We start from the raw sequence: 144,179 nt of genomic DNA on the forward strand, positions 1-144,179 counted from the left end.
GGGTCAGGGATCAGTTGAGGGGTTGAAGAGGTTCTAGATGGAAGGGGAACTACCGGTGTCGGTTCAGGGGCCAGTTGAGGGGTGGAAGTGGGTCTAGATGGAAGGGGAACCACCGGTGTGGGCTCAGGGGTCAGTTGAGGGGTTGAAGATGTTTTAGATGGAAGGGGAACCACCGGTGTTGGGTCAGGGGTCAGTTGAGGGGTTGAAGTGGATCTAGATGGAAGGGGAAGCACCGGTGTTGAGTCAGGGGTCAGTTGAGGGGTTGATTGGCTCTTTTTAGTTTCGGGGAATACCCGAATTGGGTGGCAAACCAATTTAAAAGCAGCATTTGAAGCCTTGTGGAGATTCTCAAGCGATTTCGTCTGCTTGCTGAAATTATATAGACATGTTAGATTTAAGAAGGTTAAGTAAACATACAAACACCACTGTTACCTCATTTCTGTAGAGTTCTTGAATTTTCTTCAGCATATACATCAGGAATATATTTTATTCCGTTTATTAATATTCCTCAATCAGAAAAGAGTGTATTATTTATAAATAGTCGTTCACATTAGACGGAATCCACAGTAACTTAATCCAAAGAAACATGAATTTAACTGAAAAATGTGCACGTAATTTCAGCTATTATCGTACTACGCACAGATAAAATTAAGACATATATGAAAAGTCGTTCAAAAACTGTTAACTTTCGTACTTTCGTTTTTAAACCAGTTATATTTGAGCAGGGCTCTAGATAGCACCGTAGGAGCTTATTTTGGCGACAGTGTATGATTTTAAGCAAACATTACCTTTTAGGTCCCTGTTTAATAATTAAATATTTTTATACAAACTTTTAGTTACGCAGAATGTTTATAAGACAAGCTTTAACAACAATTTAAATTAAATTAAATTAAAAGCTGACACAGTATATCCAAAAATCACCGCTCATTTCTACACTAACCTATACTATCTGACAGTTATCTGTCTTATCAGCACCCTGGGTGGCTCCCTGGGTGGCTCTTGTCTGTTGAAATGACTCATGCAATCTTTCTGTAAGATATAAAACAGGCGGAGCAGGCCTTTCATATTAGTATTTTACATTTCTTAAACTGATCTGAGTTTTTTTTAACTTTCTTACGTCAGTTTAACCTGTAAAGCATAACTAACAACTAAAGACATGTATGGTCTCTAAGCTTAATTAAAAATGTAGATATTCCAAACTCTTTTCAAACGCAAAGTCTTGCATTTATAACGGTGAACTATAAACACTATTTGCACAAAATACATAATGATAAGTATGATGGACGATGTGAAAAATACATTTCAATACCAGGTTACACTTATAAACAAGTTGCGATTAGCAGGTTAGAAACTTTGCTGCAAGCTTAGCTTACACATTTGACTGAACTGGAAACGTTGACTGCCTCGGCTGTGCGTTTACAACTTGGGACAATATTTGCACTCGTAACGAGATAAAACAAAGCAACCACACCGAACACTTCAGAAACGCGTAAAGATTAAATAGCTGGATTTGACAACCTGTTTTAGTGGCGATGGATTACATTTACAACAGTTTTTTTCAGCGTAATATTAACCCTGAGAAAATTGGGAAATAAAGCGTATATTATGCGCTACCATTTAAAACATTTCTACGATTTAACAAATAGTTCACACTTTTTTTTTATAACTGGGTTGAGGTCAGTAGGTTGCCATAATCAGACGACTAAACGACTTATTCTCAATTAATAACATTGGTGTTCTGTGTTGAATACAATTGCACAATATGCTCCATATTAGAACTAAACTAGCATGTTAATGTTATATTTCTAAAAGAAAAAGAAGTATACCACAAACATAAGAGCCTGACTGCATCTCTCAAACATTTATAGCTTTTGAGAGCAAAGTAAAACAAGTAAATACAACATGGTTTAAAACTAGTTTCATTGCATCACCACTTTCGATTAGATTTCAAGTATAGCCTTAAAGCAACTCTGTACCTGTGTTGGTTACTTTATCTTTACTTTAACGATGTTTACCTATATTCTATTAATCGCTTTTTTCTCGTGTCAGCTTATATACCTTGTATATAATGTCTTGGTCAGTGACCGACCTGCCTCTCGCCGAGGACAGAAGAACAACCTTTGGTCCCTTCGCTTCCACTCCACTTAGCGACCTTCTGTGATGGAATAAACCAGGGTTTTTCCACCGGCCCCCCTGGGGGCCACGGAGCGGTGATTGGGGGACCACGGGCATAACTATCCAGTTAGTATATGATATTACAAAACTTTGTTCGTTTATGTCGGGTAACTGGAACCGGTATAATTTTTTTATTTTTTTCTGATATAATTAATTTTTTGGGGTTTTTGAAACGTTTTTTTATCGCGAAAAATTTCGCAGTGGCGAAACGTTAAATGTGCTGCTTCAAATGCAGCAATATAGTGCGGCGTCAACGTTTTTTCTGGCGACCAATTACTAGCCGATAACCTTCGCTGATACATTAATGACCATCAAATGCTGCTGGGCGAGCAACTAACGTGTAATGCCAGGTACAGAGATTTCCTTTATTGGCGTTGAGTTGCAAAACAACACAAACTACTGCGACAAAACATCAAGCTTAAACAAGTGGATTTGGCAACCTGTGAAAGGTTAAGATTTACTACAGGTGTTTTAGCTCAAGAGAATTGAATATAAATTATGCGCTTCTATTTGAAACAATTCTACGCTTTAACAAATTATGTCACACCTGGTTTGCGCGGCTGGGTTAGGTCAAGAGGTTACTACAATAAATGACCGACACACTAACTTATTTCTTGATTTATAACATTTGGTGTACTGTGTATTTCAACCACGCAGCAATGCCTTCCAAAAATCTTTCTTTTTGGCCCATTTAAGTAAATACAAACAAAATTTGATGAAAAATATCGGAATATCGAAAACAAAAGCTTTCTTAGACGTTTTGCTGCAACTACAAAAGGCGTTTGGCGGTTTGCGCGAATCGGTTACTTCGTTATAGCTTTTGTACTAATGTAACACAAACTGTAATCTTTTGAACACAACGGCTGGAACCCAGCGTAGGTCATGGTTGTGCTTAGGTCCATGATACAAAACGTAACACGGCATTCCAACCTTGTAAGAACTTCAACAGGGGACGTGGCGTTATTTTGCGCAATGTGCGCAAAAATGTGCACGCCAAAATGTGCAAAAAATGTGCGCACATTTTAAACTACCTTCAACAATGTGCGCACTTTTTTTAACAATGTTAGAGTTAGAGTTAGAGTTAGAGTTAGAGTTAGAGTTAGAGTTAGAGTTAGAGTTAGAGTTAGAGTTAGAGTTAGAGTTAGAGTTAGAGTTAGAGTTAGAGTTAGAGTTAGAGTTAGAGTTAGAGTTAGAGTTAGAGTTAGAGTTAGAGTTAGAGTTAGAGTTAGAGTTAGAGTTAGAGTTAGAGTTAGAGTTAGAGTTAGAGTTAGAGTTAGAGTTAGAGTTAGAGTTAGAGTTAGAGTTAGAGTTAGAGTTAGAGTTAGAGTTAGAGTTAGAGTTAGAGTTAGAGTTAGAGTTAGAGTTAGAGTTAGAGTTAGAGTTAGAGTTAGAGTTAGAGTTAGAGTTAGAGTTTTTAGAGTTAGAGTTAGCTAAACTCTGTACACATTGTGAAAAAAAGTGCGCACATATTTAAAGGCAGTTCAAAAAGTGCGCACATTGTTAAAAATGTGCGTGTGTATACTAAGTGTACTGAGTTGTGTTTTGTCGCCCTTGCTTTTTATTAAATAAGTACAGAAAGAACTTCTTTCAGTAGCCTATTGCATATTTGTTTACGCTTTTAAATGATGTGAAACTCTTTGTGAAACTCGGGTTGTTATCACACGTGCCGCAAGTGTATAAATTGATTCATACCAATCCCCGCTAGAAATCAATATTGTTTAACACTTAAATGCTTTCGTGTGATTGGTCTAATGCTGTGAGACTTGAGTATTAAAAGTATCTTCAATGAAAGGATGAGAGATAAATCCTTTACCATAAAAAAGTAAAAAGTTGAAAGGTCTTACCTCGTTTTTAGAGAAATTCGTCAAACAAGAAATGAAAGGTATGTACAGCTTTTTGAGTTTTAGCGATCTTAAAGTGATGTTGGATTGCTTTGTGTTTGTTATTGGCCTAGGTTTTTTAGTTAAGTTTTAATGTGTTTTAGCTTCTACCAATCTTACCTACACACAAACTGTGCCAGGTGCGTTTTAATAATCACATGTCCATCACGAGTGTAAACGATATTTAAAATTGTCGTAAAATGTTGATCTCTTTGGAGGTTAAATACGATGAATTTATTATTAATATTATAAGTAGCTTGGTACAGAAGAATGTTATTTAACTAAATAATGATCCAGCATCATTTTAGGATGTGTCGTGTGAAGCATGACGCTCCTTATTCGGAGATAAATATCCCGTTTAAATTTCGTTACGTCACACTCTCAACATTAGTTTGCCAAAAGGTCAGATTTTGCGCATGAATTAAATTTTTGTGTTCGTCGTTTTTCCGACGTTTGAAACCCTCTTATTATATTATAGAATATTACATTTAAAACTTAAAACAACTTGTTTACAGTTATTAAATAAGAAAAATATAGCTATCAATCAAGAATGGTATAATCTTGTAAAGTCCGAAATAAATTAGTACTATTTCTAAATCCATGCAGGACTCCAGCCATAAGACCGAACACAATTCGGAATAAGGCCAAAATAGGTACTCAAATGGTATTAGTGCTGTCTAAATCGCTATAAGTCCTAAATATGTCGGAATAGGATCTAAAAGATCGGGATCAGGCCTAAACAACACTTAAACTAACCCCAAACCACACCCCTAAGTACATCACCAACTCCCCTAATAATTTTAACACTAACCCATGTTCTAACCCCACCCATTACCCACCAATAACCCCAAACAGGACTAAAAATCCGGTGCCAAAACAGCGACGCCCTGACGGCGCCGGTCAGACTAGGGCGTCCAAACAAAGTCACCAAAAGGGCCGATGCCAGACCGATGGCTCATGATTGTCCCATACCCTCTACCCATAGGTTCGGGCGTTATTTTGGTCATTTAGGCCTTATTCCGATGAATTTAGGCCTTATTCCGATGAATTTAGGCCTTATACCGGTGAATTCAGGCCTTATTCCGATGAATTTAGGCCTTATACCGGTGGATTTAGGACTTATTCCGACGATTTTGATTTTATGCTGTACTGGAAATTACTGCGTATTTGGCTTTATTAGGTCATTAGTCTTAATACTATGGTTTTAAAGATTTTTCTGCTTTAGGTATTGCTGCTTTTTAGGTCTTATTGTGTGTTCCAACAATACTTATTAAACCATGGCGTAATATTTTGGTACAGTACAGATACACACTAAGAGGTCTAATTAAACAGCGTGGGTACATTCAGCAATCAGCAATCTAAGCGTCTCGACCGTATCCGTGACAACTTGGTTAAATATTAGTAAAGAAATCACGCGTTGCCACAGAAGCCTGCAGCCTACCAGTACCACGAACTGCAGCGCTGTGGATTCTCAAGTTAGGGTTTAGTCTTTTCTGATCATTTCTACAATAATTTGCATGGTGTTTTTTTCTTAATATGTAAACTCTTAGAAAAGTATCATTAACATTTTGGAGCTGATTAACATATATGACGCATAATAGCTAAAGGTTGTAGTTAGACGTACATTAAAATCACAGCCCATGCAGAAGCAGTTGAAAATGATGTTGAAAATGAATAAAGAGTTATTCGAAACGTCCAAAATGATACCTACTTCTGTATGGGCTTTGATATTCTTATTACGTCTTACTACAACCTCCAACCATTATGCTCCAAGGTTTGAAACAACTTATGAAGTATCAATAGCGAGCTCGACGTTATTTTAATGTAAAAGCAACAGGTTTCATAAGCTAGCTAATATAAACACCTCTGCTAACTTTTATAAATATAAGCAACTTTTTTCAACTGAAAAGTAAGTGAATATGTACAGATGTACGAAAACAAAAAACATTAAAAATTGAGCCATAGATAACTAAGCTTCAATATAATGTTGGCTTATTTTTCCTATTAAAATGCATAAACAGGTACGAGTATAGTAATCTTATTACAAATATTTAGAAAATAGGTGCTTCATTTAGTAAACGTCAAGTGTCATTACAAAATTTGTAATCCAGGCGATGGTATCTGACGCAAGTGACGTACTTTGGGTTGCCACTCACAAGAGGGCGTACTTTGGTGACGTCACAATACTCGTGCCGAAAACATGGAACAGTGGAAACTACGGAGTCGCACGCGGACAAGTTTACGAAAATGTAAGACAAAACCATTTAACACATTTGCAAAAATAGATATAAGAATATAAAATCTTAAAAGATATTGCTTGTGTCAAATCAGTTTATGGTTTTAGATATCAGAGAAAAGACAAAGCGATTTGACATAATTACAAAAAAACACGTATAAGATATTTAATTATTGCTGGATGTATGAAATCAGTCTATGGTTTTATACATCAGAGATGTCAGAAATGCCGAATTAGTTTTATGGTTCATCTGTTCAATAGTAGCATAGTAAAAGCCTATGTGAGTGCCTTCTGAAAGGCTATTAGCGAAATCAATAGGACTTATCAGAATTGTTTTGCAAGAAAGAAAACGCTTACAAATTGATCTTGGAGTGAGGTACAACTTAATTGCTTGTTAACATACAATCATGCTTAGGTTCGGTAAATTACTTCCAAAGACAGCAGGTGTAGTATCACCAGCAAAGCAAGCCGTTATAGTTGGCTGTACGACTTGAAAAGGCCTAGATCAAAGAATATACACAGTGTGTATAATGAAAGGTTCAACTCCCTTGTACATGCTATTTCACATATAACAATTTTTGTTTTTATTTGTAATTTTGTCTTACATGTACTTAAATAATTTTTTTTAGAAAATATTTTCAATAAATTTATTCCATAATAATTACAGGCCGACGTGATAATAGCTGATGCCAACCCAGAATACGGGGAAACCCCTTACACGCTACAGTACGGGCAGTGTGGCGAGCCTGGAAGTTACATTCATCTTACTCCACAATATCTTAAAGATGACACCTTCGTCAACGACTTTGGGCCAAGAGGTGAGAAATTAAACACAAGTACATTTTGACGATGGTTGCTCGTAACTCTTATGTGCAAACATTAAAGTATTTGACGTACTTCTGCATGGGCCTTGATATATAGGTTGAATGACATACTTGAGCCATTATTATAATATTTGTTTTAAACCTTCACAAGATAGCACCTTTATTTATGCATGGGCTTTGTTATTTATTCTACGTCCAACTACAACCTTCAGCCATTATTTTCAGATATATTCGAAGCGTTACCAAAATGCTTCTTAGTTCTTTGTGAGGTTTGCGAAGCAATAATAAAGAATATCTCGCACTATTGAATTATAGGGTTACTCTTATTTTCAACACTTAGATTCGTTCTTAATTCATGTCAACATAGTGAAGAAAAGGTGGTTTCAACCGGTATGGTCAGCCTAATATTGCGCTATAAAAATGTTGGTGGCCGATAGCTGTTAAGGTTCAACCACCTTGTGCAAACATTAATGTATTTGACCTACTTCAGTATAAACGTATGACGACAAATTCCATTAGAAACGTTCAAAATGATTCCTACTTCTGTATGGGCTTTGTTATTCATTCTACGTCCAACTATATCTTCCAGCCATTATCTTACGATTTATTAGAAAAGTTCAAAATGCCCCCTAATTCTGTATGGGCTTTCATACTTTAACTATTCGTCTAACGACAACCTCACGCCATTAAGCTCCAAAATCCTAAAGAAACTTGCGGTTTTTAGACTACCTAAAAGTGAAATTGACTCTTTCATTCGAAATGTTCACGAAATGCTATACTTAATTCTTTTGTTGGCTTTGTTATTCCTTTCACGTCCAACTATAACCCACAGCCGCCTTGCTTCAAAGGGTTGCTCTTATTTTTGCCATAACATACTCTATGTCCCACATTTATTCTAACTTCAGGCAAGACAAAATTGACATCACAGATTTTCTGTTTTTTTAGGTAAGGTATTTGTCCACGAGTGGGCGCATCTCCGTTGGGGAGTTTACGACGAGTCTCCGAAAGAAGGTTATGAGGCGTTTTACTACGACAGCAATCAATATGTTCAAGCAACAAGGTTGGTTTTGCGAATCACCGGTTAATGGCTTTAACAGTTTTGATGTAAAGTAAACCATACATACTTAATAAAATAATATATTGTTTCAAATATTCCTAATGGGATGTCCAACTATTTCATTCCAAAACCAGATTTTTTGGAAGTGTAAAAACATGCTATTTCGCTTCAAAATTTTTTTAGCACTAATTTTTGTGGCTTTCTGTCATTCGTTGGCCAACATAGTCGCAAAATTTGCATTTGTTGTTTACCAGAGGAGCTGCTTTTATTTATTATTACTATGCCTGGTAGCAACAGTTACATATTTGTCCCCAAGGCTTATGGTTTATAGAAAGAGTGAATCAAGCTTATCTTGGCATAATTTGTAAGCGTCTTGGCTCTTCTCACCCATTTTTCTTTCATAGAAAACGCCATGTTAGATCGCAAACCATTTCTGGAATGCTTTAATTCATTTAGCACCTGATTGGTACCGCAACACTATCAGGGCTGCGGATTCCGTTTAAAACAACCCTACTCCTTGGTCCCGAGACCGAGCCCGACTTCATTCAAATTAACCTACTTCCTAGGGGTTTCCACGATTGCATGCTATCCCACCTTTACAATTTACAGTTTGTGGTCTTATATATTTTTAATTAATTTTTTTTGTTGCGTGTGCGGGCGTAGGACTCGGGTCTCGAGTAGTCTTAAACATCCCTAGTGGGGTCCCATACCCGGTTATTGAGTACTGATAATACTCTTGGTACGGGTATCGGTTCCGATCCGATGTTAGCGGACATCCCTAGTTCACAGGTTATTTTCCTAGAGTGTAAAAAGACTAAATGTTGTTTATTTATTTCAAGGTGTCCAATTGGCTTAATCGGGCAAAAATTTGTTATTGAAAATGACGAAGAACGGCTGTGTAAGAACAACCCGCAAACGGGCTTACCAGAAGATGATTGTGTGTTTTATCCATATGACGATCAAAGTGTCAACACGTCTCTTATGTCGCACCATTTCCATAAAGACGTAAGTTCATGTTTATATGAAGGCTGCGAAGTCGACCTAAAATAACCAGGGCACAAATCCAGCCAAAGCCCATAGGCCAGGCTTTAAATCCATAGCCCTTTATTAATCCCATCTCTAATTTATCCCAAGTTTTTAACATTGAACCCAAACAATAGTTTTGCAAAAATATGGTCTAACATGATTATCCATAAGACCGAGATAAGAACTAACATAGGAACAATACCTGTTAGTCATAATAACGTCTAAATAAGAATAAGTAAATGTTCAAAATCAGGCCTATAGCACATTTTACCTAACCCCAAAGCCCAAGTACATCCCTAAATCCCCTAATAATTTTAAGGATTTGGATTTATTTATCAAGCAAGGCCAGGTTAGAAAGTCAACTAGCATGAGGTGAGCTTCGAACTCACGACCTCAGACATACGGCGACCGTCGCTCTACCAACTGAGAGGGAGCAGGTTGGAAAATAACCATTACACTACTGCCTGCTGCATCCTGTTTCTAAAACTAACATGTGATGAGATTCGAACTCACAACCTCCGTTATACCGGGGACCATCGCTCTACCAACTGAGCAACATAGGTTCAAAGGGGAGCTTTTCAACAGGTTGAAAAACAACTACAGCGCCATTGCCTGCTGCATCCTGTTCGTACACACAACCTCAATTAAAGGGGATAAACAGCCTGTATTTTCAGTTGTATTTATACATATAACAGACAGATATGTGAACAATTGCAGGTAATCCACTTCTGCGACGACTCATTAGACACAAACGGCCACAACAGCGAGGCACCGAACGAACACAACCGACTTTGTGATCAAAAGAGCACTTGGGCTGTCATTAAACAGTCGCCTGACTTCGCTGGTGGAGCGAACCAACCAAGTTCTAACTTACAACCTCCAGCCACAAACATAAACGTGGTTAAAGCTGTTGAATATTCCAAGTTTGTTCTTGTTCTGGATACTTCGGGAAGCATGGATTTTGGGGTATACGCTAACTTTGTTTTACAATAGTGCTTTTACATTCATAGATACACTAAATGCACTGATCTGTAATGTAGCATGAAAATTCCGGAGCCTACTTGGTCGAGTAAACAAGTTTTATGTCCCGATATCATCTTATGTAGATTCAGTGCAAACTTAAGCCAGATTTGGCAAGCGTAATTTTTCTTTCATGAAGATAAAGTTCAGTAGAAAAGTTGTCGAATGTAAATTTAAGCTAAATTCTGATTATTTTTAGTTAAAATTTTGACTTAACGACAATTTACATCACTACAGTTTTGGTTTCAAAGTTATTTATATTTTCTTCGCTTAAATAATATCAAGTTAATAAAGTTCTACAAATTTACCTAACAGTTATCCGGCCCTTTAAGAAAACAGTTTGTTAACCCGTGCTTTAGACCACTAAAATCCGACACAGTTCAAGTCACTTACTTTATCTTTAGTAATTTTCCTTCAGTAACTGGTTCCCTACATTATTTAGTCACCATAGGTCTGCAAAAATCCAACTATAACTGCGTTAGCAAAACTTCAGATAAAACAAGGAAGTTCAATGTATTAGGAGACACTTAAAGTTACTTACGACCCACGCTTCTTGACCGCTGCGCCAGGGAACGTTGCCAGGTGCGCCACGTGAAAAAAAAATCGAAAATAAAAACCACATATGTTTTTTTATCATTTTGTATTTTCTCGTTCGGCTGAGAAATTCACGTCACGGTTGAATAAAGATAAAACAATTATGAGACCTATAATTTCAAACATGCAAAAAATACTGGTCTAACTAAATTATAAGATCTCGCTTTGCTCGCTATGTGGGCCAGGTTTTTAAGAGTCTACAGGTCGCCCCTTTCCACTGGTTTCTTTGATAGAATTAGTTGGTTAACTTTTTGACGCTACAGTATCCAACGAGACTCGAAGAAATGAAAACTGCTGCGAGTTTATTCGTCAGTCAATTTCTTCCTGACGGAACAAAAGTTGGCATCGTGGAGTTTAACTTCGACGCAATCGACAAAATAGACTTGGTTGTGATTGATGACTACAGAGATCACTTGGTGAATATCATAAGCAGTTTAAACGGAAATGGTGGGACGTGCATTGGGTGCGGAATTAGAAACGCAATACAGGTAAAGTTATAGCAAAAGTAAAGGTGTTTAAAATAACAAAAAATCGGACCTTTCCCGAATTCTTATGGTAATTTTATAATCTTAAAACGTTTCAGTTTTTTAATACATCAAGCCCTAGAGTTAGACAAACAAGTTATTGCTGGCTGTTATCCCACTAAACCATAATTTATAAAGCGAGGTGAAAATATGTAAATAATTGTTTAAATCCGACAATAAGACTCGCAATTTTGAACAAATTTGGTGTTAATTTCAAACGTTTACACAATAACCTCGACGTGGTAACTTTAAAAATGTTTTCAATAATAATTTATTTCCAGTAGAAGTTTCTGATTTTATGAAAAAATACTCGAAGACAGTAAAAATGTTGTTCAATTCAAAATATAGATTTGACATCTGGTTTACGTAAAAATCTAAACAGTAAAACAAAAACTATCTTGGCTTCTTTCTTGCGTACTGACAACAACCATTTAAACTGAAATAGTATGACCTTTTCTAAGCAGTTTTTAAACTCAGTTTTAAAGATTATATATAATTGTTAAAAATTGCCATTCAAGTCTAATTTTGATAAAAAAGCACAACTGTTAGGTGTTTAGCAACCTTGTAATTAGATGCTTGAGAAAGATGGGTCAGCGGCTGGAGGTCATATGATCGTGCTATCAGATGGAGAGGAAACAACAGCTCCTTATGTTTCTCAATTGGCAAACGACGTACTTAATAAGGTAAACTATTGTAACTAACAAAATCCCAAGAGATAGCTGACTAGTTAGACATACAACCTCACTCAAAATTTACAGCTCTTTTTTTCAAAGAACAATGTCGATTTCGTTTGCTTTAGTTCGATTTATTATTACTAACTCAGACTCTGATACTATCACTTTTAACGATATATATAGAATGATATTTTTCTGCCAATTACAAGGTGCTTTACTTCGCAGTTAACAAAGTGAGAATTGCGGCTCTTTGTATCTAATGAGTTTGTTACCTCTTCGCTAGTTGTTCGAAAACATATGGTCGAATGTTTTTATAATTTCAGGGAGTATTTGTCGACACGATATTCTTCGGAGGTCAAACCAACATCGTGATTAACCAGGATCTTCAGGAATTGTGTGAAGACAGTGGGGGAGTTTGGTTCTTCAACGAGGACCTTGACCTCATAGCTCTTATGGAAAGCTTTAAAAATTTGGCAAACACTGGAGATGGCGATGTGTACAATGAAGTTTTTCAGGTAATGTATAAACTACAATTAAATGATTTTGCATCATAGATATAGCCCTTTTTACAAAAGTAACATTACAACTAGTTAAGATTAAAAAGTAATTTCAACTCGAAGATTTTTTCGTTTCCGGTGATAATAAAACTCATATTTTGCCCAACAATGAATCGTAGATAAATAAATACGACGCATTTTCCTTGATATCTTTGCTTTAAATAATGGTTTGTTTTGCAGTTGTACAGTCATTCCTTCTTACTTCAATCCACATTCATTAAAACCAAAGAGGTCAATTTCCTCGCTGCTGCAAACCCCAAAACAACCGTAAACACGGTTTATATTGATTCAACGATTGGCAACAACACTGTGTTTACCTTCACTTGGTCACAAGGCGATCCTCCTTACATTACGTTGTCTGAACCTGACGGAGCGATGTATTGCTCAGAAGCAAGCCTAAATTGCGATATAATGGCTCATGTCGACTCTAGTTTAAGGTTGATGATGTTTACAATAGAAGGAATGTCAAAGGTATAACACTGATATCAAATAAAATATGTTTTTTTAAATACTGATGATTCTCTTTATTATTAATCCATATCCAATTTACATTTACAACCTAACATAGAAAACTTAAATATAAATGCTTTTACCTTTTAGGTCGGCAGTTGGCAATTCCAGATTTACGCCACTCAACCTTTTTCACAAAAGGTTGACGTCATAGTGACGTCAATGGCGTCAGATCGTGACGTCGAACCGATGGTTGTTGAATCCGGAATGTCGGAAATTGACGCGAAAAATCTGGAGCCCATCGTTGTTTATGGAAAGGTTTGAATTAATTGAGTTTGACTTTGGATTTGCTCACAGGATTAAACACGTGTGCAACCACGATTTTTTGACACAAGTTTAAAATGTTTTATTATATCAAGTTATAGGCTTGTTTTGTAATGACGCGTTTTAAAACAGGATAAGGTTGCCCCAGTTTTCCTTTATTTTCTTAGTTTTTCTTCACTTGAAAAATATTGAGCACCACTGACATAGAATCAATACTGCCAATGGAGCGTAATGGTTGGAGGTTGTAGTACGTAATAAGAATAGCAGAGCCCATACACAAGTAGATATCATCTTGAACGTTTCGAATAACTCTTTATTCAGTTTATCAAGATGATAACGTAACGTTCAAGATGATAACTACTTCTGTATGGGCTTTGGTATGCTTATTACGTAATACATTGTTTTACTAAAATCTCCTTTTAAAAATTAATACTTTTTTAATCTTATTACACACTTGATGCAAGCTGCCTTTGAGTGGCAGAACACTCTTGACACGCTATTAATTGTTTCATACATGAGCCTACTTCAACCAACCTATGACCAACGCAGAGACTCCATGAACAACCTCAAAGTAGCATTTCGCCATATGCCACTTGTCTGAAGCACTTGGTGTAATAGACTTTACTTATAATTATGTGTACTTAACCACCCACGTGGTGATAATTGCGTACGACGGTGGATATTACGTGCAGTCTCACATGTTTAATGTATATTATCAGGCCAAAAACACTAAACAACCGTTACATGGCTTAATCTTAATTACTCTTGAGTTTAATCAAACAAAATGGATTTTATTCGCGTGGAGCAAAGGTTCTTTTTGAAAGTCAAGTTATCGTGATCTGCATGAAAATATAAATATACACGAATCAAGTTAGTACAGTACCTTTCATGTTAGCACTAGTTTATACACGATTTTTGTTATGCACTGCGAATGCAAGGCGAAAATAAAATTAGCTACAAAAACGTTTTGGATACTTTTATTTAGCCAAAATCAAATTATAGAAGCAGTCAATAACAATTGATCTTGCCAACGACAACAAATTAACTTGGAGATAAGGATAAATAAGAGCGACAGTCGAGAGGAGCGTCCGATAAATTCGGATCGCAGCCGAAATTCGACTTTAAGTGATAGTATCGGTTTAATTTTGCTGACAAAACGCCAAAACGTTCCAAAAATGAGCTTTAATGTTTCGTCGAAAAGAATACACTCATCTTATAACTGCAAGTCTCAAGCGTTATTTCATTTTTTAACTGACAATCCACGTTATATATCTATATACAATGCATTGAAAATATCCGTCCTAGTCTTAAATCAATGTTTGGTTAATGTCTGCATAAACACAACTTGATGTGGACAGAGCAAATATTGCATTAAACCTTTGATCGAGAGGATTTTCTTATCTTTTCGTTTATTAAGTAAAGGTTATCTTTAGTTCAGCCAACATTGGAACAATCTTTTTTTTTTACCGTTTTTTTTGTTTTTTTTCCCTCGTTTTACTAATTTTTGTTTTATCAGTTGAAGTGGCTAAATTTGAAAAGTCGTAATTTTAAAACTTGTTTGACATGCTGCATTTATTATAGTGTTTTAAAACTTCGTTTAAAATCACTTATATCTGGGTAAATGCGTGACGTAAATATTTGGGGTTTTGTTAGTAGTAGAATGTACATCACCACAACCTAAAATCAGTTATATTTAAGCTCGTACTATTCGTAAATAATATAGTTTAGACTTTCTTGTCTCAGTCAAAATCAGTCACTATAGGTTCTAGTTTATAAAAGAGAAATATATTTCGCCAATCACGGCATCATCAGTCTCTTAATTCGAATGAATCTAAACTATATTGCTACAATTCGAAGTCATGGCGTCATTAACGTGCATTGGGGCGAGGAGATATCTTCTTTTTTACAAATTCAGTTTGTATTCGTAAATAATTAAGTTTTGATTAATATTATCACTTTATTCTAATCAAATCTTGAAAAACGCAGGTAACACAAGGCCATACCCCGGTTCTAGGAGCAGATGTTATGGCGACAATAACTTTGCCGAGTGGAACAAAAACTGAACTGGAACTTTTCGATTCAGGCGCGGGTGAGTTTACTACAAGAGATAATTCAAGTGTTATGCAAAAAGATACTATTGAAATTAGATTTTGAATTTGCGCACTATAAAAAAACAGTACATATTGAGAGGATACGGATATCCTTTCCTATTTTGCTTCTTAATATCATAAGCAGTTAGGATTTTTGGTGATTAACAACAAATGCAATTAACAACGCAACCATGTGTAATTAAGTCGAAGAAGTTATTAGATTCGCCAACGCAATAAGTATGTGGGTGACGTTTTGACTCAATAATTTTTTTACGACCATACAGCATTTCAATAAAATATTATTAAATTCGTCTTAAAAATCTTTTAGCACCTGACGTGAGGAAAGACGACGGAGTTTATTCCCGATACTTCACAACATTCGTTCAGACTGGGAGATACGCTGTTCAGGTAGATAAAATCAAGAGTGTTCTTAGCCAAAGTGTTAAACCTTTTTTGGCCACGCAACACCTAATTCAAAAGAATTAATTTGCTACTAGTTAATTTGTGTTTGTTAAGTGAAAAATCAATTATAAAGCCCTTACTCCAATTATTTGGGTTAGTATATAAAGCAGAAAAAATGCATCTTATGGCAGCCGCACTTGCAAAAAATGTAAAAAACCTGAAAGGCACTCGCATACTATTCGTATGTGTATAACAGATTGAGAACTAATGATGTTAAAGTAAAATAGTTGAAGTGTAGGATTTATTAAACAAATATGAAATACGGTTTAGGTTCAAATATCTGGTGCTGGAAATACAACGAGGCTTGCTCAGCACAAATCAGGAAAATCGACAGCCTTGTATAACGCTGGGCTCATTAATACGGATGGTGAGAAATTAGAACAAACAGTACGTAACTGTCTTGTAAATAAACAATGTTGACTTTGTGCTTATCTTACCTTGTACCTCGTATCGGTTGCACAACAGCGCATTAAAAATTCATAAAAATAAAAAAGGTGAAATCTTTCTAAACAATATGTACGAAGCACTTTTGAAAAATTTCGGTTTTGCTGTTTTAAGCGAAGGTCATCAAAAAAATCCGTGATTACTGGTCTTAAGTATGGTAGTTATCATTAAGGTACTATATTACCAAAAACTACGATGTAAAAAAAAGACTAATTGTTTTGGTTGTTATCGCAACGCAATGAAAATGCGGCGGAGTCGAAATCGAAAATTTCAAAGTAACTTATACATATATTTACCCAAAACATGGTCCACAAACTTGCAAAAATAAATATACAGGTACACTTGAAGTAAATCCAAAGGGTCCTACTTTACCTGGTCTTAACAGTGATGAGAATGGGGTGAGCACATCAGACCTTGATCCTTTCACGAGGGTCGTTTCGCCAGGAGGATTTTCTTATGATGGGTGAGAAACCTAAGAAATAAACTGTTTTATTTCATACCATAATAACGCGCTAATTGTTGTCTGATTTCCTTAGAAGCTTTACTTTTTCACTTGGATGTGCCCCAAACCTATTTGTTTCATTAATTTAATATGACATCTATGTGATGAACATAAGTTCCACAAGTTAAAATCCTGTATTTTTTTGCGTTTCAGGTCTTGCTAACCATGCATTTTACCCTTGTGATGTTTAGCTGCAGTTTGTTTTCCTTCTAAAGTAGCGTACACGAAATGACATTGAGTTGATTATTTATTAAATGACATTAAGATCTGACGTTTCTACCCAGATTAGTGGTTGATCATTGTAGTTTAAGGACAATGATCTTATTTTTATAACCTTCATGCCTTAATTTGAGGTTTTCTCTTCAAAACGTTTCCACCCACAGCTGTGGATGATTCTTTTGGTTTAGCTGTGGGTGATTCTTTTGGTTTAGGGTATAAAAACTCGATTTTTTATAGTCTTATTGGCTTTATTTGAATCTTTTCTGTTGATATTCCCACTCAGAGCTGTGGTTGATCCTTCTGTGGATGTCCTTCCTCCGGGAAAAGTGATTGATCTTGTTGCCAAGCAGCTTGACGTCAATGATCTTTCAAGAGGAGTCAGACTAACATTTTCCGCTCCAGGAGACGATTACGATGTTGGAACAGGTAAAAATATAATATGGTTGGTATGCTATGGTTATTTGTCATTGTAAAGTGTTTAATAATCTTAAAATAATAAAAATAAAAAAACAAATTTTAGCGCCATACCGCGATACATAGTTTCCTTAAAATTGGTAACACATTAAAAAATTTTGCTTATCGTCTATCAAAGTAACAAAACAACGAAATTATTATATTTATGTTGTAGAAATAAGTCGTACTTATAACTTGGAACCCAGCAAAATCCATTCAGCATGATTTATAGTTATGCTAACAAAACAAAATAAAAAAACAATCATTAAAGCAAAAAACGTTCAAGTTGTAATACAGTTTTTCAGCATTAAATTTATTTTCTTTAGCATCTTACTATGAGATCCGATACAGCTACGACGGAACAAAAGATTTGTCAGATTACTTTGATTCTTGTATTCTTGTGACCAAAGACATGTTGATTGAAGGAGACGTATTTAATCCAGTTGGCTCAGGATTCCAGGAAAATCTTGTTGTTTCTTTAAACAACATTCCCGATGAAGACACAAGGTAAACATAAATGTTTTTTTCTAGATTGGCTGTATGGCAATCAGCCTGAAAAATAGCCCGGTTTTTCTTATGTGACAACTAGGGATGTCCGATAATATCGGATCGGAGTTCGATATTAATGCCAAGTGGTAGTATTAGTAATTATCCAATAATAAGGTGCTATCGGTACTGGTCCGATACTACTTTTCTATGCGCCTTTCAAGTGGGACTTTGTGATTTAACGTAGCGATTCAACCTTGAAAGATTATTTAGAATTTTCTGTCGAATAACAGAATCTGCCTAAATCAAAATGCTGAAAACAAACGATTCTGGTTGCACATCAATGATGAAGCAGGCGGGTTTAATTGCAAGTCTCATTAAACTAATTTGCCTCGACCAATCAACCTTACTATTACTTCAAGGTATTGTTGTAGTCTGATTACAAATCCACACAGTTTTTGTTGGCTGGTGTTGAGCTGGCCAGCCAGAAGCCGGCAAGCAACACAACCGCTTACTGTATTAACTAGACAAGACTGGTTATATTGATATAAGCTTTCGCATATATAAGTTGAAAGTTTGCATAAAAGAGGAAAGGCAACACCAAAAAGCGGAAATGGTTTATAACCCGGAGCCTTTTTGGCAGCCGGGAACTTTAATAATAACGCGTTCACACAGGTGAAATGCTTTTATCTGTTACGGAAATATGTGTCACGATATAACATTTATCATGTGTGAAACAGCCGAATGCTCTGTTCTCAGAATGACAGCGAGTGTTTGGTAAAAGCGTGAAAAAGTGACAAATCATAAATCGTAACATATTTGATAAATACACAATACAATAAATTCCAAATTATCCACTAATTATTACTTATAACGCTACAATGATAAAGATTAAACTAAGTACAGAATTTAGTACACCGAAATCAGTTTATAAGAATTCCAAAGCCTCGAATCGAAACGTTTAAAATGATACCAACTTCTGTATGGGTTTTAAAATTCTTATTACGTCTTACTACAACCTCCAACCATTATGCTCCGAATATCAGTTTGTTTAGAAAAATAAAAAAAACAATAAAAATAGATTTTCGGTTTACTAAGTTCTGCTCTTGAATGGTAAATTTAAAAAACTAGTAGACTGTCAACCTGGAGCTAACTTAATCTCTTAGTGCTAAATCAATTTTCGGCTTAATAACCTAGAAAATAAATTTTTAATTCTTCCAATTTCATCTGATTCGCTTGCTTGCGTATAGTAATGACGTAATCTGGTTTTGGGTCAGATCGCGGCTCGTTTTGTCCAAAATATCGGGCACTGGTGTCGTAATAAAATGCCAAGTATCGGACATTCCGTGTAAAAGTTCACTTAAAATCGAAATACACGCCTAGTATGAAAAGTGATCCTACATTTTCACTGGATATTTACAAGAAAACTTATAGAAACATGTAAGTGAGATAAGAAGTGTGTGAATTGAACATTTTATTTTTTTGTATACTTTTTATTTTTTTTTGTAAACTTTTTTACATCTGCATCTGGTTTATCAGGTGACACTTCTAGTTTTTTTAAAGTAGGCTACTTCCAAGTTTTTTACGTGATAAATATTCTCAAAATAGATATACCAGTGTCCTGCATAGAAAGTATTTCCTTTATTTCTGTGATGTGTTGCTAAAAATATAAGAACTTTACATGGAAATTTCTGAATACAAGTAATCAAGTATATTAAAAAGTTGTTAACATGAAAAGTTTAACCCGTATTTTTGACCTATATGTGTTTTTTAAATCAGCATCTGGTTTGCGTTGCGAGCCTACGACGAAAGTAACCAAGAAAGTCCAACATCCAACATAGCGATGACACACGTGTTCGTTGAACCCTTCGTTGTAGCAACCACAGAACCAGCAACTACATGCCCAGCTAACGTTTGCGAAGGTAAGGTTTTATAAGCTAGAATTTAACCACAGTGGCACTTTATTGAATCTTAAGTTCATACAGCTACAATCTGCTTGAAACTTTTATCCACAGGTTTTTAATGTTTGATTTTAATGACCGCTACGAAATTTTAATGGAATTTTTTAATGCTGACAGTATACATTTTATAAAACAAGCGTAGAAATAAGCGTTACAGAACCCATTCACAAGTTTAACTACGCATTCTCTATGCTGTTCGTACAGAAGTAGGCTAATTTTTTTCCCAATAGGCTGGGTTATCAATCGTAGTTGAACGTCACCTTCACTAACAGTTGATTCAATTCTTCCGCTCTCTCTACGCTAAACACAATCAATGTTATTACGTATACTCAATGTTGAAAACTAGTCATTTGAAATACCTTAAGTTCCAGTCTAGTCATTTGTAAAGTAACTCTAAGTCAAGTCTTAATCAAATCATCCTTATAGCAAGTCAACTCTAAGTCCTCGTCATAAAAATAAGTCGTTAAACTAATAAAGTTGATAAATTGTACGATTATGAGCAATACCGTAACAAAAAATTAATCATAGCAATCAAATTGTTTTATGTGCAAAAATTAAGATAGGTAACCAAAAATTGCTCAATGGAAACACCTATATAGCCCAAGTCATTTGTCCAAAAACCTAAGTCAAGTTAAGTTATTTAAAAACTATTGCACTTAAGGTAATGCATTGAGTCATTACAACACTCTGTATACTTATAATTGGATAGAAAACAACTGTCCTGATGTATGTTTCGCCCCTAATCCTCGTCCAAAATTTGGGTCACTTTTTTGCAAACTGATCTTCACAGTCTCAGTGGGGAAACAAGTCGAGAAAGAACCATACCATCAGTGCCTGCTGGAGCCAAATAGTTAATCTAGCCGTAAGTGAGATTCGAACTCAAAACATCTAACCTTTCGGGACCGCCTGCTGTTTTGTACGTAAATCTTGTCCGCCGTGGGATTCGAACTCGCGACCTCGGCTATATCGGGTGTAATTTTTCTGGAATTAATACCGACGAATGTTCACAGTTTAAAATCAATATTTTGTTCTTTAGAAGTGGAAGCTGCGCTGGCCACGTTTCACATAGTCGCCATTGTACTCGCCTCGACTACCGTGCTTTTTGGTGAGTTGATTCGCATTCAGGAAAATAAATGCCTAAACAGCAACTAAAACGGGCGATTTCACTTAGCTTGTCCCTATAAAATATATCGGTGTACATAAAACAAAAAGTTGTACATAAAAAAAAAGTATTTGCCTTGTCAGCGTTTCTTAACCAGGTATGGTTGCAGCCCCAAGGGGTGCGAGAACTGTTCCTAGGGGATGCGGGGATGCTGAATCAGTCAAAGAAAATGTATTACTGTAATTTATTTCTTGGCTCAGTTTAATGTAAAATTTTGGTATTGTGTTCCTGTAATATTAGTTACTTGTATAAAAATTAAATTACTATGGTTTTGTTATTTAAGCAATTCTAAAAGGGGTGCGAGAATTGGTTGTTGATTTAAAAGGGGTACTGTAAGGAAAATATTAAGAACCACTGTGCCTTGTTATATGTGTCATACATTTAAGTGGCAAAGTTAGTAACAATTCTTAAATTCGTGACACTTGACAAAGTTAAAATGTTACGGTGAAATATTTGTTACGGTTTGTATTAAAAAACGCAATTTATCAAAATAAATATTATTAATGTACATTTTATCTTTTCAGTTTGAGCTGGCTAGGGATGTATGCTAAACTATGCACCTCATGCCAATTTTTTCACAATCTTAACGCATGTATATATCTATACACAACGACTATCATTATAAGGTACTACACCAGTGATTCTCAACCGCGGCTCTCAGAGCCGCATGCGGCTCTCAACTGTACATTTTGCGGCTCTCACTAACGGAGTGAAAAATTAGTTAGCAGTAGCAGAATTGCAACAAAGGAAGTAAGAGAAACCAAAAGTGAATGAAGTTGATCCGCAAGGATCCCGAGTACGAAGTACTAATGTTCCGGGCTACTTCCGTCCGGCTCTTTAAAATAATTTTGTGGTTTGTGACGTCATAATATATTTAGTCTTGATCGACAAGCTATGGCAATAAGAAATAGCTGTTTCAACAGTGCTAATTAGTTAGCCTAGGCTAGCGTAATGTATATTTGTTGTTTTCTTGTTGCTTTCTTAATGTTTTTTAATTACACGCCTACTGTTGTTTTTTATGCGGCTCCTCGCGAACTTAAGTTTTGAAATGCGGCTCTGGCTCTAAAAAAGGTTGAGAATCACTGTACTACACCATATAGCACAGCGATTTTAAAGATACTCTTTGTCTTTGTTATTCAGGTTGTGCATTTGCGGTTATGTTGGCGAAATACCGCGAACTCAAGAGTGTGACCGTTTTCCCATTGCCATCTGAATATGATATGTCTACCAGCAAAGCTTGATCCAAAGAAATGTACAAAAGCAGTTCTACCGCGTATCGACATTTTAAGGGCTCCTATAAATTTGCTTTATTTGCAATTCTTTGCAATGTATTTAACTCTGTGCAAAATCTACAAAAATTGGTTTTGTGAGTTTGTTTATCGTTGTGTAGAACTAATTTTCGAACAACGGTTTAACCATAAATAGTCGGGTACCATGAACCTGTAGCGTCATAAGTAATAATTAATGTATAATCACATGTAATGTAATTTATCGTATTGCGTATTTTCAAATGTGTCGCAGTTGCACTTTTTCTGGCGCTGTTATGCGCTTTTTGATGTGACGTCATTTAAAAAAAAAAAAATTTAAAAACTTTTTTTTTACTTTTTTTATGTTAAAAAACTTTTTAGCATGCAGAAATCGCAAAAACACCGCTTACCAAAAAAATTCCGGCCAGAGTGGTGAGATATTAATCACTTCCGCAAGCCCAACCATTTAACTCTCATACTGTAAACATTTTATACCAGTTGGTCGCCAGTCAATACACGGGACGGTTGTGTTGCTTGCCGGCTTCTGGCCGGCTTGCTAAACACCAGCCAACAAAAACTGTGTGGATTTGTAATCAGACTCAGACAATCTACCTTGAAGGAGTGAGGTTGATTCATTAAGCATAAAGACAATTAGTGATTCTCATAATCAACCCGCTTGCTTCAAACCTCGTTTACTAAAACAAAGCCGTAAAGCAAGTTTAAAACACATTGAAAAACAAAGTGCTGCATAGAAATCGTATAATAATAAAGCACCGATTAAAAACGGTTTTGTTCGGGAAGAAAATAAATGAAAAAGCTCCTCTAAAATATCGTTAAGTCCCATAGCATTTAATGCGTTTTAAACTATGTTTTTTCAACTTGAGTTTCATCCAAGTTATTAATAACACTTGTCGGTAGCTAGGCGCCTGACAAACAAACATGTTACTAGTTTACGATGTAGATTGCGGAGACAATAAACCTGTATGAAGTGACATCACTTGTATTGTGAAAACCACTTTCTGTTCCATCGCAGCTTTAACTATAAGTCAAACAAGTTTTACGGTAACTCAAATACCGACGCAAGGAAAGTGCAGTTTAAAGTAAGTGGCACAAACTGGGATATCGGTTTTACAGCACAGGTGCCTTTAGGAAGCATAGAATGTAACTTTGCATATTAATATAAAAAAAAAGTATGAAATATATTCTTTCTTGTGTAATCCACTTTTAGCAAAATAAAAAACGTTAGCCTAACGAAAAATGTTGAAGACAAGATTCTATTGTAATGAAATTATATGTGATTTGCCGTTAGTGTGTTGCAACAGGTTGTTTACCAAAGACAGTAATATGGCTTCGGGTGGAGTTCTGTTTGCGCAAAATAAATGCATTTATGGTCACGTATCTGTTACGTCATCAGCTAAAATCATTTGCAAGCCAAACAACGTGTGAGCTCTTAATAAAAAGTAAATGACCATTAAAGTATTGCAGAACTTAAATTAACCAGGACAGATAATAATTACTGCATTGTGCTAATCTATTCTTTTGTATAACACACTCATGGGAATTTCGTTATTTTATGAGTAATTTTAGACTAAAAAGTTGACGAAATGAATAAAATTACTTGTTTAGCGATTGTTGTTTTTGTTGCCGCCCGCGTTTGCGATTGCTTTACAGATGAAGCTGGGAAAAGTTTTAACCCGCTTACCACCACTTATGAAACTACTGCCTTCGTTATCGGTTTGTAACCGACATTTGACGTAAAATTGCCCTAATCTAGTCTAAGTTATTTTAACAGAACTCTTATTGAATGTTCTTTAAATATTCACATTAGTATTATTTTTTGCTCATATTAGGATTTATGTCTATTTCACTACTGCCTTTTGTATCACTCTTGTCAGGTGTTAAAATCCCGATGTTTTAACCGATTTATGATAAATCTAAATTAAAGGATAACATATCGTCCGCAATAATCAAGTAATCCTAGGCTGCAACAACGTTTTATTCACTACCCCAAGTAGTGATGTAGGTAATAAGAAACCACTCCAACTAAAACAATAAAACAACTTTGCAGTGCCCGAGGTATTTAGCGGCAGTGGAAGTGGAAGTGAAAGTACGACGGAGTCCGAAACCGCCACGGATAGAGCCAACGCAGGTGGAAATGCATTTTAACCTTAGATGTAGCGAGGTGGAAACGAAATTCGCCCAATTATTCTTTATCAATGCAACAAGTGCAAAGATAAAGCTCGTTTAAAAGAATAAACAAATATTTTTATTTAAAAGCTGTTAAACACGATTTAAATTTGTTTAAAACGAATAAGATGTTAAAAATGAATAAAGAGTTATTTTAAACTTTCAAAATGATACCTACTTTTGACTTTCAAATTTTTACTACGTCTTATTACCACCTCCGACATTATGGTCCAATATTTTAATTTTGTTCAATTTTTTTTATTAATCAGGAACGTTAGACAGAAAATATTTGTATTTGTGACCATTATTAAACGTGTATATAGAAGTTAATGTCCGGAAATAGCGTTTTTTTTGCCCTAGTGATTTCGCTGTGAATTTTCAATTTTACAACCTCCTAAACTATCAGTATGGCGAATGTTAGCAAGTTAAAAACGTTAGTTGTTAATGTAGGGTACCATGCGTTGTAAATAAGCAGCTTGGCTTAAAAACAGGATACTATTTCACTGTTTTGTCAAACTTTACCACCAAATTTACCAGTGATGATGTTAAAAATAAATAAGGAGATATTTGAAACGTTTAAAATTTACTTAAGTCTTGATGGGCTTGATATTCTCACTACGTTCCAGTTTTACGTTTAAACTACGCCACTACTAATACCTTTTGTGTTAAGATCTGGAAGAGAAGTTGAAGACGTTTGAGACGGCGACGATCGCCTTATCTGTGGTTTGTGGCTTACAAGGTAAGTTTGATGATTCCGCAAATAAACATCAGGGTATATAAATACCTGGAATTCTGTGAAACATGCTTAGTTTTTTAGAGACAAAACGTTTCTATACTGGTATTAAAGCATTAAAAATTACACAAACATTTGCTGAAAGCCTATATGCTAATGAATTTTATGATAATATTTTGTGTTCCGAATTTAAGTGCACATTTTAAAGTAAACGTGTGGACCAAATTCACCTTCAAAACAGTCAAACTAAGTTAAACAAATCAAACGTCAAAAGCATTCGTCGATATATAACACAAAGCAACGCTGAACACGAAACCCACGATAATACGACTATTCCGGATGGCTTTAAGCTGGATAAAAACCTTTCTAAATCCACCTTCAAACCGGGTAGTATCTGTGACGTCTTTTCAGTTTTCTATCCGCTCGTTTGTTATAATTGTGTGTGCAGCAGTAATAAAAATAAATGAGACTGCGATTTGCGATTTTTTTAGAAGAGTAAGCCTATGTTTTCTAAAAAGTATAGTTGATATATTTCGGTTATACGCGTAACTATAAGGGAGTAAAATAAATACCATTTTGCTTTTACCGGGATCACTTGGTTAACCTAAGAACAGCATCAACAAAACGCATTTTAAGTATTTTTTCTAACTTTCAGTGTGCGGACTGGTCGGTTGCGGTGTAATGATCTACAGGCTGCAACGTCATCGCCATTTCGGCCAATCAACGGTCGGCAACGTTTATGACGCACAACTGGAGCAATCTGGTCTCAAAGAGGCTTACGTGACCACAAGTGAAAACCAACAAGGGGGAGAAAATCAAGCCAACAGCTTCGATAAATCGGAGGCAAGTGATCGTGATCAACATGATCGGGAACAAGAAGAAGATTAAAAAAATGATGAAGCTTCTACCAAAAAAACGACGATAAAGATGAGTGAGATTTTGGAAAATTGGAGTCTCCCTGTTTGAAACTAAATGCAGTGTACAAACTTTATTATAGGCTATATTGTGGTATAAAACGTACCCGTAGAGATGTTTTTTCGTTAGTAATTCCCAGTGCTGCGAAGTCGTTTAAAAATAAACCGAATTCCTGATAAATCAGTTTTAAAAAGTTTTTTGGTGACAATAGCAGTATCTTTCACTTATCCTGCCCTTTATGAAAAAACTTTGATGATCTCTCAGCTAAGCCAAAATAGAAAGTAAAAGAAATAAAATACACTATATAGTGAATATTTTTTTTGGTGGCTTGTTGTGGCGTACCGGTACATGACAACTTTCCATAGCGCACCAGTTTACCACAACGCATTAAACAATCACGTGACATCATAGAAATCATATGATAATAAAGCATCGATTAAAAACAGTTTAAACCTTTGGAAACAAAATAAAAACTAATCCTCTAAATATATCTTAATGTCTCATTGCAGATATTGTGTTTAAACTTTAAAGTGTGATTTTCGCGTTGTGCTTTAAGTTATTTATAACCTTTTAGAAGCTATATAGTTGGCCAACAAATGGGCGTTTTACGAATTTACGACGTAGATTGCGTAAAAACAAACCCATACAAAGTGACACCACTTGGGTTGTGTTAACGACTTTCTGTTTTCCGTCGCAACTTGTGCGTTAAGTCAAATAACAACGCAAGCACGGCTCAGTTTAAAGAGAGTGTTCCAAGCTGTTGGATGCCTTATAGCAAGCTTAGAATGTGAAACAGTACGCTTTGTTGCCAACATTTTAATTTTAACAAGATTGAGAGAATAAAACAAAGATTTTGAGAAAAAAACAATTTGAAGTTATTAAGAAGTATATGTGCCAGCTTGGGTAAACTTACTAGATTTTTATCTTGCCTGAAAATAATGCACTTTATACCAGTAATGTGCTTTGCTTTGGTTTACATAATGTTTGAAGCAGATTTAGGCCTAGTAGTCAGTTTTATTAAAGTAATAAAAAAAAAGCAAACGAGCAATATTTGTAACAAGAAAGACATTAAAAAATCCGGTTTCCTAGCTAAGCCGTCCTTTAAAACAAAACTTTATCGGATTTAACTGGAAATATTAGAAAAACAACCAAAATATAATACTCCTTAATAGTACTTAGGTCTGCTGCAACATAATTGCCACTTGTCCGTGCCGTTAAGTTTAGTATTGGCGCAGACCACTTAAATTAATCAACCAATATTTAAGCCATATAGTTAGTTACCAACAAGAGATAACAAATAAAGTGTTCTGAATACATAAATACAATCACAGACTGTTACAAAATTCAGCGATTAGGCTACATGATTTTTTTGCGCATGTTATACTTCATTTTGCAGAGGTTTCTTTGGTTTTCTTCATAATTTAAATTTAAAGAGAAGGCAAAATAGGCCAAATGGAGAAATTAGCTTACGTTGCACTTTTTGTTTTGATTCTGGCCAACTCTTGTGATTCTACTACAATTGTGCCACTAACGAATACCACTTATGTTACTACAGACGGCAACACAGGTTTGTAACAGAACAAATAAAATACTATGTTTATCACTTACTCATTTGTATTTCACCAATGTTTGTGATTCTATTTTATGTGTTGAACGATTGACTGCCATTGACGAAACAGCAAGCACCACGTCAGGTTTGTAAAGAAATTAATATAACTTAACTTAAGTATATAGAATTACGTGAAGTGCGATATGTCCGAGGTCGTAAGTTCGAACCTCACTGCAGACTAGTTTTTTTTCTAGCCTGTCTGGCTTGCAACATGGATCGACAGATTCGATTAGTCTGCAATGGCTTTTCGGTGTACTATGACATCTAAGCCATTATCGCTGGTCAAAAAGCAGCTTCAAAAAGACTAGATTACAGTTGTTGTACAAATATGTGTGTGCATCGTTCATTGCAAAATACCTTGTTAAGTAGTTTTAATTTTGATTTCGACCAATGTTGTGATTCTATTTCAGATGTTGTATCAACGACTGATTTTGGTGAAAATACCACAGGTTGGTAACGAAATTGGTTATACCACTTATTTAACGTTGATTATGGCTAACGTCTGCGCCCCTAATATTTCAGTTCCAGCAACACTCACCACTGTTCCTATAACTACAGCTGACTCAACAGGTCAGGAACGAAATGTGAATAAAATAAACTTGTTTAGAATTATTTGTTTGAATTATAGGCAACATTGGGTTTGTTTTTATTTCAATGCAGATCAATCGACTTCTGTTCCTGAAAGTACAGACCAATCAACAGGTGGGGAACGGAATATGAATAAAATAACTTGTTCAGTACTATTTACTTTAATTCTGGCCTACGTTTTAGATTCTGTTTCGGTCGCAGATCCATCGACAACCGTTCATGAAACTACAGATTTTACAACAGGTAGGTAATAAGGAAAAATGCATGTGTAAGTGGAAATATCTAATAAAATGTCGTTTTTAATGCAATGCTTGAATTTTGGGAAGAAAACGTACGGCTGTGCGATCCGGTACTGAATAACCTCATTCCTGTATTTAAAATAAGAAAATTTAAAGATGAAATACAGAAACGTCGTCTTAACTTCGTTAAAATATAAAATGGTTTATCGCTAAGGAGTTTGTATTTTTCACTTTCTGTTGAGTATTACAATGCATTACAGTGAATCAGTATTATAGTGCAAGCAATTTTCAACATATTCACTATATTAAAAATGAATAAAGATTTGTTTGAAACGTTTAAAATGCTACTAACTTCTGTGTGGGCTTTGATATTCTTACTACTACAAACTACAAAGCTTAAATGCAAGCAATCCAATTCTAAATAATAAAATTGACTTGTATCTAAATTAATTTGCTATTTTAGGCCCCATCTTGGTTTGACATTACCTACTCTATAAAATAGATTTTGTGAAACAGCATAGAACGCCTATTTAGAAATTATGTGTAATGTTACAGAGGTTACAGCTAGCGGGGATGGAAGTACAACTGAGGAGTCATCAGTTATCACGTCACAACCAACAACGCCGGAAACGACCACAAAGGGAAACACAGGTGAGAAAGTATCTGGGCACTGTATGGTGTACAACTCAGGGGTTACCAAACGTTTCACAAAAAGTCAAATAACTGTACTCCCTGACCATCACGGACCAGCAAGCTGTTAGAATTTACCATCGCGGGAAGGATATCAAATTTTTGTGTTAAATAATGGAAATATAAAGAACTACGCATTAAAAACTCTAGTGAGAATTAATAAATTGTCGGTTAACATTTTTGTCCAAGAAAGCTTAAAATTTCATCCAAGATTAAAATTTCGTCGAAATTTAGTTTTAAATTTCATCCTAAAACATTTTAATTGCACTTTATCTTCTTAAGGAAAATATGCCGCTGGTCGATAAAACTAATTCTACAGGACTTAGTTTGTTTACCTTTCTTTGTTTATTTTCAGACATTGACATTTTCTTTGTTTGTTTTAAGATATAGAAGAAAAATTAGAGAAGTTTGAGGCGGCGACGATCGCCTTGTCTGTGGTTTGTGGTTTACAAGGTGAGTTTGTTGCAATTAAGACAAACGACATTAAAAAAAGGCATAAGGAATTTTATATAAAGCAAACTTACCTTTAAAAAAAATTAAAATAATAAAAGTTGTTCTAACAAAACAATGGTACAATTCCACTAAAAACCTAAGCTAACAAACTTATATTTGCCGAGGTGTTTTCTTTCATACTAATGATTATACGAACAGAACCGTGTTTAGTGTTCCTTATTAAAGTACGTGTTGTAAAGTAAATTTGCAAAACAAACTTGTAAACTAAATACACTTTAAAAACGGCTTAAGAGGTGTAAATAATGGTATAATTTACATATACAAATACTTAACGTTTTAAACCCACCCAATCCGACTGCTTTCTATGGCTTCAAGCCGGGTTAAAATCTTCTTCGGCTTCAAACTGATATTCACGTTTACTAATTAACCAAAAAAGGCAATTTGCTCAGTTGTCAGTTTAGTTTGTCTGTTCAGTCTGATCGCTCGTTAAAATTATATGTTCAGCAATAAAACAGAAAATAAAATTATGAGTTTTTTTTAAATAAATATTTTTCCTAATACTAGTTGCTTTATCTCTGCTACATACATAACTAAGAACTGTAAAAAAATTGGAAGAAAAATAAATACCGTTTGCCTGTTAGGGCAACGATTTGTTCAACCTAAGAACTGCTAGAAAATCAAAACGTGTTTTAAATGTTTTCAACTTTCAGTATGTGGTCTTGTCGCTTGCGGTGTAACGATCTACAGGCTGCAACGTCATCGCCATTTCGGCCAATCGGCGGTCGGCAACGTTTATGACGTTCAACTTGAGCAAACTGGTCTCAAAGAAGCTTACGTGACCAACCAACAAGGGGAAGAAAATCAAGCCAACAGCTTTGATGAATCGGAGGCAAGTGATGAAGAACATCATGATAGGGAACAAGAAAAAGATCCAAAACCTGAGGATGCTTCTAAACCAGAAAACGACGATAAAGATGAGTGAGATTTGCGGAAATTGGAGTTGAAACGACATGAACTGCTGCTGTTTAACACTAAAAGCTGTACATAAACTTTGTAGATATATTTGTATAAGACGTAGTTTAATCCCATAGAGATGTTTTTCGTTAGTTATACCCAGAGTTGCGAGTCGATTAAAGAACCCGAATTACTGATAATATATCACTTTTACAAGTGTTTTGGCAGCAAAATTAGTTTCAAAATTCGATACTGCGCATGTGCACGTCGGACTCGGTACTTGGATATTTTTACGTGGTCTTACTCGAGTTATTAGTAGACAGGTTTTTATATACCGCCAAAATATTTGTGTTAAGCAGATTTATATTTTTCTATTATACTCAATATATATCTTGCTTTAATCGCCAGAATATCTTCCATTTACTAAGTACATAAAACCGAACATGATCACTTTTGTTTTAGCGAATTTCCTTGCAGTTTAATATAAAAACGAATAAAACATTTTTGGCAGCAATATCAGTTTCAAAATTCGATACTGCGCATGCGCACGTCGGACTCAGGACTCGGGTATTTTTACGTGGTCTTACTCGAGTCGCGAGTTCGACTCGACTCCGCAGCCCTGGTAATGACAAAAATGATTCTTATTCGCGCGTTTTGTTTAAATTAAAAAAAAAATCGCATGAGCAATCAGTCGAAAAATACTAGCATCTAATGTTGGTTTGATTTGTTAATAGTAGACAAAGCTATGACAATTTTTTTGATTCGCAAACTTATCGTTTTTCGATATATGACATGCTGAACACATTTTAAAGCCTCTATCACCCAATGTAAGTTGGTTTTGTAAAAACGGTTGCATTTTTCAAAAAAATACGAACGTTTTGCAAATTGGTATTTTATAATATCTTCAGGAAGATACTGCGACTAACGACATTATATTTTTGGTTTTACACATGAACTGTGTTGTAAAACAGTCACTTTTTGTGTTTTTTTAGTGGATTATTATGTATCACAAACTTTGTGTTAAATATATTTATATTCCTATAACGTAATTGTCGATTTTCTATTATACTTAATATATCTTGCGATAAGCACAAATAGCTTACAACATAAAAATCAAACAAGATCACTTTCGTTTTCACCGTACTAAAATAGCATAGTGAATTCCTCTGCACTTTAATGTAAATAAATATGATAAAATGATGAAGTTCATTTCTCATTTTTAAACAGTTCAGCCAAAGTGGTGCAATATTTCCAAATATATGACCGAGAAAAATTATTTACGCATAGTTGACGGGCCTCACAAAAACGGTCAAAATAACCGCACCCATAATTCTAGTATTTATATAAATGAAACTTATCACATGATTTATCATTCAAAACAGTTCAGCCAAGAGTGGTTTACGATTTTCAAATCAATGACTTAAAAAATTATTTATATGTGGTTGGCGGGCCACACCAGGTAAAATATCAACTCTCGTGCTTACAATCGTTTAATTTTTCTGAAATTGTTTTACGTTTTGTTAACATTTTGTGATTTCCTGTTTACAAGCACTGCAGGTAACCTTGAAATAAAAAGTTTGAAATTAAGTTGTGCAATGATGATATAAGGCCTTGACCACTCTGGCTTGGACCTTATGTACACTCTTGTGGTGAAATAGTTTTGATTTGAACGACCTGTTACTGAATCGAATAGTGAAAGTTGTATTTTACTTTCGTTTGGCGAAATGATGGAGGTATCGCATCGAAGCTAAGAATAGAATTTCAACCGATAGAGACGACAGTTTTTTAGCCTTTCCATTGGCTTCTATACACCTGGGACCGTATAACGCGTGTTTTACTGCGTGTATAGTATACCACTTTATAGGAATTTAAATTAGTGAGCCAACGCGTACATACTACTGTCGTTAAACTATATTTTGTATGGCAAAGTTGACAGCAAACAAGAAGTACTCTGTGTATCATGAAAGAGAAAGCTTATTGATGACTTTTACATTTTTGCAAGTGATATGATTCAATCAATCAAAGTTTCATTTCCCTTATTTGCAGTAGTTTTGCAGTGGTTTGTTAGTGTTTAAGCAAAATTTTCTATTTTCTCCACTATTATATGAAAATAGTAACTATAAAGGCAACCTAACTAAAGCAGACCAATAAAAGCACTTTTTCAAATCTAAATAGCAAAAATAAAAATTTACTTTTTTGAAAGAAAGCTTTTTTGTCATACGGCCTTAATTAATTTACTCCATTATATCGAGAAATGTGCGAATTTCAATTATGTGCACAATGCGCCACCCTTTTACCGTTTTGTCGCGTAAACCAAATAAACGCAAGCTTTTCGAGGTTCGCGCAATTAATTCTAACTTCAGTGTCATATTTGCTCGTAAATTCGCTCGAGAAAAACGATAGTTGGTTTTATGACGCTAAGTTATACTAACAAGAAGCTCTTCCGCAACCTATTTGTTTTATCCTACATTTCGGCTACCTATACAGGATGCCTTAATCAGGAAATGTAGCAACACCACGATCAACACCATGCAAAGTCAAACAAAAAGCGAACGTCAAGGTATGTAATAACTTTGTGACGTCATATCGGAACAATTTATTGCCCCTCACCCAAACCAAATCCTGAACAGGTACCACTACACACAACCGTGTCTCGCCGTAACACTATAAGTCCAGGGTTCATTGTAGAAAGCACGATTACGTGTGGTTAAATCAACAATGCATTGGTGCCATTCTCGATTACTAAATGTTTAATGGATGAACAGGAACCATACGTTTGAAGACTATGCCGAACCCGCGCCTTTAAGGCTTCACAATGATTTTGGACGTCATGATTTCCTATGACGTTGCATTGACATACTTTTTATTATTAATGGGCCCATTAACCTGATGGGAAACAAAAATGTTGAATTTTTTTCGAAAAAAAGTGTTTGGGTGATTGTATGAGAAGTTGAACATCAGCAAAATTTGAGAAAAACATGTAGTGATTACGTAGCGCTATGTTAACGTTCAAAAGCTATTTTTAGAGATACATAAGTCGACCGAAAGTCAGTAGAAAATTGTTCTTTTTGTAAAACAGGAAATAATGAAACGTTCTCACAAAAAAAACTAGTAATTACCTTAGTTGCAATTAAATATCATTTCTCCGCATTTTTCGCGTGTTCGACAATCTTTAACCTGATCGCGAAAGTCATTGTTTAAACACACAGTTGCCTGGCAACGTCACTCACCGTGTCAACTTTAAACATAAAAGAAAATTTTACATTCCGCAACAGCTTTATTTATAGTTTAACATTTCCTGTAAAGTTAGTTTAAAATATTTCAAAGCGTAATTTAACATATATATGCAATAATAACTTTGTAGTGGATATTAAAGTGGTTTACAATTCTTAGCGCTATAGTTTAAATTGCATGAACCGGCGCGTCACCGTAGCGCATTAAATTAATAAGTAACTGTAACCTGGCAACGAAAAAACACAACCTGTCGTTGCGTAGGACGCTGATCGGAGTTATTTAAGATGCAAGCAGCACAGTTGAAAGCAACTGTTAGGTTAAGGAGGATAAAATGAAGTGAAATAACGCAGATGTAGTACATTAAAACTTGGAACTGTTATTTTTGTAATGTTTTTTTAATTTCAATTTTATATCGTTTATTAAAATTAACGCAAAAACGAAAGAGACGCAAAACCTACCAATTTTAAAATGAATCCTAAAATATATAGGTTTTATTTTGTTTGGTTGAAAGCTGATTTTATTTCGCAAACTACTATTATTTATTTATCTTTATATTTATTTTAACGCTTTTAAAATATTGTTATTTATATACCTTTGTATTTTTATTTTTTAAGGCTGGGCCAACTATAATTATTTACTACTTTTGCTGTGATGCAGAATAAACTTACTTCGTTCAAAATGAGGGCGACCTGTTTAGTATTTGTTGCGATTCTGTGTTCGTGCTTCTTTGACGTCCAATCACAAGAGACGACGACCGACGTGATTTCAACGACGTTTGAAACGACGACCGAAGATGTTGGGTCTGGTGAGGAACCTACAAGCACGCCAGTAGTTATAACTACAACAACAACAAAACAAGAAGAAACAACAACAACAAACCAAGATAAAACATCAACAAAGGATCCGAAGGGTGAGAGTAGCTGACGTAAAATCCATCAGCTACAACTTTTTGGGCTGTGTGTATTTAAAAAAAAAACTACACTGTTGTTGTCCAATATTTTCACCATTAAACAAACAAAAGTATTTGATCGTTTCTTGATTAATGAGCAAAAAACACTAAATCAGAAATAAATGTTGATATATTGCTGATGACCTTAACTAGGTCATATAGTAAAACAGTTAGTTTACTGAAAGCACAATGCCGGATAATTATTTCAAAAGAGAGTACAAATGGCAGCATATATCTCACGAAAAATCTTGGGTAAAACCTATCAGTGTATAAACCTTGCACAATCACCGCAATTCCGTATTTCCGATATTTATGTACTCTTGAATAAAATTACGTGTATATAAATTTGTTGGCAAATCTGTGTCAAACTTACGACTCTATTTTGTTTTTGTTTTTAGAAGCAGAGCTCGAAAAATACCAACTGGCGACGCTAATTCTCACAATTGCTGGCTCTCTAATGCGTAAGTCTAGTGGAAGGCTTAAATAATATTGCATTGTACTTACTGTATTCATTTTTTTAAAGACTTTGCGATCTATTTTTTGTAGCATTTTACTTTGTAATGTAAACATTTTAGTTTATTGGCATTTTGGCATTCAGGAATTGACCCTTATAGCAATCGCTAACTTAATTTATGGTTCTTGTTTAAAATACTTAAAATTAAGTCTTCTTCAAAATATATTGCAATTAGAACATCAAAGTCCATACAGAAGTAGGTGTCGTTTTGAACCTTTCGAATAACTCTAGATTAATTTTTAACATCAGATGACACCTACTTCTGTACTTACTACAGCCTCCAACCATTATGCTTCAAAATATATTGCAATGCTAAGCGGATAGCGCAGATATTAGGGAAGTTTAAAATTCTGGGCTTTATACTGTTTAGTTGCAAAATTAGTCGTAACTATATCCTGACAAAGGCACTTTTCAAAGATTGTTTTTTTGCCGATAAGCTATTTTAGAAGACTGCGACAACAGGCTTACTAAGACCAGCAAACTACCAATTCATTAATGTAGTTACATTAAACGTGGACCGTATTTTGGGAAACCTTTGGAAATAAAGACCTTTCTGGTCGCGTAAAACACCTTAATATAAGTGATATTAAATTTACGTTCATTGCGTCATCCAATCTCATGTTTTGAAATATCGGAAAAATATGTTGGTTTTAAACGTTTCGAATAATTGAAAACGAATAAAGAGTTATTCGAAGCGTTCAAAATTTTACCTACTTCTGTATGGGTTTATATTCTTACTACCTCATTACTACAACCTCCAACCGTTATGCTACTACAATGTTTGGTTTTATTTTTCAGTGATTAGCATTATCGGAACCAGCATTTACATCGTGATGCTGAAAAACAAGCGAAAGAATGACGTTTCTCCTATTAAACAAGGCGACATTGAGATGGAATAAATTAAAGTGCTGGTTGAATTTTTTTTATGTTTTTTGCTGAACTGTACGTTACGTATGTCGATGCAATCCTTAGTTCCTTGTAGATACTGCCTTAAAAGTGCGATTATTTGTAATAAATATGGACTATCGTGAAAAATATTCTGAAAACACCCCCCAAAAAGGTTAGGACTAGCGACACATATCAAACGATTTTAATTCAAGTATATCTAATTGAGAAAACAATTTATCAGATAATTTTAAAATCCAATAACTATAAGTAAATACCCCCTGAATTTGTAAGGGCCTATATTTAAAATTGCATGGGCAAAAATATTTGAAAAGTTACTCAATTATTCAAATTTGGTTTGGAAAAAAATATGAACTTACCGCTTCGTAATTCTTTGCTGTACAGTTATTTCTTTGGTGCTACCAAATTTTGCTTGAAATATATTTGAGCGCATAATGATTTAGGAGTGTTTGCTAAGACAACGCTTTCACTATAAATATTTAGTAAAAAAGCAGCAAGACCATTTTAATCGTAGGCCAACAACTTTACAAAGCTCTTGACGGAAAATAGCATGTTTTTAAAAACTTAACATCGGTATTACTTTTTTACAACTGTAAAAATACAGTAATGATTCTAAAATAAATGTTGAATTAAGTTATATTTGTTAACTATTTAGGCCAATGTATAATTATAAAACTACGTTGTGTTCAAGTGAAAGTTGTTAATCAATGTTTTTTCGAATGTTGTTTAACGATACCGACTCGTTTGTGAAAAAGGACTAGCGTGTGTTGGCGTAGTTGATTGTATTGTAATTGTATTTTGTTAAACGTACATCGCTCTTTTTGCCTTGCTTAAATTACTGGGTAAATTGAACTTTCGCCTTATGTTACAAAATGTTCTGTTTACTTTCTATCCTTATACTTCAATAAACGTATTACGATGGCTTAATCAATCCAGCATTTGCTAAAGTTCGTTTTAATCACACGATTTATTTAGCCCATTTAGTAGTGGACCGAGATTCTAGACCGTGTTTCGAATGCCCAAATAAACTTTACAAGCACTTAAATTATCATCAAAGCTCCACATTGCTTGGTGTCCATAGAACACCAACTAACGCAGCAGCGTCTTTAGGGGGTCATTTTTATTGACCACGAAAACCTTGTTTTGGGGGGCAAGAAAAAAAATTCAATTTACTAGTAACCTCAAAACTGTTAAATCTTCAAAATACTGCAGAGTGATTTCGCAACCCCTACCTTGGTTTCTCTATAAAAACTTTTAAGAGAATTCTCTTCACCCTCAACAGTTTTTATGCATTGTGTTCAATGTAAACAAAGCGAATCCAAGGTTTAAACAAAAAGACTAAAATAGAGGATCCTATCCCATACAGAAGAAGGTATCATTTTGAACGTTTCGAATAACTCTTTATTCATTTTCAACATCTTTATTCATTTTTCTCTATGTTGAAAATGAATAAAGAGTTATTCGAAACGTTCAAAATGATACCTACTTCTGTATGGGCTTTGATATTCTTATTACGTCTTACTACAACCTACAACCATTATGCTCCAGAGGATCCTATGTTTCAGGATATGCTGTTCATTTAACAACCTGCATGTATACAACATAGCGACGTGAAAACAACAAACAAAACGTTTTTTTTTAAACGAGTGTTTAGTTACGTGTATTAAATAAAAAAGGATTATGAGCTTAGGTCATCTTATCCTAGGTAAATTATTTTTTGTCAGTTGATGGTTACAAATGTGACTATTTGTTAGATGTACAACACGTTATAGGCTTGAGTAAGCATTTATTACCGTATAGTAAAGTTTAAAGCTTACTGTACGAAGGCATTGTAATTTCCACATTAAGTTTGCCAATTAGGCCAAAAACAAACTTTGTCCATGCGCAGAAAACAATAAAACTCTCTTACGAGCAATTGTTAAGGCATGGTTAAGTTTAGGGCTTACAGTAGACTATAATAGGGGGCATTCTAATTTCCGTATAAAGTTTCCTGTGTAATAACACTCTCTTTCTACGAATTTTGAAGTCAGTGCGCGATTTGTTTCTTAATATTTCTGAGTTACAATTATTCAGTTTTTATTCGGGCCAGCAGAGTCGCAAAGTCCAGCTTAGCACGCCACATTTCGCCACGTTGCCACTGGCGACGCGGTCCTTATCGCAGTTCAAACAATCGTTGACAGGCAACCATGCCACCTGCAGAGTTACTGCAAGAGCGAATAACAAACATCGAAAAAGAAGCCTGGTCACTAATCAACAAAGTTAAAAATCATAAAATACCCCCCAAAACAACTAAAATTACAGTGATATAATAACATTGTACTAAACCCTTTAAAATCACTTCAAAGGTACGATGATTGCTTGCTAAGTTTAAGCGGTTTAGGTGGATACCCCAGCTCGACGTTTATCTGCAGCGATAGTAGCCTGGCAACGCGATAAACAGAAGCCTGTTGTCGTGGTTGCAATGTTGGCAGAGTTGGTTTAATGCACTTTATTCAGATGTAAGAGTTCGTGTGGAGTCAGAAGCCTTTGCTTTGAAAAGTTAGATCGAAAAAACACGAGAGTTTACGAGTAGATTATCAAGGTTAATGTTAAATGCTCTAAAACTGTGTTTCGACCCGTTGGAATCCTAGTTTGAAACGTTTGTTAATGGTAATTTCTGTTGTACAGTTTTTTTTTCGACAGACGAGTCACTGACAGCATCATTAACGTGAGACTGGCCATTCATGTTTCGGTTTTAATTTGAAGCAAAAACTCGCATCGTTAAAGTGGAGGGGTTCGAGACCAACGCACATATAATACGTTTACAAAAAAGGTCGTCAATTTGCAGTTTCTATAGAATATACAACGACGATTGTGTAGCATTACAGAAAATTTTGTAGGAACACTAGAAGGCAATTAATTAGACAATAAATTTGAATATCCTTACAGGTAAATAGATAGATAGATAGATAGATCGGTGTTATGTTATTGCGAAAAGCTTTAACAAAACTGTTTTTTGTTTTATATAGTTGTTTAGAGACATAATTGTCAGAAGACTATATTTGAAAAAGTTAAGAAAATTTTTTTTTACGAGTAGATTATCAAGTTTAATGTTAAACGCTGTACAAATGTGTTTGGACGTTTATTGTTATCCTAATATGAACATTTTAACAACATTACTTTCTATTAAATAGTTTTGAAGACATACAAGTCACTGACAGCAGCATGAATGTAAGATTGTCCATGTTTGTTTGGGTTATAATTTGTGTAAGCACTTGCATCGTCAAAGCAGAAATTGATGACACTACAACAGGCGAAAGTACAACAGGAGAAAGTACAACAAGCACAAGTACAACAGGCGAAAGTACAACAGATCCATTAGGTTTAACAACCAATTACGCTTCCACGTCTGCTGGTATGTACGCTTACTAGGAATTACTTGTGTTTGATGTTAATATGTTAAGCTAAAACATATATACGCACCCTATATACACATATTAGGCGAAATACATGTGTTTTTGCAGCATAATTAATTGTTGGAGGTTGTTTTAATCCAAAATAAGAATATCAAAACCCATCAGAAGTAGGTATAGCATTTTGTAAAAGTTTCGTCCATGTTTGTTTTTTTTTTTTTTTTTATAAATAAGAGTTATTCGAAACGTTCAAAATGATACCTACTTCCGTATGGGCTTTGGTATTCGTACTACACATGTTTTATTTTGTAGTTTTTAAAAGTTTCTTAAATTAAGTTTTGCCGATGGAAGATTAAACAAGACATCTATTAGTTTGGTAAGTTTAAATTAAAAATATTTTTTAACACAGTGAGCCCAGAACCGATAGAATCAACAACTGAAAAATCTACAACAACTGAAAAACCAACTTTGATTTCGACCGCTTCAATGCCCACTACAAGTAAATAGGCCTACTGCTTCACGTAAAATGTTCGATGCGTCTCTATGCTATAAAACTTGTCAAATAAAATAAAACCCAATATGGCCTTGGAAGTAAATCATTTCATCAAATATTGTTGTTGGCCTTGGGGCAAAAATTTCTATAAGTATGAAAATTTCTTAAATTTTTTAAATGGTGTCACAGTTTTTTTGCTTTCCCAATCGTTTATTTTAGGGAAAACCTAAATAAAAAATCAGTACTATTCTTAGTAAAAAGTATTATTCAAACAACGTAAGTTCCCAGTTTTGTGTATTCAAAACTATATGTTTGTGAAAAATTTCGATAAGTATGCCTTGATGGCCTGTTACGTGTGCTTGGGGATTTCAATTTGACCGTTTTGAGTTGTGAAGATATTAAATGATTAGTGCAAAATGTTTTACAGGTGGAAAATTTGACGCCAAAATCGAAACATTCCGGATTTCAACTATCGCTCTTGGGGTTGCGGTCGGAGTGTTACGTAAGTTTTACGCGACATTAAGTTTAATCAACATTCTATAGACCAGTGGTTCTAAAAATGGCTTTTTATACAATTTTCGCAATAAGTCATGCAAATGTTTTCATACATTGTGCTCAGTTGATGAATGTTTTAGCAATACGTTTATTGAACTTTTTTTCCAATACATACATTTCGTGCTATTACGGTTAATCATTTGAGGAAAATGCTAGCAGAGGTTACGTAATCAGTATTTTCTGCCGGGCCTTAAGATAATAAAGGGCTAACATCGACACCTATAAAAAAAAAAAAAATAAAAAAAAAAAAAAAAAAAACGTTTGTTTGGTTTGATATTCCAGTTCACACGTCGTCATCCATACTAATAATAAAAAAGTGTAACAAAACTGTTTCGAGGGAACGCGAAAACATTTAAAGTTAATCTAGCTCAGTGTTTGTTAACCTTGTCAAAGTCCGGGCACACCGTGCGAGCGAAGCGAGCGTGATCTTTTTTTTTTTGGTATACTGGCATTTCTGTTTACATTGCCGAAAAAAAATTTTTAAAAAGTATATGTCCAATATTTTTGAATACATATTCCGTTTTTCCGCGACGCACTTGGCAGCTTTCCACGGCGCAAGGGTAAAGAAGAGCGGATCTAGTTCAAAAGAAAGCACTAAAACATAAACAAACCGGATGTAGAATGACCATTCTGGTTTTGAACTTACGTAGTTAAAATAGTTAGAATGTTTGTGAAATAGATTCGTGCCTAACTTGTCAAAGAGGCGGCGGGCCGGATGAATTACATCGGCGGGCCGGATCCGGCCAGCGGGCCGTAGGTTGCCCACCCCTAATTTAGAATATATATTGCTTGTTTATTACCATAAATACCAAACATTCTGAGTACTTTTAAATACTGTTGTTAAGGACGACCTAAAACCATTAGGTTCCAAAACTAACTTCCGGCTTTTCTTCTTTCAAGTTTTCGTGTTGATCGGAACCAGCGTCTACTGTTGCAAGCTCAAGAAACGAAACAAGACATCGGATGGCACCACAAGTGAGGGTTCAGAAAGCCCAGAAGTGAATACATCCGAGGAATGGGCGAGCAGTCGGGTTTCCTTGGGGTGATTCTCACACTTTGTTTGCTTTTGTCTTGTGTTTAATGTCGGTTAACTGCGCGTTCACTCTGTAAACTGTTTGATTATTTTGTGCGTAAAACCTCCGTTGAGTATGTAATTAGAAAGCAAATATCCGGACGCGTTTCATATTACTTTATAAAGCTGTCTTTCTTAGCTTATAATTTGTTTTTTACAAGTCTATTTTTACAAAAAATAAAATCACGCTTTCTGATTAAAATATAGACAACATTTTTTTATAATGATTGTATTATTCAAAAAATATCGGGTAATTATTTTTGTTTAAAATACTACAAAGAAAAACAAATACATATCTCAAAATATTTATTAATGTAGTATGTTTAAACTTTACAATAAGCCGCCTACTATATTTACCTAAAAATGTCGGTTTTATCGGAAATTACTGAAATCACCATTTCGCATCACAAACCATTAATTACCTGAGCTGCATGACAATTTTTGTAAATATAAGTTGAAACAATGTTTTACAATAAAATAATTTTGACAACCATTGTTTTTTACGGTTTCACAGTTTGATAATTTATGGTTTAAAGTCAAATTAGAATAGCACACTACGGTAGGCCGTTCCAATGAATCAGAAAAAGGCATTTTGCGCTTAAGTGAAGTTATTTGTGACCTTATCAACTATTTCATCAAACAAATCCCTGAATGAAATCTTATAAAGCAGGAAAAACTGTCAACGTTAATCAAAAAAAAATTTCAGAAGGGCAAGACCAAGGTTGTGGTGTATATAAGTCTTATAGTACCAAGCATCATTTTCGAGTAGCATGAATACTGTTTTAAAAGGGTTTACTTTAAATCACAGTTTGTTTCAACTGATGTTTGTCATATACTCATTCTACACCAGGGCATATCCATATTTGTGTGCCTTTGCATTCCTAGGTCAAAATATGTCAGCGCTAAAGCAACCAGCTGCACTGCCCCCAAAAATTAATTGCCATTTTAACGATCTTTAGTAATTTTAAACGGTGCAATAACAGATTGTAATGTGACAGTAACCTTTGATGTTCAATGTGCTAGTGTAAACAGATTACCAAGGTTAATTGATAACTTAAATATTTAAAAAGCTTTTCTTACCTAAAACAATGCAGACCGACGAAACCACAATCGTCACAATCTGAAAAGTCCGTAATTGCTCTTCTATTTCTAAAAATATAAACAAATTTATTAAACTGTGTAAACGAGGCAAAAAATATTTATAGGTTTTAATTGCGCCGAGAATCAATACCCCTTTTACGGACTCTTAAAGGTAGTACACTTAACCCTCAGTGCGGTTTATGGACATCCGTTTAAGAACTCCTGGTGCAGTCTCAGTGAAAATAATTTATGACAATTCTACCCCCGCGTACACCCTGGTTTGCTAATATGTACGTTTAGACTTTATACGATTACAAGTGTATCGTTTAGGCCCATTATATATAGACAGTTATAGACTGGTAAACATCGTGAAAACATAAAACAAATTTTAACAAAAGCTTAATGAAGAGATGTTTTATTTAAAATATACCCGATCGAAAATAGGTATCGGATCGGCTTTGATATAGTAGTTTGACATTGATTTGTAATTTAACGCAGGGATTTCTGCTGAAAATTAAAGTTATTTGGTATTAATACGGTTTCAAAAGAGGTTCTAACTAACTTTAAAACACTAAAGCAAATTGTGCCAAATAAAACACTAGAAACGTTAGCCCTAGAGTACTTTGGAATTTATAATTTCATATATTTCGAGTATTATAGTAATGACCACTGCTGGTATTGGTTAGGATAAGACGAGGGTTGGTTTAAACTATCGGGTATCGGTATCGGAATGAAAAAGTATCGGAAGTTCTGACTAATATGAATTTTTTTATCATGGAATACCTGGTTGTTAAGTTGGACTATTGTTTCTTCCTTTGTTGTTGTTGTTGTTGTTGTTTTTGCTGTTGTCGTGGTTCTTTTTGTTGTTGTAGTAGGTTCTGTTGTTGTAGTAACAGTTGTTGTTGCTGCTACCGTAGTTGTATAAGGTACAATAAACACGTTCATCATTGCAATGTTGGAAGTAGGGCTGGATTGATAAGCACCGTCGTATGCTCGTAATGCAAACCAGATGCTGAAACAATACGACAATTTACTCAAATATTAATGTATACAAATCAGTATACTAATTTACTATTAGGCATTAGAAACGGGCAAATTACAAGTTAACACTCGACTAGGTGTGTAAGCAAGGCATAACACACTACCAGACGCGGATCTACGAATTTTGTAGGGGAGCCATGATTTTTTTCAGAGATTACGTCACAAAGTTACGTCAAAGCGTGACGTCCTAAAGAACTAAACTTAAGAACACTTCACAGTTGGTTTAATTTTTTAAACTTTCAGGTTGGATAAGTGTTGCTTTAAATACAAAAGCTACATTTAAATCAACTAGTTAATTCAGACTGAAAAGTTTCTCAATTTGTGTTTGATTTAATGAAATACTGCTCCTAGTGGCCGCCTTGTCCTAATGAAGTAAGATAAAAGCAAGGTTGCCCTTTACTTTAACAGCTTCCTTTGTCGTTAACAGGTTCGTTTGTTGCTCATACGGCTCTGTATTGTGTATACATGTACAAATTTATTGCTATTGGGGTTGGTGAAACACGTATTTTTTGCTTTCGAACGAGTTAATGAAATAACTTGTTTTATGGACAGTATTCGTGTAACTATTTGGTTCACATACAACAAGTAGCTAGTGTTAAAGTATAGTTCACCTTATAGCGTCCTGATCAGGAACTTTAATCAAAGAAACCACGAGGTTTTCCTCAATTCCAGCTTCTTTGGGATTGTGAATATCTCCTTCAATCAACATGTCTTTGGTCACGAGGATGCCGGATTCAAAGTAATCTGATAACTCTTTCGCTCCATCGTAGCTGTAACGGATCTGGTAGACTTTGGCTGTGGAAACAGGTACATCAAAAAATAATTAAGGGCAATTTGCAAGCAAACACTAAATAAGTATCACATTCACAATCTTTAGAAAAAATACAAAAACTTTCTTTGAAAAGTAAAACAGAACCAGTTTTGTTTCAAGAGGGTTAAAAAAATACTGTCTAGGGTTTGTAAAGGGGGTTATCTCATTTGCCCAGGAGTGGTCAACATTTTTGGGGGGGACACCAACTCATACGAATAACTATGAGGCGCCTACTGGCCTGTTTTAACACAGAGAAACTTACCCCCAGTAAGCTTTGTCTAAATTGAATAATCATTTAAATATTATAAAAAATGATAATATATTTAATAGGTAGGCTAAATCAAGGCAATTATTTCGGAAGAGTATCAAACTCGTGAGGCCCGTATAAAACGGTTAGCCATAAAATAGTGCTCAGTTTTATAAATATTTGTGGCCACTGTTTTACATAAAGTTTCGTGTTTAAAAAACATTAGTGTTACTGTCCACATGTCATAAACCAAATTGTGTGAAAATTGCAAAGTATTTTACCTGTTCCAGTATCGTAATCGTCTCCTGGAGCAGAAAAAGTGAGTCTGACTCCTCTTGAAAGATCAGTGACGTCAAGTTGCTTGGCAACAAGATCAATCACTTTTCCTGGAGGAAGGACATCCACAGATGGATCAACCACAGCTCTGAGTGGAACAATATTAAAAGAAAAATGAAATAGGGCACCAAGGTTATGAAAAAAGGTTTTTAACACTGCCCTAAACCTATGGAATCAACCACAGCTCTGGTTAAAGAATTGCAAAAATATATTTTTAAGTTTTTGAAACAGAAAGCTTTTGTAACACTGTCCGAAACAAACATCACCAACCATTGCTATCAGTGGAAATATTTATATCTAAGCTTAGCAAAATAATAGGTTTCGTGTCAGAAACACAATTGTGTTCTAAGTTAAAATAAATAACGAATAACGCAAATATAATCTTTATGGAAGCGTTACTGGTTTGAGGAAAATAAATGCTGAACAATTGTGTCAAAAAATAAGAATTTTCCTCGCATTAAACAAATTGTATGGCGGCTTATTATGAGAGGTTACCCATTTAGATAACTACTAGCACCAATATTGGCGCTTTTTAACGGTTAAAAACATTAAAAACGGGAGACTTCGACACAGGTTTGGCACATGTGATTTACTCTTTTCAACTTTTCCATTAAAGTTTAAACGACATTAGATAACAGCCATCAGTAAATACAATGAGTTACTTTGACCTGGTCGAATTGATTTCAATCAATAGATTGAAATATTTAGATAAGAACTGAACGCTTACTTAAGATGCGCTTACCTTACTTATAAGTTTAACTTTTTATACTTAAAATTAATGCTTATTAATGTATCACCAAAAAAGAAAATCATATGTAGGCAAATGTTTGATGCGTTAATACATATCAAAAGAATAAAGGATCTTCTATAAGAAAATGTAGTTTCTCACCCCTCATATGAAAATCTTCCTGGTGAAACGACCCTCGTGAAAGGATCAAGGTCTGTTGTGCTCACACCATTCTCACCACTGTTAAGACCAGGTAAAGTAGGACCCTTTGGGTTCACTTCAAGTGTACCTATATATCTAAATCTGTAAGTCTGTAAATTTACGCAGGGTTTATCTGTAAATGTATGTATATTTTTAGGTAAATATCTGTACGACTTTTCACTAAATTTTTCTCCAAATATGTATTCTAAATATCTTTGGAAATAGACAACACAAATGATGTAAATCTATTACGATTCCATTTTGTAATATATGTAGCTTTTGTTTTTTTAAATGTACCTAATAAATGTTAGTGTGAGCTGTTAATTATGAGTACTTCAAATTACGATATTTCTCACCATTGCTGTTTATGTAGCCAGGATTATAAGCTGCAGATGATTTATTATGTAGTGGTCTCAAAAAGTGTGCGAAAGTTATATTGGCTATAGACATTGTATTTAGAGATAGAATAAATATCTAAATCCCATACAGAAGTAGGTGGCATTTTGGAGTTTGGGCGTTTGAACCACAATCTTTAGGTAATGGTTAGAGCAGGGGTTCTTAAACTTTTTCACCGGCCCCCTAAAATTATTTTTTGCTTCACGTGGACCCCTGTAGGCAAGAAATTATTAAAAGTGACGTCATAAATTGACGTCACAATCAAATAGCTTGTCAGAAATATGCTGATGGTTTAAGTAAAAAGGAATCTAACATTCAGTGGTGAAACGTTTCATTTTTAATTAAACTCTTTTTTTAATTTGATTACTTTTCAAACACACACTAATATTTCAATTTGGCCTTCATGGACCCCTTGAAATTAGTTCACGGACCCCTAAGGGGTCCATGGACCTCAGTTTAAGAACCCCTGGGTTAGAGGTTGCAGCTGGACGTAAATGAATATCAAAGCTCATACAGAAGCAGGTTGAGGTTAGTAGTTGATTGATAACCGAAGTTTAAAAATAATTTTAATACTTTTGTATCACGTTTGCATTTTTATTTTATGGGCTTCAATATTTTTCAGAAAACCGAATATCTATGTGCGACTGTTCGGGCAATTATTAGCGAATTTCCATTTTTTATGGTATACTTTGTGTAATAAAAGCAAGAACTTGGAATTTACTAACAACATACAATTAATCTTTAGACTGGAACTAAGAAACCAATAGTCGTATACAGTCATTTCTCTTCAGATATCTTATAAAACCACAAATTTAATTACGTCGAGGTAATTCAAACATGATTAGAATCGATGTAAAATGTAGGAAAACATAAACCTGCACAAACTTGATTTTCATCTATTTCACCTGAACAGCGTATCTTCCTTAATTATAGGTATGTTGAAGTGGGGATCTGCAAGCTTGAACAACAACAGGTCAACGACAGCTGATTTGAAACGCTGCAATCAATTTTGCTGCAATATTATGCAGGGAAACAGTTTTCTTATATAACGTAATTCGACAAAGACGAAAAACCTATGTGACTTGACAAAAAACAATTACTTTTTAACTATATTTGAAAAGATTTAACTTAAGCTGGACATAAAATTAATTCAAAGACTTTTTGAAAAGAATAAGGTTTTTAAAACCTTTTTAATATGAAAATCAATTCAATAGTTACCGATAGTTTTCCTCTTTCTAAAATATAGCATAGCGTTTTCCCTTGATATAACAAGAATACAGCATATGGAAATCTTTAATAGGCTAATTCACAGTGTTCAAAAGCACGTTTGTTCGTTTCAAACCTTTCCATAAACAACGATGGGCCCCAGATTTTTCGCGTCAATTTTCGACATTCCGGATTCAACAACAATCGGTTTGACGTCACTATCTAGTTAGTTTTATGACTCTAAGTTATTCTAACAAGAAACTCTTCCGCCGCTTATTTATTTTATCCTACGTTTCGGCTACCAAGCGGTATTAGGGGAATGCAAAATTACAACGCTTAACACCACGCATAGTAAATCGACATAAAAAAGGAGATAAGAATAACCAACCAACAAATATAAACAAAACTTATGTCATAACTTTTATGACGTAATGTCGGAACAATTTATTGCCCTTCACCCAAACCAAATCCTGAACAGGTACACCTACACACAACCGTTTCTTGCGGTAAACACTATAAGTCCAGGGTTCATTGTAGAAAGCACGACTGCGTGTGGTTATGTCTACAATGCATTGGTGCCATTCTCGATTATTAAATGTTTAATGGATAAACAGGAACCATACGTTTGAAGGTAATGCCGAACCCGCGCCTTTGAGAATTCGACAAGGATTTCTGACGTCATGACTTTCCTATGACGTTGCATTGGCATACTTTTTATTATTAATGGGCCCATTAATCTTATTTAAAACAAAAATGTTGCACTTTTATCGAAAGAGAGTGTTTGGGTGATTGTTTAAATGAAAAATTTACCATCAACAAAGTTTGAAAAAGACGTATAATAATTACGTAGCGGTATTTTAACGTTTAAAAGCTATTTTTAGAGATACATAAGTCGACCAAAAGTCAGTAGACAGTTGTTCTTTGTGTAAAACAGGAAATAATGAAACGTTCTCACAAAAACAAGTAATTACCTTAGTTGTAATTAAATATCGCTTCTTCGCATTTTTCGCGTGCTCGAAAGGCTTTAACCTTATCGCGAAAGTCATTGTTCAAACACGCAGTTGCCTGGCAACATCGCACTCACTGTGTCAACTTTATTCATAAAAAAAGTGTTACATTCTACAAACAACTTTATTTATAGTTCAACATTACCTGTAAAGTTAGTTTAAATTATTTCAAAGCATAATTTAACTTTTATATACAATAATAACTTTGTAGTGGATATTAAAGTGGTTTACAATTCTTAGCGCTATATTTTAAATTGCATGAACCGACGCGTCACCGTAGCGCATTAAATTAATAAGTAACTGTAACCTGGCAACGCAAAAACACAACCTGTCGTTGCGCAGGACGCTGATCGGAGTTATTTGAGATGCAAGCAGCATAGTTGAAAGCAACTGTTAGGTTAAGGAGAATAAAATGAAGTGAAATAGCAATAACACCAGCAGACGAAATAATTTTGGTCCCGAAACTGAGATTTTTATAACATTGTCTTAAATATAAATGGAACTTAAAATAATAATTTAACGCGAAAACTAAAGTGACGTAAAAACCACAATCTCAAAATGAAACCTAAAACTTAGGCTATAGTCGGCGTAGGTTTCTTTGTTTGGTTAAAAGCTCTTATTATTTCGCTATATTTATTTATCTTTATACTTTTTTAACGCTTTCCAAACTATTATTTTTACGTTTATATACTTATTTTTTTTTTTAATTTCATTTTGCGCGCACCACGCTAACAGAAATTATGCGGCCGAGTTACCCGCATTTGGGGTAATCGCAAGGGTCAGCCAAGCCGAAGTGCAATGGCAAGGCCTCGCCTTGGGCCAACCGCCTACGGGGTCATGGTAAAAAAATCCGCGTTTTTTTGGCTGTGCCAACTATTACTATTTAATACCTTTGATGTGATGCAGAATAAACTTACTTCGTTAAAAATGAGGGCCACCTGTTTAGTGTTTGTTGCGATTCTGTGTTCGTGCTTTTGTGACGTCACACCACAAGAGGCGACAAGCGACGTGATTTCAACGACGTTTGAAACGACGACCGAAGATGTTGGGTCTGGTGACGAACCTACAAGCACATCAATAGGTATAAACAACACAATAGCAACAACAACAACAACAATAAACCCAGATAAAACATCAACAAAGGATCCGAAAGGTGAGAGTAACTGACGTAAAATCCATCAGCTACAATTTTTTGTGTTTTATGTAATTGAAAAAAAACTACATTGTCGTTGTCCAAGTTGCTTTCAAGTGGCATCCGTGTAGAGAAATGTTTTCGCAACTAAACAAACAAAAGTATTTGATCGTTTCTTGATTAATGAGCAAAAAACACTAAATCAGGAATAAATCTTGATATATTGCTGACATTAAATAGGTGATATAGCCAAACAGTTAGTTTACTGAAAGCACAATGCCGGATAATTCTTTCGAGAGAGTGTACAAATGGCAGCATATATCTCACGAAAAATCTTGGTTAAAACTTATCAGTGTATAAACCTTGCACAATCACCGCAATTCCGGATTTTAGATATTTATGTACCCTTGATTAAAATTTTTTTGTATATCAATTTATTCATGCTGGTAGGGGGTTGGGAAATCTGTGTCAAACTTACGACTCTATTTTGTTTTTGTTTTTAGAAGCAGAGTTCGAAAAATACCAACTGGCGACGCTGATTCTGACAATTGCTGGCTCTCTAATGCGTAAGTACAGTGGAAGGCTTGTATAATAATATACAAAAGCACTTTCTAAAGTTTGTTATTTTGGCCGATAAGCTATTTTAGAAGACTGCGACAACAGGCTTACTAAGACCAGCAAACTACCAGTTCATTAATGTAGTTACATTAAACGTGGACCGTATTTTGGGAAACCTTTGGAAATAAAGATCTTTCTGGTTACGTAAAACACCTTAATATAAGTATTATAAAATTTACGTTCGTTGCGTCATCCAATCTCATGTTTTGAAATATCGGAAAAATAAGTTGGTTTTGAACGTTTCGAATAATTGAAAACGAATAAAGAGTTATTCGAAGCGTTCAAAATTTTACCTACTTCTGTATGGGTTTATATTCTTACTACCTCATTACTACAACCTCCAACCGTTATGCTACTACAATGTTTGGTCTTATTTTATCAGTGATTAGCATTATCGGAACCAGCATATATATCGTGATGCTGAAAAACAAGCGAAAGAATGACGTTTTTCCTTTTGAACAAGGCAACATTAAGATGGAAAATAACGTTCCTGCTATTAAACAAGACGACATGGAGATGGAAAATGACGTTCCTGCTTTTGAAGAAGACGACATGGAGATGGAAAATGACGTTCCTGCTTTTGAACAAGACGACATGGAGATGGAATATGACGTTCCTGCTTTTGAACAAGACGACATTAAGATGGAATATGACGTTCCTGCTTTTGAAGAAGACGACATTTAGATGGAATATGACGTTCCTGCTTTTAAACAAGACGACATTGAGATGGAATAACTTAAAGTGCTGGTTGAATTTTTTATTGTTTATTGTTGAAATGTGCGTTACGTATGCCGATGCAATCTTACGCAAGTGTAAATACCGCCGTAAAAGTGCGATTATTTGTATGTAATACAGACTATCGTGAAACATGTTCGAAAATCATCAAACGTTCACCCAGAAACGCGTGTTATTTTACCATTGTTTTGCAGAGAAAAATATTAGGAGTAGCGACACAGACAAAACGCTTTTATTTCACTCATAACTAATCGAGATAACAAATTGTTAGCTAATTTTAAAGTCCAATAACTATAAGTAAATACCCCCTGAATTTGTAAGGGCCTATATTTTAAATAACCTCGGCAAAAATGTTTGATAAGTTGCTCAACCATTCAAAATTGGTTTGGAAACAAATATGACATACCGCATTGAAACGATTTGCCTTACAATTATTATTTGGTGCTACAAACATTTGCTTAGTGCATGTCTAAACGCATAAAGATTTAAGTGAGTTTGCTAAGACAGCGCTATCACTATAAATATTTAGTAGAAAAGCAGCAAGGCCATATAAATCGTACACATCCAACAACTTTACAGGAATAAAAAACTATTATCGTAAAATATCATGTTTTTAAAAGCTTAACACTTTTATACAACTGTAAAAATACAGTAATGATTCTAAAACAAATGCTGAATTAAGTTATATTTGTTAACTATTTAGGCCAATGTATTATTATAAAACTACGTGGTGTTTAAGCAGCAATTCATGTTTTTTGATGTAATTTGCCTGTTTGTGACAACATATTTTAACATGTTATGACACTATTATGTAGTCTGAAAAAGAATTAGTAAAATTAGAAATCAGTATATTTTTGCAATGCGGTTAATACATTCTGTCTTCCAAAATATTTGGAGGCAAATATCGCAGGGCGGGTCGCGAAATAACTTTTTTTCAAATCCATCTGCCTCATATTGGTTTTAATAGATAGACACCTAAAACCGGTATATACAAAATTTAAGCTTATTTAAACATGTATTGGTGTAAGGAAATCGAGTTGAATTTTTACCGAAAATCGCAAAATTTTATTGAAAGGCAAAATTTTGGATTACCTTCAATCTGTAATTTTCAAGTCAAATATGACTTTAAATTAATGTTTATGGAAGATAAAGACTCCCTGCAGATGGATATAGCGGCAGGAGACTGCATTTTAACACTAATTGCGCCAGTATTAAAAATTGAGTTTTTGCCGAAAATGTCAAAACAATAAAATTTGTCCAGTGTTGCCTGTCACTGCAAATAACATAAAGTTCTGCTTTGATTTAGAGTTTTCTGGAGTTCAACTTGGAAAGAATAATTTCCTTTCTTATTTTAAATTTACAAACAATTTTACTTGCTGCTATTAGATTGTATTAGCTCTTTCAATTGACTGGGTATGATTCGCAATTTTACTAATTTGGAGCATAATGGTTTGAGGTTGTAGCAAGATGTAATAAAAATATCAAAGCCCATACAGAAGTAGGTATCATTTCGAACGTTTCGAATGATCCTCAACTGATGTGGTCCTCTGTTATTAGACTGGTGTTGTATATTTCCAGTTTGTCATTTCGTTATAATCCTTCGAAGTGTTTTGGTATATTGAACTGTTTCACGCTGTCATCTCCGAATTAATTTTGGCCATGTATCATTTTTATAATATAGACCGCTTTTCCTTGTATTATTGGATCATTGTCAGTCAATTGCCAATGTTACAATTGCCCCCGGTACTCTATCCTTCTTTTTATATGAAAAAGGCAAAGTGTGCATGATGTGGCGGAATTACAGTGGAAAGTTCATCTTACTGCAAACGTTCAATCTCTCATAAGGCTGTATTAAAATGTTTATAAATTATGATTTAAGTCCCCTTTTTACATGTTCAACGAAATATTAGTTTTTTGCCCCTAATTGAAAAAAATTCATAACTCACAATCCTGACGTGATGGACAAAAATGAATGCCAGATTTGAACTCAGCATCCTCAAATTAGTCAAAAAAGGTTGCGACCTTGGCTGGAGCAAATTTGCTGTAAACCAGTGTTATCAAAAAGCTCTATATTATTCCTTATTACATTTGTAAATCCAAACCATGGAGGTTTACCAAACTACAAATCGTTATGGTTGAACACCACATAACAGCAGCAGCGCATTTTTGGTACACATTCATTTACTTTATCAGGTCTCGAAAACCGTACTTTTGAGGGCATGGAAAGAGTTGTTTCAATATACTGCAGCCCAGTAGTAATCATAAAATGTGAAACTTAAAAACGCTGCAGGTCGATTTCTCAGCTCCTACTTTGATTTTATTATGCGAAATTTTACAAGGATTCTTTTTTTAAGCAGTTCTAAATAATATAGCGTGTTTAATTTAAAAATATAGTAAAATGCAGGATTATATGTTGAATGCATTTTATGGCATGGACAACATAGCGGCGTAAACACAACAAATAAAACCAAAGTAAAAGTAAGAATAAAAGGAATATTTAGTTTTAGTGTATTAATTGAGAAAATGGTATGAGCGCAGTTTATCTTATCTGGGTTAAACTATTTTTTGAAAGACGATGGTTACAAATGTGACGGTTTATTAGATGTACAACACGTTATAGTCTTGAGTATTCATTTATTAACGCATGTAAAGTTTAAAGCTCACTGTATATACGGCATTGTAATTTTCACATAAAGTTTGCCAGTTAGGCCAAAAACAAACTTTGTCCTTGCGCAGAAAACAATAAATCTCTCTTACGAGCAATTGTGAACGCATGGTGAAGTTTAAGGCTTAGGCTTCCTGTATATAGGGCTTTGTAATTTCCGCATAAAGTTTGCCTGTGTAATCTCTTTCTAAAAATTTCGAAATCAGAGCGCAATTTGTTTTAGATTTTTACAATTATTCAGTTTGGCCAACAGAGTCGCAAAGTCCAAACATCGCGCGCCACATTCGCCACGTTGCCACTAGCGACGCGCCTCTTATCGCAGTTCAAACAATCGTTGCCTGGCAACAATGCCACCTGCAGAGTTACTGCAAGAACGAATCACAAACATCCAAAAAGAACCAAAGTCAGCGATAATCAAATTTAAAAACCGACAAAAATCTTTAAAAAAACTTAAAATCACAGTGATATGCTAACATTGTTCTCAACCCTTTAAAACATTTCAAAGTTATGATGATTGCTTGCTGAGCTTTAGCGGTTTAGGTGGATACCCCAGCTCGACGTTTATCTGCAGCGATAGTAGCCTGGCAACGCGATAAACATAAGCCTGTTGTCGTGGTTGCAATTTTGGCAGAATTGGTTTAATGCACTTTATTCAGAAGTACGAGTTTTGCTTGGAGTGAAGTCAGAAGCCTATGCTTTAAAAAGTTAAATCAGAAAAAACAAGAGTTTTTACGAGTAGATTATCAAGGTTAATGCTAAATGCTCTAAAATTGTGTTTCGAGTTGAAAGTTTGAAAAAAATATTTTGAAATATTTTGTGCTGAAAGTTTGTTTGAAAGGTTTATTAAAAGTATTTTCTGTTGTACAGTTTTTTTTTTTTTGCAGACGAGTCACTGACAGCATTATTAACGTGAGACTGGCCCTACATGTTTCGGTTTTAATTTGAAGCAAAAACTCGCATCGTTAAACCTATGCTTTAAACGTTCGACAAGAAAAAATACAGGAGTTTACGAGTAGATTCGCAAAGTTAACGTTAAACGCTTGTAAATATGTTTGTCGGTGTTATCTTATTGCGAAAGCTTCAGCAAAACTGTTTTCTCTTTTATATATAGAGTGTCACCCGATTCTTCTGTTTTATATTGGTGTTTAGAGACATTATTGTCAGAAGACGATATTTTTAAAAGTTAAGAAAAAGTTTTTTTTACGAGTAGATTATCAAGTTTAATGTTAAACGCTGTACAAATGTGTTTGGCCGCTTAATCGCATTCCTATTATTAACTTTTTTTAAACAACATTATTTTCTGTTAAATAGTTTTGAAGACATACAAGACACCAACAGAATCATGAATGTAAGATTGGCGATAAATGCTACGGTTTTAATTTGAGTAAGAACTCACATCTACAATCCTATAATTTAACGTTAGATCAGAAAAAGTCCACGAGTTTACGAATATATTAGCAAGACTAATGTCAAACGCCGTAAAATTGTGTTTGACCGTTGTTACCGTTTCTTATTGCGAAATAAGCTCAACAAAACTGTTTTATTTTTATATAGTTGTTTAAAGAAATTTTGGTCAGAAGCCTATATTTATTTCAATTTAAAGAAAGGGTTTTTACGAGTAGATTATCAAGTTTAATGTTAAACGCTGTACAAATGTGTTTGGCCGTTTATTGTTATCCTAATATGAACATTTCAACAACATTATTTTCTATTAAATAGTTTTGAAGACATACATGTCACTGACAGCAGCATGAATGTAAGATTGTCCATGTTTGTTTGGGTTATAATTTGTGTAAGCACTTGCATTGTCAAAGCAGAAAGTGATGACACTGCAACAACTACAACAGGCGCAACTACAACAGACGCAAGTACAACAGGCGTAAGTACAACAGGCGCAAGTACAACAGGCGCAAGTACAACAGGCACAACTACAACTGGCGCAACTACAACTGGCGCAACTACAACAGGCGCAAGTACAACAGGCGCAAGTACAACAGGCGTAAGTACAACAGGCGCAAGTACAACAGGCGCAAGTACAACAGGCACAACTACAACTGGCGCAACTACAACTGGCGCAACTACAACAGGCGCAAGTACAACAGGCGCAAGTACAACAGGCGCAAGTACAACAGGCAAAAGTACAACAGGCGCAACTACAACAGGCGCAAGTGCAACTGGCGCAACTACAACAGGCGCAAGTACAACAGGCGCAACTACAACTGGCGCAAGTACAACAGGCGCAAGTACAACAGACGCAAGTACAACTGGCGCAACTACAACAGGCGCAAGTACAACTGGCGCAACTACAACAGGCGCAAGTGCAACTGGCGCAAGTACAACAGGCGCAAGTACAACAGGCGCAACTACAACAGGCGCAAGTACAACAGGCGCAAGTACAACAGGCGCAAGTGCAACTGGCGCAACTACAACTGGCGCAAGTACAACAGGCGCAAGTACAACAGGCGCAAGTACAACAGACGCAAGTACAACAGACGCAAGTACAACAGACGCAAGTACAACTGGCGCAACTACAACTGGCGCAACTACAACTGGCGCAAGTACAACAGACGCAAGTACAACAGACGCAACTACAACTGGCGCAACTACAACAGGCGCAAGTACAACAGGCGCAAGTACAACTGGCGCAAGTACAACAGGCGCAACTACAACTGGCGCAACTACAACTGGCGCAACTACAACTGGCGCAAGTACAACAGGCGCAAGTACAACAGGCGCAAGTACAACAGGCGCAACTACAACAGACGCAAGTACAACAGGCGCAAGTACAACAGGCGCAAGTACAACAGGCGCAAGTACAACAGGCACAACTACAACTGGCGCAACTACAACTGGCGCAACTACAACAGGCGCAAGTACAACAGGCGCAAGTACAACAGGCGTAAGTACAACAGGCGCAAGTACAACAGGCGCAAGTACAACAGGCACAACTACAACTGGCGCAACTACAACTGGCGCAACTACAACAGGCGCAAGTACAACAGGCGCAAGTACAACAGGCGCAAGTACAACAGGCAAAAGTACAACAGGCGCAACTACAACAGGCGCAAGTGCAACTGGCGCAAGTACAACAGGCGCAAGTACAACAGGCGCAACTACAACTGGCGCAAGTACAACAGGCGCAAGTACAACAGACGCAAGTACAACTGGCGCAACTACAACAGGCGCAAGTACAACTGGCGCAAGTACAACAGGCGCAAGTGCAACTGGCGCAAGTACAACAGGCGCAAGTACAACAGGCGTAACTACAACAGGCGCAAGTACAACAGGCGCAAGTACAACAGGCGCAAGTGCAACTGGCGCAACTACAACTGGCGCAAGTACAACAGGCGCAAGTACAACAGGCGCAAGTACAACAGACGCAAGTACAACAGACGCAAGTACAACAGACGCAAGTACAACTGGCGCAACTACAACTGGCGCAACTACAACTGGCGCAAGTACAACAGACGCAAGTACAACAGACGCAACTACAACTGGCGCAACTACAACAGGCGCAAGTACAACAGGCGCAACTACAACTGGCGCAACTACAACAGGCGCAACTACAACTGGCGCAACTACAACTGGCGCAACTACAACTGGCGCAAGTACAACAGGCGCAAGTACAACAGGCGCAAGTACAACAGGCGCAAGTACAACAGACGCAAGTACAACTGGCGCAACTACAACTGGCGCAAGTACAACTGGCGCAACTACAACTGGCGCAACTACAACTGGCGCAACTACAACTGGCGCAACTACAACTGGCGCAAGTACAACAGGCGCAAGTACAACAGGCGCAAGTGCAACAGGCGCAAGTGCAACAGACGCAAGTACAACAGACGCAACTACAACTGGCGTAACTACAACAGGCGCAAGTACAACAGGCGCAAGTACAACTGGCGCAAGTACAACAGGCGCAACTACAACTGGCGCAACTACAACTGGCGCAACTACAACTGGCGCAACTACAACTGGCGCAAGAACAACAGGCGCAAGTACAACAGGCGCAAGTACAACAGGCGCAAGTACAACAGACGCAAGTACAACTGGCGCAACTACAACAGGCGCAAGTACAACTGGCGCAAGTACAACTGGCGCAACTACAACAGGCGCAAGTACAACTGGCGCAAGTACAACTGGCGCAACTACAACAGGCGCAACTGCAACAAACGCAAGTACAACAGGCGCAACTACAACAGGCGCAACTACAACAGGCGCAAGTACAACAGGCGCAACTACAACAGGCGCAAGTACAACTGGCGCAAGTACAACAGACGCAAGTACAACAGACGCAAGTACAACAGGCGCAAGTACAACTGGCGCAAGTACAACAGGCGCAAGTACAACTGGCGCAACTAAAACACGCGCAAGTACAACAGGCGCAAGTACAACATGCGCAAGTACAACAGACGCAAGTACAACAGACGCAAGTACAACAGACGCAAGTACAACAGACGCAACTACAACAGGCGCAACTACAACAGGCGCAAGTACAACAGGCGCAACTACAACAAGCGCAACTACAACAGGCGCAACTACAACAGGCGCAAGTACAACAGGCGCAACTACAACAGGCGCAAGTACAACAGGCGCAAGTACAACAGGCGCAACTACAACAGGCGCAACTACAACAGGCGCAAGTACAACAGACGCAAGTACAACAGGCGCAAGTGCAACTGGCGCAAGTACAACAGGCGCAAGTACAACTGGCGCAACTACAACAGGCGCAAGTACAACAGGCGCAAGTACAACAGGCGCAAGTACAACAGGCGCAACTACAACAGGCGCAACTACAACTGGCGCAAGTACAACAGGCGCAAGTACAACAGACGCAAGTACAACAGGCGCAAGTACAACAGGCGCAAGTACAACAGGCGCAAGTACAACAGGCGCAAGTACAACAGACGCAAGTACAACAGGCGCAAGTACAACTGGCGCAAGTACAACAGGCGCAAGTACAACTGGCGCAACTACAACAGACGCAACTACAACTGGCGCAACTACAACTGGCGCAAGAACAACAGGCGCAAGTACAACAGGCGCAAGTACAACAGGCGCAAGTACAACAGACGCAAGTACAACTGGCGCAACTACAACAGGCGCAAGTACAACTGGCGCAAGTACAACTGGCGCAACTACAACAGGCGCAAGTACAACTGGCGCAAGTACAACTGGCGCAACTACAACAGGCGCAACTGCAACAAACGCAAGTACAACAGGCGCAACTACAACAGGCGCAACTACAACAGGCGCAAGTACAACAGGCGCAACTACAACAGGCGCAAGTACAACAGGCGCAACTACAACAGGCGCAAGAACAACTGGCGCAAGTACAACAGACGCAAGTACAACAGACGCAAGTACAACAGGCGCAAGTACAACTGGCGCAAGTACAACAGGCGCAAGTACAACTGGCGCAACTAAAACACGCGCAAGTACAACAGGCGCAAATACAACATGCGCAAGTACAACAGACGCAAGTACAACAGACGCAAGTACAACAGACGCAAGTACAACAGACGCAACTACAACAGGCGCAACTACAACAGGCGCAAGTACAACAGGCGCAACTACAACAAGCGCAACTACAACAGGCGCAACTACAACAGGCGCAAGTACAACAGGCGCAAGTACAACAGGCGCAACTACAACAGGCGCAACTACAACAGGCGCAAGTACAACAGACGCAAGTACAACAGGCGCAAGTGCAACTGGCGCAAGTACAACAGGCGCAAGTACAACTGGCGCAACTACAACAGGCGCAAGTACAACAGGCGCAAGTACAACAGGCGCAAGTACAACAGGCGCAACTACAACAGGCGCAACTACAACTGGCGCAAGTACAACAGGCGCAAGTACAACAGACGCAAGTACAACAGGCGCAAGTACAACAGGCGCAAGTACAACAGGCGCAAGTACAACAGGCGCAAGTACAACAGACGCAAGTACAACAGGCGCAAGTACAACTGGCGCAAGTACAACAGGCGCAAGTACAACTGGCGCAACTACAACAGACGCAAGTACAACTGGCGCAAGTACAACAGGCGCAAGTACAACAGGCGCAAGTCCAACAGGCGCAACTACAACAGGCGCAAGTACAACAGGCGCAAGTACAACAGGCGCAACTACAACAGGCGCAAGTACAACTGGCGCAACTACAACAGGCGCAAGTACAACAGGCGCAAGTACAGCAGGCGCAACTACAACAGGCGCAAGTACAACAGGCGCAAGTACAACAGGCGCAAGTACAACAGGCGCAACTACAACAGGCGCAACTACAACAGGCGCAACTACAACAGGCGCAAGTACAACTGGCGCAACTACAACAGGCGCAACTACAACTGGCGCAACTACAACTGGCGCAACTACAACAGGCGCAAGTACAACTGGCGCAACTACAACAGGCGCAAGTACAACTGGCGCAACTACAACAGGCGCAACTACAACTGGCGCAACTACAACAGGCGCAAGTACAACTGGCGCAACTACAACAGGCGCAAGTACAACTGGCGCAACTACAACAGGCGCAAGTACAACAGACGCAAGTACAACAGGCGCAAGTACAACTGGCGCAACTACAACAGGCGCAAGTACAACTGGCGCAACTACAACAGGCGCAAGTACAACAGGCGCAAGTACAACAGGCGCAAGTACAACAGACGCAAGTACAACAGACGCAAGTACAACAGGCGCAAGTACAACAGGAGCAACTACAACAGGCGCAAGTCCAACAGGCGCAAGTACAACAGGCGCAAGTACAACAGGCGCAAGTACAGCAGACGCAAGTACAACAGGCGCAACTACAACAGGCGCAAGTACAACAGGCCCAAGCACAACAGGCGCAACTACAACAGGCGCAAGTACAACAGGCGCAAGTACAACAGGCGCAAGTACAACAGACACAAGTACAACAGGCGCAACTACAACAGGCGCAAGTACAACAGGCGCAAGTACAACATGCGCAAGTACAACAGGCGCAAGTACAACAGACGCAAGTACAACAGACGCAAGTACAACAGACGCAAGTACAACAGACGCAAGTACAACAGACGCAACTACAACAGGCGCAACTACAACAGACGCAAGTACAACAGGCGCAACTACAACAAGCGCAACTACAACAGGCGCAACTACAACAGGCGCAAGTACAACAGGCGCAACTACAACAGGCGCAACTACAACAGGCGCAACTACAACAGGCGCAACTACAACAGGCGCAAGTACAACAGACGCAAGTACAACAGGCGCAAGTACAACTGGCGCAACTACAACAGGCGCAAGTACAACAGGCGCAAGTACAACAGGCGCAACTACAACAGGCGCAACTACAACAGGCGCAACTACAACAGGCGCAAGTACAACAGACGCAAGTACAACAGGCGCAAGTACAACTGGCGCAACTACAACAGGCGCAAGTACAACAGGCGCAAGTACAACAGGCGCAAGTACAACAGACGCAAGTACAACAGGCGCAAGTACAACAGGCGCAAGTACAACAGACGCAAGTACAACAGGCGCAAGTACAACTGGCGCAAGTACAACAGGCGCAAGTACAACTGGCGCAACTACAACAGACGCAAGTACAACTGGCGCAAGTACAACAGGCGCAAGTACAACAGGCGCAAGTCCAACAGGCGCAACTACAACAGGCGCAAGTACAACAGGCGCAACTACAACAGGCGCAAGTACAACAGGCGCAAGTACAACAGGCGCAACTACAACAGGCGCAAGTACAACTGGCGCAACTACAACAGGCGCAAGTACAACTGGCGCAACTACAACAGGCGCAAGTACAACAGGCGCAAGTACAACAGGCGCAACTACAACAGGCGCAAGTACAACAGGCGCAACTACAACAGGCGCAAGTACAACTGGCGCAACTACAACAGGCGCAAGTACAACTGGCGCAACTACAACAGGCGCAACTACAACTGGCGCAACTACAACAGGCGCAAGTCCAACAGGCGCAAGTACAACAGGCGCAAGTACAACAGGCGCAAGTACAACTGGCGCAAGTACAACTGGCGCAACTACAACAGGCGCAAGTACAACTGGCCCAACTACAACAGGCCCAAGCACAACAGGCGCAACTACAACAGGCGCAAGTACAACAGGCGCAAGTACAACAGACGCAAGTACAACAGGCGCAAGTACAACAGGCGCAAGTACAACAGGCGCAAGTACAACAGGCGCAAGTACAACAGGCGCAAGTAAAACAGACGCAAGTACAACAGGCGCAAGTACAACAGGAGCAACTACAACAGGCGCAAGTACAACAGGCGCAAGTACAACAGACGCAAGTACAACAGGCGCAAGTACAACTGGCGCAACTACAACTGGCGCAAGTACAACAGGCGCGAGTACAACAGACGCAAGTACAACAGGCGCAAGTACAACAGGCCCAAGTACAACAGGCGCAACTACAACAGGCGCAAGTACAACAGGCGCAAGTACAACAGACGCAAGTACAACAGGCGCAACTACAACAGGCGCAACTACAACAGGCGCAAGTACAACAGGCGCAACTACAACAGGCGCAAGTACAACTGGCGCAACTACAACAGGCGAAAGTACAACAGGCGCAAGTACAACAGATCCATTGGGTTTAACAACCAATTACGCTTCCACGTCTGCTGGTATGTACGCTTACTAGGAATCACTTGTGTTTGATGTTAATATGTTATGCTACAACATATATACGCACCCTATATACACATATTAGGCGAAATACATGTGTTTTTGCAGCATAATTAATTGTTGGAGGTTGTTTTAATCCGAAATAAGAATATCAAAACCCATAAGAAGTAGGTATAGCATTTTGTAAACGATTTGTCTATGTTAAAAATAAATAAGAGTTATTCGAAACGTTCAAAATGATAGCTACTTCCGTATGGGCTTTGGTATTCTTACTACACGTGTTTCATTTTGTAGTTTTTAAAAGTTTCTCAAATTAAGTTTTGCCGATGGAAGATTAAACAAGACATCTATTAGTTTGGTAAGTTTGAATTAAAAATATTTTTTAACACAGTGAGCCCAGAACCGATAGAATCAACAACTGAAAAATCTACAACAACTGAAAACTGTACAACAGCTGACAATTGTACTACAACTGACAAATCTACAACAACTGAAAATCCAACTTTGATTTCGACCGCTTCAATTTCCACGACAAGTAAATACTGCTTCACGTAAAACTTTCGATGCGAAACTCTCTACTATAAAACTTGTCAAATACAATAAAACCCAATATCGCCTTGGAAGTAAATCATTTCATCAAATATTATTGTTGATCTTGGGATAAAATTTCGATAAGTATACCTTAATGGCTTGTTTTGTGTGCTTGGTGATTTTAATTTGACCGTTTTGAGTTGTGAAGATATTAAACGATTAGTGAAAAATGTTTTACAGGTGGAGAATTTGACGCCAAAATCGAAACATTCCGGATTTCAACTATCGCTCTTGGAGTTGTGGTCGGAGTGTTACGTAAGTTTTATACGACGTTAGATTTATCATTTGAGGAAAATGCTAATCAGTATTTTCTGTCGGGCCTTAAGATAATAAAGGGCTAACATCGACACCTATAAAAGCTTATAACACATTACTTAACGCTATGAGCAAAATGTGTACTTTCTGAACTTGGTTTGTTATAGAATGGAAAAAAATTCGTCTGGATTTAGATGTACCGAATCTTGGTACAAAAACACAATTTTTATTATTTTTTTTATTTTTTTTTTAAATTTTGTTGGGGCCGTCATGTGTGGTGTTGTGAACGTGGCCATGTAACCCTGTTCTAGACCTTGCCCCGGCTTTGTTTAATTTTCTTAATTTAAATATTTTTATGAGATAAAAATCAGGGCAAAAATTTTTATTTAATCGTTTTTTTTAAATTGATATTTTTTTATTTTTTAAGATGCATTAAGAAAATCCAGGCAAATCGATTTTTACGTTTAATTATTTTTAATTTCATTTGTTTTTAGATCATGCAAAAAAACGATTTTTTTTATTGAAATAACACATTTGTCCTTTACCCGTCACAATGTGCGAAAGTTTTGTGCGGTAGAAGTTTAAAGAAAAACGATTTTAGTGCCTTTGAGAGGAATATTGCTTCTGTTGTTATTTGAACCTAGTTGTGTTGTATTTGAAACGCTTCAGGTGAAATTTGTGAAACGTGGCCATGTAACCCTGTTCTGGACCTTGCACTTATTGCATTCCACTGCCTTCCCGCCAGAGATCTTTGGCGTGGAATACTTGCCCAAAACTACGCCAGTGACGTCATTTGGCGTGAATATCGCCGGCCTGGTGAATTAACTAAGAAAAATAGCCGATTTGGGCGTATATGTTGTCTTATTTTGGCGTAGGATTTCAATTTTGGCGTATATCTTTGGCGACCACAAGTTATGGAATGCAGTCAGGGATCTTGCCACAGCCTCCTAATAATTTCCCCTACATTTATTCCAAGTCAATTTACTTAATCGTTTTGGATTTCTCTTTGGAACGAGTAGAGCAGTATAAATCACAATTTTAAACTAAAACCAAAGAAGTGAATATATACAAAACTATTTATTTGGGAGATTTTGTGTTTTTGCATAAATGTTCTATAACGAACATTATTGTTTGTTTTTTATTCTGTAAAAACTAGTTTTAAATCTGTAAATAATACCTATCGAGAAGTAGACAAAAGAATGAAACATTAAGTATCGAATTGTGTATAGAATTGTGATTTTTTCATATTTCCTTGATAATCCTTCTGTGTCAAAAACAATCGTTTAAAATTTACCAAGTTTGTTTTGGAATTCAGGGGTCGGCAACCTTTTCATAGTGGCGGGCCAAAATCAAACTATACTAAGAATTGTGTTATTAAAATGTTAGAACAACTGTAAATAAGGCGGGTCTCGTGTTTTTTTTTGCACTTAAATAAGGAGGCAGTAAAGTGTTGGCGCGAAAAAAAGCGTTTGTTTGGTTTGATATTCGAGTTCACACGACGTCATCAATACTAATAATAAAAAAGTGTAACAAAACTACTTCGAGGAAACGCGACAACATTTAAAGTTAATCTATCTCAGTGTTTGTTAACTTTGTCAAAGTCCGGGCACACCTTTTTTTTTGTTGTTTTTTTTTTTTGGTATACCGGCATTTCTTTTTACTTTTTACATTGCCGAAACAAAATATATTAAAAAATATATGTCCAATATTTTTGAATACGTATTCCGTTTTTCCTTGACACACTTGGCCAGTCCTCCACGGCGCAACGGTAAAGAAGCGTGGATCTAGTTCAAAAGAAAGCACTAAAACATAAACAAACCGGATGTAGAATGATCATTCTGTTTTTGAACTTAAAATAGTCAAATAGTATGTAAAATGGACTCGTGTCTAATTTATCAAAGAAGCGGCGGGCCGGATGAATTACATCGGCGCCGCGGGCCGTAGGTTGCCGACCCTTGATTTAGAATATATATTGCTTGTTTATTACCATAAATACCAAACATTCTGAGTACTTTTAAATACTGTTGTTGAGGAAGACCTAAAACAAAACTAACTTCCGCCTTTTCTTCTTTCAAGTTTTCGTGTTGATCGGAATCAGCGTCTACTGTTGCAAGCTCAAGAACCAAAACAAGACATCGGTTGGCACCACAAGTGAGGGTTCAGAAAGCCCAGAAGTGAATACATCCGAGGAATGGGCGAGCAGTGGGGTTTCCTTGGCGTGATTCTCACACTTTGTTTGCTTTTGCCTTGTGTTTAATGTCGGTTAACTGCGCGGTCACTCTGTAAACTTTTGTGCGTAAAACCTCCGTTGAGTATGTAATTAGAAAGCAAATATCCGGACGCGTTACATACTCTGTATAAAACTGACTTTCTTAGCTTATAATTTGTTTTTTACAATTCTATTTTTACAAAAAATAAAATCACACTTTCTGATTAAAATATAGACAACATTTTTTTATAATGGATTGTATTATTCAAAAAATATCGGGTAATTATTTTTGTTTAAAATACTACAAAGAACAACAAATACATATCCCACAATATTTTATTAATGTAGTATGTTTAAACTTTATAATAAGCCGCCCACTATATTTACCTAAAAATGTCGGTTTTATCGGAAATTACTGAAATCACCATTTCGCATCGTAAACGATAAATTACCTGAGCTGCATGACAAATTTTGTAAATATAAGTTGAAACAATGTTTTACAATAAAATAATTTTGACAACCATTGTTTTTTACGGTTTCACAGTTTGATAATTTATGGTTTAAAGTCAAATTAGAATAGCACACTAGGGTAGGCCGTTCCAATGAATCAGAAAAAGGCATTTTGTGCGTAAGTGAAGTTATTTGTGACCTTATCAACTATTTCATCAAACAAATCCCCGAATGAAATCTTATAAAGCAGGAAAAACTTAAGCACAAATTTAAACAAATCTAGGTTTCCTATATATATAAAAAAATCTTCTAGCTTATGGTGTTTATTTTTGCATGCAGAGTAATGTAGCAATTACAACGAAGTTACAGAATAAGATTAATTTCAGCGGTTTTGCAAGCCAGCGAAAGATTTGGAAAACTAAAATAGGGATGTACTAGTAGTATGTATTGAAATATACTTAATTAAGGTTATGTATTTAAATAAATTTCAGGTGGCAAGGTTTAAGAATAAACTTTTTTTTAAATAGTTAAGCTGTTTATATTTGAATGAAATTAAAACGCAATCTAGACAAAAAACATATTGCACTTATTTAAGAAGCACATAAGCACTAATTCTACAGACTTTTTCAAGCAAATTCACTTCAAACTTTCATCAAAAGCAATTACACCAGGTAAGCAAAGCGTAAATTAAAAAGTAGTGATATTTGGCTTATTCCTCAAAACTCTGATTCACATTTTCGCTGTCTGAACTAACAGTGGTTTCTTTGAAATTTGACTCTACTTTGATTTCCACATTGCCTTGCCCCATCTCCAGTCTCTCCTTCTTCTTCGAAAGACGGTATGACTTTCTACGTTGTTTTGTGATGCGAAGGTAACTTACTGCAGTTCCAATCAGAGCAATAACTGGACAGAATAAGACGGGAATATAACCCATGGGCGCCCAACAGTTTTATTGGCAGGTCAATTCGAATATAAAATTGTTGAAAGCGGTCATGTTGGGTAAAAATTCTATGCAGCCCAGTTGGTAGAGGGACGGTATGACAGAGGTCGTAAGTTCAAACCTCACCACAGGCTAGTTATATAAACCGGGTGCAGCAGGCAACGGTGCTATGGTTATCTCTCGACTCGCTACCCTCGGAGCCTGTGCAGCCCAGTTGGTAGAGCGACGGTCCCGGTATGACCGACCACAGTTGTTGTACAATGTACAGTCTACTCTACACGTTTAACGTATATGTATGTAAGTTTATAGTGCCCAAATGTCATTTATGAGTAGCACGAATATCATTGTAAAAAAATCTTAATCTTTTTCAGTTGATGTTAACATATAGTCAATTTGCACTATCAACCGCGCCAGGACACATCTTAATCGTACATGTGTTTCTTTACATCCCTAAGGCAGAATCTATGTCAATAGCTACACTATCCTCCGAAATAAATTGTCATTTGAACGATCATTTGTAGTTTTAAAGCGGTACAATTACAGAGTGTATTATGACGGTTTTGATGTTTAACGTGCTAATGCAAATAGATTAACAAGTAGCTAAGCTTAATTAATAACTTAAATATTTGAAACGCTTTTCTTACCTAAAACAATGCAGACCGACGAAACCACAATCGTCACAATCTGAAAAGTCCGTAATTGCTCTTCTATTTCTAAAAATATAAACAAATTTATTAAACTGTGTAAACGAGGCAAAAAATATTTATAGGTTTTAATTGCGCCGAGAATCAATACCCCTTTTACGGACTCTTAAAGGATAGTAGCCTACACGTAACCCCCAGTTCGGTTTATGGACATCCGTTTAAGAACTCCTGGTGCAGTCTCAGGAAAAATAATTTATGACAATTCTACCCCCGCGTACACCCTGGTTTGCTAATATCTACGTTGAGACTTTATACGATTACAAGTGTATCGTTTAGGCCCATTATATATAGGCAGTTATAGTACCGCTAAACAACGTGAAAACTTAAAGCAAATTTTAACCAAAGCTTTTTTGAAGAGATGTTTTATTTAAAATATACCCGATCGAAAATTAGTACCGGATCGAGTTGGATGTAGCAATTTAGCCATGATTGTAATTCAACGCAGGAATTTCTGCTGAAAAATGAAAGTTCTTTAGTATTAATACGGCTTCAAAAAGAGTTATAACTAACTTTAAAACACCAAAGCAAATTAATTTTAAGAGGGTTCTTCCGACGGAAAGAACCCTCTTATAATTAATATAATGCCTGGCAGCAACAGTATATTCACTAAAGCAATGACCACTGTTGGTATTGGTTAGTAATGACCACTGTTGGTATTGGTTAGTAATGACCACTGTTGGTATTGGTTAGTAATGACCACTGTTGGTATTGGTTAGTAATGACCACTGTTGGTATTGGTTAGTAATGACCACTGTTGGTATTGGTTAGTAATGACCACTGTTGGTATTGGTTAGTAATGACCACTGTTGGTATTGGTTAGTAATGACCACTGTTGGTATTGGTTAGTAATGACCACTGTTGGTATTGGTTAGTAATGACCACTGTTGGTATTGGTTAGTAATGACCACTGTTGGTATTGGTTAGTAATGACCACTGTTGGTATTGGTTAGTAATGACCACTGTTGGTATTGGTTAGTAATGACCACTGTTGGTATTGGTTAGGACAGTGATTCTCAAACTTTTTAAAATAAATTACGCAACAGTCCCCCAAATTTTTTTTAAATTGCTCACGGTCCCTTGAAAATATAAACAAATAAACACAAAATAACACTGTGTTTTAATTGTATCAATGGGACGGGTGCACTTGCTTCTTTGCTATCAGCTCGGCTTCGTTAACCTCTAGCGAATCACGTTATTTAAGTAAAGCAATCATGTACAGTTTTAAAACCGTTACCGTACAGCCCACTGGGGCAACGCAGCAGCTGTAAAAACGTCACTATGCACGATTTAACTTGAAGCGTACAATAACATGAATAAACAACTAATCAGCTTGTTTGGAAAAGTAAGTTGCCTGAAAATTTTAATCAACAGAAAAATTTCTTGTTTAGGAGCGTCGAGTTGATTTTTTGTTAGGTGCTTCGAGGTCCCAGAAAATTGTCACGCGGAGCCCAAAAGGACCGCGGACCCCAGTTTGAGAACCATTGGATTAGGATAAGAAGAAAGGTTAGTTTAAACTACCAGGTATCGGTATCGGAATGAAAAAGTATCGGACATTCCTTGAATGTAATTCTAACTAATATGAGCTTTTTATCATGGGATACCTGGTTGTTCAGGTTTGACTGTTGTTGTTTTTTCTGTTGTTGTTGTTGTTGTTGTTTTTGCTGTTGTCGTGGTACTTTTTGTTGTTGTGGTAGGTTCTGTTGTTGTAGTTACAGTTGTTGTTGCTGCTACCGTAGTTGTATAAGGCACGATAAACACGTTCATCATTGCAATGTTGGAAGTAGGGCTGGATTGATAAGCACCGTCGTATGCTCGTAATGCAAACCAGATGCTGGAACAATAAGACAACTTGCTCAAATATTAATGTATACAAATCAATATATTAGTTTAAATTCAAGCGTCAGAATCGGGTAACCTATAACTTCACAGTGGACTATAGGTGTTGGGTAAGTAAGGCATAACACACTACCAGGCGCGGATCTACGAATTTTGACGGGGAAGCCATGAATGTTTTCGTCACAAATTTACGTCATAGCGTAAAATCACGAACTATAGTCAAAACGTGACGTCACACGGTTAAATATAAGCGGTAAGTTATAAAGAACTAATCTTATAAACACTTCACAGTAGGTTGAGTTTGTTAAAAGATTTAGATTGAAAAGTTTTTACTTTCAATACAAAAGCTACGTTACAAAGATGATATGGCGCGACGAGAAGCACTACACCTTTAGGCTAAAACGCATTGATGAAATTACATTTAAGTAATTAAAATAGGCAAAAACAGTTTTGATCTTTGGCACGTGTAGAAATTGACCAATGTTCACATTTCGGACAAAGTACAAGTGGAATGACTTAAAAACTTTGTAGAATCAATTTTAGAAGACCTGGTATGAATATTAAACAAATTCAGATTGGTAAGTTTCTCAATTGTTGCTGGCCTTAATGCAATACTGCTCCTAGTGGCCGTCTTGTCCAAATCAAAGTAGATGAAAAGCAAATTTGCCGTTTACTCAAGCCGCGACATTGTGTAGGTAACAGCTACCTTCGTTGCTGTTAAGTTTGTTAAGTTTGCATGTATGTGTATATTAACTGCTATTGGTGTTAATGTTGAAACACGTATTTGTTCGCACTCTTACGAGTTGAAGAAATAACTTGTTTCTATTAAACAGTATTTGTGTAACTATCTTACTCACATCCAAGCAACTATAATGTTAATGTATAGTTTACCTTATAGCGTCCTGGTCAGGAACTTTAATTAATGAAACCACTAAGTTTTCCTCAATTCCAGCTTCTTTTGGATTGTGAATATCTCCTTCAATCAACATGTCTTTGGTCACAAGGATGCAGGATTCAAAGTAATCTGACAATTGCTTCGCTCCATCGTAGCTGTAACGGATCTGGTAGACTTTGGCTGTGGAAACAGGTACATAAATACGTTTATTTAGGGCAGTTTACAAGCAAAGACTGAATGAAAGTATCACAATCCTTAGAAGAAATACTAAAATTCCTTTGAAAAGTAAAACAGTAACAGTTTTGTATCTAGACCGCTTAAAAAATACTGTCTAGGGTTTGTAAAGGAGGTTATCCCATTTGCCCAGGAGTTGCCAACATTTTGTCCAAGGACACCAAGTCATAACAAAGATCATATGAGGCGCCCGCGGGCCTGTTTTTAATATATAAATTTAGGTAGGCTAAATCAAGACACTTGTTTCGGAAGAGTAACTCGCGATGCCCATCATATAACTCGTTACCCATAAATTAGTGCTCTGTTTCATGAATTTTTGTGGCCACTGCTTTACATTAAGTTTTGTGTATAAAAACATTAGTGTTCACTGTCCACATGTCATAAACCAAATTGTGTGAAAATTGCAAAATATTTTACCTGTTCCAGTATCGTAATCGTCTCCTGGAGCGGAAAACGTGAGTCTGACTCCTCTTGAAAGATCAGTGACGTCTAGTTGCTTGGCAACAAGATCAATCACTTTTCCTGGAGGAAGGACATCCACAGAAGGATCAACCACAGCTCTGGGTGGGAACAATATTAAGAGAAAAATGAAATAGGGCACCAAGGTTATGGAAAAAAAGAGTGCCCTAAACAAAAAATAATCCACCTCAGCTCTGAGTGGAAACAATTGCATAAATAAGACAAAGTGTTGGGAACAGAAAGTTTTTGCAACACTGCCGTAAAACTAACATAACCAACCATTGCTATCAGTGGAAGTATTTCTAGTTAAGTTAGCATAATAACAAGTTTCATGGCAGAAACACAATTGTGCTCTAAGTTAAAATAAATAACGCATAACGCAAATATAATCTTATGGAAGCGTTACTTTTAGGAGGAAAATAAAAATAAGTACATTCCTCGCATTAAGCAAACTATATGGCGGCTTATTATGAGAGGTTACCCATTTAGCTAACTACTAGCACCAACATTGGCGCTTTTCAACGGTTGAAAACAAGAAACAAAAAACAACAAGTTTGGAAACAATAGATTGAAATATTTAGATAAGAACTGAACGCTTACTTAAAAATGCGCTTAGCTTATTTTTTATGTTTTATCGCTATTAATGTATCACCAAAAAAAACAAATCATATGTAGGAAATGTTTGATGCATTAATACATATCAAAAGAATGAAGGATCTTCTATAAGAAAATGTAGTTTCTCACCCCTCATATGAGAATCCTCCTGGTGAAACGACCCTCGTGAAAGGATCAAGGTCTGATGTGCTCACACCATTCTCACCACTGTTAAGACCAGGTAAAGTAGGACCCTTCGGATTCACTTCAAGTGTACCTATATATCAAAATATGTAAGTCTAAGTATCTTTGGAAATAGACAACACAATTTATGTAAATCTATTCCGTTTCCATTTTGTAATATATGTAGCTTTTCGTTTTTAAATGTACCTAATAAAGGTAAGTGTGTGCTGTCAGTTATTACTACTTCAAATAATGAAATAACTCACCATTGCTGTTTATGTAGCCAGGATTATAAGCTGCAGATGATTTCTTATGTTTGTGAGTCGATAACACGGTTTGATTGCCGATGCCTGTGACCTTGACCTGAGACGAACAAAACAAAACTGGTCGAAAAAGTGTACGAAAGTTATATTGGCTATAGACGTTGTAGTTAGACATAGAATAAATATCTAAATCCCATACAGAAGTAGGTGGCATTTTGGAGTTTGGGCGTTTGAACCACAATCTTTAGGTAATGGTTAGAGCAGGGGTTCTTAAACTTTTTTCGCCGGACCCCTAAAATTATTTTTTGCTTCACGTGGACCCCTGTAGGCAAGAAATTATTAACAATTACGTCATAAATTGACGTCACAATCAAATAGCTTGTCAGAAATATGCTGATGGTTTAAGTAAAAATGAGTCTAACATTAAGTGGTGAAACGTTTCATTTTTAATTAAACTCTTTTTTTTAATTTGATTACTTTTCAAAGGTATAGACTAATATTTCAATTTGGCCTTCATGGATCCCCTGAAATTAGTTCACGGACCCCTAAGGGGTCCATGGACCTCAGTTTAAGAACCCCTGGGTTAGAGGTTGCAGCTGGACGTAAATGAATATCAAAGCTCATACAGAAGCAGGTTGAGGTTAGTAGTTGATTGATAACCGAAGTTTAAAAATAATTTTGATACTTTTGTATCACGTTTATATATTTATTTTATGGGCTTCAATATTTTTCAGAAAACCGAATATCTATGTCCGACTGTTCGGGCAATTATTAGCGAATTTTTTCTCCATTTTTGAAGTAAAACTTTACGTATAATAAAAGCAAGAACTTGGAAATTACTAATAACATACAATTAATCTTTAGACCAGAAAAAAGAGACTAATAGTCAAATATAGTTATTTCCCTTATGAATGTCTTACAAAACCGCCAATTTTAATTACGTCGAGGTAAGTCAAACATGATTAGAATCGCTGTAATATGTAGGAAAACATAAACCTGCACAAACTTGATTTTTATTAATTTCACCTGAACAGCGTATCTTCCAGTCTGAAAGAATGTTGTGAAGTATCGCGAATATACTCCGTCGTTTTTTCTAACGTCAGGTGCTACGTTAAAAACAACTCTTTGTTAATAGAAAAACGAAAACAGAATTCTTATAAATGTATCAACTGTAATAACATATAGGTTTTCAAAACGTATTTGAAGATAGATAAGAAAGTTACTGATCTGAACTATTTCAGTTATACATTTATAGTGTGTTTCAAATAACGAATTACCTCAACGACATAAGTAAGAAACCGTTGTACTTCCTGGTTAATTGCCTTAATCTAGGTTTAAGATACAGATACTTTGATAAACGCTTATATTAAACCATTTAGTAAACTCACCTGCGCCCGTATCAAAAAGTTCAAGTTCAGTTTTCGTTCCATTCGGCAAAGTTATTGTCGCAACCACATCAGCTCCTAGAACCGGTGTATGGCCCTGTGTTACCTGCGTTGTACAAAACTTTAGTAAATACATATCTAAAACACTTGTTCTGGTACACCGCATGCTAACCGAATCTATCGATCAAAGATCCAATCCAAATAAGGCTATGTAAACAACTAGCCTACAGTGAGGTTCGAACTCACGAGCTCGGCTATAGCGCGACCGTTGCTCTACCAACTGAACCATGCTGGCTCAAAGAGAAGAGAGTCGAGGAACAACCATAGCACCATTTTTGCTACATCCTGTTCGTAAAACTAGTCTGTGGTGAGGTTCGAACTCATGACCTCGGTTATACCTGGACCGTCCTTCTTCCAACTGAGCTACACACAAGTAGAGAAACAACTATAAAAGAATGTGGTGATTCTTTTACCACATTTCCCTTCCTTACAAGCTGCTAAATGTTTCTTAACTAGCCGTATTAACTTGAGACTAGGCCTAGTGCAGCTACGAAAAGCGTTTAAGTTGTGATCCATAATTTATATTTAACTCAGCGTACCAATTGTGTAATACGTGGGTTTCTGATGAGAGCCTGTAGCGGAATAACACAATACGATTAAAATTTACATTTTGCACGCGCTAATGAAGCTCTGCTTGTCAAAAGCCGGAATAGTTTACGACAACATCTTACAAAATAGCGTAACAAAGGGGTAATTTACGCAATCAAACACCTTTTCACAACAACATATACTAATTATTGGAAAAAAATATTGAAGAACCCCATTGACGTTTAAAGAAAGATTTTTTTTTAAATAAGGTACAATCATTCCTTAACAATCAACTCAAGGCAATTAATTTACGGTGAACAAACTGTAACGGATTAAAAAAATACAATGCTTTGGTATATTTATCAATAAAATTGATTGAAAATTTCTTCACGTACAACTAAAGGTTCGCGAATACTTTCCATTGAAAAATGACTAATTTAGAATGTCAATGTTGGGTAAAATAAAAGCTGAAAACAATGACACTGTTGACAAATTGTATTTTGCTGTAGACAAGCTTTCGCACAACCGTGATTAAGGGATGATGATACAACAAGATTCTGCAAGTGCGTGAGTTGCAAAGGTATTTCGCGGTCACGCAAAATAGAGCGAAAATTAACAAGAGGTAGACACTTTACACCAAGTAGGTCGCGCTATGTACACGCAACCCACGTTCGGTGAAGTGGTTATCAACAACAGCAAACATAAAACGTGCTTCAGAGTGTCAAAGTGCAGCATATAAGGACTTTTGAAGTTAATTATAGGTATTGTGAAGTGGGGATTTGCGAGCTTGGACAACATCAGGTCAACCAGAGCTGTTTTGACTCGCTGCAATCGGTTTTGCTGCAATATCATGCAGGGAACCAATATGCTTATATACAGCAACTCAAAAAAGACGAAAAACTATGTGACTTAAAAAAGCAATTGCTTTTCAACGACACTTGAAAACACTTAACTTAAGCTGGAATTAAACAAATTCAAAGACTTTTTGAAAAAACATAGGGTTTTTAAAGCTTTTTTAATACGAAACTCAATTATTCGTAACAAAGTCATTTATGTTTAGAAAAAAAAAATTTACGATAATTTTTATCTATCTAAAATATAGTATAGCGTTTATACATGATATAACAACAATATAATTTATGGAAATCTATAATAGGCTAATTCACAGTGTAGAAAAAAACATTAGGTCGTTTCAAACCTTTCCATAAACAACGATGGGCTCTAGATTTTTCGCGTCAATTTCAGACATTCCTGATTCAACAACAATCGGTTTGACGTCACGATCTGACGCCATTGACGTCACTATGACGTCAACTTTTTGTGAATAAGAGTGGATGGCGTGGACCTGGAATTGCCAACTGCCGACCTGAACGGGAAAACATTAGAGTTTTGGTTTATTATTTCAGCTCATATTTGAACATAGCTTATGGACAATTGCAAAGATATTAGTTGGATATCATTCTAATTTCTAGGAGTGTTATACCTTTGCAATTCCCTCTATTGTAAACGTCATCAACCTTAAATTTGAGTCAACATCAGCCAATATATCGCAATTTAGGCTTGCTTCTGAGCAATACATCGCTCCGTCAGGTTCAGACAACGTAATGTAAGGAGGATCGCCTTGTGACCAAGTGAAGGTAAACACAGTGTTGTTGCCAATCGTTGAATCAATATAAACCGTGTTTACTGCTGTTGTGGGGTTTGTGGCAGCGAGTAAAATGACATTTTTGGTTTTAATAAATGTGGATTGAAGCGAGAATGAATTGCTGTAGATCTAAAAGGAAAGGTTCTTCAGCACTGTATTTGGAAAACCTAACGAGGGTCGATAATTTGCCTACATTTAACAGTCATGCAAAATTTATATTTATGATTGTTAGTCGAGAAATACTCTCAAGGTAAATTTTTTCAAATAGCTTTTATCATACCAGCAAGGTGAAATTGTAGTGGAAACTATATTTAAATATTACCTGAAACACCTCATTGTAGACATCACCATCTCTAGTATTCGCCAAATTTTTGAAGCTTTCCATAAGAGATACAAGATCAAGGTCTTCATTGAAGAACCAATCTCCGCCGCTATCTACACTTAAATTCTGTAGAGCCTTATTGATCAAAATGTTGTTTTGACCGCCGAAAAAAATTGTACCGACAAATATTTCCTAAAAAATTAGAAAGAAATTGAGAAGTCGTTTCACATCACTAATCACAGTTAATCGTTTAGATCCAAACAGAACCAGAAAGGGTATAAAAAATATTTAAACCAATTTTATTCTTGTGCTCTTTTTGAGTAAAATTGTTTTTATATTTTTTTCATATCCATGATCTTACGACATGGATAATAGATAATCAACAATTAGTCGTTTTGGAACAGGCCTAGATCCCGATATAAACAATAAAAATAATAATATCATTATTATTTTTTAATTATTCGTTTAGACCAGGGATGGCCAACGTGCATGCGGCCCTTTTCCATTTTTGTGCGGCCCTTCAACTTCTTCCAGCTATTTTTCCCTAAATAAGGCTGTTTGAGTGTGCACCATGTTGGGACTTTTGCTCTAACATTTTCCTGCTTGTAGTGCGATGTAACCCATAGGCTGCACCGCTATACTAATTCAGTGGAACTCGAATGGGAAGCATCTATTACAAAGCAATCTTCGCTCACAAAGTTTACTTGTGTCACGTTGTTATGATAAAGAATTGTTTTGCAACAATTACACTTGTCTTGTATAATCAAGGCGTAACAGACTTTTGCTTTGCCACGCATATTGACTGAGCTGTTGTGTTTAACAGCTGGTTTTGAATTAAGGCTGTTAATTAAATTGTACTGAGCCGATCCGTACGAGAAAGGCGTCATTGGAATGGTAGGAAAAGTTATTTTTGAATTCACAAGTAGACAGTCCTGACAAAACTGCCGTAGTTGCAGACTAGTGACTCATTAGTTTTTCTAGTAAAAGCTGAAAATATGAATTAGTGTTTATTTGATGGCGGTCCTTCTGTAAGCATTACATTTCCTAACTGGCCCTTATGTTAAAAAGGTTGGCCGCCCCTGGTTTAGACGTTTTAATGACATTTATTTATCAGTAACCTCAGAAAGAACTGCGTCCGCTATTTCGTAAACATAGGGAGATCTATTTTCCTCTCCATCCGACAACACAATCAAGTTACCACCAGATACAGTTCCATCGTCCTTCAGCATCTAATTGTACAGTTAAGGTATTAAGTAATCATACATAATAAGAAGTTAATTTGAGTAGCATTGTGTGAATGTACAAACAAAACCATCGGCAATATTTGTTTATATATTCACATAAATCTTAATGCTTAATGTCCGTTATTGAGACGTAAAAAAAATTGCCAAAGCTTAAAATCAAAAAAACAGGTATAGCACTTCTGGACCATTCCAAATATTTGCTTTATTATTTTATGTATCTTGTTTTTTAACATTGTGTGCTTAAGATGATAGCAAAATAAATTCTTCAACACGAGCTTTAGTTTTAAGTAGAAATTTAGAACTTTTGTCCGTGAATAAAACATCGGTCACGTTTTGGAACAGATGTGTACTTTAGCTAGTCTAAAACAACTTTGTCAGCTATAAGTTTACCTGCATTGCGTTTGTAATTCCGCACCCAAGGCAAGTTCCACCATTTGCTGTCAAACCTCTTATGATATTCACCATCTCATCTCTATAGGTATCAATGTAAACCAAGTCAATTTTGTTGACTGCGATTTCGTTGAATTCCACGATTCCAACTTTGCTTCCATTTGGAAGAAACTGGCTTGCGAATAAACTGGCGGCAGTTTGCATTTCTTCGAGTCTTGTTGGGGTCTGTGCGTGTAAAAAAAGCTTGAAGTTTATTTAAGCAAACCGTTCATGAAATATTGTTTTTAAGGAAAGCGTGTCAAGCTATAGCCCTAATTTAAGTAATAATTCATTTAAAGAGAATACAGAAATAAAATTTTTTCGTCACAGTTAGCGTAGTACCTACCCCAGAACTCATGCTTCCAGATGTGTCCAGAACAAGAACAAAGTTCGTATATTCGACAGCTTTCACCACGTTTATGTTTGTGGCTGGAGGTTGTAGGTTAGGACTTGGTTGGTTCGCTCCACCAGCGAAGTCAGGCGACTCTTTAATGACATCCCAAGTGCTCTTTTGATCACAAAGTCGGATTTGTTCGTTTGGTGCGTTGATGTTGTGGCCGTTCTCGTCTGGAGTGTCGTCGCAGAAATGAATTACCTGCATTGTTTCATGGGTTACACAACTGAGTCATGGAATTCACTTGGATATAGGCCTACTGTATTTGAATCTAAACTTTTTGAAAAGTTTTGACAAACTATTGGTCAAAACTACCCGAGACCGACGTGCGCATGCGCAGTAACAAATTTTGAAACTGATAAGGCAGTAAACTGTAAATTGTAAAGGCGATATGGCATATAATGGATGTGTTTCAACCATGTATACGAGTGTGAGTGGATGAATTATATGACATCTCTATGAGTAGATGGTTTTATATGTGTTATGTTACGGAAATGAAATACAGGCTGCAAAGTCGCAGCCGAACTTGAAACTCACAAATTCGCACATTTAGCTGGAGTCAGACTCGGGTTTAATTCATTGGCTGGAGTCGGACTCGGGAAGACTACTTGAGACCCAAAACCGATGTAGCAAGTCTGCACCTTATAAGGCTGCATATTGTAAATCGTCGAAAGGTTAAAAGATGTGTGGCTGAATTATATGACAACCCTATTAGTGGATTGCTGTATATCCACTCTATTTTAGTTGAGGACATAGGGTTAAATACATGGCTATGGAGTCAAAGCCGGACTAGGGACTCACGACTGAAAGTAGTCTGTAAACTTGGCTGGATTCAAACCAAGGTTATTTTTAGCCGACTGTGCAGTCCTGATCTAAACATGAACTTACATCATTTACAAATTGGTGTGACATAAGAGATGAGTTGACGCTTTGATCGTCTTCTGGATAAAACACACAACCATCCTCTGGTAAGCCCGTTAGTGGGTTTTCTTCGCATGGCCTTTCTTGTCCATTTTCTATAACCTTCGTAAACCCGGTTAAGCCAATTGGACATCTTAGAAAAAAGCCGGTGTGTGTTTAATTATAGCAACGTCAAATGATCTAGGATATTAACACAATCAAAATACTATAAGAAAAAGAAACATGTTTTTTAAATCACAAACACAACACACCTGGTTGCTTGTATATCTTGGTTGTTGTCGTAATAAAACGGGTTATCTTTTGATGTTTCGTCGAAAACTCCCCAACGAAGATGTGCCCACTCGTGGACAAACCTTGCCTATAAAAAAAGAGTAACTTTTCTTAAATATCTACTAAGTCATGCAACGCAATAAACCTAAAAATATATAGCAGTTGAAAAGTGGAGTAATGGAGTACAGCTATTATGAAGGCTTCATCTGACTGTTATACGTTAATATGACGTACCGAAAAAGACCAAACCTCTATTTGAAAAAGGTAACTGGTTTTCATGTCTATTCTTATCTAATTCGGTAGAATGCCTTATTTTCTAGGGAAACCTGTTTTGGGGGGACAGCATAACTAAACATAAAAATAACCAAACATTTACCAATTACTTACTGATACTTATACCCAGCACGACAAACACAAGGTTTAAGAAACTAAACCTCCAACAACGGTTAAAGTTTGCCTCTCGTGAGTAATAGTAAAACAGTTCCCCCTCCAATTTAATGTGTAATGTCTCACCTCTGGGACCAAAATCGTTTATGAAAGTGTCATCTTTGAGATATTGTGGAGTAAAAAAAATTTCCTTTCCAGGCTCGCCACACTGCTCGTACTGTAGCGTGTAAGGGGTATCCCCGTATTGTTCATTGGCCTCTATTTTCACGTCGGCCTGCAAAAGTTTTCCGATAAATGTATTTCTTGTATTTATGTAGTAGGAATAAATGCATTTTTTCAAAAATGTTTTATTCAGCAAAATACTTTTAAAGTCATTCGACCATCCCTCCTGTGGAAATGTTTTACAAGTGAGGTCACGCATAGAAATTCCAACTTTCGAAAAAAATGCTTCGTAACGATCAAGTCTCACTAGAAACTACACAGTTTATTAGCAAAGGGAGGGGCCTAATAACCACACAACAACAAACATTTTTTTAATTGCATTAGTTTGACAATATACTCTAAAATAATTAAATGTATTTATGCAGTATAAATAAGCTTGCCATACTCCCGGTTTAGCCGGGACAGTCCAGGTTTTAAGGCCTTGTCCCGGTGTCCCGCCCGGTTAACCAATTTGTCCCGGATTTTTCAATTTAAGATTTACAACAAAAATAAATAATGTAAAAACTCTTGACTTAGCCATTTAGCGATTATTTCTCAAAACTAGAAAAGTAATACATTTTACTTTTTATTTTTGGTTGGTAAGGCTGTCATGCAAATTTTTTTTAACATAAATTAATTATTTTTCCAGCGGGTGTTAAGAAATATTTTTCTGGGGGTGAGGTTGCTGGGGATAGGTCCTTTTTTGTGTGTGGTGAGTAAAAAAATTTAAACGGATATTATCTGGCGGGTGCTGGGAGATAACTTTTTAAAGGAGGTCAGCGAGCGCCGTCGCAAACCGGTCACTGTTATGCAATTTTTATTTTCAAGAATTTTTTTCACGTATGACGCAGTTTGCTGCCGGTATTATTGCTTGCATATTACGCATGTCTAAACAATTGCTGTTACAACTTAAAGTTTAACGTTTGTTAGTAATTCTATATCGATAAATGTCGCAGGTTTTTAGCATTACAAATCAAATTGAAGTCATAACACACTGATTGCTTTAATAGAAAAAAGTTTTAATGTTTCCAACTCAAGACTTACTCGCGTTAAATGCAACGGTTTTAATAGCAAACAATTTTCAGTTTCAATCGACATTTTACTTATGTTGGACGCAATATGGTACAGGGATTACGTCTCTGCTTAAAGGTTTTACGTTTGTCAGTGGTTACAAAATTGCTTTTTGGTTACATTGTATAAAAAAAACTGTGTTAAGATAGTATTTTAATCGCACAAGACGAAGAATTGAATTTGTTTCTTTAAAATTGCTTTTTGGTTACACTTTGTTGTACTGTATAAAAAATTTAATAGCAATTACCTGCGTGGAAATAAAAATCTAATTAGGTATATTGCCTTAATTTAAATTAGTTACTTTTAGGTTTAAGAATTTCTTGAAGTATGTTACAGCGACAAATTTAGATAGAGTTCGCAAAACATCGCATTTAATGCGGCGCTTTTAATCGTAACCAATTTTCAGTTTCAAACGAGATTTTACTAACGTTGGAGGCAGTATGACACCAGAATTACTTACTTGCTGAATATCACGCCATATGTGAACAATGGCTGCTATACAACTTAAGGTTTTACGTTAGTGAATGGTTCCCTATCGATAAATGTTACTGGTTTTCGTTACGTAAAAGATGTTTGACGTGCTTAGTCGTTGGGCATTTAGTCGTTTCAACGCAAATAAGCACACATTATTTGCAATTTTGTTTCAACAAAATGTAAAATTTTAGTTTGCGAAGACGAACAATTAGATGTTTCACAGACACGCAGATAAATGCGATAATTTATTAACAACCCTTCCGATTAAATGCTGCTTTCACACAGGCTGAAGAATGTGACTTCATTTGTGGGGAATCATTTAGTTAACCCATTTCAGGCACAATGAACGAAAAATTGTCAAGGGACGACCGAAATATATGCTATATGACAATTAACGATTGTAGAAATTAAAATTGTTTTATTTAGAAAAAATTAAAATGTTTACGACGTTACACACTATTTAGCACCCTAGCCAGGATCACTCTCCGTAACATTACTTAATAACATGGTAAATTACCTTTTTAAATCATCGGCAATAACATGCGGCTCAAGGCCAGCTTGATGGAATCCTACATTTTGTTTAACTTATGCTTGAGAATGATTTGGTACAGGCATACGAATTTGACACGTACATGTACGTACGGCCTAATATTGTTGCTGCTTTCACGAGGGCCGCATCCTACTTTAATTATAGAAAGTATTTATCCGACTAATTTTACACACAATACAGAACATTACTTTCGGTTACAATTTAAATTACTTAGACAAACCACCCTAAAAAATAGGACCCTGAAAAATACCTCCTGACAAAATATAAAACAACCGCAACCCCGTTAAGTTAATTACCTGCTTTAAATTCCTTTGTATTAGGTCTACATTAAGTTTATTTGCAGTTTTCAATATGCGTCCCGGATTTACGTTTCTAAAATATGGCAAGCCTAAGTAAAAATATTAAGTACTTTTTACTAAAACTTACTTAGTTGAGCGACACATTTTTCAAACATTTCTTCATCCACGCAAATGTTTCAATTTGCACCAAAAAACGTTTATCATAACCATCATTTATTTGCTAACAGCTAACATAGACTAACCACAGATTTAATACAAAACCAGATATCTTTATTTTCGGAAAAACTTTAAAAACCCTTGTCTTACGTTGTCGTGAACTTGTCCTCGTGGATATCCATATTGGCCGCTGGTCCATGTTTTCGGCACAAGTATTGTGACGTCACCAAAGTACGCCCTCTTGTGAGTGGCAACCCAAAGTACGTCACTTGCGTCATGCACCATCGCCTGCATTAAAAGTTTCAGTAATCTATTTTTGTGCAACCGTCGATGGTATAATACTGAAGGTAAACGCCTACAGACGGATATCTAAAAAAAACATCTTTACTTGTGTAATAGCTGTACATAAAAAATATGCAAGTTTTGTTATCCTAAAGGTTTTGTTGTCTTTTCTGGAGTAAGAATATCAAAGGCCACACAGAATTAGGTAAAAGTTTGATTTGACAATAAAGTTTGAACATAGTGTTTGGAGGTTGTAGTAAGACGTAGTAAGAATATCAAAGCGCATACATAAGTAGGTGGCAGTGCGGTTATAACTAAAATGCAAACTGTCACCTACTTCTGTATGGGCTTTGATATTCTTACCATGTCTTACTGCAATCTCCAACCAAAATGCTCCAATCTGTTAACTCCAATTGTCAATATTAGCATTCATTCGAATTTTGATACCGATGATGCTTATAGAAGCAAACAAACTGATTTTTGGTATACTTAGTTCTGTAGATTTTAAATTTTATCATTACTATGTGCAACCGGAATCGTTTGTTTTCACCGTTTGAATTCAGGCAGATTTTGTTATATGAATGCAAAATCTGAATATTAGCATCTTTTTAAACGAGCACGCAAAGAATGATTCCCTTCTTTCTGCTTCGCATAAACTATAGTTTTGACAATCACAGGAAATGGAAATTAGCATGACATTTAGAAAAACATGACTCTTTTGGAAAATGTTTTAATAAGTAGCATATGATGTATACCAGCTATACCTTTATAGAATCAATAAGTTCCGGGTCTTCAGGGACATCCGGATTAATAGCGATCACTAAACCGGTGTAAGCGTTGTCGACCAAAGTAATTTCGCCAAATAATGCCGAGCTTGTTGAAACAAACATCAACACTAATGCAAGGTATTTAAGTTTTCCCTTCATCTTTACTTGCAACTTGCAAAATCTATCAAAATTTTTAGATATAGACTACTAATTTATGTACGCTTGTACTAAAAACAGAAATTGTAGCACTGAATTTGTGATAAAGGAAATGACCAAAGATAGATGTTGACCTCAATTCCTGACCAGTAACAGCAGAATACTCTAGCAAAGCTAGCAATTCAGCCCAGACACTATTTTTAAATGATCTTCAAAGATATATAGCGTCTGACCTAAATTGCTAGCTTTGCTAAAGTATCTGCCGTAAAATAGAAAATACACTTTGTTGAAGCTGCATTTTTCATAATTTCATACTGCAACGTTATTGGTTCTATTCTTCATGTGGCGAATATCTCATGTTATAGCAAAAGATCCAGTGATGTAAAGAAATCGAGGATAAAGGCGACATCTTAGCTAGAAAATTATTCCCTCGCAGTTGCCTGTTGACTTGACTTCTGCCGCGTGGTGCAACGATTTGCTGTCTTTAATAATGTTTAACTAAGCTTGCCGGACTAAAATAGGCGATTGCTGTACGAAATTCCCTTCGTAAATACACTCACTGTGCTCATCGATAATATGTACTTTGCCGAGATGTATTACACAAGAGTACAAGACTGGAACCTTGTCGAATTGTATTGAACTAGAATTTTATAGTATCGCTAAATTTGGGAAATATTATTAAGTTTACAAATGTGGGACACACGTGCGCACTGTACTTAAGCGGAAAATCAAATCTCGCATACATAACTCAACTCAGCTACAAAACATGCCAGAAACGAAAACATAAGTTATAGCGCTTTACTTTATTTAAGAACTCAAAAAGGTTTGCATAAATCTTATTCTTGACGCTCGTGTACCTACTACCCTTCATAAGCCCTTACAACTTAGTACCTTTGCCTTGTATTTTTGACACTTTTTTTCTCACAGCCTGCAAACTGACTGCCGACGAGGTATCATTTAAGTAATTTTGTTACGTATGATTCAAAAATATATAAACCAATAAATACAAAAAGTAAGATTTGCTGCTTCTTTCATGTTTTCTTTTGAAGCATCACAAATCAATTGTTATATCGAGCAAACGAGACTAACCTTGAACCAAAGCAATGAAATGCTCTTTATTTGTTTCCACAGATTATAATGTTTGAGATGTTTTTTTAGTGAAATATTTCATAAGCGTAATGAAATTATTCGTGAATTGTGAATGCATGTCTTGTGATCAACGTGATCCTCGTGACAGTTTATTAAATGTTTAACAATAAGTCGATATCGAACTCAACCTAGTTTTTCCATCAACGATTTCTTACATTAAAATCACATGAAATATTTGAAATTGAAAGTCGAGATGAGATTTGGATTCGTGGCATGATTCTCACACTTTGTTTGCTTTTGTCTTGTGTTTAATGTCGGTTAACTGCGCGTTCACTCTGTAAACTGTTTGATTATTTTGTACCTAAAACCTCCGTTGAGTATGTAATTAGAAGGCAAATATCCGGACGCGTTTCATATTACTTTATAAAACTGTCTTTCTTAGCTTATAATTTGTTCTTTACAAGACTATTTTACACAAAAATCAAATAAAACGTTCCTATAATGGATTATATTAATTAAAATAGCTCATCTGGTAATTATTTTGGTTTCAAATAATAGAGCGAAAAACAAATATATATTCAAAAATATTTTTACTGTTAAAATGTAGTATGTTATTTACCTATACAAGCCGGTTTTATCGGAAATTCATCGCAAAACCATTAATTAACTGAGCTGCATGACAATTTTTGTAAATATAAGTTAAAACAATGTTTTACAATAAAAAAAAACTTTTGAAACCATTGTTTTTACGGTTTAACAGTTTGATAATTTATGTTTAAAAGTTAAAGGTGAAGTTACCATATAGCATACTAACTTAAGCCGTTTCAATGAATGAGAAAAAGGCATTTTGCGCTGAAGTGTCGTTAAGTTATTTTTCAACTATTATCACCCATTTCATCAAACAAATCCCGGAATGAAATTTCATAAAGCAGGAAAAGTTTAAGCACGAACTTAAACAAATCTAGGTTTCCTAAATATGTAAAGAAATAATTTAGCTTATGGTGTTTATTTTTGCATGCAAATCAATACAGCAAATACATCAACATTACAGATAAAGATAAATTTTAGCGGTTTTGCAAGCCAGCGAAAGATTTGGATAACTAAAATAGGGATGTACTGGTAGTATGTATTGAAATATACTTAATTAAGGTTATGTATTTAAATAAATTTCAGGTAGCAAGTTTAAAAATAAACTTTTTTTAAGATAGTTAAGATGTTTATATTATATTTTAAAGAAATCAAAACGCAATCTCAACAAAAAACATATTGCACTTATTTAAGAATCACATTCGCACTCATTCTACAGATTTTAAAAGTAAATTTAACTTTTATCAGAAGCAATTATACTAGGTAAGCAAAGCGTAAATTAAGTCGTGATAATTGTCTTATTCCTCAAAACTTTGATTAACTGTTCCGCTGTCTGAACTAACAGTGGTTTCCTTGAAACTTGACTCTACTTTGATTTCCACATTTCCTTGCCCCATCTCCAATCTCTCCTTCTTTTTTGAAAGGCGATATGACTTTCTACGTTGTTTTGTGATGCGAAGGTAACTTATTGCAGTTCCGATCAGAGCAATAACTGGACAGAATAACGGAGATGTGATCCATGAGCGAGAACAAGTTCAATTGGCAGGTCAAATCGAATATAATATGATTACGCGGTCGTATTGATTTTGTCAATAACTTGGATAAAAAAAATTATGTGTAGCTCAGTTGGTAGAGCGACGGTCCCGGTATGGCCAGACGTCGTGAGTTCGAACTTTACCACAGGCTAGTTCTACGAACAGGATTCAGCAGAATATAGAATGCTAACGCGGTCCATATTGGTTTTATCAGTAATTTTGGAAAAAACTCTTTTTTCAATGTGCAATTTATGAGTAGTTCAAAATGCTGGTTGATTGGTTGTTTTTCGACTTCGCCCATCTAAATCGGTGTAGCTCGATAGGTTAGGCTACGGTCCGGGTATGACCAAGGTTGTGAGTGCGAACCTCACGCAGACTAGTTTTTCAGCCTGACCTTGTTTGCATAAAAATCTATAACGACGAATTCGAAACTGTTTGACTGATTCGGTTGGTCTAATAAAAGGAGAAGGGCTAGACGACAGTTGTTGAACAGTGTACAAGTGTTTGTATATAAGTTTAGTACCAAATTTACTTTATGCACGAATACTAAACTTTGCTTTAATCCACATTATTTTTGGTGTTTACCATTTAGTCATTTTACACTGTCAACACCAAGACATATTTTAACCAAATTTGTGTAGTTTTACAACCCAGAATGCATGTCAGCCCTGAAGCAACCAGTTGCACTCTTCCCCAAAATGCCATTTGAACGAACGGTACAGTAACAGAGTGTATAGCATGACAGCACGCTTTGATGTTCAATGTGCTAGTCTAAACAGATTACCAAGGTTAATTGATAACTTAAATATTTGAAAAGCTTTTCTTACCTAAAACAATGCAGACCGACGAAACCACAATCGTCACAATCTGAAAAGTCCGTAATTGTTCTTCTATTTCTAAAAACATAAACAAATTTATCAAACTCTCTTTAAATGAGCATACATACAAAACAATGTTTTATTTAGAGGATACTCAAAATCGAAAATTGATATCAGATCGTAGTTCAACGCAGAGATTCCTGCTTAAAAGTAATTTTATTTAGCATTAACACGGTTTCAACTGGTGTTATAACTAACTCGCTAAAAGCGAATTGTCAACCCTACGTTAGCCCCCAAAACACCTTGGGGAGGTGTAATTTTATAAATGTTTTCTCTTTAAGAATTATACTAATTAAAATACCGGGTATCGGTATCGGAATGAAAAAGTATCAGACATCCCTTGTATGTAATTCTGACTAATATGAGCTTTTTATCATGGAATACCTGGTTGGCCAGGTTTGACTGTTGTTTTTTCCGTTGTTGTTGTTATTGTAGTAGGTTCTGTTGTTGTAGTAACAGTTGTTGTTGCTGCTACCGTAGTTGTATAAGGTACGATAAACACGTTCATCATTGCAATGTTGGATGTAGGGCTGGATTGTACAGCGTCATCATATGCTCGCAATGCAAACCAGATGCTTGAAAAACGGCACATTTTTAGTGAGTTTCGGTTTTTATTTACTAGTTTTCGCATAGCACATTACCAGGCGACGCATAGCACATTACCAGGCGCAGATCTAGGATTTTTGTTGGGTGGACATCAAAGTTACGTCATAACTTGACGTGACAAAGTTACATATAAGCGGTAAGTTATAAAAGAGTAATCTTAAGAACACTTCACAGTAGGTTTATCTCAGTTAGAAAGGTCTTACTTTCAATACAAAAGCTACGTTACAAAGATGTCATTGATTTGCGCAAAGTGTATCTTGTTTAAGTTGTCAAAATTGTTTCGATGTTGCGACGAGACGCACTACGCCTTGGTGCTTAAACGAATTGATCAATTTACATTTAAGTAACTAAAATAAGCAAAAAAACAGTTTGGAAAAAAGTACAAGTGGAATGACTAAAAAGATTCGTACAATCAATTTTAGACCGCCTATGGTATAAATATCAAACAAATTCAGATTGGTAAGTTTCTCAATTGGTGTTGGCCTTAATGCAATACTGCTCCTAGTGGCCGCCTTGTCCAAATCAAAGTAGATGAAAAGAAAATTAGCCGTTTACTTAAGCCGTGACATTGTGTAGTTAACAGCTACCTTCGTTGCTGTTAAGTTTCTGTATTATACATACATGTATGTATATATTTACTGCTATTGGTGTTAATGTTGAAACACGTATTTTTTCGCACTCTTACGAGTTGAAGAAATAACTTGTTTCTATTAAACAGTATTTGTGTAACTATCTTACTCACATCCAAGCAACTATAATGTTAATGTATAGTTCACCTGATAGCGTCCTGGTCAGGAACTTTAATCAATGAAACCACAAAGTTTTCCTCAATTCCAGCTTCTTTGGGATTGTGAATGTCTCCTTCAATCAACATGTCTTTGGTCACAAGGATGCCGGATTCAAAGTAATCTGACAATTGCTTCGCTCCATCGTAGCTGTAACGGATCTGGTAGACTTTTGCTGTGGACACAGTAGCATTAATAAACAAATTAAAAGCAGACCTGTTTTAATGTAGAACAGCTTACCCTTAGTAAGCTGTGTCTAAATAACAAGACCATTCGCTACAAAATAAATATTTTTAATCACACTTGCCTTTAGATGTATTTAAAATGACATTTTTGTGACCTCTGCTTAAAATCATTAGTGTTCACTGTTCACAGTTCATAACCCAAAATGTGTGAAGATTGCAAAGCACAAAACCTGTTCCAGTATCGTAATCGTCTCCTGGAGCTGAAAACGTGAGTCTGACTCCTCTTGAAAGATCAGTGACGTCTAGTTGCTTGGCAACAAGATTAATCACTTTTCCTGGAGGAAGGACATCCACAGATGGATCAACCACAGCTCTGAGTGGAACAATATTAAGAGAAAAATGAAATAGGGCACCAAGGTTATGGAAAAAAAGAGTGCCCTAAACAAAAAAGAAACAACCACAGTTCTGAGTGGAAAAAATAGAAAAAATATTCACGAAAATACACAGTTTTGGAAACAGAAAGTTTTTGCAACACTGCTCTAAACTAAAACTAACATAGCCAACTCTTGCTATCTGTTGAAATATTTATATCTAAGCTTAGCAAAAAAACATGTTTCGTGTCAGAACTACAATCGAGTTATAAGTTAAACACAAAGAAACAAGGAAAAGCGTTACTTTCAGGTGGGAAATAAATGCTGAACTAAAAAGTCAAAACACGAGCATTCCTCACAAATATTCCACTGGCTGGCGCTTGTCATTTACTCCTAAGTTCAACGTTTCCTTTAAACGGCACAAGAAAACAGCCATCCCGAAAATACACCGAATTACTTTGGGTTAAAAGAAACAAAAAACAAGTTTCGAAACAACAATTTGAAATGCTTAGCTAGGAACCGAACGCTTACCGACACTTATAAGTTAAATTATTAATACGTAGCAATAATGCTTGACGTCCGTATCACGAAAAAAACGAAACATGTAAAAAATATTTGATGCATTATTCACATCAAAAGAGTAAAGCATCTTTCATAACAGGGGTCGGCAACCTGCACCCGGCCCGCCGCCTCTTTGACAAATTAAACAAGAGTGCATTTCACATACTTTTTTACTATTTGCGCGAATGATCTTTATAAACGTCCGGTTTGTTTACATTTTAATGCTGTCTTTTGAATTAGATCAGCGCTTCTATACCGTTGCGCTGTTGGAGGCTGCCAAGTGCGTCGCGACAAACGAAAAACTTATTCAAAATACCGAACATTTAAAATTTAACATTTTTCTATTTTCGGCAATGTAATAAAAACTTGCAAGAAATTTAAAAGAAATGCCGGTATACCCCAAAAAAATCGCGCTCGATTCGTTTGCCAGGTGTGCCTTCATTCAAAAGGTTAACAAACGCTGAGCTAGATTAACTTTAAACATTTTTGCATTTCCTCAAAGCATGACCCGTGTGAACTCGAATTTTAAACCAAACAAACTAATTCACAGTTGTTCTAACAAGAAAATAACACAATTCTTAGTTATCACTTTGTGCGGCCCGCAGAGACTTTTCTGAGTTTGGTTGTGGCCCGCCACTAGAAAAAGGTTGCCGACCCCTGATCTATAAGAAAATGTCACTTCAGGCCAAGAGATGCTTTAGATGGAAGTCATAAAGACTATATCCCTAAAAATTCAGTTGAGGCGTCTCACCCCTCATATGAGAATCCTCCTGGTGAAACGACCCTCGTGAAAGGATCAAGGTCTGATGTGCTCACCCCATTCTCACCACTGTTAAGACCAGGTAAAGTAGGACCCTTTGGGTTCACGTGAAGTGTACCTGTGAATGCACAAGGTTTTCGTCGATATACACATGGCTACTGCTTTCTGACTTCTAGCTACGAAAGCTACGCCAAAATAAGTGTTTAAATCCCATGGTACCACTAACTTAAAAGAAACTGTGAAAATTTTAGTTTTTATTTTGTAGGCTACTACTTGAGTGGTTCAAAGGAAATTATTGGTTAAAAACTGTCTTAAATTGTGACGAAAAAAAAATAGGCAGCAGCATATAGCTTTTAATTTTACAGTACCCAGTAAAAGAGCTTTCGAAAATCCTAATTATTTAACATGAATAAGTCTTAAAATCTAGTTTATCTGTGAATAATTCAAAGTTTTTTTGCGTAAAAATACTTCATGGTTTTATTTGTAAATGTATAAACTAAACATCTTGGCCGATATAAGTTATAAAAAAAACTATTTTGTTTCAATTTAGGAATTATATGTATTTCTTCTTCTTTAAAACTCCGTAAATTTAAGAATTATAAATACATGAATGGTTTGTTATTCAAACATATGTGATTCAAACATACATAAGAAGCTTCTCCGAAAAATTATTTTAACTTTACTAAGTGGTGAAAGTTTTTAAGTATTTTGGTAGCTATTTTCATTAAAAATCTTTACTTTTATCGCATTCCTACAGCCAAAGCAACTTAACGTTTTAAAACTATAAGTGTATGATATCAATTATTAGTACTACAAATAACGAACTATAACTTACCGTTACTGTCAATGTATCCCGGATTGTAAGTTGCAGACGATTTCTTATGTTTATGGGTCGATAAAACCGTTTGATTACCGATACCGGTGACTTTGACCTAAGATGAACATAACAAAAGTAGCCGAATTAATGTGTGGAAGGCTACTTTAGGACATAAAGGTTGGATGTTGTAGTTAGATGTAAAATAAATATATTTTCAATAGGGGTGTTCGATAATATCGGATCGGAACCGATATACGATCCCATATAGCATCGGTGTTCGAACGATACTAGCGTGGTATCGGCGCCGATTGAATAACAAATTAATTAACGATTTTGCCAAGCGATTTAACTGAAGTCAAAGCGATTTAACTGAAGTCAAAGCGATTTAACTGAAGTCAAAGCGATTTAACTGAAGTCAAAGCGATTTAACTGAAGTCAAAGCGATTTAACTGAAGTCAAAGCGATTTAACTGAAGTCAAAGCGATTTAACTGAAGTCAAAGCGATTTAACTGAAGTCAAAGCGATTTAACTGAAGTCAAAGCGATTTAACTGAAGTCAAAGCGATTTAACTGAATACTTCAAAGCAATAAACTAAAACTGAAGTAACTCAACGTTTTGTCAATTTTTGTTTCAATCAAAATAATATCGCCAATTATTTTAATAAATAACGTAATTTAAGCGTTATTTATTACAGAAGTATGTTGCATTTTGAAAGTTTCAAATAAATCTTAAGATAATGACTGGAGTTAGCTGAACGAAGAATGAACATCAAACCCATACAGAAGTAGGCTGAAGGTTAGTATAGTTAAGAATAATTTAAAATTGATTATCAAAGTTCAAAAATATTTTACCCCCTTTTGTATATTTTAGCTACTTAAGTTTTCATTGTCATTCCATGTGCTTTAATATTTTTTAGCAAACCGAATGTTTAAGGCTTATTAGACAATTAGCCGACTGATTGGGTAATTAGAACACGTTTTTTCTTTACCATTCAGAAAGACACACTTTATGGGTAATGAAGCACGCAAACAACAGAACACTAAGAACACCTTTGTAAGGAATTGTAAAATACTAACAACATACAAATAATATTTAGACTAGAAGAGAATAGTAGTTATGTATATTAAATCTCGTAGGATATTTTTAAAATCGCCAATTTTCATTATGTCGAGGTAGGTAAAACAATATTAACTTTACTGTCATATGCAAGAAAACATACACCATTATCAAAAAAGATAGATTTATATATTCCAACCTGAACAGCATATCTTCCGGTTTGAAAATAAGTCGTAAAATATCGAGAATAAACTCCGTCGTCTTTTCTAATGTCTGGTGCTGCGTAAAAAAACTTGTTACCAGAATGCAAAAACGAAGAAAAGACATTACAATAAAAATGTATAGGCTGTAATGTAATAACGTGTTTTAAAACCTATTTGAGGATAATAAAATTGCTGGCTTGAATTATTATAGTTATACACAGCGGTACAAAACTTTCCACCAGGTTTTCGGAGCACCGAGTATCTAGTTTGACTAAAGCACGATAACCAGTTCATTTTTTTATTTGCTTTTTGATGATAGCCCATGTCTACCTCCTATAAAAGATTGGCATATTTTTTAGTGATTTTTTTTGCTTTTTGGCTATTCTATGTTAGTGGGCTTTAAGCCTTTAACCAAAGAATTACCCAGCAGACATAAGTGTGAAAACATTGTACTTCACATCTGAATATGCCTTAATTTATAATAGTTTTATGATACCGAAACTTTGGTAAACACTTAAAATTATGATAAACGCCTAAAAAATAAATTATTTTAGTAAACGTACATGCGCCTGTATCAAACAACTGAAGTTCAGTTTTTGTTCCATTCGGCAAAGTTATAGTCGCCATAACATCTGCATCTAAGATCGGAGTATGGCCTTGTGTTACCTGCGATATACACACCAGGATAAATATAGTTACAAAACTTGTTCTGAATTTTTTTTCACCGTTCTTCTTCTGGAAATTGCGAAATGGCACATGCACCTTAATTAGCTGGGCTGAGACTACGGTGATTCGCGCAGTTTTCTATATAACTCAGCGTACAAAACAGGGCTGCTGATTCCAACTCGGGACTCGACGGAGTCGGTTTGTATTGCTGGAGTCGAGCTCGGGTCTCGGTACTCGAGTAAGACAACCTAAAACTACCCGAGTCCCGAGTCCGACGTGCGCATGCGCAGTACCAACTTTTGCAACTGATATGGCGGCCAACTGGAAAATGTAATGGCTGAATAGGACATGATCGAATATTTTTTCAACCATGTATTGTGAGGGAATGAATTCTATGACACCCCTATGAGGGGATTGTTGAAAATCCACTTACTTTAGTTACGTAAATTGGCTAAATACAGGCTATAGAGTCTGAGCCGGACTCGAGACTCGAAAAATCGCACATTTGGTCGGAGTCGAACTCGGGTTATTTGTAGCCGACTCCGCAGCCCTGGTGCAAAATGTGGAATATACGTGCGTTTCGAATGACAGGTGCCAAGCTAACAAAGTACAATTTAATGTAGGATAAATGATTTACACGCCCAGGGAAAGTTATGAAGCTGTAATACTTTACGATAACATGTTAGAATATAGCGTAAAAAAAGGGTGATTTACGCAATCAAACACTTTTCACAAAACACCTAATAATAATTGTCAGAAAATATTGGAGAACCCCTTTAATATTTAAACAAAGAAAGATGTTTAAAAAATACGTTACATTCATTCCATCCAAACCAATGAAATTAATTACTGTCAACATATTGTCAAAGATTAAAAATAATCTATCTAATTTAACGGTTGATGCTCGCAGACTCTTTCAAAATTCTACACAAACACCAAGAAGTTAGCGAATACCTCTAATGGAGAAATAGCTGATTTAGAATCTCAATCTTTGTTGATATTTCTCTTATTCAAAATTGACAACAAAGTGACACTGTTGACAAATTGTATTTCACTGACGAGCTTTCGCACAACCGTGCTTTAGGTATAAGATACAAATCAAAAATACAATTTGTTATCAGTATCTCCTGTTTTCGATACCTAATTTAGAATATGGATAGATAGATTACGCAGGTGGGTAATAGATTACACAATGGTTCCCAGTGAAGTATTCAACGACGACCCCGGCCACCCTGGAACCTCAGGAACTTCCAGAATTGCCCCAATTTTTTTCCCTAATTGCTGCCAGCGTCTTTGCACAACGATTTCAACTACTGTGACGTCACACAAGTTTGCGCGATTACGTCAGAGGGACGCTGCTAGAGTGACGTAACGAAGAAACGCAGGACGTCGCTAAAAAGGGTCCAGTTGCTTCCGAGGAACCCCTTGGACTCGGAAAAATTACTGCTGTGAAAACTGCAGGTGGTAAATAATTTTGTTGGGGGATAGATTACGCAGGTGGGACAGTAGCAAAGTATAGTAAAAGGTAAAGGGTATTGCACGTATAGTAAAGGTATTGTGCAGTCACGTACATTACAGCAGAAGTTTACCAAGGTAGACACTTTATTATAGCCACGTAGGTCGCTATGTTCACGCAACCCAAGTTCGGAAAAGTGATTTACAGCATCAGCAAACAGAAAACGTGTTTCGGGGTGTCAAAGTGCAGCATAAGTTAATTATAGGTTTTTGAAGTGAGGATTTACGAGCTTGAACAACAACAGGTCAACGAGGGCTGTTTAACACGCTGCAATCGATTTTGCTGCAATATTATGCAGGGAACCAGTATACACAGCAAATTCAAAAAAGTATACAGCAATCCCAAAAAGACGAAATACTTATGTGACTTAAAAAATAAACAATTTTTTCCAACAACACTTTCAAAACACTCAACTTAAGTTGGAGATAAGATAAATTAGAATAATTAAAAAAAAACATGGTGTTTCCTTTTTATTATGAAAACCAATTTGTAACAAAGTCATTCAAGTTTAGAAACAATAGTTAACAATGATTTCCCTCTTTTTAAAGTGTTTTTTCTTAATATAACCAAGATACACTTCATAGAAATCTATAAAATTACACCAATCTTAACCACAGTGCACAAAAGCACATTAGGTCGTCTCAAACCTTTCCATAAACAACGATGGGCTCCAGATTTCTCGCGTCAATTTCAGACATTCCAGATTCAACAACAATCGGTTTGACGTCACGATCTGACGCCATTGACGTCACTATGACGTCAACCTTTTGAGTGTAAGTGTGAATGGCGTAAACCTGGAATTGCCATCTGCCAACCTGAAAGTAAAAGAATGAAAATTCAGTTAGTTTTTTTTACTTTAGTTGGTTTTGGTAAATAGCTTATGAGCAATATTGCAATGAAATTAGTATTTGAATATCAATTGCTAGCAGTGTTATACCTTTGCGATTTCCTCTATTGTAAACGTCATCAACCTCAAATTAGAGTCAACCTCAGCCAATATATCGCAATTTAGGCTTGCTTCTGAGCAATACATCGCTCCGTCAGGTTCAGACAACGTAATATAAGGAGGATCGCCTTGTGACCAAGTGAAGGTAAACACAGTGTTGTTGCCAATCGTTGAATCAATGTAAACCGTGTTTACTGCTGTTGTGGGGTTTGTGGCAGCAAGTAAATTGACGTCTTTGGTTTCAATGAGGGTGGATGGAAGAACAAAGGAATTGCTGTACAACTGCAAAACAAACCATTATTTAAAGCATTGTTATTTCAAAAGGCAAAGTAGTAGCAATAATTGGCCTACATTTACAGTTATGCAAAATATATATTTATGACCGCTATTCAAATATAGGTTAAAATGTTTCGTATAAATTATACAATAGAACATAAAAAATTATAAAGTTATTTGTATTTAAAGGCCACCTGAAAAACCTCATTGTAGACATCGCCATCTCCTGTATTTGCCAAATTTTTAAAGCTTTCCATAAGAGATACAAGATCAAGGTCCTCATTGAAGAACCAATCTCCGCCGCTATCTTCACTTAAATTCTGTAGAGCCTGATTGATCGAAATGTTGTTTTGACCTCCGAAAAAAATTGTACCGACAAATATTTCCTAAAAATTAAAAATAAATTAAGAAGTCGTTTGACATCACTAACCAGCAGTTTGTCGTTTAGATACAAACAGAACCACGAAGAGTATAAAAAAACTAAAACAACTTTTTATTCCTGAGTCCTTTTTGAATAAAATTGTTTTATATATAATTATATCCTTTGTGGTTCTGTTTGGGTTTTACGATATGGATAAAAGATCAATAATTAATAGTGTTGGAACAGGCTTAGATCCAAATATAAACAATAAAAATAATATTATTTATTGATTGATCGATTTAGAAGTTTTAATAACATTTATTTTTCAGCAACCTTAGAAAGAACTGCGTCCGCTATTTCGTAAACATAGGGAGATCGGTTTTCCTCTCCATCTGACAACACAATCAAATTACCACCAACCACAGTTCCATCGTTCTCCAGCATCTAATTTCACAGTTAAGGTATTGAGTTATAATAGAATAAGACGTAGTAAGAATATCAATGCCCATGCAAAAGTATAGCTAACAACATAGGGTGAAAATAAATAAAGAGTTATTCCTAGCGTTTTTACAATGGTAGGCCTACTTACTTCTGTATGGGCTTTGGTAGTCTTACTACGTTTTACTATAAACTCCAGCCATTATGCTTTAGACATAATAAGAAAAATAAAGCCCAAATTAATGTTAGTAGCATTGTGTGAATGTATAAACAAAGCCATATTTCAGTATTAATGCTTAATGTCCGTTTTTAAGACGTAGAAAAAATTACCAAATCAGAAGTCCCAAAAATAAGATGATATAACAAAGAGCTTTAGGTATACGTAGAATTTATACCATTTTATCCATGAATAAACATTTGTCACGTTTAGACACAAATATGAAATTTAGTTAGTCTAAAACAACTTTTAGACTCTTAACGTCACCTGCATTGCGTTTTCAATTCCACACCCAATGCAAGTTCCGCCATATGCTGTTAAACCGCTTATGTTATTCACCAAGTGATCTCTGTTTTCGTCAATCAAAACCAAGTCAATTATGTCAGTTGCGTAGGTATTAAACTCCACAATACCAACTTTGCTTCCATTTGGGAGAAACTGGCTTGCGAATAAACTGGCGGCAGTTTGCATTTCTTCGAGTCTGCTTGGAGTCTGTGCGCGAAAAAAAGGCGTTAATTTAATCAAACAAACTCTTCAAGAAATATTGTGTTGTGCATTTTATAAGCTTGGACAGCTCATCCCAATGTAAGTATTAATTAACTTAAATTTAAATTGTTGTGGAGATCGACCATTGTATCTATTTCGTGCCTTGCGTTATGTTATCGCACTTCAGAGCAGGGCTGTGGAGTCGGATTTCAACGAAGTTGGTTTGTTTTACTGGAGTTGGACTCGGTACTCGAGTAAGACCACCTAAAACTACCCAAGTCTTAAGTCCAATGTGCGCATGCGCAGTACCAAATTTTGAAACTGATATGACCGCCAACTATAAATGGTTAGAAGCGGAACAGCATACGGTGGATATTTTTAAACCATGTATTGTGAGTAAATTAATTATGTGACACCCATATAAATGAATTGCTGAATATCCACAAATATTTAGTTGCGTAATTGGCAGGATACAGGTTAAAAAGTCTAAGCCGAATTGGGAACTCAACGAAATCGCATATTTTTCCAGAGTCGGAGTCGGAGCCGGATTCGGGTTATTTTTAGCCGACTCTGCATCCCTGGTTGGAGTCTACTGCCCTGCAGCATTAACATCTTTTACACGCGTGCCCGAGTTGGTATTTCGCTAGCGTCCCTTAAGTGCAGTAACTATTGGTTTATTTGGAAATAGCGATTGCAGTCTCTGCCCAATACAACGGTGCGTTTTTCTGTTTCTGTGTGCAGCTTGATAATGCCTAATAAACCTTGTATATATTTAGGAAAATATCATTATTTCGACGAACAGCACCCACCCCATAAATCATGCTTCCCGAAGTGTCCAGAACAAGAACAAAGTTCGTATAATTCAACGCTTTCACCACGTTTATGTTTGTGGCTGGAGGTTGCAGGTTAGGACTTGGTTGGTTCGCTCCACCAGCAAAGTCAGGCGACTTCATAATGACAGCCCAAGTGCTCTTGCGATCGCAAAGTCCGTTGTGTTCGTTATCTGGGTCGCTGTTGTGGCCATTCCCATCTGGAGAGTCGTCGCAGAAGTGAATTACCTGCAATTGGACTCATGTGTTATACAACTGAGTCATGGAATTTATTACGAATGCATGGTTATGGAGTCAAAGACAGACGTGGGACACGACACTCAACGAAGCCTGTTAATTTTACTGAAGTCGAACATGAACTTACGTCTTTGTGGAAATGGTGCGACATGAGTGAAGAGCTGACAGATTGACTTTCGTGTGGATAAAACACACAACCATCCTCTGGTAAGCTTGGTTGTCCTATTTCCTTATTTTCGCATGGCCTTCCCACTCCATTTTCATCAACCATCGCTTCCCCGGTAAAACCAATTGGGCACCTTGGAAAAAAAGTCGGTATATTCAATTTATAGTAAAGTCAAATGATCCAGGATTTTAACACGATTAAAATGCTTTAACAACAGAAACTTGGTTTAATTTAAATCACAGAACAGCTCACCTCATTGCTTGTGCACTTCCGTCGCTGTGGATATAAAACGATTCATTTTGCGACGTTTCGTCGAAAACTCCCCAACGAAGATGCGCCCACTCGTGGACAAATACCTTGCCTATAACAAAAAGTCAGTCTTGTTAAATATCTACTAGTTAAGTCATGCAACAAAAAAAAAGCAATAACAACAAACAAAATAGAGTAGAGTTGTCATAAAGATTTCATCTGACAGTTATACTTTAATATGAATATGACGTCATAAAAAAACTAAACTGTATTTGAATATTTCTATATGAATAAGGTAACTGACTCACTGTGGAGTCGTATCTAATTCAGTAGAATCCTGCATTTTTTTCCTAGGGAAACCTGGGTTTTTAGAGCAGCCTAACTAGAATTTATAATAACTAAACATTTTCCCACTATACTTACTGATACTTACCTATATTTATTTATACTTATACCCACCACCACAAACACAAGGTTAAAAAGATTAAACCTCCAACAACAGTTGAAATTGGTTTCTCAAAACAAATGGTTGAACTGTGTGGTTCACCCTCCAATGTAGCTGTGTTAACTTCTCACCTCTGGGCCCAAAATCGTTGACAAAGGTTTCATTTTTGAGATATTGTGGAGTAAAAAAAATTTCCTTTCCAGGCTCGCCACACTGCTCGTACTGTACCGTGTAAGGGGTTTCCCCGTATTGTTCATTGGCCTCTATTTTCACGTCGGCCTGCAAAAGTTTTCCGATAAATGTATTTCTTGTATTTATGTAGTAGAAATAAATGCAGTTTTTCAGAAATATTTTATTCAGCAAAATACTTTGAAAGTAATTCGACCATCCCTCCTATAATAATTCGTGGAAACGTTTTACAAGTTACGCCTAGAAATTCCAACTTTCTAAAAGAATTCTTCGTAACGATAAAGTCCCACTAGAAACTACAAAGTTTATTAACAAAGGTTGGGCCTAATAACCACAGAACGACAAATCATTTTCTAGAAAATCGACATCATCTTACTAATTTGTATCATCCTCACTTAATGTGACTAAGAAGCAAATCAAAGCATTACTTTTAAAAGGTGGGAAGAAATGTCTTTTAACAGAAATATATATTTCGCCTTATAAATAGGCATCATCAGTTTCTTGTGATAGTAGTGCATGACGTAAGGCTTTAAGGTTTTAACACCTGAGACCAGGGGTTAAAACCAGTGTCCGTAAACCACTTGGGGGTACGTAGACTAGTTTTAGGTGCTTTATGCAAGCCCAATTAAAATCTTTGTCTATAATTTAAAAATGAAATTAATTTGAATGTATTTGGACTTTAGTTCAGTTTCGCATTTGTTTGACTAAACGGTTCCTTAAGTCTACTCGTTTTGTGTCAGCAATTTGTTCAACCTGATCCACAGACCGATTTTAAAAAAGTACTTTTTACTAAAACTTACTTATTTAAGCGGCACACTTTTCAAAAACATTTCTTCATCCACACAAATGTTTCAGTTTGCAAAAAAGCTTTTACCATAACCATCCTTTATTTGGTACAGCTAACATAAGATTAACCATAGATTTAATAAAAATGCAGATATCCATATTTTTGGAAAAACATTAAAAACCCTTGTCTTACGTTGTCGTAAACTTGTCCTCGTGGATATCCATAGTTTCCGCTGGTCCACGTTTTCGGCACGAGTATTGTGACGTCACCAAAGTACGCCATCTTGTGGGTGGCCACCCAAAGTACGCCACTTGCGTCATGCATCATCGCCTGCATTAAAAAGTTCAGTAATCTATTTGTGTGCAGTCGCCCATAGTATAATACTGAAGGAAAATCCTTCAGGCGGGAATTTACAAAAATCGTGTTTATTTGTGTAATAGCTGTACATAAAATAAAATATGCAAGTTTTGTTACCCTAAAGTTTTGCTGTCTTTCAGGGCCTTAACATGGTTTATTTTTTTAACTTAGCTAGAACAACCCATGTAAAGGTAGGTAGCACTTTGAACGAAAATGCAAAATACTACCTACTTCCGTATGGGCTTTAATATTCTTACTACAATCTACAACGTTGCTTCAATCCGATAACTTAAATTGTCAAAATTGGCATTTATTTGAATTAAGATACTGATGATGATTTTAGGAGAGAAGTATATTAATCGTAACATCCAGACAAACTGATTTTGGGAATATACCTGAGCATGTCATTTAAACAAAAAAACATATTAATACCCTTTCTTGAAAAATGACTTAGCATATATCATGCATACACGCCATACCTTTATAGAATCGATAAGTTCCGGATCTTCAGGTACTTCCGGATTAATAGCGATCACTAATCCGGTGTAAGCGTTGTCGACCAAAGTAACTTTATCAAATGATGCTGAGCACGTGGAAACAATCATCAACAATAATCCAAATAACCTAATTTTGCCCATCATCTTTACACTTTCAAAATACTCAGATATACTAATTTGTATACGCTTGTAAAAATAGAAAATGTAGCACTGAATATGTGATAATGTAAATTACCCTTGAAATATAAACGTCCAGCTTAGTTCCCGAATTTTTTTTTTTTTTTTATCTGGCAAATATCTCACTTCCTACATCTTAGAAAATAATGAATATCTTACTTCTACATCTCAGAAAGCGTCTACATCTTAGCAAGAACATCATTCCTTCGCAGTTGACTGCTAACTTGACTTCTGCCGCAGGGTGCAACGATTTGCTGTCTTTAATAATGTTTAACTTATCTTGCAGGAGTAAAATAGGCAATGGCAGTACGAAATTCTCCCTCGTAAATAAACTCACTGTGCTCGTCAGTAATATGTACTTTGCCGAGATGTATTACCCAAGAGTACATAACTGGAACCTTGTCGAATTGTATTGAACTATAATTTTATAGCATCGCTAAATTTAGGAAATATTATTAAGTTTACAAATGTGGGACACACGTGCGCACTTTACTTAAGCGGACAATCAAATCTCGCATACATAACTCAACTCAGCTACAAAACATGCCAGAAACGAAAACATAAGTTATAACGCTTTACTTAATTTACTTAGGAACACAAAAATGTTTAGGCTATATAATGTTGGACAAGATTCGTAAGCCCTTACGACTTAGTACCTTTACCTGTATTTTTGGCTCTTTTTTTCTCACAGCCTGCAAGCAAATTGCCGACGAGGTATCATTTAAGTAATTGTGTCACGTATGATTCGTAAATATATAAACCAATAAATGCAAAAAGTAAGATTTGCTGCTTCTTCCATGTTTTCTTTTGAAGCATCACAAATCAATTCTTATATCGAGCAAACGAGATTAACCTTGAACCAAAGCAATGAAATGCTCTTTTTGCTTCCACAGAATTATGATTTGAGATGCTTTTTTGTGAAATATTTGATAATGGTGATGAAATTATGAAATTTTTTTTTTCGTGAATTGTGAATGCATGTCGATCAACGTGACCCTCGTGACAGTTTATTAAATGTTTAACAATAAGTCGATATCGAACTCAAGCTAGTTTTTCTATTAACGATTTCTTACATTAAAGATCACATGAAATATTTGAAATTGAAAGTCGAAATGAGATTTGGATTCGTGAGTCGTGATGTTCGTGAAGCGTGAGTCGTGAAGCGTGTGCGTGAGTCGTGAAGCGGGAAGCGTGAGTCGTGAAGCGTGAGTCGTGAAGCGTGAGTCGTGAAGCGTGATGCGTGATGCGTGATACTCGTGTCCTGAAATCATTGCGGGAATATTGTGCAAACAAGGGCTATTTATTGTTAACGAGGCATAAGTCATTTAACGCTAATGCTGGCCGACCTGTGACTACTGGTTTTGTGTGGAATAAATATTATAATTAAGTTACAACATTTTTATATTTACTTCTTCTGGTTGGGTTTTGTTTGTCTCACATACAGTTGCTTCCTGGTTGTTGTCAAGTGCATTTTGTCGCTTAACCTCATTTTTGTCTTTTAGATATAGCGCAATAAATGACATAATTTATGCCAATATCAACTTTGAAAAAACGATTTTGTCCACATTTTATAATTTACAATGTTTTAAGTTTTTTTTCGCACTGACCGTTACAGCTTTTCTTATCTTCTTTTGTCCACTTATCCTTTTTTTATTTTTGCTTTACCGAAACTATTTCTGGTTTCATCTTCTAACTCCTGGGAATGCCATGGACTTGGTGTTGTATGACTTAAGTCCCAGTCAAGTCATTCGTAAAGTATTTAAGTCCAAGTCAGGTCATCTGTAAAATATCCTAATTTAAAAGTCTTTTTTAAATCAATTCAAGTCATAATGATAGCAAGTCAACTCAGGCGAAGTACTTGTCAAATACAAAAATTGATAAACGCCCTCAATAGATGAGCAATAACTCAGCTAAAAGATAACAAACACGCAACATCATAAAGCAAGGAAATTGGTTTATGTAGAAAAATTAGGATAACACAATTCATTAGTTTTAAACGTTTAAAAGATATGTAAAAAAAATTTTTTAATTAAAACGCTAAGAGTAAGTATATAAAACTATTATGAGCAATAATTCAAACAAAAAAATGTCAAAAAAAACTAGCAATCTAAACGTTTTACGTGTAAAAGTTAAATAACTGAATTTTATAATAAACCATTAAATAAAAACACTTAGTTTTAACTCAATACATTTATCTAAAAGACCCAACACAAGGCAAGGGATTTTTTCAAAAACTTAAGTCAAGTAAAGTCATTTAAAAACAGTTAAAGTGCACTTGAGTGACTAAGTCATTACAACACTGGGAGTTACTAAGTAGCCTACATAAAGCAGGTAAAGTTTAATTTCTGACCAACACAAATACAAACTCCTTGAAGAAAGGCAGAAATGTTCTAGTTTGTTGTTTATTTTCTGCAATAACAAAACTAATGCAATGATTAAATTTAATTTACAATTAGTTAATATAGCTTAAACGACATCAATGTGATCGAATGATAAGCATTTGTATTATAAACTGAAAAACACGTTTTAATCAAGTTGATATCGATCTACTCGACTTTCTGGCTTAACAATTCATTAATAATCCAAATTGCAGATCCGTGCATAGTGTACTCAATTATAGGTAATATATTTGCAAAACTAACAACAGTTTAAGCAGTAACATTTAAAGTAGAGCAAAATAAAGTAGAAAATTAAAACTAATTTTAGGTAGCAACGAAGTTTTTAAATCGATAAAATTAAATCTTTCAAAAAATAATTTTTACAATGTAGTACATAATAATCTATGGAGCCTTATATTGCACTAGTTTATCAACAAAATTATTGCGTTTTTTTTTATTCCGCAAAGCAAAAAAAAAAAATTAAAACTAATTTTAGGTAACAACGAAGTTTTTAAAATCGATAAAATTAAATATTTTAACAAAGAATTTTTACAATATAGCAATTAATAATCTATGAAACCTTATATTGCACTGGGTAACAAAACAAAATCACCAGTTCATTCAAGCAACCATTATTAGAAGATATTAAAATAGACAAATGAACTTGAATCATTAAAACTGATTAGTTTATCTTCAGTAAAAAGCCTCGATTTAAATTCAGTGTGTAAGTATCTAGTCAAATTGTGGGATGCTTTACCTTGAAAAGCGATTAGGTTTTCAAGCCACCTTTATCAGAAGTTATTAATTTGGGAATCACAAAAAAAGGGTTTTGAATTACAAAAACTCCTAAGAAATGTCTATCATCGGTTATAACTCCGGTTTTCATGCCCGTTTGGCCCGTTTGGCCCGTTTGGCCCGTTTGGCCCGTTTGGCCCGTTTGGCCCGTTTGACCCGTTTGGCAGAACGGCAGAAGGCCATGCCCCAAAAGGAAGCCTATTACGGGTACCGGAGTTGCTTTCTGAACTTTTTGGGCTCAGCTCCACATTCTCGTTCATCTTGGAAAGATACTTTTTGCGCTGTTTGGCCAAACGACAGTTGCTCACAAGAGTTCCGATCAGTGCACAAACTACAAAGAACAAGACAAAATAGTTATGACGAGTAAAAATTGAATAATTTATTTACATGCAAACTAACTGTAAAATTGAAAACTTCTCGCTCTTACACGTAAATGACGACCATGGCTTCAAATGGGAGCAAATATTTTAAGACTTTCCTGTCTTGGTCAAAGTAATTTATTTACAAGTTCTAATCATTGATAAGAGAAATATATTTCGCATCAAAGAAGTCATCATCAGTCTCTTACTCAAAATAATTCTAGACTAATGATCCCTTACTTTGACTAGAAGTAATAAATAGCTTTGACCGAGACAGGAATTTCTAAAGAATATCTGCATGCAATACTAAAAGCAAGCCGGCGGTAAAGAACCAAGGTAAAAAAATGTTCTTTAATTTACCAGGGCATCCCACCACTAATATTTCAGTTATTTCTTCCCTACGTTGCGCAATAATCTCAGATGTTCGTTTGTAACGTTTTTTAGACGATGACCTACAATTATAAACAGCTAAAAAAACTGAAAACAGCCATCATCCTCTTATAACTTCCACCCAATTCTTTAGACGTTTTTCTACGCCCTATTTTCACACACTTTGTTTCCACCCACATAGTAAAGCATATTATGCCTGTTTGCAGACGCGTTCTGTTTTCCACTTATAACGATTTAAGTGGCTGCAAACTGTTTTGGTGTTCGTTCGAATGGTGTTGTATACTGATGTAAGCACGAAAGGCACTGCTTTGCAGTTTTTCAGACAGATCTTCTGGGTAGGTTTGCACGGATCTATAATGTGGCTTGAAATTTTTTTATTAAGATGATGTCGATGTTCTTCCATTTGGTTCTGACATTCACCTATTTAAATTTAACATTTAATTTCAAGATCCACCGATCTTTAACTTTTAAAAATCTACAGTTCATAAATATTAAAATTTGCAAAACTCTATCCTTACCGAAAACCAAGTTGTTAAGTAAAAAAAATATTTTGTAGTTCATTTTACCAATGTTTTGGTTTCAAATATAAAAAAATTGCTCATCTGAAATCGGTTTAATTTTTTCAGTTAAGACTAAATTGGAAATGTATAAAAGATGTCCTTACCTAAAACGATGCAAACGGCTGAAAGTACTAAGGTTACAATTTGAAAAATCCACAGCTGCTCTTCTAATTCTGAAAATATAACACAAAAATTGCGTAAGGCGTGGGCTACAAAACGGTTAGTTTTGTATGGGTTATTAAATTACGAAAAGTCGCACTGCAAATTGTAAACAGTAGTTATACAGAAAAATCAAATCTTATACGCCGTGTAAAAAGTATCAGGAAAATAACAAACATGTCAAACTTTGTTAAAATTAAAAAAACGAAATTCCTTAATTAAGTGATACATAATTAAGCGCCAAAATTAAAATTTTACGAAAATCCGTAAAACACCGCTGGTGCCTCATGCAGCAATTTGTAAAATAGCTCGATTTGTGGCTCTTCGGGAACGTCTTACAAGGATAAGGAATGTTGTTCGTTTATTTATGTTGGAATATTTAATAATGAGATTCAAATTCGAAATTTACCTTCCAGCTGCGATAAAATTGTGTCATCGTCTACGGGTTTTGGGGTTTCGGCTGTCGTTGTCTTAGCTGTTGTTGTGGTACTTTTTGTAGTTGCAGTTGTTGTAGCTGCTACTGTAGTAGAATAAGGTACAATAAACACGTTCATCATTGCAATGTTGGAGGTAGGACTGGATTGTACAGCGTCATCATATGCTCGCAATGCAAACCAGATGCTGGAACAAAAAGGTGGTTTCACTGTATAACATTAATATATTTAAACACCGAAAGCCTTCGTGAGAAGATCCCTTGACCAATCAAGGAAATAGTTCAAGGCCTTGATACACAAAAAAGTAGCGTGTGGTGAGATTCGAACTTCCTACTTCGGGCTACACAGGCTCAGAAGGGCACAGGTCAAGAAACACTGTTGTTTGCTGCATACTGTTCGTCTAACTAGCCTGTGGTGAGATTCGAACTCACAACCACCGTAATGTTTTTCTACCACGAGCTACGCAGGCTGAGGGAAGCATATCGAAAAACAACTATGAAATAAATGTGGTTAAATTAATATATGATAAAAAAATGTACAGTATAGATCATGGGTTCTTTAACTGGGGTCCATCAACTAATTTCAGGGGGTCCATGAAGGCCAAATTGAAATATCTGGAGATACTTAAGTAATCAATTTTTCAAAGGAAATAGTTTAGTTAAAAAAACGTTTTAGCACTAACTGTATTTAGAGTGCGTTTTACTTGAGTCGTCAGTATATTTCTGAAAGTCTATTTGAATTTTGACGTAAATTTGTGACGAAATTTTTAAAAAATTTCTGCCAATGGTGATTCGCGGGAAGCAAAAACATTTTTTAGGGGTCCCCGGTAAAAAAAGTTTAAGAACCCCTGGTATAGATAGTATGTAACCTATTTTTAATATATTCATTTACCTTATACTGTCCTGGTCAGGAATTTTGATCAATGAAACCACTAGGTTTTCCTCAATTCCAGCTTCTGCAGGATTGTGAATATCTCCTTCAATCAACATGTCTTTGGTCACAAGGATGCCGGATTCAAAGTAATCTGACAACTCTTTTGCTCCATCATAGCTGTAGCGGATCTCGTAGGCTTCGGCTGCCGATACAATATCAATAAATATAGTAAGGCAAGATTTAAATAGAATGAAAAAATATAACGCCAAATTTAAAGCAGAAAAATATAAAAAGAATTTCCCGGAAAGTATCATAACAAAGATTATTAGCTAGAAAGTTTTACAAATCTTGTTTTAAGGAGTATTGTCATATTTATTTTTAGGAATGTTAACAGTTTTATTGTAAGCCATTCACGTAATTTTTACATGTTTATAGGCCGTAAAATCCACCGAAAATTCAAATTCAAAGTATGTTACCTTTGCCAACATCGTAATCGTCTCCTGGAGCGGAAAATGTGAGTCTGACTCCTCTTGAAAGATCAGTGACGTCAAGTTGCTTGGCAACAAGATCAATCACTTTTCCTGGAGGAAGGACATCTACAGAAGGATCAACCACAGCTCTGGGTGAAACAAATGACAAAAAAGTAAAATAAAGGTATATGAGCGGAAATATTAAGAGAAAATAATGTGAAGACATAAGGTTAAGGTGTTTTGTGCAACAAAAACTGATGGGCCGACATGTCTTCAACAAATCTGAAAAGCAGTTTCTATCTATTGTTATTGGTGTTTAATTGTTATATTGCATTTCAGTAACACACGGCCAAATTATTGAAATAAACATGTTTAGTGCACAGCTCAACTGTGGACAAAAAATGTTCAGATCTAAATCTCAAAGAAAAGAACCCATTCAATCCTTTTGCGGGCGTATTCTTGGACGGAAAACGAAGCCATTTAGGCCAAAATTCGCTTTAGATGGAAGTCATGAAGACTATATCCCTAAAAATTCAGTTTGTCTTAGGTGTCTTACCCTTCATAAGAAAATCCTCCTGGCGAAACGACCCTAGTGAAAGGATCAAGGTCTGATGTGCTCACCCCATTCTCACCACTGTTAAGACCGGGTAAAGTAGGTCCCTTTGGATTCACGTTAATTGTACCTGTGAACATATAGAGTTTTTAAAAATACACACGTAGTAAGTGCGTATTGACTTCTAGTTAGGAAAGCTACACTAAGATATATGTTTTTAGTCTATGTAGCTGTGAGTTTTTCTAAGTAGACAAATGTACTAAATGCGTTTAATATCATAGGTAAAATAGTGTAACCCTTAGGCTTAATTATTTATTTTAAACCTAAATGCAATGCTATTCAGCCAATCATTAGTTTTTTTCTCACCGTCGCTGTTTATGTAGCCAGGATTGTAAGCTGCAGATGATTTTTTATATTTGTGAGTCGATAACACGGTTTGATTGCCGATGCCTGTGACCTTGACCTAACGAGAAAAAAAAAGTAATTGAATATTAGGTGTGTTAAGTTGCAGCATAATGTATGGATGTTGCAATTGGATGTAGAATGAATTAGAAAGACTATGCATAAGTTGGTAGCATATTGTAGTTGGTGAAAATGAGTTTAGATTTATTTGAAAGCTTTTTTAAGTCGATATCGATTAAGACTCCAACAAATACAATAAGGGCAATTTACCCTAAGACAAATCTGTTAAAACTCATTGCACATTTGAGATTAATATCCTATAACGATATTTTTTCTTTAAATTATTATAATATAACAGATTTTAATTAGTGAAAGATATCAGAAGAACACACAAAAACTTTTTTTTTCCATTTCACCTGAACAGCTAGCAGAATACAATTAATCATTCGACTAGAAATGAGAGACACATAGTCATATATAGGCCTATTTATTTTTCTTTAAATATCTTACAAGGTCGCCAATTTTAATCACGTTGAGGTAAGCCAAACAGTATTAGCATCACTGTAATATGTATGAAAACATACAATGAATAGAACAAAAGTAAGTTTTATTCTTCTCACCTGAACAGCGTATCTTCCAGTCTGAACGAATGTTGTGAAGTACCGGGAATAAACTCCGTCGTCTTTTCTCACGTCAGGTGCTGCGTTAAAACGATAGAAATTAACAAGATCAAAATCCATATGAATATATTCGGATTTTTCACCATTTGAGCGTTCTGTATGTTTCTGATAATGTACAGGGTGAAGCAGAAAAACCTACCATCATTTCAAACTAGGAAAAAGAAACAAAATGTATAAGCAATCGCAACATTTATTGTCTCATCTCAAAGTCAAAAGGTTACCATTTGATCTATCTATGTTTTAAAGATTACATTCTGTAGATGGCGCCCTTGAGTAACAGATTCCCCATTTTTAACGATATCTTCCACAATAAATGCACTGTGCTTGCCAGTTCAGGCCATTTTACACACACATACAAAACTTTAAAATTTGCACAGTACATTATTTACTTACAAAAACTAAATCCTAAAACACAAATGGTAAGTCCTTTGCTGCAAAATTTCAATTCAACCTCCTGTCAGAATGCTACAGTTTTGGTAAAGTAACAATTTAAAATGTGGTAGTTTTTCTGCCGCACCCTGTATAAGGTAAAACGTAATAAAATAAGCACAAGTATTCAACCATAATTTGATAGCACGTGCTATACTATGGTGCTTGCTGTTTCTGTTTGCAATTTTTGACTAAAAGTTATGTTTATCAATGCGCATAAATACGATTACTGTGAAACATATACGAATACAAAATTGCTCTTCCGCAAATATATATAATATGTATATAATCTGCAGTAGAAAAAGAGTGCCCAAATAAATGATAAAAGATTCAATATTTTATTTGCATACGTTTCGGCAAGTGCTTATGCCATCTTCAGTGCGGTAAAATGAGGTTAAGATAAACGCGAATCATTAAAAGAATGAATTAAAAAAAGATTATGAACAGATCCGTGTTTAGTGTTCCTATATAATATTTTTTTAATTTTTTAAATTGCACCTATATTAGTGTCGTACAACATATGCAACGTATATTGGATGCGCACCCAGTTATTCCTAATCTAACGTATTTTATATTTCTGTCATCTTAAAAACTCTATTAAATCTCTATTTGTAGCTCTTGTTAAACTCACCTGCGCCTGTATCGAAAAGTTCCAGTTCGGTTTTTGTTCCACTCGGCAAAGTTATTGTCGCCATAACATCAGCTCCTAGAACCGGGGTATGTCCCTGTGTTACCTGCGTTGTAAAAGGTTGTCGCTTAATAAATAATAAAAGTTTTACACAAGTAAATATGTACATATGTTAAGCGTTCAAAACAAACATATACACGAAAGTTTGACTAGATGCACACAAATTTAATATAACTCTTTTAAATTTAGAATATTTGACAAATTAAACTCGGTTAAGATAGAATTAATATTGTTTTAGGTTATTAACCATGGCATATATAAACTTAAAAAATATGTTTTTGTTTAATTTTAAAATAATTAATTCAAGAATAAATCAAACTTAGTCTTTGTAGTACAATATTTTAAATGATTGTTGTAATGTTTACTAAAACGGCATCCATCGATTAGTTCATACAGACATAAAGCAAACATGGATTTCTGTCAGGGCAGTTTATATACAACCTATTAATGTCGCTTATAAGTTTGCTTTGTTTCGTTTATTTCAAAGCAGAAACATGCTGCGAAGGATTTTGGATTCTACAAAGATACACCGTTGTATGCAATGCCTGGAATAGCAACAGTTTAAATCTTGCTAATAAATAAGTGGCAAAGATGGTGAACACAAATTGGTGGATCAGCCTTTGTGCATTCTCTCCGTCAGCAAACATGCCACATTGCACTAAACGTCAACCATGGTACTCAGCTATCACTGTGTGGGTGATTATTTACACAGGCTACAAGTTGGTTACATACTTTAAACCAGCTGCTGACGAGAAATCCGTTTTTGGTTTCAAAGTTCACCAAACGGGGAATTTGCGTTAAACATATATACCCGCTGAATACTTTTTTGTTTTCGCGATAATAGTTTACTATCATTTTGGTACACACACACTTTGATTAGTGACCGGCGACCAGTAGTTTTCAGAAATTGAAACCAAATTAGACAAAACAATATTTTTGGGACTGCAAAACAACTCCTGAAAATTAGACCTAAAACTGACATTTGAGTTTAAAAATTGACATTTTCTACAGGTTTAAATTATAATAAGGCTTTTTCCCTAAAAAGCATAACAAAAAATTGACAAAAAAAGAAATTCGAAAAGGCATTATTTCAGCAATATTAATACCAATGTACTAAACAAAACTGAATTGATTCAAACCTTTCCATAAACAACGATGGGCTCCAGATTTTTCGCGTCAATTTCCGACATTCCTGATTCAACAACAATTGGTTTGACGTCACGATCTGACGCCATTGACGTCACTATGACGTCAACCTTTTGTGAAAAAGTTTGAGTGGCGTGAACCTGAAATTGCCAACTGCCTATCTGAAAAGTAAACGATGAAAAATTTAAGTTACCAGTTTTAGTTTTCATCTGATAACATATTATGAAAATAAATTTATTTTAACTTTGAATTATTTTAAGAAAAACTATATAAAGCCATTATAGACGAAATGCATCTTTTCTATTCATCTTATAAATTAACTGATTTATAAGATATAACTAAAAGTCCCACAGCAATCTGAGTAATAATAGCGCATTAGTTCCCGATATACCTATGTATGAATAAAATATTGCAAAGAAACCAGCAGTGTTATACCTTTGCAATTCCCTCTATTGTAAACGTCATCAACCTTAAACTAGAGTCAACATCAGCCAATATATCGCAATCTAGGCTTGCTTCTGAGCAATACATCGCTCCGTCAGGTTCAGACAACGTAATGTAAGGAGGATCGCCTTGTGACCAAGTGAAGGTAAATACAGTGTTGTTGCCAATCGTTGAATCAATATAAACCGTGTTTACTGCTGTTGTGGGGTTTGTAGCAGCGAGTAAATTGTTGTCGTTGGTTTCAATAAAGGCAGATGGAAGCGAAAAGGAATTGCTGTACAACTGCAAAGCAAACAGTTATTTAAAGCAACTATATTGAGCAAGAAACAGTAAAATTAATGAACTATTTTTCACTACTTTATAAATCTGTATTTATGTCCGGTTAACGAAATAAGAGTCCGGTACCCAAATTGATTAATTGCCATAAGCCAAATCTTAGAGTTCATTAAGTGATTTTACGATGTGATAAATAGGGTTTTAGATTACGCGTTTCAGCTTTCGTTTGCCAAATATGTTTTCAGTTAAAGTTTTCCGTATTGTTGTGTGTAAAATTCCTAAGTTGTTCTGCTTTAGTTCACCTCGTTTCAAACTTGACATGTAACCTTTAATCTCGTAATCTATAAATGTCAGTCTTGCGGGTGGTTTTCTCACGTTCTGCAAAACAAGCCACTTGTTTCGCTGGCGTCTGACTCCCGCTGCAAATTGGCCTTAGAATGGCCGCTGTAATGCCTAGCCATGTTTCAGAGTGCCGGCCAGTCTTATTGGCCAAATATGACGTAACTTTCGTGTTCTTTTTCTTCCTACGTATTGGCTATATACATGTCGTTTCTTAGCGGCTTTGAGCTTTTCTCTAGAGAAGTCTTTTGCGAAGTTTTAGCCGACAGTCGCTGCAATAGGCGGTGGCTGTCTGCCTCACATTAACTTGAAAATAACGTTAACTAATGCTATTTGATAACGTTTTAATTCGTTGTAACAATATACTTTTGATTGGAATTTTAGTTGTGGTTATGACAGGTAGCATATCTGACCAGAAACCTTTGCAAACAACAAGAACTCGCGCGGTTGCGACCCGCCGGGCAACTGTATGGGGTCAGGGGCCAGGCCCCAGTGCACAGGTCGCGGCGGGGGCGTAACAACCACTACTTTTTTAAGCATCCTTTATTTTTTTTCTCCATGCTAACTCTATATCAGGGCGGCGGAGTCGTAGTCAGATATGGACTTTGGACTTGACGAAGTCGGTTTATTTTGCTGAAGTCAGCTCAGCACTCGATTCTTGAGTCTGACATGAGCATGCGCATTATCGATTTCCAAAACTGATAAGGTCACCAACTTTAAAATGTAAACGTGGAATAGCACATGGAAGAATATTTGCCAACCACGTATTGTGAGTGGATCAAGTATATGACACCTCTATGAGTGGTTTGCTGAATATCCACCTTAATTTAGTCGTAAAATGGTGAAATACAGGCTATAGAATCGGAGCCACATTCAAGACGAAATCTTACATTTGGCAGAAGTCGGATTCAGGTTCATTTTTTTAGCCTGATTCTTACTCGGGTAATTTTTAATCAACTCCGCAGCCCTGCGTTATATAAATTTAATTGATAAAATTCACCTGGAAAACTTCATTGTACACATCTCCATCACCAGTATTTGCCAAATTTTTAAAGCTTTCCATAAGAGCTATAAGATCAAGGTCCTCATTAAAGAACCAAACTCCTCCACTATCTTCACACAACTCCTGAAGATCTTGATTGATGGCGATGTTGGTTTGACCTCCGAAGAATATCGTGTCGACAGTTATTTCCTGAACATTTAACCCGTCGTATAAATTACCATACGATAATTTAATAATTTTTATTCTCATTTATTGATCAGCAACCTTAGTAAGTACTTCGGTTGCCATCTGAGACACTCTGGGACTTTCATTTTCCTCTCCATCTGACAACACAATTAAATGACCACCAGCCGCTATTCCATCTTGCTCCAGAATCTGATTACACAGTTAGTTGCCAAACAATCAACTTAAAGAGATAAATGTATTAAAAAGATACAAAAATGGAAAAATAGTATTATTGATTCTAGTAAATTAAACATTGTCGGTGTCGTATGTAAAGGTGAAGCGTGAAAAGAAATGGCAAATCCTAAGTGTGTAAAGATGTAAAAACGTTAAGAAAACCATTTAAATTAAAAAAGTTGTTTTAGTAAGATTTGTTTTAACATTATGTTTAAGATCGCAATTAAACAATTATTTACTAACTGGTTGCTTATCATAGAGGGTCATGATGATACCATTTCGTAGAGAAAAGCCTTTTTCAAGATGATAACGAGTTACTCAAACTTTTTGGCTTAGAAATTCATTATAAACTGCAATATTTAGGGAAACTTCTGGTTCATTTTAAAATCTTTGAAATACCTGTATTCCGTTTCTAATTCCACACCCAATACATGTTCCACCACCAGATGTTAGACCGCTTATGGTATTCACCATATCATCTCTGTTTCCATCAATTAAGAATAAATCAAACAGATTGTACGCTTTGCTGTCGAATTTCACAATCCCAACTTTAGTTCCGTCAGGAAGAAATTGACTGACGAATAAACTCGCTGCAGTTTGCATTTCTTCGAGTCTGCTTGTAGGCTGTGCGCGTCAAAAAACAACTAATTAGACTAAATAAACCATTAGTCAGGGGCGGATCCACGGGTAAGGCACTTGGCCATTTTGTATTTTCAAATATTTTTTTCCAATGGCGCACCTGGCAACGTTCCCTGGCGCAGCGGTCAAGAAAAAAAAATCAAAAAAAAACCTTGTAAGTTTCGCTATCGTAGTTATAGTGAGATTTTTTGCAGACCTATATAGTTTAGGGTCAGTGTGAAAAACACTTGATGTTGATGACGTTTCAAAAATTGGCCGTGACTAAAAAAGGTTGGGAAATACTTAAGTAAACTGTGACAAAATATTGTTGAGATCAAAACTAACTAGAAGCTTATTCAAATGCATTTTGTGACACAGTTCTACGCAATAGATTATTTCTTTACATTGTTTTACTAGATTTCAAGACAAATTGGTCGAATAAACCGACGTTATTTTAACACATACATTTCCGTACGCACTTGTATTATCTTAAGGCTTGAATATATTTTAATCACATTAACTGATGATGATACAAGAACGTATCGAATCATAACGTCTTTATCAAGATGGTGTCGATTTACTCGACCTTTTTGTCTCCGGCATTCATTTTTAAGCTAAACTTACCGAGCAGTACATTTGGTGATCTATGAATGTAAAAGCAATATTCTAAAGACAGTTAGCACCTACCCCAGAACCCATGCTTCCTGAAGTATCCAGAACAAGAACAAACTTGGAAAACTCGACGGCTTTAACCACGTTTATGTTTGTGGCTGGAGGTTGTAGGTTAGGACTTGGTTGGTTCGCTCCACCAGCGAAGTCAGGCGACTCTGTAATCACAGCCCAAGTGCTCTTGCGCTCGCAAAGTCGGTTGTGTTCGTTCGGTGCCTCACTGTTGTGGCCGTTTGTGTCTAATGAGTCGTCGCAGAAGTGGATTACCTGCAATTGTTTACATATCTGTCTGTTAGATGTATAAATACAACTGACAACACAGGCTGTTGATCCCCTTTAATTGAGGTTGTGTGTACGAACAGGATGCAGCACAAATACTCCTATGGTTGTTTTTCGGCGTTCCCCCCTCTGAGCCTATGTAGCTCAGTTGGTAGAGCGGCGGTCCCGGTGTGGCTGAGGTCGTAAGTTCGAATCTCATCACATGTTAGTTTTCGTGTAGCCTGGCCTTGCTTTATAATCCTGGCCAGACTGATTCCGGTAAGACCCTATAGATTTTACTTTGGTGACCGCGACAAAAAAATTAAGGCCTCAACTATTGCGTCTTAGTGTTATTTATCTGCTGTAAAAACAGAAGTGCAATTTTTCCAGAGACCGTATCGGTCATAAAATATCTAAAATCGTCTGAAATACGTAATGAATTCGGGTAGTGGTAGGGGTAGGAAGTTTGGTTAGGGTTAAAATTATTAGGGGAGTTAGTGATGTACTTTGGCTTTGGGGTTAAGTAAATTGTTCTATATGCCTGATTCTGGTCATTTACTTAGGTCTTATTCCGACGTATTTATGACTTCTTATTTAGGCGGTATTACGACTAACAGCCTATGATAGTCTTATTCTGAACTGTTTTACTCCGACGGTAATGTTGTTCTTATCTCGGTCTTATGGCTGGAGTCCCTCGAAGTCATGTTAGATCATATTTTTGCAAAACCATTGTTTAAGTTCAGTGTTACCAACCTTGGTTTAAAGACTTTTAAAGCTTGAGACGCAGGGCTTAAGCCTGGCCTACAGAATTTGGCTGGATTTGTTCCCGGGTTATTTTAAGCCAACTCAGCAGCCTTGATTTTAACATGAACTCACGTCTTTGTGGAAATGGTGCGACATTAGAGATGAGTTGATGCTTTGATCGTAATGTGGATAAAACACACAACCATCCTCTGGCAAGCCCGTTTGTGGATTATCCTTGCACGGCCGTTCTTGACCATTTTCAACAACAAACCTTTGCCCGGTTAAGCCAATTGGGCACCTTGAAATAAATAAACAACATTTAGTATTTTTACACTCTAGGAAAATGACCTGTGAACTAGGGATGTCCGCTAAAATCGGATCGAAACAGATACCCGTACCAAGAGTATTATCAGTACTCAATAGTCGGGCATGGGACCCCACTAGGGATGTTCATGAGTACTCGAGACCCGAGTCCTACGCCCGCATACGCAACAAAAAAACTTAATTCAAAATATATAATGCCACAAGCTGTAAATTGTAAAGGTGGGATAGGATGCAATCGTTGAAACCCCTAGGAAGTCTGTTAATTTGAATGAAGTCGGGCTCGGTCTCGGGACCAAGGAGTAGGGTTGTTTTAAACGGAATCCGCAGCCCTGTTAGTGTTGCGGTACCAATCAGGTGCTAAATGAATTAAAGCATTTCAGAAATGGTTTGCGATCTAACATGGCGTTTTCTAAGAAAGAAGAATGGGTAGGAAGAGGTCACCAAGCTACGGCCCGAAGAGTTAATTAATCCGGCACGCGGTATAATCCCTCAATGACGATAAAGAACAGTTAAAATGTTGTGGTGACTATTGTTCTGAAGGTAAACATTTTAGAAGATACCACATTAACAATAAAACTAATTATAAATTACCCATCGCAAAACAATTGCATAATAACTCAGAAATAACATGTTTGTGCACTTCCGAAAACACTGGTATGGGGATAAAACACCTAGTTGGACATCCCTATTAGGAATATTTGAAATATATTATTTTATTAAGTATGTATGGTTTACTTTAAGTCAAAACCGTTAAAGCCATTAACCGGTGCTTAGTGAAACCAACCTTGTTGCTTGAACGTTTTGATAGCTGTCGTAATAAAACGCGTCATAACCTTCTTTTGGAGATTCATCGTAGACTCCCCAACGAAGATGCGCCCACTCGTGGACAAACACCTTGCCTGAAATCGTATAAAAAATTGTAGCATACAGTATGTTATGGCAAACAATAAGAGTAACCCTTTGAAGCATGATGACTGGAGGTTGTAGTTGGACGCAAATGAATAGCAAATCCAAAGTTATAACTACTGACTAACTACTGTGTTGGTCAGATTTAAATTGTGGTCACAATGTTCAATAGACAAAAAAACATTTCTCATTAAATAATTTAAGGTGTGTCTATTTGTAATTGAGGGAATTTTAGAACTTCCCCAAATAACGCCAGTCTGCTATAAAATAATACGCACTTAACCAAAAAAGTGTTAAAATTTATTTTTAATGAAAACATTTTAAATATTATTATTTTCTGTTCAAAAAAAAAATTGAATTAATTTTAAGGTAATAGTTGGAGTTAAGAATAAACAGCAAAGCATATGCAGAACTAGTTATCATTTTGTAAAGGTTTCAAATAAATCTTATGATAATGGTTGAAGCATGTCGTTAGACGTAGAATGAATAGCATAGCCCAAACAGAAGTACAATAGGTCAAACATTTAATGTTTGTACATTGCGTCGGGTGGGTAAACCTTATCTGCTATCGGCGACCAACATTCTTATCGCGCATTGGCTATTCTGACTACACCGACTGAAACCATCTTTTCTTCATTATGTTGAAATCGAATTAAGAACGAATCAAAGCGTTAAAGTTGGACGTAGAATGAATAACAAAGCCCATACAGAAATAGGAATCATTTTGAACGTTTTCTAATGGAATTTGACGTCATACGTTCATACTGAAGTAGGTCAAATACATTAATGTTTGCACAAGGTGGTTGAACCTTATCAGCTATCGGCCACCAACATTCTTATAGCACATTATTAGTCTGACGAAAAATAGAGTAAAAATAAAAAATAAAAAAAATAGAGTAACCCTATAATTCAATAGTGCGAGATATTCTTTATTATTGCTTCGCAAACCTTACAAAGAACTAAGTAGCATTTTGGTAACGCTTCGAATATATCTGAAAATAATGGCTGAAGGTTGTAATTGGACGTAGAATAAATAACAAAGCCCATACATAAATAAAGGTGCTATCTTGTGAAGGTTTTAAGCAATTATTATAATAATGTCTCAAGTGTGTCGTTCGACCTAAAATGAATATCAAGACCCATACAGAAGTAGATAGAATACTTTAATGTTTACACATAAGAGTTACGAGCAACCATCGTCAAAATGTACTTGTGTTTATTTCTCACCTCTTGGCCCAAAGTCGTTGACGAAGGTTTCATCTTTGAGATATTGTGGAGTAAGATGAATGTAACTTCCAGGCTCGCCACACTGCCCGTACTGTAGCGTGTAAGGGGTTTCCCCGTATTCTGGGTTGGTGTCAGCTATTATCACATCGGCCTGCAAAAGTTATCCAATGAATACATTTAAAACATTTCATAAGAAAATTTATTTAAGTTCATTTAAGACTCAAGTAAAATAAAATCAAATATTATTATCTGTTAATAGCAATAGCAAAAAACATTTAAATAACCTTGAACCATGATTAGAATAAAAAAAATACATTATTAAACAACAAATCTTAAAGAAACTTGCTATTTTTAGAACCCCTAAAATTGAAATTGATTATTTTAAATACATTCAAGAATAAGCCGCCTAATTAATTATCTTGTGTTTTCAATCTTTACCAATATTTCAATTAGGCTTTCATGGACCATAAACTAGTCCGCATACCGTCAAGTGGCCCACGGACTGTTCTTTTAGAACCCATTAGTTACATTTAAGTATTGCTTGAAAAACATTATTCAAGCACATGCTTCAATTTAAAACAAAAATCTCATTCCATGGCATAACAATGTTTTATGCAGTAAACAAAAATACTATCACATATTGATCTAAATTAAAAAAAAAAAAATACTTAGTTATACAACAAAAAATAATTAAATTAAAACGAAAGTGGAGCCATAAGTAAATATTAAATGTGTGTTAAAGCATCTTACGTTGTCGTAAACTTGTCCGCGCGCGACTCCGTAAATTCCGCTGTTCCATGTTTTCGGCACGAGTATTGTGACGTCACCAAAGTAAGCCCTCGTGTGGGTGGCAACCCAAAGTATGTCACTTGCTTCAACAAACATCGACTAAATTACAAATAACATTATTAACAAACGTCAACTGAACTACAAGTAACATTATTATGTTCATGAAAAATGCTGTACTAGTGCTACCTACACCTAATTTACTTAATGAAAAAAGGAGAAAAAACCTAGTTTATTTATGATTTGTGTTACAAGTCTGCTAGCCATATTTTGAATACTTTGCTTACGATTGTTTATATTAAACTGATGGATGAATACTCGGTTTTACATTATTATTTGCTTGCAAAAAGAAAACATAAAACTGGCACTTTTGTTTTAAAAGAAAGCAGTTGATTTGAGGCGTTTTAAAGTAAAAGTTTTAACAGTATTTCTTACAATTTTCCCAAAATGCACGAACAATTTGTGCAGTTATTAAACTCTTCAAAATCACGTTTGAGCTTTTTTTTTTGTAAACCAGTAATAGTAACTATTTTTTTCTGCTTAAAAAAGTTAAATCCTATTTTGTAAAAAAAAAAAAAAAAAAATCTATCTCGTTTACACTGATTTATAAAATTTTAATGAAATAGTAAATATATCCCTGTATATTTTATTCCCCGTTTCCTACTTTTTCGTTTGCTTATGGTTTAAGTCAGGGTGGTCCAACTTCTTTTCATCGCGGGCCAAAACAAGGTTTATTTTATCTTGCGGGCCAATGTTTTTAAATTGCGATTCTTAGGCTTATTGCTGGCAAATTATACATAGTCTGGGGCATATATACTAACTTTATGGAATGTGTACCTTTGTTCAGTTAGGGTACAAAAAATTAAAAAACACAGAAATTGAAGTGATATTGCCAGATTGAACCAAAGCTGACTATCAGTTCGCGGGCCAAAAAAGCTAAACTCGCGGGCCAACTTTGGCACACGAGCCTGCAGTTGGACCACGCTGGTTTAAGTTATATTCGCAAAACATGTTCTGCAAAGCATTTTTAGTTTCTAGGAACACCAGTCAGATATTTGTTCATGATTTTTTGTTTAAACAGGGTGGCTACAACAGCTCCATTGCTAGAGCGACGATTTCGGTAAGGACGGGGGTGGTGGGTTCGCACTTCACAGTCTAGGTTTACAACAGAATGCAGCAGGCAACGGTGCTATGACTGTTTCTCGACATGCTCCCATCTAAGCTTCGTGTGAAATCGTTTGAACTATTATAGCGCATATCTACAGGTTTGTGGAAAAATAGTTTTTTGTTTGTCAGAAGCGTTAAGACAACACCTTTATGTTATAAGTTACCTTTAGATTCTAAGGAACATATCATGTTCAAAACATACCTTTATAGAATCGATAAGTTCCGGATCTTCAGGGACTTCCGGATTAATAGCGATCACTAATCCGGTGTAAGCGTTGTCGACCAACGTAACTTTGCTGAATAGTGCTGAGCACGTGGAAACGTACATCAAGAATAATGCAAGGCACTTCAGTTTGCCCTTCATCTTTAATTGCAAACTCTCTCAAACTCTATTGACAGATTTTTTTTAAATTATTCGAAGTAAAACTTTCTACTAAAAATTAGGAGAAATGCACATTATTTAAGCTATATTTTTCACGCTTTTCTTGCGTAGCGCTCTATTTTTTGAGTGACAAATATTTCGCTCATGACAAAATACCGAGCAATATGGTGCAATAAAAAGGAAATGCCCCTGTCCCTCTTGTATTTGTTTGTTTGTTGGCTATGTCGCAATGCTTTGTAGTCTTCAATAATGTTTAACGGAGTTCCAAGGACTAGAATGCAATGCAAACTTATTCTTCGCAAACATACCTATATATACATACCTACGTTGTGTGTCTTGTAATCTACCGCGCCGACATATTGCTCAAATACAAATGCTTAAAAGTGGGTTACGGTGCTAACACAAAAAGTAATTTAAATCGATTTCCGAAAATATCATTGAAATTATGCAAAACACGGAAAATTAAATTTAATACTATCACCATGCAAACCCTAAATTATACCCAACTCAATAAATAATCAGGTATTGGTGCAAGCGTAAAAGAGCGTTCCGGTCAAATAGTTACTTCGAATACCAAATACAATAAAATTAAATACACGGTTTCATAAATGTAGTGCTTAATTTAGCAATGTACCAAGTCAGTAAACTAAATGAAAATTTGATCTGACTTCTCAACTAATTAAATAAAACAACATGTCAATAAAGTATACTTGTTTTCTTCACTAAGTCCCTAAAGTGTGAACACAACTTTTACTCTAATATACTAACTACCAATCTGACAATGACCGTTTCAGACAAGGGTTATTTAAATAAGCCCCAGTACTTTACAAACTCGATATTAATTAAACCTGTCTTTACAAATTATGTCGTCTCGCACAATTTATCAAATCGCACTTTTCTGAATGTTAGGTCAACACGTGATATGGATCGAGGCGAGGCTCCCTTAGGTAAATTTAAATTATGGCACTTTTGTTTCATGAGATATATCACGTAAGCAGACACCCGTTACGTCATAATGTGACGTCATCAAACAATTTATCGATAAAACACCTGTAGTTATCGAGCGAACTCGTGCGAAAATATGCAACGGCATGCAGATTAGCAGCACGAAATGCGAAAAAATGCGTTTATTTGCTTTAAATTGGCAAAACTTTCAGTGCCTGTAAAATATGGAGAAAGGAAGGTACAATAATCGGGCGAGGGTTACATAGTCGGTTAAAAACTACCAGAGTCAGACTTCAGAGTCCGACTCCATGTATTCCACCTATCCACTTAACTACAAAATAGGGTGGATATACAGCAATCCACCCATACGGGTATAACTGACCCTACCACGATACGAGAACGAATTATTCCACCATCTTCTATTCCATCTTTACGATTTTTATTTTGCGGCTTTATCGGCTCCAGCTATCTACTGCGCATGCGCACGCCGTACTCGGGACTCGGGTAGTCTTAGTGCTGGAGTCCGAAAACACGTTCGTTGACTCCCAAGTCCCTCTTTGCAGCCTAAAGAAAGTTTAAACTGCATTGATTATTCAATTTAAACCATTGTGTTAATAACTAGCACAGGTTTCGTGCGTTTTATTCAGTAATAAAGAAGCTTTACATATATTTTTATGAATTGAATGTGTTTTGTTAGAATAGGCGGCAATAAAGATTTAGGATTCATGGGTATTTTCATGCTTTTGACTTGACCATGTGATCTTCAATTGACAAATAAGGATTTGCAGAAGGACGCCTCCCAATGATCAAACCATCTATGCTTTAGATTAGAACATTTAAGAAAAAAAACGATTGCATATTATTCTTAAGGTATTAACATGAGTAGGATTTTCTTATCTATTAATAAAAACTTATTCGACTGCAGTAATGCAACATGTAAAATGAATTGCAGTGCATTCCAATCCCACGTGTTCCTGTAATTTAAATCGTAAATCTCGTACGATCAATTTTATTGCCGTGAAACTTGACAAAGCCGTTAAAACAACACCATTAAGCGAAAGTTGTTACAATTTCCACGTACGGTGTTATTTATTGCCTTGCGGGCTTCTTTGGAAAGATTCCTCGTAAAATTAAGCCTACCGCAGTTCCAAGGTACGCTATGTTCTAGTGCCTGCCAACACCACATTGCACGCGTTAATTACTTTTACCCAGGTCCTGTTATTTCCAGTTGTGTACTCTGCTTTACAGCTTGAAATTTACGAGGAATATTATGCGTGGGGCCAAGTATATAAAGTCCCTCTGCCAAGTTAAATTGCAGTTAGTTGGAACGTTTTCTCAACGCTTAATTTTAAACTAGAAATGATTTTATCAAACTTCTCTAGTAAGAATGTCAAACCTTATACGGAAGAAGCATTTTAAAACATTCAAAAAGTTTAATTTTAGTCACTAAGGAAAAAAGACAAGAAGCACGTAAACTTAGAGAGTTAAAAAGCTTTTGTACGAGCTTTAATATTCCTAATTTAATTACTTTGGATTACAGCTTAACAACGAATTTGTTTTTAAAATTTGTACAGTATGATTTAGTTGATTTGTTTTAGAAAGTGCAGTATATTGTCTCTAGATTATGTTTTAATCCTTTGTAAATATCAGTTGTTTCACTATTCCAAGAAATCATGATTTTATGATCAATTTGTTGTTACCTAAAAATCTAACCCGGCAATCGCGCCTAAAGTTGTTGCCTTTATATCTTATTTTTCTTTGTTTTGTTTTAATCCGCAAAAGTTTTCAATCCACATTTGTAGTTTTGTCAAACCTTTTTCTTGTTTTTAAATCTGCAGAAATGTAGCGTAAATTGTTGTGCGTTCTATCCCACGGTAGTTTTGCCAAATCTTTGCTGACTCGCAAATCTGCAAAAAATGTAAATTGAGACAAGTCAGATTTTTTCGAAAAATTTTTTTGGTTGTCTTGTTACATATTACCTTGTTGTATCAGAACAAGCTCAAGAATGTGATTCAATCATTGGTATTATTTTCCTTACCGAACATCGTGAAGTTCAGTCCATCATAAGATTTCAGTTTTAAAGCGGGGCGCAGTGCAAAAATGTTGCCAACCAATGAATAACAAGTAAAAAGCGGACTTTTTCATTGTTATAAACGTTTAACGAGTTAACCCTATGAAGCCCTAAGTATCTTTCGCAACTGGAGATTTTAAATCATTAAAACATTAATATAAATATGTAGTCAATTTAGGTATATAGTATCAGATTTACACATATATTTTTTTAACTTTTAAGGCCTCTATAATAATGGCGTATACCTAAAGTAAGAATATACCACAATAGCGAAAAATACAACAAGAACATAAGAATTAAAACGACTTTTCATGGAGGATTATGGTCTTTCTAACTGTTGATGATAAAATTGCGTATCGAAACGTCTGTCTATTAACTCGGCCTAATTAACCTTGTTAGTTATATTCCAGCTAGATTATATTCTTGCTAAGTTTAGCCTGATATGCTACAAATGATTTAAATCTAATTTTATACAATAGGTTTACGTTTCGGATTATATTGGATTAGTAAAATCACCAATTTAGACGAATACACCACGTTTTTTTTACGTTGACGAAGCGACTTTTTCTCGAAAGAAGAAATTGCGGCTTGTTATATTTAAGCTTTAAAGGTTGCAATTTAAAGTACTTTTTTCTGAAAAATATTTTTTGACATAAATTAACGTACCACATGGAGAATTGTTTTGATGAAACAATGTACATTTTTTCGGAAAAGGAAGAAATGAGCCTAGCCTTATTGACCCACTTTTCCCTTTAGCTCCCTAAACGTTGTAAATTCTGGGCAAGATTTCTGCAGAATTTGAAATAAAATAAAATGAAATTAATTAATTAATGATATTCTTACAACGTATTCTGTTCAATTTAAGCAAACGAAAAGTTTAATGTTATGAGTTGGGTTGCAAAAGCGTCGCTATTAAGTTTACGATTCGCTATTAAATTATTGACTCCTTAAACATTGTAAAACTGGAAGTCGTACTTAAGCGGTCGAGTTCGCGTGTCAACTTATTTGACAAGGTATTAAAACGTACAAGTTTATGGACTTTGGTACCAGTAAAAAAGTTTGCAGCAAACGGGACAGCAAGCCTCACACCATATACGTGTTTGGTATAGGGCAAAATATGCATTTCAGGTTTGCTTTAAAGCTGAAAAAATATTTCTAGGAGCATTCGTACTTGGTTGTTTTAAAAATGTTATTTATTTTTTGTTTTTTTACTGGCTTTGTTGCCCTCAGAATATTTTTAGTATTAAACAATTGACAAAAGCAGTTGAGTTTTAACATATTGTAACTGAATCCTTTTGAATAATTTAGTATATTTTACCAGTATACGTGGAGTCAGTGGAGTTTATTTTTGTCTAACTCTTTTGGCTTGTGGCACCTTACAGAAATAATAATAGTTCGCGGCACCCTCGCTCGTATTTCTGCTGAGTGGTTAACTGTAACTTTACAATAAACAAGATTCAAACAGCACATTAACTGTACAACAAGTTGAGTTTTTTATTTGTTGTATGGCTTTTGAGATACCATTTTTGTTGAATAGGTGAGTAACTGTTATTCATTATCGCTTATATGGTGAGTAACTGATTGCACATTATCGCTTAATTTTGAGTAAGCTCATCAGGGGTAAGATTGAGTTTTGAATATCTCGATTTTACTCTAAGGTAAATGACCCCTTATTTAGGTGACAACAACGCACACTGTTAATGCATAGTTTCGCAAAATAATCGACTTAAACATGAATGTAAGAATCCGGTGTTTTGCAATCATTCTGCTGGTGTTTGGAGTAACCTTGGTAAAAAGCGAGACTACATCATCAGCTTCTTATAATACCACACATGCAGTTGCAATTACTACAACTGAAACACCAACAACAACGACATCAAAATATAGTGGTAAGTTGCAGTGGCGTAGCCAGCCGAAAATTTTTGGGGGGCCAAAAATTTGGACTTTTTTGTTTAGCTTTTGTCATTGTATTAACTGCCGTGACGAACAAAAAACAATGCTAGCAAAACGTTTAGAGCATCAACTGACTGAGTGTTAAACGCAATACTCAAAACCATATAAAGAGCAAAAACTGTCTAAAAGTAGTAAAACTATCTTAATGTATAGTTTACGAAATATTAACTACATCGTTTGTGACGTAACAATGCATGCCAATTAAAGGTGTTGTATGCCTGTGATCGACTGATGTGGTACTGCTCATAAATGCTAAAAAACAAATTATTAAGAGTGAAATTTTTATAAATTTTTTTGGGGGGCATGGCCCCTCAGGCCCCCCCTGGCTACGCCTATGGTAAGTTGCTTGTTCCACAGAATACATTATTACACCACCAATTTCTTGCAAATCACACCCTGCCATTAATCTGAATTCGTTGCCTCACAAAGCAACTTATATGTCTTATTTTTTTCATCAGTTACTTTTGACTAGTGTAAATTGTGAACTGGTTTATTCCAGTTACAAGTATACATATGTGCAAATTTGGTTGAATTTAAAAAGTTTAGCGTTTTCAAATATGAGTAATCTCGAAATCCATTGGCGTGTATAAAAAAATAAAAACCTTATATATAGAAATTGTAAAATATCTATTGCTTCGAAGGAGAATCATGATTATTATTCTTTGATTACATGAACAAAAGACTTTTTTTGTTTCTTTAATGATCCCTTAAGTTTCTCTAAAGCAGGGAAAACACGCTTAAAATTTTAATTTGAAACTGCGATTTTACGCTTTTAGGTATAAATTGTCAAGGTTTATTTCCTTTGATGAAAACATTTGTTAGTTTATTCTTAACACTTGAATCGTTCTAAACTTTTTTTAGAAACTGAACAGAAGTTGAGGATTTATCAATTGACAACGATTGTCCTTGGTTCAGTCACTCTTATTCTGAGTAAGTATAATTCAAAAATTAATTTTAAGAAGAACCATTTTTTAGTTACAATTAAAACAACCAGGAGATAAAAACCAGCACTTTAAGAATAATTCTCCAAAATCAAGTTAGTAATAAATAATAGACCTAAATAGAGGTTTTTACAACTTTTAGTTTGTACATTTGTTAAAAAAAAACGTGCTTTAAAACATTTAAAATTCGCTTTTATTACTCAACTTGATCAACGAACAACGTCAAACAACGTGACCTCCGACCTTTATTTTGTTTGTCTTTTCTTTATGACGCATGTAGCGGTGTTTGTTAACGTCAATATGGTCGTTCAACTCTCGAATGTGTTTGATAACAATAAAGAACACCCCATAAATGTAATAAAACCCAACTAAAAGAATTTTAAGTCATTGGCGGAACAAAATTTAACCTATTGTTCAAATTAAGTAACCGAAATTTCAAATTCTGAAGCGTTAGATCACAGTTTTGCAATTGTGTCCAGAATAAAGTTACTGCAAGAGATGTTCAGTTCACTTCTTAGTTTAGTGCGTCCTCATTTTCGTCACGTCATACAACGTCATACGCATCACTGTGGAACTGAAAACATATGAATGCCATGCAGGCGCAGATCTAAATAAAGTTTAAGTTGCAAAAACTTTGTTTTCGAATGTGTCATGGTCGCACGAAGCCTTCTGGCTATTCACGAAGCCTTTGGGCTAAAACGACTTAATAAAAGTGGGGTACGACATCCTAGAAATAAATAAGATTTTTAAGGAACGCGAAAAACGTTTGCATTTGCTTACTTAAAATAGGTACGGATACAGTTTGGGGATAGTCATAACAACGTGACCTTCTCTTGGATTCGCCCCTGGTGCCGTGTTAATCAGGTCTCAGATCGATAAAATGATTTAAAAAGTCAAGGTTTTATTGTTTTTTCTGGAATTTACCTACTATGTTTGAAAATACTGCTCAGGGTCGCCTAACGAAGCTAAGATGCCTACAGGTGTCTACTTTACACACAAAATGCGAAACAAGGTAAAAAAAAAAAATTCGGAACTAAGATTAATATCGACTTTTATCGTTTTTAGTTTGTTCGTTGATAGCAACTGTGCTGATGTACAATCGCATGCAGAAACTTCGTAAGAAGCTCATGCGAAGAATCGACGAAATGAGGGAACTGAACAACTTTTCGGGCAACAACAACGTGGCGTTTCCAAAAGCGTCTCTTAATGAGATTGGCGATTACCATTCTATCCACAAGAAATAAACTATAAACTCCAACCATCCTTGGATGTAAATTGGTTTAACAGACTGGCTATACGTCAAAAGATGCAAATCGTTTGTGCCAAAAATGTGTTTTTATTCTAATTTTATTGTTCCATTTGTATATTTATCGTGCAAATATTGATTCGTGTTCATGGAAAACAGAAGTTGTTTGTCAGATTATGAAAAAACAGCAATTTTAATAAATTTAAAGCATTGTTTTGCGATTTAATCTTAAATAATGGTCACGATTTATATTAAATAAATTAGCTCTTAATCTTTTTAAACATTTTACAAATATTGGATTGACTATGTGAACTTGTTTTTACTTTTTTGGGGAAAAGCAACCTAAACCAAAACTTTACCTTTAATTTGCATAAATAATAATTTGGGTTGTGTGAATGCATATTTTGAAAACAAACGTGAGACCATTCAAATCGGAACGTCCGAATGCGTACAACTGATTTTCTGTCGCAGTTTCGAACCTCGATTCCCTGGAAACTATAGCTCATGGCTGATTGGTGAAACATTTGGTCACGATCATGTATTTAGTCACGTCATCGTGTTCAGCGCTAGATTTGACATCTGCAACTTGAAAGTGAAAATATCATAGAAATAACGACACTGAGTAAGAATAAGATCACCAGCGCCCCTTTAACCCATTTTGTTCTGTTTTAACACCGCTATTTTGTCAGCGTGCGTTACTTTGTCTGATGAAGTAACTTCCAAATTTGAATATAATTTAGATTCTAACTTTTGTTTAAAAGGTTACATCATGGGAAAAGCAGACGCATAATTAATAAAACGTTTGCTGTTGCGTAATGGATACAATAAAACAATTATGAAGCAACAATAACCTTAGCTCCCCCCATATTGTAAAGGCGTGAAAAAATAAAACAGTCGAAAATGGCTTCGTTTTGGTGAAAAAATAGAAAACGTTGTTGTTATGCTGTTCTAATGCCACCTTTTTGACTCGGGTTGAAGTCAAGTGTTTGTTTTAATATTTTACATTAAAATAAGTTTATTTTTCTCAGTTTTTGCACGTAAAACAATTAGCCTGCTGTATATTAGAGTTTGGTATTTTTTAGTTAAGTTATTGCTGATTATCGGACAAGTTTACTGATTTTAATAGTTTAACGTTTAATTTTTAGTTTAAATACATTGGTTAAAGTTGACTTGCTCTATATTAATGACTTGACTGAGACTTGATGATTGGAATTGGATCGTCACTTGCTTTATTATTTGCAAAAGTTAGTTACTTGCTTTATTATTTGCATAGCACAAATATCCGAGCAACACTTTTAATTACACGCAATGGACAGCCATGAATGGCAAATAAATTCAGGCACATAATGAGGTTATGCAGATCAACAACGTGAAGGTAAATTCGAAATTTTGCCCCTGCAATTAAGTGGAATTGCGCGCGTGATAAATGTTAATTGAACGTTTTGGCGTGGTTTCCATAATTTGGCACGATCTTTCATTTTATTATCCGGCATTTTTCACCAATAAACTGGTTTAGTTTACCAACTGTTTCCATCATAAAATGCATAGTTATGCTAATAACTGTAGAAATGAAAGTCAGACAATTATTACATTGTTTTTTTTTTTTTACTTTTTGTAAGTTAATACCTAACCATCTGAACACTTCTGAAATAAATTGACTTATATTTAGGTATACATAAGATAAAAAAAAATAATGTTTACTATTACTGAGAAATAGAGTCGATTTTTCAAGATAAATTAGAGGGCATATCTGGACGTTTTGCTAAAAAAACGAAAAAAAGTTGTAGTTCGCCCTATTTGAGGTATAAGGTGATGAGGCCAAAATATTTACTAGCAAGGAGTGAACGAATTCTAGAGGTACTAGTTTTAAGCAAGTAAATTTGTTTATTTTTACCTTAAAAATATTGAACAATATTGTATTAAGTATTTATTTAGAATATCTATTTTTAGAGAAGTATAAGAAACAAAATTTTGTTTGCAATTGCAAAGAGATTGGGGCGACATCTTGCCTTACTCGAAGTATGACGTTTATATGTCACGTACAGACAGAAAACAACCGACTTGAAATGTCGCCCTTATGGGTGTTTCTTGTGTAACTGGAACTTGCTTCAACGCATTAAGCTCTTCGCAGAATCTACTAATCGTGGAAATTTCAGCCGAAAATGCGCCAAGATAACAAGACGTTTCTTGATTTGCATTCAGACTTCACGTGCCCAGTTTCGAAGTAGGCTTTAAAAGAAAAAAAATCGCAGCAAAGAGCTGTTTATGCTAAAGTTTGCAATGTGTTAGCTAGCAGATTTAATGGCAACAAGTCATAAATTGGAATGAGTAGTTTACAACGAAGTTTATCAGTCAGTATCATACAGTGAACTATAGAGTTAATTTGCAAACGTATATTGAGCGGCTTAAACACAAAATGTTCTACGGACGGTTTAGCAACAATCCTGACTATGAATAATTGTTTTTTTTTATGTTTTGCCCACGGTATAAGCTGGAAAGCATGGCTTAAGTCAAAGGATAAATAATTAGAAGGCATCCATAAAAAAGGTTTCCGGTTCAAATAAGTCAGCAAATGTGAGTTAAATAACCTTACTTCTTACATGATATTAAATGACCTTAGTTTTTACTTATCCTTTGACTTAAGCCAAAAAATGCTATTCCTTTTAAGAAAAGTAGAAAAAAACAGATTCGCGCGAAGTGACACAGAGTTTGTATCCTACAGCGCTGTAGGAGTGGAGTACAACCCAAACGAAACCATTAAAAATATTGCAAAAAATTTAAATATTGACTTAGAGCTCGCGCCCCCCTAAGAATTGCTTGGCGACCCCTAGTGGGGTGCGCCTACCAGGTTAAGAACCGTTGGCCTATGGCATATATACTAACCTTGTCTTACTGTTTATCTTACTGTTTAGTTACACTTTTGAGTGCTCGAAAATTGCTGGCACGAAATATTATTCGAATTTAAAGTGCCTAGAAGGCTTATAACTTTCTTCGTCGATAATTACTGTAACGCGAAATTTGGTCCGGGGCCAAAACTGATCCGGTCGAATCAATTTTGGCGTTGGAACAGCCGCTAAAACAGTTCCGGCTAGGCCAAAACTGGACCGGCCTAACCCTAACCCTAACCCTAGCCAGACCTTTTTAGCGGCTGTTCCAACGCCAAAATCGATCCGGCCAGACCGATTTTGGCGTGACATTACCACACTGTCTATATTGTTATTCCTTATTTAACTACTTTTAAATTTGTAATTTGGACAGCGCTATTTTTCGCAATAATACTTGATTTCAACTGAGTCAATTGAAAATGACTTGTGTATCACTGTTAAAATCTAAACACAAACACATCAGAAAATAAAAGTTTTGCCCAAGCTAGTGCTTAAACAGCATTGTAAGCATATTATTTACGTTTAGACAACGGTTTAGGTGGAATTTGACTGTATTAATAGTATTGTAAACATATTATTTACGCTTGAACACTGGTTTAGGTGCATAATGGCATTATCCCTAGTCCCCTGTGTCAAATCGCTGATATTCTTTGCAGTCACGATGATGCTTGTCAAAGATGTGAAGTTGCAAGGTAAGAAAAAACTTTACTTGCGCAAAAACGTGACTGCTTTTCGTGCCGCTGCTTTTCGCTGTTTCACCATGCTTGCAAACTTTTCGAGAAGCCGCAAATCTAATAATAATCTCAAGCTGTGTAACCTATCCTTAGCGAAACATTGGCTTAAATTTATTCTGTTGACGGCCTTTAGCACATTACGTTTTTGTGCACTAAAATAATTAATTTAAAGTATAAATATCATTATCCTAATAACATAGAAATGTTGGGGAGGAACAAGTCACTTTATATATTTATATCTTATATTTATATTTAAGACGTATAAGTTAACTTTATCTAAGATTCTAAAATCTAAATGGTCACGATTCACATTCGGCTATGCACAGCACTAACACGAGTATAAAAATAGCTTAAAGCCTAGTTACTTTCATGTACTAAAACTTCTATGTTACTTTTGGCAGAAAAGTTAAAATCCTTAAACTTAAAAGTATCCAATCCATAGAACTTACATGAATGTGCACTGTGATCAGCCCTGCCTCTGTAGTACTGACCAACATATACGCCATATTCATAATAATATGCCGGGTGTCTTCGGAAAGGCTATTATCGAAACTAGTTGGCTCTATCAAAATTGCAGTGCAAGCAAGGTAGCCTGACCGCTAACTACGTTTTCTAGCCTTGCCTTGCTTGCACTACAATTATGATTAGGCTAACAGATTCCCGCAATAGCCTTTTTAAAAGGAACCTGTTTGCAAAAGATAAGTAATATATATTTGTTTTTTTTATTTTTAGAGTGCAAAGACGACCCCAGTTACAAGACTGTATGCGGTTATGTTGTTCTGGCAAGAGCTTGTAAAGAGACTTCAAACGAAGCAGTACTAAGAATATGGTGTCCAAAGTCCTGCGGATTCTGCCAAGATAAAGGTAAATACACATTCTGTATATTTCAGGGGTTCTTAACTGGGGTCCATGAACCCAAGTTTTATTGGGTCCATAAAGGCCTACTTCAAATATTAGTCCATACTTAAGAAGTAATCATTTTGTCATAGAAAACAGTTTATTTAAGAAAAAAACGGAGTATTAAGACTTCATTCCACTTTCACATTTTTGGATCAAAATCAGCAGATTTATGAAGTCTATTTGTGTTGTGACTTCACTACATGACGTCATTTATGAATTTTTTTAGCCTACCGTGGTCTACGCGAAGTAAAAAAAAATTTATTGGTCCGCGGTTAAATAGTTTAAGAACCCGTGGTACATATACAATGAAAGATATGTACACACATACATGTGTGCTTACAACTGAGATCTAGCCCTTCGAAGCTGCTTTTTGACCAACGACTACGGCTTACATATCATTAGTACACCGAAGGCCATCGCAGACTCTAACCGAATCTGTCGATCAATGATGAAGCAGGACAGACTAGAAAAACAACTAGCCCGCAGTGAGGTTCGAACTCACGACCTCCGGTCAAGCCGGGACCGTCGCTCTACCAACTGAGCTATGCAGGCTCAGAAGGGACATATAGTGTGTAATTCGCGCAGGTTCGTAAGCTCGAACTAGTATTTTCATTAATTCCCTGCAGGGCTGCGGAATCGGACTCGGGACCTGGGGGGTGCATGTACTAGTTTTATTCATTAAAGCCGGTATGAGGGAAGGCAGCGTATACATATCAGCGAAGCTTTGGCGACAATTCATTTAACTCACATTTTGTAAGCGAACAAACATAAGACATTAGCATGTATAAGAATTTAATTATATAAGTGTTATTGTTGTATATTTAAATTTTACATAACTTTTCAAAAGAAGAGTTTAATTGTGCGACGATAAAGGTAAATACACACTCAAGCCAGGGCTTTTTCAACTGGGACAAAATTTGTACCAAAATAAGGTAATGTTAACATAGCTCGGTTGGCTATTATAGGCTGGCTTACGTCCATATACGCCGTATAGTAAAAAAACCAAGTAACTAACAGCAAAAAGAGCAACCCAGTTTGAACGTTACACCGTATTAACACCGTTGTATCTGTTCAACACATCAAGGTGTTTATTTATGCGCTGCGGAATATTGCTAATTCGAATAATAAGAATAACGTCCCGCCTTTTATAAAGTGAACTTCGAATAGATTTCATTCACATTAACTGATGGTGATACAAGTTCGTAACGAAACGTCTTAATCAAGATGCTATCGATATACTCAACCTATAAGGCCTTGACATTCATTTTGATTATCAAGCGTCAGTACAGATCCGTACATAGTGTACCTGTCCTAAGTAGATTGGTATGCATTACAGTAACGTTTACATTAACTGATAATGATGCAAGTGCGCATCGAAACGTCTTTATCAAGATGATGACAACTTACTCGACATTTTTCGCTTTAACAATCATTCTTAAACCATATAATTATTTGTATATATCCAGTTTCGTTATTTCACCCATTAAAACAAAAAGTATATTTACAATTTTCTGAACTGTCTTTGTATTTAGTTGTTGAAATGTGGAGTCAGTGGAACACTTGCAGTCAAACTTGTGGAACCGGGATTCAAACAAGACGCAAAGGAAAGCAAACTCAAGCAAGGCAATGCCCCGCTCTGCAAGACTGCAAGTAAGTTGCTGGTGGGGGTTGAAAACCAACATTTAAAATTGGTGTGGGCTTTAATCATTGAGTGTTATTTAATTTTACGATTTCAGGTCAAAACGTTGAAAAATGGTTAGTTGAATGGGCTTCGATTTACAGCCTGTTTAATATGCGAAACCAACACCTAAAAATAAATAATGCATTCTACTATCAATGAACATGTTTTTGATGGTTTATGTCAGAGATTGGCAACCAACGGCCCGCGGGCCAGGTCCGACTCGCCAACGCAAATCATCTGGCCTGTGACCTAGTTTACAAACTGGGCATGAGGCCATTCCTCATATATTTCAGGGACTTTAACTACAAAAAACAATTTTGCGCTTCAACTAGCAACCTTTTTTGCGCTTTGCGCAAACTTGTTCCAGCATCAAGTGTAACATATAGTTAGAACACTTTTCAATTGCAAAATAACATCATTTTATCCCTGATTAGCAGTCGTTGCCATTGTTATACTAGGATTCGTAAAGTATACACAGCTGAAATTTAGAAGCCCGCACAGACCTCTCTACATTCAGTTTTGGTCCGCGACTAGAAAAGGTTGCCCACCTGGTTTATGTAATAATATCTTACTGCTTACTTCAGATGCGCCAGTGACGAATGTGGGCCGAACACTTGCGTCGATCTTTACGCCTCGTGTTCCAATGTGGCCGTTAGCTTCTGTTCAGTCGTGCTAACGATATGCCCAAAGCACTGCGGCGTGTGTAGCAGCCAATGTACGGTTTGCGGTAAGTAAAACATTATGTAATAAAGTCTATTATTAGCTGTTATTTTAACCCAAAACCTCGGTTCTTTACTTTAATAATCTTCCTATCGAGAAATTGGTAATGCATAATACAGTATATTTGTGGTTTTGACAAGAGTGACATTATTGTAAAATGTATTTAGCTTTACAATAGTCACAACGATTTTACTATTAGTTCTTGCTTAAATACAGGGTTGCCATTTCGTGCTAATTTCTAAGATGTGTGATTATTTTTAGTGGAGTGTCTGCGAAAATACAAATGTGCTTATTTCAGTTGTACGCTTTGTTTGTATTAATTTTATTTCCAACAATGTTTTTCAACTACTTATCTTGATACTGTTGCCTTTTTGTCATGCAAACGAAAACAGCAACACATCTGAAATTACGCAATGTACAATAAATATTCCATTACATGTGGTTATACATTAATTATTGCTTGTGATGCTACAACATTATGCATAAATAATCCAATTATAACCTGTAATGCAAACCTTAGGCATCCGAAATTTGTCAAGTTCAAGAATTTTGCTCGAAGAATTAGGCTGCACTAAAACATTGCAAGTGGTAACAAAACACTACGTCGCCACAGAGCAGGGTGCTTCCTAAAAAAATAGTAATCCTGCTTGTTATGAAATTTCAAACTTACTTTTATCGTCCCCAACAGTTGCGAAGTGGTCCAGGTGGGACGATTGGTCTGAATGTAGTGAAAAGTGCGGGAGTGGATCCAGGCAGAGGTACAGAACTTGCAATAAGAGAGCTGGATGTGGGAATGCTTTCCAAGAAAGTGCGGCTTGTACAGGAAACCTTTGCCAAGGTGATGTTGTTAACAGCTGTAAGGTGACGTTGTTCGATCGTATGTCGCTCTGCATTACATTTACTCGGTTTCCCAAATCTTATAATTGCTTTTTAAAATGTTTTACAAACTTTTCAAAGAATACTCTATAGACATGTTTTTGGAAAAACGCCAAATGGAAAAAGTTTAAAATAGACAGTATTAAATCTACTGTAAGAATATATTGCAGTTGCTGTTAAATTAGCAAGGTATTTAGAAAAGTTTGACAACTATAACCAGTTTACTAAATTTCCTCAATAAACACATACTTTTAAATACTAGATGATGGTCACAACAAACCAACAGAGGCTTGGGGAACCTGGGGACCTTGGAGCAGTTGTAGCGCTCAGTGTGGAAGAACTGGAACAAGACAGAGAATGAAAAGTTGCAAGGAGGGATTCACCTGTTCTGGACCAAAAATGGCGTCGGAAAGTTGCACCGGGCCAACATGCCAACCAAGTATGTTCATTTTTTAGGTTATTTTTTCTAAACAGCCTGTTCAATATCTTTCAACCGTTGTTACTTTCCTGAATACGATAATATTCGCTCGTATCCGATACCCGACGCCAAGTGACAATATCGGTACTAGGGTTTCTCTCCGGGATTTCCCGCGAATTAACAATCCCGAACCCCGGGACATTTTTTTTATAATCCCGGGTATTCGGCAACATAACAAAACTTAAAAACTATTGTAGTTTTTGACTAATTTAAAGAAAAAAATAGTACCAACCCTGTTTACGTCGTTGCCTGAGCTTACCCGCGGAAGAACTTCATTAAAATTATTCTAACAAAAAAAATGCGTCATGCATTCGCTTTCTTGTTAAATAAAAACAAATAAGGGTCGTGACTTTAATACGAGAAAGTCTTGTAAGATTCCAGAAGCAATACTACAGAACATAAGAGGTTAATTAAATGTTCGGAGCTAAAATAAAAACATTTCAAACGTCACGTAATTTTATAAATAATTTTTTCGTCGAGATTCCCGGAAGCTTCATTTTTCAATCCCGTTTCCCGGGAGTAATCCGGGAAAAAGAAAGAACCCTAACCGGTACTCATCCGATACTAGAGTGGCATCGGTACCTATTCTATATCAAATTAATCTGTGAACTACTTTCACATTTTGCTATCTATTGTAGAGCTTTCTGCTGTGAAAGGCAAAAGAAAATGAAACACCAAATAGCCGCCTAATAGACTAATACCAAATAATTATTTGCACTTTCAATTTTACCTGTTCCGCTTGTTTGTGCATATTAATGCCGTCATTTGGTCTAGAATCCTCGTATTGCAATACTTCTTTATTAAAATACCTGATCTTGTTAAGCGCCATGGAAGCACCACCTTGTATGGTTGATGTTAAAAATTCCTGTAGAAAATAAATGTATTAAACATCTGCTCTGACTAATATTTATGTTAAACGCTTCAATATTTGTGTTTATGGTTTGTTGCCGGAATTTACCTAAATCACGAACTTCATAACATAACCTAAATCTACCCTCATATTCAATCTTCACTTTTTACGCAGAATGGGGAAAATGGACAACATGGACTTCATGCCCAGCTCGTTGTGGACAAACTGGAACTCAGAGAAGAACAAGGAAGTGTGATCAAGGTTCTTGTGTTGGATCCACGACCGGATATAACATTTGCATAGGGCCAACGTGTGGAGGTAAGTAAGAGTGTCACAAAGACTCAAGAGCTCGCTAAAGTAAATTTTTCAAGCAACTTATTTGAAGTAAAAATAACTTGAATTAACTTATGTCTATTGAATGACTTATCTTGTTCAACCATGACGACTTAAGTGACATCGTAATGTAATGACTAAAGTCACTGCGTTATTTAGGGATTGGAGTTGCGTATTTCCAGCAAAATATCTTGACTTACGGTACTTTATTTGGGTGACTTGTCTTGATCATCCATTAAGAATGAAGTAGGGACTAGTCGCGGTTGTCTAAGGATTTGACTTACGTATTTCAGTTCATTCTTAATGGATGACCAAGACAAGCAAATATCTTAACTTAAGAAATTTTCAGCAAATATCTTGACAAATTTGGATAACCCGGCTTGGTTATTATTGGCAGAATTACCTGACTTGACTTATTTCATTTGAGTACCTTATCTTAGTTACTCAAGATGTGGAAGAAAATAGAAAGTTCTACAACAACTTAAACTTTCGGTCGCTTTAGGCGACAAACAACATCAACTCCATAAGTTTAACGTGATTACTTAAAACTCGGTATATACAGCATTCATCGGTAAAATTTAATGAAAAAAACAACAGTAAACTAGACGGGGGTGCGGTTGTTGTATATTTTGTCAGGGGGTATATTTTCAGGGCTTAGTGTTTATTTTCAATTTTCACTTTATTTTATTTTTTTTATTTTTTTTATTTTTTTTATTTTTTTTTTAATATTTTGTATTGTGTACTTTATATTATATATTTTGTTTTTCATTTTCCTCAACTTGTTTCTGCAAGCAAAAACAGATATGGGCCGAAAACTTCCCCACTTAACTTATGCCTTTGATGCGAAAGGGGTTCAAATATGGCGTAGATTTTGGGGAATGATCGCAACATATATTTGATAAATAGAATTTACATAGATAATGCGTATGGTCATTTCATTACATTTTGACCAGATTACGTGTTTGAAAATCAAATATTATCATTCTCTTAAAGACAAAAAATGGTTTAACGCCTATGGTTTGCTATACTTTTGCAAACTTTTACTCGGTAATTTTTTACTATGGCTTGGTCCGAGCAATCACTGTTAAAACAGGCTTTAAATCTGTAGTTTTAAACAATATGAAAAACACTATTAAGTTCTCAATACGCAAACTATTAAATTGAAAGTTTTGCTAGATGTTAAGGCCTGATATTGGTAGTATGCTGGTTGGAGCAAGATGCACGACAGGTGCCAACAGAGAGGCGTAGATTGCCTTAAGATTTCGCATTTAAACTTGCGGCGGTAAATACACCCTATTGACACTTAATTATTAGGCGAAGATTATCGCGAAGTAATTGGTCGCCCGAAAAAAAACTAACGTCGCATTGAAAGCAAGCATTATAAATGAGTCGCCGATATTATGCTTTGAACATCTCTACTGTATAGTATGTTACTCCAATCCAACATATCAACACACAATTTTAAGTTGTGTAGGCCTGGTGTTGATATGTTGGATTAGAGTTGCCACCAGATTTTGCATTTAAATTTGCGGCGGTAAAATAAGTTGTTTCTTAACAGCATTAAGTAATTTTACTAAAGAGAAGCCTCGTTTTAAAATGCAAGTCGCACGAGCCCAGTTTAGGACGGGCCACTTCGCACAATGAAAGTCTCACGCGCGGGACAATAAAGCCCAGCAGGCGGTAAGTCGCTTCGTTACTTCACAAGCTGGACAAAGCAAGCGAATATGAACGAATTCTGTATGAAAGTTTTTCTGCTGCTAGATGGCTGTCGTTAGCTACAAAGTGCTAAAACGCAATATTTCAGGTTTTTACCACCCAAGCAAAGGCCCCTGGGAGTGCAGCCTCATAAAATTTTACAAAGCACCTACATACCACTCTACGCCATGTCTGAAAATTTGAAGGTTCTACGATGTCTACTTTTTCTATAAAGCTTCGGACAAAACTCGGTCTGATACATACCATAGGAAACCATAGGAAACCAAAAAAGAACTAGACGGGGGTGCGGTTGTTGCATATTTTGTCAGGGGGTATATTTTCGGGGCTTAGTGTTTCTTTTTATTTTGTTTTAATTTTTTTTTTAAATTTTTTTTTTTTTTTTATTTTTTTTTTTTCAATTCTTATTTTTTTCATATTCATTTTTTAATTTTAATTTTTTATTTTATACTTTTTATTTTTTAATATTTTGTATTTTGTTTTTCATTTTCCTTAACTTGTTTCTGCAAGCAAAAACAGATATGGGCCGAAAACTTCCCCACTTTGATGCGAAAGGGGTTCAAATATGGCGTAGTATTTGGGGAATGATCGAAACATATATTTGATAAATGGAATTTACGTAGATAATGCGTATGGCCATTTTATTACATTTTGGCCAGCTTACGTGTTTGAAAAGCAAATATTATCATTCTCCTAAAGACTTAAAATGGTTTAACGCCTATGGTTTGCTATACTTTTGCAAACTTTTACTCGGTGAATTTTTACCATGGCTTGGTCCGAGCAATCACTGTTAAAACAGACTTTAAATCTGTAGTTTCAAACAATATGAAACACACTATTATGCGCCTAATACGCAAACTATTAAATCAAAAGTTTTGCTAGTTGTTTAGGCCTGATGTTGGTAGTATGCTGGTTGAAGCAAGATGCACGACAGGTGCTAACAGAGAGGCGTAGACTGCCTTAAGATTTCGCATTTAAACTTGCGGCGGTAAATACACCCTATTGACACTTAATTATTAGGCAAAGATTATCGCGAAGTAATTGGTCGCCCCCAAAATAAATAACGCCGCATTAAAAGCAAGCATTATAAATGAGTCGCTGATATTCTGATTTGAACAATCCTACTCGAAATGCATCCCTGCGTTAATTGTACGCTGGGTGAAACTTTATTCACGGCCTTATCTCTTTTTGTATTACCGCGACAATACGATGAAATACGATTCGGAGAATATTTGAAAAAATCGTATTTGGAGAATATTTGCTATTTGCACCTGTATAGTATGTTACTCCAATCCAACATATCAACACACAATTTTAAGTTGTGTAGGCCTGGTGTTGATATGTTGGACCAGATTTCGCATTTAAATTTGCGGCGGTAAAATAAGTTGTTTCTTAACAGCATTAAGTAATTTTACTAAAGAGAAGCCTCGTTTTAAAATGCAAGTCGCACGAGCCCAGTTGGACGTGCAACTTCGCACAATGAAAGTCTCACGCGCGGGACAATAAAGCGCAGCAGGCGGTGAGTCGCTTCGTCACTTCACAAGCTGGACAAAGTAAGCGAATATGAACGAATTCTGTATGAAAGTTTTTCTGCTGCTAGATGGCAGTCGTTAGCTAGAAAGTGCTAAAACGCAATATTTCAGGTTTTTACCCCCCAATCAAAGGCCCCTGGGGGTGCAGCCTCATAAACTTTTACAAAGCACCTACATACCACTCTACGCCATGTCTGAAAATTTGAAGGTTCTACGATGTCTACTTTTTCTATAAAGCTTCGGACAAAAGTCGGTCTGAAACATACCATAGGAAACCATAGGAAACCAAAAAAGAACTAGACGGGGGTGCGGTTGTTGCATATTTTGTCAGGGGGTATATTTTCAGGGCTTAGTGTTTATTTTCAATTTTTACTTTATTTTAATTTTTTTTTAATATTTTGTATTGTGTACTTTGTATTATATATTTTGTTTTTCATTTTCCTTAACTTGTTTCTGCAAGCAAAAACAGATATGGGCCGAAAACTTCCCCACTTAAAATATGCCTTTGATGTGAAAGGGGTTCAAATATGGCGTAGAATTTGGGGAATGAGCGAAACATATATTTGATAAATAGAAATTACGTAGATAATGCGTATGGCCATTTTATTACATTTTGACCAGCTTACGTGTTTGAAAAGCAAATATTATTATTCTCTTAAAGACTAAAAATGGTTTAACGCCTATGGTTTGCTATACTTTTGCAAACTTTTTTTCGGTAATTTTATGCCATGGCTTGGTCCGAGCAATCACTGTTAAAACAGGCTTTAAATATGTAGTTTTAAACAATATGAAAAACACTATTATGCTCTCAATACGCAAACTATTAAATCGAAAGTTTTGCTAGATGTTTAGGCCTGATGTTGGTAGTATGCTGGCTGGAGAAGATGCACGACAGGTGCTAACAGAGAGGCGTAGACTGCCTTAAGATTTCGCATTTAAACTTGCGGCGGTAAATACACCCTATTGACACTTAATTATTAGGCGAAGATTATCGCGAAGTAATTGGTCGCCCGAAAAAAAAACTAACGCCGCATTGAAAGCAAGCATTATAAATGAGTCGCCGATATTCTGCTTTGAACATCTCTACTCGCAATGCTTCCCTCCGTTAATTGTACGGTGGGTGAAACTTTATTCACGGCTTTACCTCTTTGTGTATTACCGCGACAATACGATGAAATACGATTTGGAGAATATTTGCTATTTGCACCTGTATAGTATGTTACTCCAATCCAACATATCAACACACAATTTTAAGTTGTGTAGGCCTAGTGTTGATATGTTGGATTAGAGTCGCCACCAGATTTCGCATTTAAATTTGCGGCGGTAAAATAAGTTGTTTCTTAACAGCATTAAGTAATTTTACTAAAGAGAAGCCTCGTTTTAAAATGCAAGTCGCACGAGCCCAGTGTTGGACGTGCCACTTCACACAATGAAAGTCTCACGCGCGGGACAATAAACCACAGCAGGCGGTGAGTCGCTTCGTCACTTCACAAGCTGGACAAAGCAAGCGAATGTGAACGAATTCTGTATGAAAGTTTTTCTGTTGCTAGATGGCAGTCGTTAGCTAGAAAGAGCTAAAACGCAATATTTCAGGTTTTTGCCCCCCAAGCAAAGGCCCCTGGGGGTGCAGCCTCATAAACTTCTACAAAGCACCTACATACCACTCTACGCCATGTCTGAAATTTTGAAGGTTCTACGATGTATACTTTTTCTATAAAGCTTCGGACAAAAATCGGTCTGAAACATACCATAGGAAACCAAAAAAGAATAGCGGCAAAAACAAGATATGTCCCGAAAATAAATTTTCGGCCCATATAATTAAGTCCAACCTTATACAGTGACACCCCTGTGGGGAAAATGGACCCAATGGACTTCATGTTCGGCAAAATGTGGTCAGAGAGGAACTCAAAGAAGAACGAGAAAATGCACAAGAGGTTCCTGTTCCGGTTTAACAACTGGTTCAAAGAGTTGCCAAGGTCCCATATGTCCTAGTAAGTGAGATTAGTCAAATTGTAAGTAGGCATATTTGCTACAGTGAGGTGAAATGGCTGAAAACCTGTATTTGTTAAAAAGCGGTCCTTTGGAGCATAATTGCTGGAGGTGTTAGTTATAGGTAGTAAAAATGTCAATGGCCGTATAGAAGTAAAGAAATGGCATTCTCACTATTTAAAAATGAATAAAGATATATTCGACATGTTCAAAATTTTAGCTTCCTATATGGGCTTTAAATAGACCCTTAATATTTACTTCTTTCTACGCAGAGTGGGGAAAATGGACAACATGGACTCCATGTCCAGCTCGTTGTGGACAAACTGGAACTCAGAGAAGAACAAGGAAGTGTGATCAAGGTTCTTGTGTTGGATCTACGACCGGATCTAAGAGTTGCAGAGGGCCAACATGTCCTAGTAAGTGGTATAGCTCGTTTGTTCAACAAACTAAGAGTTTTTTAGTCGAGGCAGGAATATTCAAGCCCACATAGAAGTAGGTAACATTTTAAACGTGTGGAATAAATCTGAAGATAGTTGCTGAGGGGCTAAAGTTACACGTAAATGATATTCAAGCCCATACAAAAGTAAATAAAGATGACCGCTCGAAGTTTTATTTATGCGTCGAGTTTATATTTGCAAGCTTTAAATTCTTTCATATTAAAAATAAAATTAAGAGGAAGTCTATATTGTTTGTTTTTTTTACTTTTCGTAATAGAGTCCCTAATTATTTTTATCGCGTAGATAAGGGTCGGCATGACATTTAAAAATAAAACTAAGGTTTTAACTAGACGGGGGTGCGGTTGTTGTATATTTTGTCAGGGGGTATATTTTCAGGGCTTAGTGTTTATTTTCAATT

General features: G+C 35.9%; 5 protein-coding genes, 1 non-coding gene and 1 pseudogene across 6 annotated transcripts; 1 reads left to right on the forward strand and 6 right to left on the reverse strand.

Moving 5' to 3' along the window:
• Positions 1 to 6,064: 6,064 nt before the first annotated feature.
• On the forward strand, positions 6,065 to 26,175 carry LOC146170381 (calcium-activated chloride channel regulator 1-like). Its single transcript, XM_083388603.1, has 22 exons — positions 6,065 to 6,076; positions 6,167 to 6,304; positions 6,959 to 7,109; positions 8,061 to 8,175; positions 9,012 to 9,177; positions 9,916 to 10,164; positions 11,076 to 11,300; positions 11,909 to 12,019; positions 12,334 to 12,525; positions 12,748 to 13,038; positions 13,168 to 13,335; positions 15,328 to 15,430; positions 15,760 to 15,839; positions 16,164 to 16,260; positions 16,674 to 16,800; positions 17,342 to 17,484; positions 17,838 to 18,018; positions 19,777 to 19,919; positions 20,995 to 21,063; positions 24,436 to 24,516; positions 25,225 to 25,293; positions 25,943 to 26,175. Exons 1-22 carry the CDS (start codon positions 6,065 to 6,067, stop codon positions 26,173 to 26,175), a joined length of 3,144 nt encoding a protein of 1,047 aa, XP_083244729.1.
• A 16,818-nt stretch (positions 26,176 to 42,993) lies between these two features.
• LOC146170382 (calcium-activated chloride channel regulator 1-like) lies at positions 42,994 to 48,082 on the reverse strand. The gene is made up of 6 exons (XM_083388616.1): positions 48,032 to 48,082; positions 46,255 to 46,403; positions 45,311 to 45,453; positions 44,583 to 44,766; positions 43,714 to 43,942; positions 42,994 to 42,999 (listed from the first exon to the last, which is right to left on the reverse strand). The coding sequence occupies exons 1-6, from the start codon at positions 48,080 to 48,082 to the stop codon at positions 42,994 to 42,996; spliced, it is 762 nt and encodes a 253-aa protein (XP_083244742.1).
• A 1,535-nt stretch (positions 48,083 to 49,617) lies between these two features.
• On the reverse strand, positions 49,618 to 49,760 carry LOC146170383 (U1 spliceosomal RNA; annotated as a pseudogene).
• A 17,146-nt stretch (positions 49,761 to 66,906) lies between these two features.
• Positions 66,907 to 83,849, reverse strand: LOC146170384 (calcium-activated chloride channel regulator 1-like). Its single transcript, XM_083388627.1, has 19 exons — positions 83,688 to 83,849; positions 82,792 to 82,929; positions 79,485 to 79,591; positions 79,201 to 79,366; positions 78,265 to 78,513; positions 77,880 to 78,104; positions 77,364 to 77,474; positions 76,246 to 76,380; positions 75,762 to 76,052; positions 75,477 to 75,644; positions 73,694 to 73,796; positions 73,332 to 73,411; positions 72,309 to 72,405; positions 72,010 to 72,136; positions 71,224 to 71,366; positions 70,569 to 70,752; positions 69,518 to 69,672; positions 67,782 to 67,850; positions 66,907 to 67,100 (listed from the first exon to the last, which is right to left on the reverse strand). The coding sequence occupies exons 1-19, from the start codon at positions 83,847 to 83,849 to the stop codon at positions 66,907 to 66,909; spliced, it is 2,904 nt and encodes a 967-aa protein (XP_083244753.1).
• A 2,471-nt stretch (positions 83,850 to 86,320) lies between these two features.
• On the reverse strand, positions 86,321 to 101,550 carry LOC146170385 (calcium-activated chloride channel regulator 1-like). The gene is made up of 20 exons (XM_083388637.1): positions 101,425 to 101,550; positions 100,781 to 100,918; positions 99,744 to 99,891; positions 99,171 to 99,279; positions 98,880 to 99,051; positions 98,495 to 98,743; positions 97,467 to 97,691; positions 96,878 to 96,988; positions 96,378 to 96,512; positions 95,899 to 96,189; positions 95,609 to 95,776; positions 93,343 to 93,445; positions 92,776 to 92,855; positions 91,539 to 91,635; positions 90,695 to 90,821; positions 89,242 to 89,384; positions 88,818 to 89,001; positions 87,820 to 88,010; positions 87,385 to 87,453; positions 86,321 to 86,514 (listed from the first exon to the last, which is right to left on the reverse strand). The coding sequence occupies exons 1-20, from the start codon at positions 101,548 to 101,550 to the stop codon at positions 86,321 to 86,323; spliced, it is 3,060 nt and encodes a 1,019-aa protein (XP_083244763.1).
• A 3,307-nt stretch (positions 101,551 to 104,857) lies between these two features.
• Positions 104,858 to 121,459, reverse strand: LOC146170386 (calcium-activated chloride channel regulator 1-like). The gene is made up of 19 exons (XM_083388646.1): positions 121,298 to 121,459; positions 119,893 to 120,030; positions 119,143 to 119,293; positions 117,794 to 117,908; positions 116,818 to 116,983; positions 115,702 to 115,950; positions 114,796 to 115,020; positions 114,262 to 114,372; positions 113,995 to 114,186; positions 112,371 to 112,661; positions 111,929 to 112,096; positions 110,733 to 110,835; positions 109,613 to 109,692; positions 108,957 to 109,053; positions 108,594 to 108,720; positions 108,044 to 108,186; positions 107,586 to 107,769; positions 106,670 to 106,881; positions 104,858 to 105,123 (listed from the first exon to the last, which is right to left on the reverse strand). The coding sequence occupies exons 1-19, from the start codon at positions 121,457 to 121,459 to the stop codon at positions 104,858 to 104,860; spliced, it is 3,180 nt and encodes a 1,059-aa protein (XP_083244772.1).
• Positions 121,460 to 133,629: 12,170 nt separating this feature from the next.
• Trnaa-ggc (transfer RNA alanine (anticodon GGC)) lies at positions 133,630 to 133,704 on the reverse strand. The gene has a single exon. It is a non-coding gene; the product is annotated as a tRNA-Ala (tRNA).
• Positions 133,705 to 144,179: the final 10,475 nt, after the last annotated feature.

This window comes from Ascidiella aspersa, chromosome 1 (genome assembly GCF_963924565.1).
Source record: "Ascidiella aspersa chromosome 1, kaAscAspe10.2, whole genome shotgun sequence".
Lineage (NCBI taxonomy): Eukaryota > Metazoa > Chordata > Ascidiacea > Phlebobranchia > Ascidiidae > Ascidiella > Ascidiella aspersa.

Excerpts from the sequence above, each read along its gene's own strand:
- LOC146170382 (XM_083388616.1), bottom strand. The coding sequence starts at position 48,082 with ATGTCGAAAATTGACGCGAAAAATCTGGGGCCCATCGTTGTTTATGGA. Across the intron at positions 46,404-48,031 it reads CCATCGTTGTTTATGGAAAG|ACTTACAGATTTAGATATAT; the intron begins GTTTGAAACGAA and ends GTAAATTTACAG. Across the intron at positions 44,767-45,310 it reads CGATTACGATACTGGAACAG|CCAAAGTCTACCAGATCCGT; the intron begins GTAAAATACTTT and ends CTGTTTCCACAG.
- LOC146170381 (XM_083388603.1), top strand. Across the intron at positions 15,431-15,759 it reads ACTTTTCGATTCAGGCGCGG|CACCTGACGTGAGGAAAGAC; the intron begins GTGAGTTTACTA and ends AAAATCTTTTAG. Across the intron at positions 19,920-20,994 it reads CCCAGCTAACGTTTGCGAAG|AAGTGGAAGCTGCGCTGGCC; the intron begins GTAAGGTTTTAT and ends TTTGTTCTTTAG.
- LOC146170386 (XM_083388646.1), bottom strand. The coding sequence starts at position 121,459 with ATGAAGGGCAAACTGAAGTGCCTTGCATTATTCTTGATGTACGTTTCC. Across the intron at positions 116,984-117,793 it reads CAAAACGTTCAAGCAACAAG|GTGCCCAATTGGCTTAACCG; the intron begins GTTGGTTTCACT and ends ATTTATTTCAAG. Across the intron at positions 115,951-116,817 it reads CGCACCATTTCCACAAAGAC|GTAATCCACTTCTGCGACGA; the intron begins GTGAGTTCATGT and ends AAACAATTGCAG.
- LOC146170385 (XM_083388637.1), bottom strand. The coding sequence starts at position 101,550 with ATGATTGTTTCCACGTGCTCAGCATCATTTGATAAAGTTACTTTGGTC. Across the intron at positions 98,744-98,879 it reads CGCACCATTTCCACAAAGAC|GTAATTCACTTCTGCGACGA; the intron begins GTAAGTTCATGT and ends GTCCAATTGCAG. Across the intron at positions 96,989-97,466 it reads GAATTGAAAACGCAATGCAG|ATGCTGGAGAACGATGGAAC; the intron begins GTGACGTTAAGA and ends CTGTGAAATTAG.
- LOC146170384 (XM_083388627.1), bottom strand. The coding sequence starts at position 83,849 with ATGAAGGGAAAACTTAAATACCTTGCATTAGTGTTGATGTTTGTTTCA. Across the intron at positions 70,753-71,223 it reads CGATTACGATACTGGAACAG|CCAAAGTCTACCAGATCCGT; the intron begins GTAAAATATTTT and ends CTGTTTCCACAG. Across the intron at positions 67,851-69,517 it reads ACCTACCACAACAACAAAAA|AAATAGAAGAGCAATTACGG; the intron begins GTACCACGACAA and ends TTATATTTTTAG.